The sequence below is a fragment of the Neoarius graeffei genome, chromosome 9, assembly GCF_027579695.1.
Source record: "Neoarius graeffei isolate fNeoGra1 chromosome 9, fNeoGra1.pri, whole genome shotgun sequence".
NCBI lineage: Eukaryota > Metazoa > Chordata > Actinopteri > Siluriformes > Ariidae > Neoarius > Neoarius graeffei.
This window is the reverse complement of record NC_083577.1, coordinates 16,333,191-16,477,369: the sequence shown is the minus strand read 5'-3', so window position 1 is coordinate 16,477,369 and position 144,179 is coordinate 16,333,191. Positions and strand designations below refer to the sequence as shown.

The 144,179-nt window shown below is 43.8% G+C and overlaps 2 protein-coding genes across 4 annotated transcripts in view; both read left to right on the top strand.

The window, feature by feature from the left end:
- LOC132891140 (actin nucleation-promoting factor WASL-like) overlaps positions 1–4,266 on the top strand; it is a 9,644-nt gene extending 5,378 nt beyond the window's left edge. Inside the window, exons 3-5 of the mRNA XM_060928599.1 lie at positions 655–1,114; positions 3,486–3,646; positions 3,878–4,266. Coding sequence (XP_060784582.1) covers positions 655–1,114; positions 3,486–3,646; positions 3,878–3,956 — 700 coding nt within the window. The 3' untranslated portion in view covers positions 3,957–4,266. The remainder of the gene's footprint in view (positions 1–654; positions 1,115–3,485; positions 3,647–3,877) is intronic.
- Positions 4,267–43,051: 38,785 nt separating this feature from the next.
- Positions 43,052–133,423, top strand: LOC132891478 (zinc finger protein 883-like). 3 transcript variants are annotated; one of them, XM_060929073.1, is made up of 8 exons: positions 43,052–43,295; positions 55,510–55,579; positions 55,780–55,954; positions 67,834–68,105; positions 69,324–69,398; positions 124,717–124,784; positions 124,966–125,156; positions 129,084–133,423. In XM_060929073.1, the coding sequence occupies exons 2-8, from the start codon at positions 55,517–55,519 to the stop codon at positions 130,343–130,345; spliced, it is 2,106 nt and encodes a 701-aa protein (XP_060785056.1). In that variant the 5' UTR covers positions 43,052–43,295; positions 55,510–55,516; the 3' UTR covers positions 130,346–133,423. The 3 variants fall into 3 exon arrangements, with proteins under 3 accessions (XP_060785056.1, XP_060785059.1, XP_060785058.1); XM_060929075.1 differs by lacking the exon at positions 43,052–43,295 and adding an exon at positions 55,364–55,429; XM_060929076.1 differs by lacking the exon at positions 69,324–69,398.
- Positions 133,424–144,179: the final 10,756 nt, after the last annotated feature.

The following is a 144,179-nucleotide window of genomic DNA, read 5'->3' as shown; positions in this document are numbered from 1 at the left end:
TTGTTTTTCAATTGCATTGTACAGGTAATAATTTATAGTAAAGATGGAACAAGTTGTGAAATTATTTGTCATTCTGTCATTTTTTTTTTTACATAACAAAAACCTGGCATTTCAACAGGAGTGTGTAGACTTTCAATATCCACTGTATATTGAAATTGGGGAGATATTTACATTAAGGCCCTATGGGAGGAACATGATGATTAATTTAGCTTAATGTCATCAAACAGTTCGCAAATTGTAATATTGCTGCCTCCCAAAACATGAGTAGTATGTAGTATTGCTGCCTCCCGCCAATGGGGACATAAACGGCACATGCAGTGATTTTTCAATGCCAATCAAGTCCTAATTTTTGTAGATGTCACTTCTTACCATGTCCCAACAACTTACCTTCATGTTCATTCATTACCACTTCACATAATTTAACATAACACTATTCAAATTGCTTTCAAATAAGACACCTAACCTACGATTCTCCTGTGGTTCCCCCAAATGAGTATGGTGGGCGCCTGATTTTGGTGCAAACATGAGAAATGCCCGGATGCCTGACTTAGTGAATTCCTTTATAAATATAAGCTAATGCTTTAGTTGAAGTAGTTACAGTTTAACTGAAATGCTCTAACTTATTGATTGTGCTTGATTATAATATATGTTTAGGCCAGTTGTCATGTCCAGCGAAGATGAGGAGAATGATGACATCCATCCTCTTCCTCCTCCACCCGGGGCTCTGCGAACGCCTCCACCTCTTCCTCCTCCACCCGGGGCTCTGCGAACGCCTCCACCTCTTCCTCCTCCACCCGGGGCTCTGCGAACGCCTCCACCTCTTCAGCGTGCACCCGGGGCTCTGCGAACGCCTGCTGAGACGCCTGCAGCTGCCGAGTCTTTCATCCCAAGACAAAATATTCGGGATGGCATGTTTCAGCATATTTTGAGACTACTGGAGGACCTGAAAGACGCTCAAGTGGAACATGGGAGAATTCTCCAGGCCCTCGTGCAAAATCGTCAAAACATGCCTGACCTAATTCGCACCACTCCTGAAGGTTTCCCCCTAAAGACAATTACTGATCTAATGTCCATGGAGGAGAAACTGCAAGACCCCACCTTCATGGCAGAACTGGTATGTATTTTAAATGTACTGTATGTGAACTGAATCTATCTGTTGCTTCCTGTAGCCTATGAACGGCTGTTATTTAACATGCAAAAGCCCAATTGTTTTAAAAATGGCTACACCAATAGCATACTGCAGCTTACATTCGTATGACATGAACTTTATCCAGACGGCTTTCCCTGTCCATAATAACCACGTAGCGACTGCAGAAAACTTTTAAGGAAGTAGCAGGACATACGTAAAGTGGCTGTGGCTACTGCCAGTGGTGGTGGAGCAACTGGGTTTGTGAGACTCACACAAGCGCGAGGGGAGGGGTTCAGGGGGGGACGAATCAGGCACTATATGCGCAGCGCAAACCTGGAAAACTGAGGTTAAATACTTTTTTATATTTTTTATTTTTTCTTCGAGGAAAGTTTACTTATGGTGATGTAAAAAAAAGTGTTAACATATTACACTTTGGCCTAGATCAGGCCTATTCAATTGGCGGCCCGCTTCAAAAATTTAACAGCATTCGCGAGTCTCCAGAACAAACATACATTTTAAACTCTCGCTTACACTAGTTAGTTTGCCTCCCTTTCTAATTTCCAATCCGTTTTACATTCTTAATATGCTTATTTGCATTCTTAAACAAATCTTTTCAATCAATGTCGTTGGAAGAGTGTCGGGCGTTGCGATGTGCAGTAACAAGCGTCTCGCGTCATGCCAAAGCAGCACTGTAGTACAAGGTGCGTGCGTTTGTGATGTGTCTGAAATCAGTCCATAAACAAATGTTGACTAGGCAAACAATCTCCCATCTTCAATAATGAGACTGAGCTAGCACCACGTCCATGGTTGCTGTGGAAGAGTCCACTGGAAAATTATTTATGGGGCGTCGGACAACGGAGATACACAGATTTGACAACCGACTTCAAAGATTAAACACGGAGGTGGCATCTAGCAGTTTCGTAGGACTACTTTATGGGTAAAGAAATTAAACCTCCAAAGTCGATCAAAACGACATGCCAATGATGACCATTGCACAATAAGCGTGAGCATTTGAGATGTGTTTGTGGAATGTCCGTATCGTACACGTGAACGAAAAAAGTGTGAGCGTCAAGTTGGGAGGGAAATACAGTTACGAGACCAGCCTGGCTTTGTGATCGCGTTGATGAGACAATGGGCACATCCACGCTTGTAGTAAGCTAGAGTCCGGTAAAAAAAAATATTTGTGAACGCAGCTTCGCAGACTTGACAACTCACTTCAAAGGTCCTTCAAAAAGGATGGGGTGTGTCTGCAGTAGTGTTCATATGGCTAAAGGTTACAGTTGGTCACTCAGAATGCACGTAACGTTAACGTTCCATATCAAGTTCCGATGTGCCCGGTCACTAATCAATTAATTATTTCAAGATCGCTTGCAGTTATGTAGGCCTATGCTACTGCAAAAATCCTCTGTAGCCTGCTGTACACATCTTCCTCCCGCGATTTTTCCCCTGGTGGTGTTTTATCACAACCACATATTCACTTAAGAGGACAGATAATTTCTGTTTGGTAAATTTGTGGGGTCAGATAACAGTAAAGTTATTGAACTTGCAATACTGGGATGTACTCTGTCCAAAATATTGCAATAAAGAACAATGCACGAATTGCATTGCACAATGTATGATAGTTTTTTTTCCCCTTCAGTTTACTGCAGTAATGTAGCAACAGCTTTGATATTGCAGGACAACAAATGATCTTGTGTTGTGATTCTCTGGCTTGTCTTTTAAGGCTACATTGAACATTCAATGTTAAGATAATATTTAGATAGCTTTTACTGGTTGAAAATTGCTATTGCCAGTTGTTAGTGACCGCTGAACATGTGCGGCCCAGCTTAAGTTCTTGGTTTCAAAATGTGGCCCGAATGAAATTCTAATTGAATAGCCCTGGCCTTGATGAAATGAAATAAATTAGATGAAGATACGAAATTGTATGGACTGGTTTCAATACAACTTTTGAACAATACAATGTTTGAACATGTTTGTGGAGCTTTCCATTCATCAAGATCATGTTAGTCAAGAGTTAAAATTCATGACTGGATGTTGTAACTTGAACAACGATTCGGTTACTCGTGGTGGCTTTGCTGGCTGGCGGCATGATTATAACTTGCATCAAAAAATCGCTTTGTGGGGGCTCTTCGCATTGTAAACATTACGTTTTCTGAGTATCAATACAGACTGCTTTGAATTGGTGGCCCCAGGTCTAGCTTAATGAAACGCAACTCACTAACAGTGAATTTTATATGAAACTTCTAAAGTGTGCTCATATCCATGTATCTGGCAGTGCTTCCATATTGAGAAGTTTACTCCAGTGAGCAATATAGATTAACCTGCCTAGTGCCTTGTATTGTTTGTTACCCCTCAGATTGCAGCTGTGGCTGACATTGGAGGGGCCACTGTTGACGGGGCCACCCGCCGTATGATGGCCTTCCTCCTTGAACACAAGTTTTCAAGAGGGTTCAACTTCTTGGGAAGAAATGGCAAGAGGGGCTTCAAGCCCCTCAAGCTGTTTGAAGTCGTTTTATGGTAGGTGGACAATACAGTATTACAAATATAGAGAATACCAATCATGCAACTACAGGTGTGTAAGGGTGGGCATAGGTCATGTCTGGGGTAGTTAAGAAGTCGACGGTTCTTGTTTTATTTTTATTTAACTGAATGACACACCCCCTACCATTTAATATGCAGACATGAAACGCGATATTTGGCTGAGAGTTGTCACATGATGTAAGTCACTGCTATATTTGTGTCTTGCAGGAGCCTTGAAGAAGAACACGATGACTCGTACCATCACAAGGAAGGATGCGGAGAAGGCAGTCCCCAAATGGCTCATTAGGGCTAGGGACAGGGGGGGGAATAGACAGGCCCGTCAGGCCAGAGTAGCAGCTCCTCCAGAAATGTAATTTTTTTTTCTTTTTTTTTTTCTTTCACGCATACATGCGTGCACGCACGCACGCGCGCACACACACCACACACACATAAATGCAGACACACATGCAGACATGCAGATACACGCGCACACACACACACACACCTTTTATCGGCCCACCTTTTTGGCAGGGAGCCAGGAGTGGGAGTCTGCATTAACAGCTCCTCCGACTGTACTTTTTCTTTCTTTTTTAAAATTAAAGCTTGTGTTAACCACATTCTCAAGAGTCAGTGTTATGTTTCAGTTTTTAAGATATTGGCACGCAAAACATGTATTTAGAGTTGTTAGCAGTTGAAGTAAATGTATTTGTTATTGCTGTTTGTGTAAAGAACTGTACTATGGGCTGACTGTAATAGGCCCACACAATACCTGAAAGGGTAAAATAAGGGACCCATAATGAGCCCGCATGGGACAACTCCGTGTGGGACCCAGATGGGAGAAACCTGGGTTGCCCAAGTAGGTTTTAGCTAGGGCCCATATGAAACCCACTTTTAGCCCAACTGGGCTTGCCCACATGGGGCCACCGCATAACCCTTGGCCAAAACCGACTGGAGCCCAGCTGGGCAGCCCACATTCAACACATGTGGGACCCAGATGGGAGAAACCTGGGTTGCCCAAGTAGGTTTTAGCTAGGGCCCATATGAAACCCACTTTTAGCCCAACTGGGCTTGCCCACATGGGGCCACCGCATAACCCTTGGCCAAAACCGACTGGAGCCCAGCTGGGCAGCCCACATTCAACCCATGTGGGACCCACATGGGTGTGTCGTGCGGGACCCAGATGGGAGAAACCTGGGTTGCCCAAGTAGGTTTTAGCTAGGGCCCATATGAAACCCACTTTTAGCCCAACTGGGCTTGCCCACATGGGGCCACCGCATAACCCTTGGCCAAAACTGACTGGAGCCCAGCTGGGCAGCCCACATTCAACCCATGTGGGACCCAGATGGGAGAAACCTGGGTTGCCCAAGTAGGTTTTAGCTAGGGCCCATATGAAACCCACTTTTAGCCCAACTGGGCTTGCCCACATGGGGCCACCGCATAACCCTTGGCCAAAACCGACTGGAGCCCAGCTGGGCAGCCCACATTCAACCCATGTGGGACCCACATGGGTGTGTTGGCAGGGCATTTGGTGTTGTGCATGATTTTGGCACCATTTGTAAACACAGAAATGTTCTCACTAGCACAGGATCTCCCATTGCACATCATAAACTGGTCTCTGAGTTGTTGGATGCTATTCTACTCCCTAGAGCCATTGCTGTGTGTAAGTGTGTGGCAGCGGGGGCGTGGTCTAGCATCGGTCTGTGACAGGAGGGCGGAGTCGGGGAAGTTAAGTGGCAGAATCATTACACCTGTTGTTAATTGATGTGTTTGTGTGTCTTCCCAGTGACCGCGCCCTTCTTAAGGAGAGAGAGTGAGAGCAGAGGGAGTCTCTCCACAGCAGACAGCTGATGTGTGTGCGTGTGTCTGTGTGTGTATTTACAGCTGAAAAGCTGAATAAAGAGAGTTTTTGGATTCTCAGTTCTGTCCTGCCGTCCTTCTGTGCTCCACCCATTTACACGAACTGCCACAGTGGTGCCGAAACCCGGGAAAATGAGCACAGAAGACAACAGCCCCATGGAGTCCTCCACCTTCGCCGACCTGATCCACGCCCCCGCCACGGCCCAACAGAGCCAGCACCAGGGGCTGCTCGCCCTCCGAAAGGAGCAAGAACAACGGTTCGAGGCCCTGGTGCTGGCACAACAGGAAGATCATCGGGCATTCCGGCACCTCCTCGCGTCGGCGGGGTCCACCAACTCCACCGCCGCGGGCCCTCCCCCCCCACCCTCACGAAGATGGGCCCGCAGGACGACCCCGAGGCATTCTTCACGCTCTTTGAGCAGGTAGCAGAGACCTCGGGGTGGCCGGTGGAACAGCGCGCGGCGCGCCTCCTCCCCCTGCTAATGGGAGAGGCGCAGCTGGCCGCGCTACAGCTCCCCGCCGACCGCCGGCTGGCCTACGCGGACCTTCGCCGGGCCGTCCTCCAGCGGGTGGGACGCACCCCGGAGCAACATCAGCGTTTCCGCGCTCTGTGCTTGGAGGAAGTCGGCCAGCCGTTCGCGTTTGGCCAGCAACTCCGGGACGCCTGCTGGCAGTGGTTGAGGGCCGACAGCTGCGACGCCGAGGGACTCATCGACCAGGTGGTACTGGAACAGTTCATCGCGCGTCTACCAGCGGGAACCGCAGAGTGGGTCCAGTGCCACCGCCCGGCGTCGCTGGATCAGGCAATCGAGCTGGCGGAGGATCATCTGGCAGCTGTCCCGACAGCAGGACAGCAGACGACCTCTTCTCTTCTCTCCTCTTTCTCTCTCTCCCCTCCTCCTGTGTCTTCTCCTCGCCCCATTCCCCCACCGCGGAGACGGGGGCCGGCGCCACCTCAGCCAGCCCGCCGCACCCGCGGTGCCCTTCTGTGTCTCCCTTCTGTGTCTGTCTCTCCCCCCCCTCAGGTGAGTGAGCCCCAGAGCACTAGTGCAGAGAGGAAGCCCGGGCCGGTTTGCTGGCGCTGCGGGGAACCAGGCCACCTCCAACAGCAATGCTCGATAATGGAGGTGGGCGCGGTGGTTCGGATCCCCAACGCGCCAGGAGCCGCCCTCGATCGGGCCGGAGCGTATCGCATACCGGTGAGTATCCAAGGAGATACATATCAGGCGTTGGTGGATTCGGGCTGTAATCAGACCTCAGTCCACCAAAACCTGGTGCAAGACGAGGTATTGGGGGGAGCACAATTGGTGAAGGTGTTATGTGTGCACGGGGATGTTCACAACTACCCTTTAGTGTCAGTCCACATTATTTTCAGAGGGGAAAAATTTATAGTGAAGGCGGCGGTTAATCCTCGCCTTACCCACTCTTTAATTTTGGGGACTGATTGGCCGGGATTTCGGGGTTTAATGACACACTTAGTCAAGAGTGGGTCCTGCCATTTGACAGGGGGAGGTCCCAGTGTCGCTTTGGCGGGAGCAGCTGTCACAGAGCCGTCTACGTCATCTCCGCGCCAGAGTGAGGAGCCGCCGGCTCCTCCTCTCTCTATTGGGGAATCCCTCGCGGATTTCCCATTACAGCAGTCGCGAGACGAGACTCTGCGGCATGCTTTTGACCAAGTGAGAGTAATCGATGGTCAAACGCTCCAGCCGAACGCCACCCCGTCCTTCCCCTACTTCGCGATTATGAAGGATAGATTATACCGAGTGACGCAGGACACTCAAACGAAAGAGCGAGTCACGCAGCTTTTAATTCCGAAGAGCTGCCGGGAATTGGTATTCCAGGCGGCTCACTTTAATCCCATGTCTGGACACTTAGGGCAGGATAAAACACTAGCCTGAATAATGGCCCGATTCTATTGGCCGGGGATTCGCGGCGATGTCCGTAGGTGGTGTACGGCATGCCGCGAATGCCAGTTAGTAAATCCAGCGGCCATTCCAAAAGCGCCTTTGCGCCCTCTATCGTTAATTGAGACCCCGTTCGAAAGAATTGGCATGGATCTTGTCGGGCCATTAGATCGGTCAACACGAGGGTACCGCTTTATATTAGTTCTGGTGGACTATGCAACGCGATACCCGGAAGCAGTGCCTCTTCGCAATATCTCAGCACGCAGTATTGCGGAGGCGCTCTTCCGCGTCATCTCCCGAGTTGGAATCCCGAAAGAGATTCTGACTGACCAAGGCACCTTGTTTATGTCACGAACACTGAAGGAACTGTATGGGTTATTCGGTATTAAGCCGATCCGCACCAGCGTTTATCACCCACAAACGGACGGCTTAGTGGAACGGTTTAATCGCACCCTTAAAAACATAATTAAGAAATTTGTAAGTGAGGACGCGCGTAACTGGGATAAATGGCTCGAACCCTTGCTCTTTGCAGTGCGAGAGGTCCCCCAAGCCTCCACGGGGTTCTCCCCGTTTGAATTATTATACGGGCGTAAGCCGCGCGGCATTTTAGATGTGCTGCGAGAAAATTGGGAGGAGGGACTTTCACCAAGCAAAAATGAAATTCAATATGTTATTGACCTGCGCGCAAAACTCCACACACTCACACAACTAACCCAGGAGAATTTGCGGCAGGCCCAAGAACGGCAAACCCGCCTGTACGACAAGGGTACGCGCCTTAGAGAGTTTGCACCGGGAGAGAAAGTACTCGTACTCTTGCCCACATCGAGCTCTAAATTAGTCGCCAAGTGGCAAGGACCCTTTGAGGTCACACGGCGAGTCGGGGACGTCGACTATGAGGTGAAACGAACGGACAGGGGTGGGGCGCTACAGATTTACCACCTCAACCTACTCAAACTCTGGAATGAGGAGGTCCCCGTGGCATTGGTGTCGGTGGTTCCAGAGCAGGTGGAGCTGGGGCCGGAGGTTCAAAAAGGAACATTAGCATCACGTCCCTCTCTGGTCCCCTGTGGAGACCACCTCTCCCCGACCCAACTCGCGGAGGTTGCCCAGTTGCAGACCGAGTTTTCGGACGTGTTCTCACCCCTGCCCGGCCGCACTAACCTCATAGAGCACCACATTGAGACGCCCCCGGGGGTGGTAGTGCGTAGCCGCCCTTACAGGTTACCCGAACACAAGAAAAAGGTGGTTCGGGAAGAACTCGAGGCCATGCTCCAAATGGGCATCGTCGAGGAGTCCCACAGTGACTGGAGCAGCCCGGTGGTCTTGGTACCCAAGGCCGACGGGTCGGTCCGGTTCTGTGTGGACTATAGAAAAGTCAACGCGGTGTCTAAATTCGATGCGTACCCAATGCCTCGTATTGATGAGTTGCTCGATCGGCTAGGCACGGCTCATTTTTACTCGACACTGGATTTAACAAAGGGTTATTGGCAGATCCCCTTGACTCCATTATCCTGTGAAAAAACGGCCTTTTCCACACCGTTCGGCTTACACCAATTCGTCACACTTCCTTTTGGGCTGTTTGGGGCGCCCGCTACGTTTCAGCGGCTGATGGACAGGGTCCTCCGCCCCCATGCCACCTATGCGGCCGCGTACTTGGATGATATCATTATTTACAGTAATGACTGGCCGCGGCACCTACAACACCTGAGGGCCGTCCTTAGGTCGCTGAGGCAGGCGGGTCTCACGGCCAACCCGAAGAAGTGTGCGATTGGGCGGGTGGAAGTACGGTATCTGGGCTTCCACTTGGGCAATGGGCAGGTGCGTCCCCAAATTAACAAGACTGCAGCGATTGCGGCCTGCCCAAGGCCCAAGACCAAAAAGGGGGTGAGACAGTTCCTGGGGCTGGCTGGCTATTATCGTAGGTTTATACCTAATTATTCGGACGTCACCAGCCCGCTGACTGATCTGACTAAAAAGGGGGCACCAGATCCGGTCCAGTGGACAGAGCAATGCCAGCGGGCTTTTTCTAAGGTTAAGGCTGCACTGTGTGGGGGGCCACTTTTACACTCCCCTGACTTTTCTCTCCCTTTTATGTTGCAGACGGATGCGTCGGACAGAGGGCTGGGGGCCGTTTTGTCCCAGCAGGTGGAGGGGGAGGATCACCCTGTCTTGTACATTAGCCGCAAGCTGTCGGTGCGTGAGGGGCGCTACAGTACCATCGAAAAGGAGTGCCTGGCAATCAAGTGGGCGGTCCTTGCCCTCCGGTACTACCTGCTGGGACGCCCTTTCACCCTCTGTTCGGACCACGCGCCCCTCGAGTGGCTCCACCGCATGAAGGATGCCAATGCGCGGATCACCCGTTGGTATCTGGCACTCCAACCCTTTAACTTCAAGGTGATCCACAGGCCGGGGGTGCAGATGGTCGTGGCAGACTTCCTCTCCCGTCAAGGGGGGGGGAGTCAGCTGCGGGCCGGACGGCTGCCCAGCCTGAGTCGGGCGGTGGGGGTATGTGGCAGCGGGGGCGTGGTCTAGCATCGGTCTGTGACAGGAGGGCGGAGTCGGGGAAGTTAAGTGGCAGAATCATTACACCTGTTGTTAATTGATGTGTTTGCGTGTCTTCCCAGTGACCGCGCCCTTCTTAAGGAGAGAGAGTGAGAGCAGAGGGAGTCTCTCCACAGCAGACAGCTGATGTGTGTGCGTGTGTCTGTGTGTGTATTTACAGCTGAAAAGCTGAATAAAGAGAGTTTTTGGATTCTCAGTTCTGTCCTGCCGTCCTTCTGTGCTCCACCCATTTACATGAACTGCCACAAAGTGTGCTGCCCATACTAACAATACTGATCTTGTGTCTCAAGGGAATGCCAGGGCGGACGCGGCAGCTAAGTGTGCAGCCTCAGCTTCCGGTTCACCCTCTAACCTTGCTTTTCCTCAGGTTTCTACCCCCTGTTTACAGCTAGCGGACCTTCAGAGTACTGCCACCCAGGACGAGAGATGAGTCTGGAAACAGGCAGGCTGTATCTTTGCATACTTGGTCTAGGTTTGTCCCTCGGGCCATCCCTGTCTACCAAAACACATGTTCTCTTTCTATGCAAAATTGGCACATGGGCTCACCCATGTGTCAAAAGGGGGGATGGTAGCAGAAGTAACAAAGAGATGGTTCACAAAGGGGTTTTCAAATTATGCTGCGAAATTTTGCAAGCAATGCTTGATATGCGCACAACATAATGCAGGTCAAGGTATCAAACTAACTCAAGCAGCACACCCAATACCAGGCAAACCATTTGATCATCTCCAAATGGACTTATTGAACTGACACCTAGTGAAGGGAAAAGGTATTGCCTGGTAATAGTTGACATTTTCAAAATGGGTTGAAGTATTTCCCACAGCTAAACAAGACTCAGAGGCAGTAGTCAAAGCACTCTTGAGAGATATGGTATAATTCCTAGGTGGGGTATACCTAGCAAAATCTCAAGTGACAATGGAACACCCTTTGTTAATGCAGCCCTAAAGAAAATAGGAGCATTCCTAGGGATAGACCTGAAACAACATTGTGCCTACCATCCTGCCAGTGCAGGAGCAGTAGAGAGGGAAAATGGGTCCCTTAAAAATAAACTAAGCAAAGCTTGTGCAGAAACAGGGCTAGGATGGACAAAGGTCCTCCCTGTAGTATTCACACAAATGAGGATGCAAATTAGACCTAAACATGGGTTAAGCCCATTTTGAAATTCTGTTTGGACGAGTACCCAACACAGGGATAGGGCCAGTTCAAGGAACACTGCTGGACACCACACTGTGTGATGATGCAATGTTGAATTACTGTGCAATGTTGTCCTCTGCTTTGAAATTTATCCACAAACAGGTAAAAGAAGCACTTCCAAAACCCACTGAGGGATCTACAACCAGGGGATTGGATAGTGGTGAAGGACTTCCGAAGAACCAAGTGGAACAAGCCACGGTGGAATGGCCCATTCCAGGTCCTGCTCATGACCCCAACGGCAGTGAAGGTCATGAGCAGACTGATGTGGATCCATGCTAGCCACTGCAGGAGGGTTCCTGAACTGGCTGAGCAGGAGTGAAAAGAAAGCCTAAGTGACCCAGACGCTGACTAAAGCTCATGAGGAAGAAAGGCATCACTACATGGAACAGTGCGAGTATCACATCAATCACGCACGCACCCTCAATAAGGAAGAGTATTTCAGTATCTAGCTGATAGATAAGTCTTAGGGTTTCGAGTTTCCTCCAAGTCCCGGTGAGGTGGGACGAGGGCTGATAGGGCGTGCCCGCCCTCTGAGCACTAATACACGTCAAGAAGGGCAAGGGTTAACTCGGAGACATAGTTAACATAAAATTAAGGGGGTAAATCATTATAAGCTAGGTCCAGTCGTGGGCCTGAGCATCCTGATCCTGCTGGGGCTCATGGGAGGATTTGTGTGGTGGTTGATACAGGGAACCCAGGCTAACACAGAGTCGAAGACAGTTGGTTTAGTGGATTGAAGACTCTGATTCTATCCACCATACTGGTCCTAGGTTTAGTGATTGTGATGCTATGTTTGCTCCCTGTTTTCTGTCAATGTTGTATGTCTGTGTTTCAGAGGCAGCTGACAAAAATTGGTTACCAGATGGTGAAAATAGACCCAGATGACTTGCCTGACTGGCCTCCAAAACCCACATGAAGACCACAACCCACCGTTCAATGACATCAGCACAGTTGACATGAAATTAGCCCTAACTTAAAACATTTTCATTTGTGGTTGTTTCCTGTTCTATTGTTTCCTGATCTATGTATATAGCTTGCTAGCGTTAACTTAAGATGTCTATGTCTTATAAAAACAGCCTTAGCATTATCCCTGTACACTCAATGATGTGTTAAGTCGAATCTCTCTGGGAACTCTTATCACTGAAATTGTGTACATTTCTTTTCTTTTTGCAATTATTATCCTGTAGGATAAAAAGGGGGGAAATGTGAGGGAAATTTAATGGAGGAACATTATTATTCTCTGTGTTTCTGTATGTTGAGCTCAAGTGACTTAATGGACGAACATTATTATTCTCTGTGTTTCTGTATGTTGAGTTAAAGTAGCTTAGTGAACTGAGAAAGATGTTTTTTCCCCATGTTGTAATCGCCTTTCTGTGGCCTTGGAGATAAGCAGGGTGCCTGAGTTCTACATAACTACGCATCCGCCTGCACATACCAGAGCACGCCAGGTGCACACTTTAACAAAGCTTCATAGAAAATCTTGAGCCAATCACGTGAAGATGCAAGCAGTAAGCGAATGCCTTTAGAGTATAATAGATAACAGCCACTAAAACACAACTCAGAGTGCGCGTACTCTCGGCATCATCAGAAGTGGTGTCTTCTTCTATTCTTCTCTTTCCTTTCCTATGTTATATATCTGTTATATGATCTACTATAATAAATAACTGAAAAGATGACTGCTAAGCATTTTGAAGTGTTTATTAGAAATTTCCATTACAATAGGTTTCAGTAAACAGGTAAAAAAACAAAATTTGTGTCAGTGTCCAGATATATATGGACCTAACTGTATGTGTATACAACCCCAATTCCAAAAAAGTTGGGAAAAAGTACAAATTGTAAATAAAAACGGAATGCAATAATTTACAAATCTCAAAAACTGATATTGTATTCACAATAGAACATAGACAACATCAAATGTCGAAAGTGAGACATTTTGAAATTTCATGCCAAAGACTGGCTCATTTGAAATTTCATGACAGCAACACATCTCAAAAAAGTTGGGACAGGGGCAAGAAGAGGCTGGAAAAGTTAAAGGTACAAAAAAGGAACAGCTGGAGGACCAAATTGCAACTCATGAGGTCAATTGGCGGTCATTAACATGACTGGGTATAAAAAGAGCATCTTGGAGTGGCAGCGGCTCTCAGGCCCTGTCCACACGGCAACAGATTCAGGTGAATCCGATACAATTGTTTATTGTTTCGGCCTGGTGTCCACACGGCACCGGCGTTTTGGGTGCCCCAAAACGCAATCTTTTGAGAACGGGTCCCAGAGTGGAAAGATCTGGCAACGTTGCCGTTGCGAAGTCGTCTGGATGAGTAGAACGGATTTGTTTACGATGACATCACAACCACATGACTGTCAGTGCTTCATGCCGGGTAGAAGTGTAACGAACTCGATGCGAGTTGTCAACAAATCCTATAACTTGGTTCATGAAACGCACTTACAAGATATTTTCACTGTGAATATTTATTGTGTAATGGTGCAAAGTGAGAGAGAGAGAGTTAGGGCAGAGTCAATCCCGCCAGCAAAAATAGAGAAAAAAAGGAGCGATCTCACCTCTTCAGATGTTGGTTTAAGTCCAATATGGCGGCGATGATGACGTATGATTCTACGCGGAAGGCGGCGTCTTTAATGGTCCAGAATAAATTGAATGCCGGGTAGAAGTGTAACGAACTCAATGCGAGTTGTCAACAAATCCTATAACTTGGTTCATGAAATGCGCTTACAAAATATTTTCACTGTGAATATTTATTGTGTAATGGTGCAAAGTGAGAGAGAGAGAGAGAGAGAGAGAGAGAGAGAGTTAGGGCAGAGTCAATCCTGCCAGCAAAAATAGGGAAAAAAAGGAGCGATCTCACCTCTTCAGATGTTGGTTTAAGTCCAATATGGCGGCGAGGATGACGTATGATTCTACGTGGAAGGCGGCGTCTTTAATGGTCCAGAATAAATTGAATGCTACACGTTGATGGATTAATTTGTTGTTCTACGCCCTTTTTGAGGAATGTATTGTACATTTCTCAAAAAGGGCATAGAACAACAAATTAATCCATCAACGTGTAGCATTCAATTTATTCCGGACCATTAAAGACGCCACCTTCCGCATAGAATCATGTGTCATCCTCGCCGCCATATTGGATGGGTCAAAGCGGAGAATAAAGATGCCTCATTCATGTGCTGCATTTAACTGTACCAACAGGTTTACCGTCCAAACGAGATCACATGGGATTACCTTTCACAGGTGAGACTGGAAAAATACTTTTCATTGTATTTGGTCATTATAATGTAATTTTACGAACAGGTTTTTCTGACTTTGTGGCTAATATGAAGTCTCGCGCATAATAGTTTATGCGCATGCGTCCTTACGTCTTCTATTGTTCTGGTGTCTCTGAAGGGACCATCTTACAGCGCCCCTAGAGGTGTGGCATGTGTATTGCATCATTTTCAGCAAGCGTTGCGTTGCCATATGGACCTGATATTTTACTGATCGTTGCCCATTTGGACGCGATATTTTTTTAAATAACATCTCGTTGCCATTGTCGTGTGGATGTAGCCTCAGAAGTAAAGATGGGAAGAGGATCACCAATCCCCCTAATTCTGCACCGACAAATAGTGGAGCAATATCAGAAAGGAGTTTGACAAATAAGGAGTTTGGAAAGGAGTTTGTCCTGTTGTTAAAACAAAGTGTGGTGAAGCAGCTTTTAGCTACTATGCAGTACAGCTATGGAACCAACTCCCAGAGGACATCAAAAATGCTCCTGCCGTTGGCAGCTTCAAATCTAGACTAAAGACCAAGCTGTTTTCAGATGCTTTCTGCTAACTGATTAATATTGTCATCTTTACATGTTTTAAACTTCACTTAACTTTTACAGTCTCTGCATTTTTTAAACTTTACTTAACTTTTATTCTATTTTATTCTGCTGGTTTTTTTACTGAACTTTCACTTCATTTTATAATTTTATTTCTACTATTGTTTAATATTTTTTTTTACCATTTTTACCATTTATTTTATGTAATTTTATTTTCTATTGTTTACTGTTTTGCTTTTACTTCTGTAAAGCACATTGAACTGCCAATGTATATGAAATGTGCTATATAAATAAACTTGCCTTGCCTTGACAGTGTAAAATTGCAAAGAGTTTGAACATATCATCATCATCTACAGTGCATAATATCATCAAAAGATTCAGAGAATCTGGAAGAATCTCTGTGCGTAAGGGTCAAGGCCAGAAAACCATACTGGGTGCCCATGATCTTTGGGCCCTTAGACAGCACTGCATCACATACAGGCATGCTTCTGTATTGGAAATCACAAAATGGGCTCAGGAATATTTCCAGAGAACATTATCTGTGAACACGATTCACTGTGCCATCCGCCGTTGCCAGCTAAAACTCTATAGTTCAAAGAAGAAGCCGTATCTAAACACGATCCAGAAGTGCAGACGTCTTCTCTGGGCCAAGGCTCATTTAAAATGAACTGTGGCAAAATGGAAAACTGTTCTGTGGTCAGACGAATCAAAATTTGAAGTTCTTTATGGAAATCAGGGACGCCGTGTCATTCGGACTAAAGAGGAGAAGGACGACCCAAGTTGTTATCAGCACTCAGTTCAGAAGCCTGCGTCTCTGATGGTATGGGGTTGCATTAGTGCGTGTGGCATGGGCAGCTTACACATCTGGAAAGACACCATCAATGCTGAAAGGTATATCCAGGTTCTAGAGCAACATATGTTCCCATCCAGACGGCGTTTCTTTCAGGGAAGACCTTGCATTTTCCAACATGACAATGCCAAATCACATACTGCATCAATTACAGCATCATGGCTGCATAGAAGAAGGGTCCGGGTACTGAATTGGCCAGCCTGCAGTCCAGATCTTTCACCCATAGAAAACATTTGGCGCATCATAAAACGGAAGATATGACAAAAAAGACCTAAGACAGTTGAGCAACTAGAATCCTACATTAGACAAGAATGGGTTAACATTCCTATCCCTAAACTTGAGCAACTTGTCTCCTCAGTCCCCAGACGTTTACAGACTGTTGTAAAGAGAAAAGGGGATGTCTCACAGTGGTAAACATGGCCTTGTCCCAACTTTTTTGAGATGTGCTGTTGTCATGAAATTTAAAATCACCTAATTTTTCTCTTTAAATGATACATTTTCTCAGTTTAAACATTTGATATGTCATCTATGTTCTATTCTGAATAAAATATGGAATTTTGAAACTTCCACATCATTGCATTCCATTTTTATTTATAATTTGTACTTTGTCCCAACTTTTTTGGAATCGGGGTTGTATATGTGTATGTGTCTGTAGGTGTGTGTGTATGTGTGTACATGCGTGTGTATACTTGTGTTTGTGTGTCTGTATATATGGGTGTGTGTTTGTGTGTGTGCATGCGTGTGTGTGTGTGTATGTATGTGTGTGCACATATGTGTGTGTATGTATATATGTGTGTTTGTGTGTGTATGCGTTTGTGCATGTGCGCATGTTTGTGTGTGTGTGTGAGTTTCTGTAGTTATGCAATTTTTATTATTGAGTTTTTTAATTTCGTTTTTCATTTTAGTCTTTTAGTCTAGTTTTAGGAGTGCATAAATAGTTTTAGTTTAGTTTTTATTTTTGAGGAATTAAGAGTTTTGTTGGGCGGCACGGTGGTGTAGTGGTTAGCGCTGTCGCCTCACAGCAAGAAGGTCCTGGGTTCGAGCCCCGTGGCCGGGGAGGGCCTTTCTGTGTGGAGTTTGCATGTTCTCCCCGTGTCTGCGTGGGTTTCCTCCGGGTGCTCCGGTTTCCCCCACAGTCCAAAGACATGCAGGTTAGGTTAACTGGTGACTCTAAATTGACCGTAGGTGTGAATGTGAGTGTGAATGGTTGTCTGTGTCTATGTGTCAGCCCTGTGATGACCTGGCAACTTGTCCAGGGTGTACCCCGCCTTTCGCCCGTAGTCAGCTGGGATAGGCTCCAGCTTGCCTGCGACCCTGTAGAAGGATAAAGCGGCTAGAGATAATGAGATGAGATGAAGAGTTTTGTTGTGATTTTTTTTTCAGTTTGTGTTATTTATTGTGGGTTTTTTTCAGTTTGCATTCACATTATGAGGAAAGCCTTTATTTAAATAAACCAAAAAGGCTGAAAGAATGCATGCCGTTAAATATGATCAACAAAAACATGGTCACATTCTTCATTATCATCATCATCTATCCAGCTTTCCAGCTCCCTTTGTCATAACAAGAGTAGGAGAAGCCTCGAGCATAAGTCTGTCCCAGATCACCTGCCTCTTAATGTTTAAACTTAGCTGGTCTGGTCCAAGCGCCTTTCTCTTTTTTTTTCTTTAGTGTACGCCATTGAAAATGATTTTTCTGTAAAGAAATAACAGACCCCTCTTAGAACTGCCACCTTATTGTGGTGGAGGGATTTGTGTGCTTGAATGATCCTACGAACCAAGTTGTCGAGGGCATTACGCCCCTGTTAGGGTCTCCCAAGGCAGGTCCTAGGTGACAGGCCTGACCAAGAGCAGTTCAACAAACCCCTTATGGATATTAAAAAAACAAGGACCGTGATGTCGCCTGGTATGGTGCAGCCGGGGCCCCACCCTGGAGCCAGGCCCGGGGTTGGGGCTCTTCTGCGAGCGCCTGGTGGCCGGGCCTTTGCCCACGGGGCCCAGCCGGGCTCAGCCCAAAGCGGTGACGTGGGCCCGACCTCTTGTGGGTTCACCACCCACAGAGGTAGCCGTAGGGGGCCGGTGCAGTGTGGATTGGGTGGCAGTCAAAGACAGGGGCCTCGATGACCTGATCCCCGAACACAGCGGCTAGCTGTTGGGACATGGAATGTCACTTTGCTGGGGGGAAAAGAGCCTGAGCTTGTGTGGGAGGTTGAGAGGTACTGGCTAGAGATAGTTGGGCTCACCTCCACGCACAGCTTGGGCTCCAGAACCCAGCTCCTCAAGAGGGGCTGGACTCTTCACTTCTCTGGAGTTGCCCACGGTGAGCGTCAGCGGGCTGGTGTGGGCTTGCTTATAACTCCCCAGCTCAGCTGCCATGTGTTGGCGTTTACCCCAGTGAACGAGAGGGTCGCCTCTCTGCGCCTTCGGATTGGGGAGAAGGCTCTTGCTGTTGTTTGTGCCTACGGGCTGAATAGCAGTATAGAGTATCCGGCCTTCTTGGAGTCCCTGGTAGAGGTACTGAGAGGTGCTCAGACTGGGGACTCCATTGTTCTACTGGGGGACTTCAATGCTCACGTGGGCGATGACAGTGACACCTGAAGGGGCGTGGTTGGGAGGAATGGCCTCCCCGATCTGAACCCGAGTGGTGTTTTGTTATTGGACTTCTGTGCTAGTGTTAGGACTAGGACTGTTTTGGCCTCTAGAGGCCGCTGTTATTTCCTTTTCATGTCGTGTTTATTTTGGCCTCTAGAGGCCGCTACTGTTCCTGTGTTTTGTGTTTGTGTTAATTGCCTAATTATCTTCACCTGTGTCCTTAATTAGTTTGTCTATTTATACCCCTGAGTTCAGTCCTCTTGTCACGGAGTCTTTGTGCTGTTATGTTTATCTCCAGTTTCCTTTGTACTGTGTTTTTTGATCTTCTTAGCTTTTGAATTTTTGCACTTTGCTTTTCTTTTGGATTATACTCTTTGGTTTTTTTTTGTCTTTTGTTTTGCCCTGTATATAGTGTATATAGTTTAAATAAACCTTTTGATTCTTTTTCTACTTCCGCCTCACGCCTCTGCATTTGAGTCATCCCCCTGGTGGCCTAGTGGGGGTTTGCTGGATTATCACACCAACGAACCAGGTTCGAATCCCAGCAAAACCCTAACAGAAAGACTCCGTCATGACCGACTCAGCAGAGGCTGCTTCAACTGTCTACCCGGCCAACCTTCAGGGAATTATGGCAGCTTTGACACGCTTCGGAGCGACCATGGACGCTCATGGACGTACGCTCACCAGCCAACGTGAGGCCCTCGCTCGCCACGAGGAACTGCTTCAGCAAATTGGGAAAACCCTGGCACAGCTGACATCTCTGCCTGCATCTCCTGCTCCTGATCCAGTTCCTGCTCCTGATCCAGCTCCCACTCCTGCTCCAGTGCCTCCTGCAATGCTGCCTTCTTCACCTCGCGAACCCAGCCTTCCTGCACCACAGAGGTATGACGGCAAGCACAGTGAGTGCCGAGAGTTCCTTACCCAGTGTCAACTCACCTTTGAGCTTCAGCCTACCACCTACACTACGGATCGCCGCAAGATTGCCTTTGTGATCACTTTATTAGCTGGTAAGGCGCGAGCCTGGGCTACTGCTATCTGGCAAAGACAGGGACCTGAGTGCTTTGATTTCCAGCTGTTTTCTGAAGAGATGCTTCGGGTCTTCGATCAGGCAGACATCAGTACCGACGCAGCCCGAAAGCTCATGTCCGTCCGGCAAGGAGGAAGCGTCGCAGATTACGCCATCTCGTTCCGAACACTCGCAGCAGTAAGTGGATGGAACGAGACTGCCCTGGTGTCAGCCTTCCACCATGGTCTGTCTGACCCCATCAAGGACGGTCTGGCCTCTATTGGATGCCCAAGTGACCTCGAAACCCTCATCTCACATGCTATTCGTCTGGACAACAGGATGAGAGAACGCCACCAAGCCTTGAGCCCCCCCAGCCTCCCTACCTCTACCTGGAGACCGTCTACCTCCTTCAGTGACTGTCCAGAACCCATGCAAGTGGGTCGTACTCGCCTCTCCGCATCTGAGAGGGAGCGCAGAAGGAGGGACAAGTGCTGCATCTACTGTGGCAAGCCTGGTCACTTCCAAGCATCATGTCCCGAACTCTTGGGAAAAGGACCGCCCCGTCCAGCCGAGGGAGGGTTGTGACGGGGCTTACCCTCTCTCCCGGACTCCCTGGCCAAGGAATCTACATCCCGGTCTCCATCTCCTGGGGTGAGTCTGTCCACTCTTGTCAAGCTTTGATAGACTCAGGGGCGGCTGGGAACTTTATGGATATTCACTTCGCCCAAAGCATCAATATTCCGACTGCACCTCTTGAAGTCCCACTGTCTGTGTCTGCCCTCGATGGCCAAGCGTTAGGTGATGGAAGAGTCACCCAAGTTACTTCTCCAGTCTTCCTCCAGTCTCAAGGTCACAAGGAAGAAATATCCCTGCACCTGATTCCTTCACCTGAGTTCCCAGTTATTCTAGGCCTTCCTTGGCTTACTCGCCACAACCCTCGCATAGACTGGGTAACAAGCCAGGTTGTGGAATGGGGCCCTGCATGCCATGCCTCTTGTCTGCTCTCTAGCTCTCCTGTGTCTCCTGCCGAGCCCCCTGATCTCACCGAGTTATCTCAAGTTCCCACAGAGTACTGGGATCTCAAGGAGGTATTCAGCAAGAGCAGGGCCGCCGTTCTTCCTCCGCACCGGGCCTACGACTGTGCCATCGACTTGCTCCCTGGGACTACCCCTCCTCGTGGCAGACTGTTTTCACTCTCTCAGCCAGAACGCAAGGCCATGGAGGAATACCTCAAAGATGCCCTGGTCTCTGGGTTTATTCGACCCTCCACTTCACCTGCTGGAGCCGGCTTCTTCTTTGTCGGCAAGAAGGATGGGGGGCTCCGACCATGTATTGATTACAGGGGCCTGAATAAGATCACTGTGCGCAACCGATATCCCCTTCCGCTGATGTCCACAGCTTTCGACCTGCTCCAAGGCGCCACCGTCTTCACCAAGTTGGACCTACGGAACGCATACCACCTCATCCGTATCCGACAGGGAGACGAGTGGAAGACTGCCTTTAACACCCCGTCTGGGCACTACGAATACCAGGTGATGCCCTTCGGACTCACCAACGCACCAGCTGTTTTTCAGGCCCTAATCAACGACGTCTTAAGGGACATGATTAACCTATACGTTTTTGTCTACCTCGACGACATCCTTATCTTTTCCAAGACCGTGCAGGAGCACCGCCACCATGTCCGCCAGGTTCTCCAGAGGCTGCTACAGAACAATCTGTTCGCCAAGGCCCAGAAATGCGAATTTCATGTTCCCGAGGTCTCCTTTCTGGGATTTATTGTACGGACAGGCCAACTCCAAATGGACCCTGCCAAGACCCTGGCCGTCCGGGATTGGCCTACTCCCAAGTCCGTTAAGGAGGTTCAGCGGTTCTTAGGATTCGCTAACTTCTACCGCAAGTTCATCAGGAACTTCAGTTCTGTGGCAGCACCCATGTCAGACCTCACCAAAGGGACAGGTGGATCTTATGGCTGGTCTCCTCAGGCAGAAAAGGCGTTCAAAGACCTCAAGGACCGCTTCTGCACGGCACCCATTCTGGTTCTCCCGGACACCTCCCAACCATTCATCGTGGAGGTGGACGCCTCGGACAGTGGTGTCGGCGCGGTGCTCTCTCAACGTTCGGAAGGAAAGCTGCACCCCTGCGCTTACTTCTCCCACCGCCTGAGTCCTGCTGAGTCCCGGTACGATGTGGGGGATCGAGAACTGCTAGCGGTCAAACTGGCCCTTGAGGAGTGGAGGCACTGGCTGGAGGGAGCACAACATCCATTCCTGGTTTGGACTGACCACAAGAACCTGGAGTACCTCCAGCAAGCCAAGAGACTGAACCCTCGACAGGCTAGGTGGGCCCTGTTTTTCAGTCGGTTTGACTTCACCCTCTCATACCGCCCCGGCTCCAAGAACACCAAACCTGACGCACTGTCCAGACTGTTCTCTGCCACTAACAGGGAGAATGAAGTCGGGCCTATTATCCCTGTGTCCCGGATTGTGGCCCCTGTCCGCTGGGGTATTGAGGAGGCTGTCCGACGAGCCCAACGCCAGGACCCCGGTCCTGGGACGGGGCCACCAGGCCTCTTGTACGTCCCACATCAAGCCCGGGCCAAGGTTCTCCAGTGGGGTCACTCTTCCCCTCTCACCACCCACCCGGGAGCTCGGAGGACCCTGGACTTCCTGAAAAGACGCTTCTGGTGGCCTAACATGGAGAAGGAAGTAAGGTCATTTGTCCTGTCCTGTGAGGTTTGCACCAGAACCAAGAACCCACGACAGCGTCCCCAGGGTCTCCTGCATCCTCTGACCATTCCCCGGCGTCCCTGGTCCCACATGGCAGTCGACTTTATCACGGGTCTCCCTGAGTCACAAGGTAACACGGTCATTTTGGTCTTAGTTGACAGATTCTCCAAGGCCTGCCGCTTCATACCACTGTGCAAACTCCCCTCTGCTCTTGAAACTGCGAAACTTTTGTTTAATCATGTCTTCCGAGTCTTTGGTCTTCCACAGGACATCGTCTCAGACCGAGGGCCCCAGTTCTCCTCCCGAGTGTGGCACGGGTTCTGCAAGGTCATCGGAGCCACTGCCAGCCTCTCCTCTGGGTTTCACCCACAGTCCAATGGTCAGACGGAGAGGCTCAACCAGGACCTGGAAACCACCCTGCGAGGCCTGGCTATGGATAACCCGACATCGTGGAGCACCTGGCTGCCATGGGCGGAGTACGCCCACAACACCCTGCAGTCATCGGCCACCAAGCTGTCGCCATTCCAGTGCCAATTCGGGTTCCAGCCACCTCTGTTCCCGGACCAGGAGGAGGACGCGGGGGTGCCCTCGGTCAACCAATATGTGAGACGGTGTCGCAAGACCTGGAGCAAGGTCAGGAAGACCCTCATACAGACCTCCAGAACCAACCAGACTCAGGCCAACCGCCATAGAAGACCTGCACATGCTTTCCGCCCTGGGCAGCGTGTTTGGCTGTCCACTAAGGACCTTCCACTGCGGGTGGAGAACCGCAAGCTTGCTCCTCGCTACATTGGCCCCTTCAAGGTGGTGCGCAGGGTGAACCCTGTCTCCTACCGGCTCCAGTTGCCCCGGACTCTGAGGATCAACCCCACTTTCCATGTTTCCCTGTTACGGCCCGTACTGACGTCTACGTATGCCCCTGCCCCTAGGAACCCCCCACCCCCCCGCATCTTCCAGGGGCAGACTGTGTTCACTGTGAATCGCCTGCTTGACTCCCGCCGGGTCCGCGGCGGGTTGCAATATCTGGTGGACTGGGAGGGCTATGGTCCTGAGGAGCGCTGCTGGGTTCCTGCTCGGGATGTCCTTGATAAAGAACTATGTCGGGACTTCCATTCGGCCCATCCGGATCGCCCTGGGAACGTCAGGAGACGCTCCTAGAGGGGGGGGGTCCTGTTAGGACTAGGACTGTTTTGGCCTCTAGAGGCCGCTGTTATTTCCTTTTCATGTCGTGTTTATTTTGGCCTCTAGAGGCCGCCACTGTTCCTGTGTTTTGTGTTTGTGTTAATTGCCTAATTATCTTCACCTGTGTCCTTAATTAGTTTGTCTATTTATACCCCTGAGTTCAGTCCTCTTGTCACGGAGTCTTTGTGCTGTTATGTTTATCTCCAGTTTCCTTTGTACTGTGTTTTTTGATCTTCTTAGCTTTTGAATTTTTGCACTTTGCTTTTCTTTTGGATTATACTCTTTGGTTTTTTTTTTGTCTTTTGTTTTGCCCTGTATATAGTGTATATAGTTTAAATAAACCTTTTGATTCTTTTTCTACTTCCGCCTCACGCCTCTGCATTTGAATCATCCCCCTGGTGGCCTAGTGGGGGTTTGCTGGATTATCACACCAACGAACCAGGTTCGAATCCCAGCAAAACCCTAACAGCTAGTCATGGTTTGTCCATAACGAACACCATGTTCGAGCATAGGGGTGTCCATAAGTGCACGTGGCACCAGGACACCTTAGGTCGGAGGTCGATGATTGACTTTGTTGTTGTTTCATCTGATTTCTGGCCCTATGTCTTGGACACTTGGGTGAAGAGAGGGGCTGAGCTGTCAACTGATCACCACCTGGTGGTGAGTTGGATCCGCTGGCGAAGGAGGAAGCTGGACAGACCTGGCAGGCCCAAATGTATGGTGAGGGTCTGCTGGGAACATCTGGCTGAGCACTCTGTCGGGGAGGTCTTTAACTCCCACCTCCAGGAGAGCTTCTCCCAGCTTCCAAGGGAGGCAGGGACATTGAGTCTGAGTGGACCATGTTCTCTGCCTCCATTGTTGACATGGCTGTTTGGAGCTGCAGCCGCAAGGTCTCCGGTGCCTGTCGTGGCAGCAATCCCCGAACCTGGTGGTGGACACCGGAAGTAAGGGATGCCGTCAAGCTGAAGAAGGAGTCCTATCAGGCCATGTTGGCCTCCGGGACTCCTGAGGCAGCTGACGGGTATCGGCAGGCCAGGCGTGCCGCAGCTCGGGCAGTTGCGGATGCAAAAACTCGGAACTGGGAGGAGTTCGATGAGGCCATGGAGGAGGACTATCGGTCGGCTCTGAAGAAATTCTGGCACACTGTCCGGCACCTCAGGAGGGGGAACCAGTACTCTGCCAACACTGTTTACAGTGCTGGTGGGGAGCTGTTGACCTCGAATGGGGACATTGTCGGGCGGTGGAAGGAATACTTTGAGGATCTCCTCAATCCCACCATCACATCTTCCAATGAGGAAGCGGAGGCTGATGACTCAAGGGTGGACTCATCCATTACCCAAGCCGACATCACTGAGGTGGTTTGCAAGCTCCTCGGTGGCAAGGCACCGGGGGTGGATGAGATCCACCCTGAATATCTCAAGTCTCTGGATGTTGTGGGGCTGTCTTGGCTGACACACCTCTGCAGCATCACGTGGCAGTCGGGGACAGTGCCTCTGGAGTGGCAGACTGGGGTGGTGGTTCCTCTTTTTAAGAAAGGGGACCAGAGAGTGTGCTCCAATTATAGGGGAATCACACTTCTCAGCCTCCCTGGGAAGGTTTACTCCAGGGTACTGGAGAGGAGAATTTGGCCAATAGTTGAACCTCGGATCCAGGAGGAACAATGCGGTTTTCGTCCTGGTTGTGGAACACTGGACCAGCTCTATACCCTTCATAGGGTGCTCGAGGGTTCATGGGAGTTTGCCCAACCAGTCCACATGTGCTTTGTGGATCTGGAGAAGGCATTCGACCGTGTCCCTCATGGTATTCTGTGGGGGGTGCTTCGGGAGTATGGGGTTCAGGGCTCTTTGTTAAGGGCTGTCCAGTCCCTGTACAAATGGAGCAGGAGTCTGGTTCGCATTGATGGCAGTAAGTCAGACCTGTTCCCAGTGCATGTTGGACTCTGGCAGGGCTGCCCTTTGTCACCGGTTCTGTTCATAATTTTTATGGACAGAATTTCTAGGTGCAGCCAGGGGCCAGAGGAATCCTGTTTGGGAACCACAGGATTTCATCTCTGCTTTTTGCCGATGATGTTGTCCTGTTGGCTTCTTCAAACCAGGACCTTCAGCATGCACTCGGTGGTTTGCAGTCAAGTGTGAAGCGGCTGGGATGAGAATCAGCACCTCCAAGTCCGAGACCATGGTTCTCGACCGGAAAAGGGTGGCTTGTCCTCTCCAGGTTGGTGGAGAAGTCCTGCCTCAAGTGGAGGAGTTTAAGTATCTCAGGATCTTGTTCACGAGTGAGGGAAGGATGGAGCATGAGATCGACAGGTGGATCGGTGCAGGCTCCGCAGTGATGCAGTCGCTTTACCGGTCTGTCGTGGTGAAGAAGGAGCTGAGCCAAAAGACGAAGCTCTTGATTTACCGGTTGATCTACATTCCGACTCTCACCTATGGTCATGAGCTTTGGGTAATGACCGAAAGAACAAGATTGCGGATACAAGCAGCCGAAATGAGTTTCCTTTGCAGGGTGGCTGGGCGCTCCCTTAGAGATAGGGTGAGAAGCCCAGTCACTCAGGAGGAGCTCGGAGTAGAGCCGCTGCTCCTCCACATCGAGAGGAATCAGCTGAGGTGGCTCAGGCATCTCTTTCGGATGCCTCCCTGGGGAGGTGTTCCAGGTATGTCCCCCCGGGAGGAGGCCCCAGGGAAGACCCAGGATATGCTGGAGGGACTATGTCTCTCGGCTGGCCTGGGAATGCCTCAGTGTTCTTCCCGAGGAGCTGGCCGAGGTGTCTGGGGAGAGGGAAGTTTGGGCTTCCATGCTCAGACTGCTGCCTCTGCGACCCAGCCCTGGATAAGCGGATGAAGACGAGATGAGAAATAACAGAATTTTCTTTCTCTGCAGGTCCACTTGAAACTTGTCATCTTGTGAAAGCTCTGGTCTAACGAGTAGCAGTGAGTGACAGTCGCAAATATGAAGTTCCATAGAAAACTGTCCAATCACATGGAAAAAACCCTTAAAAACAATTCCAGTTGGCTGCTAATAAAAGGCATGTCTGGGGTGCACTTTGCTGCACCCCAGGTCAAACCTTGAAGCCACCAATTAAAACGCAGTCTCAGGTCACCTGCTCTGTGAAAGTTTGTGTATATATATTCTATCCACATTCACTGGATGTGAGCAATCTGATTGGCTACTCTACTACTAGGCTATCAGCTCATATACCATAAGTAGAGAAAAACAAAATGGCAGAGCATGTTGCTGAGCCAACCGACAACGAAATAAAAACTCTACTTGAAAACAAAATTCCCAATAATAGAAAAAAGCAACAAAATAGGGAATTAAAGTATTTGATGGTAAGAACATAGCTTTTATTTTATTTTTCAAGTATTATTATTATCGCATTTTTCACAAATTGCTGCTGTCATTTTGCTGGTTTGTTTACATTCTGAGCAGAAACGATTTTGTCTTGTTTTGTATAAAGTTTTTACTTTTCGAATTTGCAAAAAATAAAAATGCTCTATTTCTCAAAATCCAGTTGTAATGTTTCCCTGATACAGAGGACACTCAATCACAGGCAGGCATGATCAAGTTCACCTTGGGTTTTATTTCAAAACCAGGAATCAAAGAAAACACGCTTATCAGCTGACTTCAAGGATTTTCAATGTCTGGATGCACAGGCATGATTTCAGCCAGGGGAAGAACCTCATTTTCTGCTCCTCTCCCCCTTTTATCTGCTCCTTCTCACTGCACACAAACACACACAGACAGCACATTAATTTACAACAGGTGCTTCCACTTAGTCACTAACCTACCCCAGCTTCGCTCTCCATTCACAAACCGATGCTTGGCCATGCCCCTGCTGCCACACCAGTGAATGTAGATAGAATAAAACAATTGTTCCACTCAATCTCGTCATACATGGTTTATAGCCCACTTGGCGGTATGCGCCTTGTCAGCTATCAGCTCATATATGACTTGATTTCGTAGAATAACTGTTAAATAAATAATAAATATATATATCAGTGGCGGCTGGTAGTCTTTCAAACAGGGGAGACTGGTCGGTTACGATATTTCCAGATTTTAAAAGAAAAAACACATCAATTTTGCCCATACTCTTGCCTCTGATCTGGCTGATTGTTGGCAGGGTCACAAACTGTAAAATAACAGGTTCTTTTGGCCCATTAGCCTACTGTCCAATATATATGATGGTGGTGTTGGGGGGGGGGTATATTATAACATTTTATATTTTAAAATTGTGGCATGTTGTTTAAAAATTGATCATTATTGAAAGCAGCTCTTTGTCAGGAACCTCAGCAGTAACAGCAGAGTGTTCTGGAATAGGCACAAGCACTGACCTTGGGGAGTCAAACATAGAGCTGGGTGCCACACATTTAATTCAATGACACTTTCCCTATATTTTACTTATTTTGACTGAGAAATGTTTTATTGACAATTTTGATAACCCTTCACTTTTAATCCAGGTCTGTAGTGTGAAATGTTCTCGGCTGTGTTTTTGTTTAAAAATGTTTTCCAAATTGTAGCTGTGTTTAATTCATATCCAGAAAAATATATATTCCAATATAATATACTCAGCATAAACATTTTAAATAGATTCTATATTTTTGGTCCATCCATGACATATTACTAAAGTAGCCTATTTACTGTTGTTGATGTGGGTCACTTGCTGTTAGCCAATTCACTTTCTCGTACCAGGAGAGCTGAAAGGAATGAGTATTATTCCCTACCTTTTTCACCAAGTCAATTTGAGGCGTTGGTCTAGCCTGCTCTTTAATTTTTATTTTTTCCTCAAAAGGAAGACTGGCAAATGGCTTCGCCAAAATTAAATCAGCAATGCTTGGCATCCATGCGCAGCTTTCTTGCTAGCTGACTAGCCCCTTCAAGTTCAAGTTCAGTCACTCAAATAAACTAAATTTCTGGAACTAAGATAGCAAACTTGACAACACTATATTTACACTTTATTTACAATGAAAATATATACAAACTAAAAAAGCTGGTAGAAACCGTATGTAATGAATGAAATCGAAATGTAAGCTGATCTCTTACAATACACCACAGCACTTGCGAATCCGCATGGGACTGAACTGAGATTCACCGCTGCCTGTCTATATTTGAAATGAGCCGTCAATCAAAGAAAATATCCGGCTGCTTTCACCAATCACCAGTCTCCTCGCTGAAAGCTTTGCCATATCCCTCCCACTGTGAGGCTGGGAGTCTGTGGGGCGGGCGTTTTCGCAGTATTTGTCCAATAACCGTCTTGCATTTTGATATTGAAAAGCGCATAGCTCCCAAATGCCATTGAAGTGCACTGAGGCTGGGAGTCCGTGGGGCGGGCGTTTTCGCAGTATTTGTCCAATAATCGTCTTGCATTTTGAGATTGAAAAGCGCATAGCTCTCAAATGCCATTGAAGTCCACTGAGGCTGGGCTGCATCGCACTGTCACGAGGGGGAAAAACTCACGCACACATTAGGCGAACTGGGGAAAGTTATAACGGAATGATTTGCACTGTAGTTGGGTTGAGCACATATATTTCTATGATTCTGGATCTGAAATAGCAATGTTATAAGGTCGGCTATAACATAAGCCTCGCGCAATTCATCCTACATGATGTTTGTCATTTTTAGAGGAGGCTGAGCCTCCCTCGTTGTCTTAGAGCAATCACCCGTGATATATATAACAGAAAGGTGTCAGCATTAACTTTTTTTCATCAGTTTGTGCTATGGTAGCTCTTCTGTGGGATTGGACAATATGGGCTAGCCCTCGTGCTCCATGCAATGAGCCTTGGCCGCCCATGACCCTGTCACCGGTTCACCGGTTGTCCTTCGCTGGACCACTTTTGGTAGGTACTAACCACTGCATACCAGGAACACCCCACAAGATGTGGCATTTTAAAGATGCTCAGGACCAATCATCTAGCCATCACAATTTGGCCCTTGTCAAAGTCACTCAGATCCTTACGCTCGCCTATTTTTCCTGCTTCCAATACATCGACTTCAAGAACTGACTGTTTTCTTTCTGCCGAATATATCCCACTCCTTGACAGGTGCCATTTTAACAACATAATCCAGAATTCAACATAAATACATTCATAAAATAAATGTACAATTGTTTGTGTCAGCATTAGAGGACACACAAGATTCAGAAATATCTTTTCTATACTTTTCAAGAAAATGGTTTGTTGGGTAAGTTAAATGTATTATTTTAAAATACACTTTGCTAACTTTATTTGTCACCAAATATTTGTTATAAGTCAAAATCATTTTCCAATTAATGTTCTCAAAGTGATTATTCCGATAGTGTTTGCTAGGAGCAGTTGTAGGGCAATGTATCAAATGTCTAAACAATTTATTACATTTGTTATTCTTCATACTGATGCCATTTCACAAACATCTGATATACTCCATCTGTAGTGTACAAATGTACCACACTACACTATGCTATCTCATAATTCAGCTGGAGCCTCTGATAAACAAAGCAGAAGAATTCCCTTGGGGAAAATACAGTTGCTGTGTCCGAAATCACTCACTACTCACTAAATAGTGGACTATATCGTGAGTTCGCCATTTTGTAGTGGTGTCCGAATGTAGAGTGAGAATTATTACACCCTATATAGTGGACGCCTAGTGTCTCACAATGCATCATGAAAAATAGTGTACAACCGATGGTCACCAACCAAGTAATATATTCCATCATCCATTGCGGTCACACAAGACAAATTTATAAGTTGTGGTGCAAAAATGGCAATAATAGTGTAGTATATTTGGGTGAATGGACAGAGGAAGAAACAGAACTGACATTCAAGTACAAATAAAAATAATAAGAGAATAGAAAATAAGCTAAAATAGAATAACAGTAGTGTAGTGGTTCCCAGTGTTGCCTCACAGCAAGAAGGCTCTGGGTTCGAGCCCAGTGACCAATGGGGCCTTTCTGTGTGGAGTTTGCATGTTCTCCCAGTGTCTGCGTGGGTTTCCTCTGGGTGCTCCAGTGTCCCCCACAGTTCAAAGACATGCGGTTAGGTTAACATGGGGTGGCCTTGGGCTGAAGTGCCCTTGAGCAAGGCACCTAACCCCCAACTGCTCCCCGGGTGCAGTCGCATAGCTGCCCACTGCTCTGGGTATGTGTGTGCATGCATGTGGTCACTGCTTCAGATGGGTTGAATGCAGAGGATCTCACTGTGCTTGAGGGTGCATGTGACAAAGAAAGGCTTCTTCTTCTTCACCTCAGTACATAAGACAGATAAAATACCAGAATAAAAGTTACAGTGCAGAGTGAGGAATTAATCAAAAATCTCAACTCTGATTTAATAAAAGGCAGCAGCAAAGAAGAAATTATTCAGCCTTGATTTAAAAGAACTGAAAGATGCAGAAGACACAAAGTACTTTGTATTTATTAATGTGGGAAATATGATCAGTATAATATGTATTCATCGCAAAAATACATGCATGTCTTTATTGTTTTGAAAACCCACCAGCCGACTGATCTGGCACATTTTAATTGTGCAACAGTAATGACGTAAATAACGGCATGGTGGAGTAGTGTCCGAAAATGTTTTTCCATTTTACCAATGAGCTCATTGTATAGTCCTCTATATAGAATTCCCTAGATAGTGAGTTGGGAGTAGTGAGTGAGTGAGCAATTTCAGACACCGCAAGTAATTTGGAAGATGGCTGTCTGAAGCAGTGGCCGCTATTTCGCAAGACACAGAACGACATCCTGAAGATGATGTCACCATCATACAGACGATGTTCTCTGAATAAGTTCAACTGTCACGTGAATCAGAGTCGAGTCTTTTGGTTGAATAAACAGGTTTAACCACGGCGGGGGGGCTTCAACCCAGTAAGGCTGGGGGTCCAAGGGACTGTCAGAGGCCCTTGGAAACTCTGCAGTTTTTAAATGCCTGGAGATGCATTTTGAGCTGTCAGAGACATGTTGTAAATTAAATCCCTTAAAGAAAATGACCATATCAAAAATGTTTTAAAACTAGGAACCTTCAAAATGATTTTATTAGTCACTGAAAATGATATTGGCAGAGTTGCAGATATTTGCATAGAACACAATTACAACTGATATATGGTGATATTTATGAAAGTTGCATTGTCATCTAATGCATTACCACATGACACACTACATTGTAGTACACTGACCACAAAACAGCTTATAGAATAAATTATTACTATTTTAGCAACTGCAATCTGAGCTCCTGCTCAGGACATTCAGTGTACATATAAGACAGTGAATATAGCCAGGTAAATTGAGGTAATGTAAGTGGCCACTTAAGACAGAGCTTAATACAGAGATAACTATAAACAAAGACTGCGAGAGTCGCATGTCTGTAATTCAAAATCAGTAACTGCAATCAGAGCTCCTGAGTCTAATAGACTGAGATAATTTTACAATGATTATGTGAGCTGCATGTGAACAAGTCCTACAATAAGTCTTATTTCCAAAGACTCAGGGGATTTCAAGCAGATTTTTTCAGAGCCATTGCCAAAATCAACATCTCTCACAGACCAATCCAGCTGCTGTTGTAAAAATCAAAGTGAGGCTCACCCCCAAAACGGCACATGCACCATGTACATACACAGGGTATAGTAAGTACAGGGATACTCTATTAATAGAATAGAATAGAATGCCTTTATTGTCACTATACACAAGTACAATGAGATTAAAGCATCTCCAATAACAGTACAAAACAGCATGTAGAGTGTGAGAGAGACAGAGAGGAAGGGGGGGGAGTGTGTAAGGGGGGGTAAGGTGCACAGTCCTGAGGTGTATGTGTTGTGTTACACATTATGGAGTGAGGTATTGCTCATTGCACATATAAATTATTGCACAGAGAGAGTCACATTATAAATTATTGCACGAGAGATTCACATTATAAAATAAAATATTACACATTTATGAAGTATTGCAAGGTAAGGTAGGTGCACAGACTTGAGGTGTGTGTGCTGTGTGTAAGGTGCATAGTCCTGAGGTGTATGTGTTGTGTGTAAGGTGCACAGTCCTGAGGTGCATGTGCTGTATGTAAGGTGCACAGTCCTGAGGTGAGGTGAATGTGTTGTGTTTCACATTATGGAGTGAGGTATTGCACATTATAAAAGTATTGCACATTATGAATTATTGCACGAGGAGAGTCACATACACTGTAAAAAAAATATTTGTTGTTTTAACTTAAAAAAGTTAGTGCAAGGGCTGCCTTAAAATTTTGAGTTCACTGGAATTCACATAGTAAGTTAAATTGTTGTGAACTTACTATATTAATTTCAGTGAACTCAAAATTTTAAGGCAGCCCTTAAGGCAACCCTTGCACTAACTTTTTTAAGTTAAAACAACAATTCATTTTTTACAGTGTAGTAAAATAAATAGACTATAAAGTCAGAGCATATCCAAGTTCAGGGTGGTTATGGCTTTTGGAAAGAAGCTGTTTTTGAATCGGTTTGTCTTTGTCCTGATGCATCTGTAGCGCCTCCCTGAGGGCAACAGGTCGAACAGCTGTCCTTGATAATGTTTTTAGCTCTGCTAAGGCAGCGGGAGGTGTAAATGTCCATCAGGGAGAGGAGAGGGCAGCCAATGAGCTTCTGTGCTGCCTTAAATACCCTCTGGAGCCTCTCCCTGTCTACAGCAGTGCAGCTGCCGTACCATACTGTAATACAGTACGTCAGCAGGCTCTCGATGGGTGAGCGGTAGAAGGTCAGCAGCAGGTTGGAGTTTAGGTTGTACTTCCTGAGGACTCTCAGGAAGTGTAGCCGCTGCTGAGCCTTCTTAACACTTTGATGCATAAGCTATCGAACTCCCACTAATGCATAACATGGGTCTAAATAGACCCGCATTCATTTCCAATGTAATTCCAAGCATTAATGTTATATTCACTCTCACAACTTCTAAAACCAATACAATTAATCCCATTATACTTATAAAAGTAATTATTTAGGTACTCCTTAATGTAAGGAAAGTGATTTTTTATTTTTCTACATGGATTTGGAATTACTACACTAATTTCTAGACATGGGTCTAAAAAGACCCGCATTCATTTATAATGGAAATGTAAGTTGTTGTTGTTTTTTTCCAGTTACAACTTCCACAATTATTATATTTTAAATAGGAAATGGATTAAAATGTCATAAATTAGGTAGTTTTCTATGTACAACACTATTATTTATTTTATATATTATAAACAAGCACAGACAAATAATTGATCTATTATTGCAGACATGGATCTAAAGTGACTCACATTAGGAACTAAAATATATTTGCAACTGTTTCCAGTCAGGAACACAAATACTGCGGACCACTGTTGATCACTGTTGACCTGTTGATTGTGAAGAATCAGAACTTCAAAACTCCAAAATGACATGCCAGAGGTCATACAGTACTACAATAAAACCAAAGGAGGCGTGGATCTCATGGACCAAATGGTCCAAACATACACATCAAAGCGGCGAACAAGGAGGTGGCCTATGGTGCTCTGGCAAAATGTGGTCGATGTTGCTGCTCTGAATGCATTCACTGTTTTTACAGCACATCACCCTGATTATATGGGTGGTGTGCCAAATGCCCGGCACCTCTTCATCAAGGAATTGGCTCAAGAGCTAATCATGCCTCACATGAGGAGGCGACTGGAGACCAGTCTCCATCTGCAGAAGCATGTCATTCAGGCAATGTAGATGTGTGGCTTACAGAGGCAGTTCATCCAGCCACAGGAGCCAAACCGTGTCTTGCAGAGTAAGAGAAAGAGGTGCAGCCTGTGTCCCTATGCGCGAGACAAAAAAAGTGTCTCACTCATGCTCCCGATGTGCACGGCCTGTGTGCAAAGAACACAAATTCACTCAGGTGATTTGTGAAATGTGCAAGAACTGAGAAAGCTGTAACAATGTAGGTCAATACTGACCTTTTCCCATGATTATATGCAGTTTTACTTAGTGTATTTACATACCAGGTCCGTTTTATAGTGGTTCACTGACATTATCAATTTACTGTTTAGTATTCATATTTTACAATCTCAGTCACAGTCATTTTACTGTTTTACATGTTTTATGTAAAACATTCAGAATTCATTCAGAATTCATTCAGAATTATAGAATCAGAATTAGATTCATTCAGAATTATTTCTGAATATGTCATTCAGAAAATAAGTTCTTGTTACAGTAAGTCTTTGAATAAACTCTTTTCATGCAATGCTCCGAATCAATGTATTGTTTTATACTTTTAAATAATTTAAATATCATAAGTCAGATATGAAATAATTGTAATTTTGAATGATTTAGAAGTCCCAGACAGGGGCCATTTGGCCTTTTTACCTAGAAAACCCACAAGAGGGCCAATTGGCCCCAAGTCCTCCCTGTAGACATTCATTTTGTTATGGAAATGTGGCTGTTAGTTACCTTACAGCTTAGAAATTAAATCTTACAATGCCTGTTGAATGTTGAATCTCTGCATCTTCGTTCCTTGGAGAGGAGCTTCTTTCACCACAAAATTCTTGAGGGAACTGAAGCGATAGTCCATGTGCACTGAGTTATTTATCCATCAAACAATTGTCTGGTTGCAGTCACATGAGTCGTTATGGTCACATGGGACATTCACATGTTCACATTTTAGAATAGAATGTGTTTTTATTCCTCATTCTCACATTCACACAGAAGTAGCCAACATGACTTCACCACTGAAGTGTGAAGTGTGTGAAATGTGACCTCCTCACCCCACACACTGCCACTAACAGCCTCATTACCATAACAAAATGAGTGATTAGTGTATTGGGGAAAAGCGGTCGGGCCAAATGGCCCCTATGTGGGTCTTCTAGGTAGACAGAAAAATGCTGGGACTGCTATACATTTTTGCCAAAGAAAATACTGCAAAGAACTGATCCTTGAACAGTATTACATAGAAAATGAAAGCGGGTCTTTTTAGATCCATGTGTCTAAATAATACAGAATTATGTAAAATGTCTTCTACTTCAAAGAGTAACCATAAAGTATGAAAATTAAGTATTGGTGCTGGGAATAAATACTCCATAAATCATAAAAAGATGCATTATTGCATGAGGAATCAAGATCATTTTACAATATAGCTAAGAAAAACTAAGCCTTTGGTGAAATTGCATAGAAAATGAATACGGGTCTTTTTAGACCCATGTTATGCATTAAAGGGGTATTAACAAAAAAGGTAGTTTTACGTAAAATGCAATGATGCCAAAAATGAAATGAAGCTTTCTAAGGGACATAAACAAGTCAATTGAGGAATTAATGGAGTATTGAGCAAAAAAAATGTATTATGATAAAGATATAGAAAATTTTAAACTCTGCCGGGTCTATCTCTGCTGTGATGTTTACTGACCAGGAAATGTCGGCGGAGATGAGGACGCCGAGAAACCGGAAGGTGTGGACCCTCTCCACATACACGTTGTTGATGTAGAGGGGGGGCTAGGTCAGTGCTGTGCTTCCTGAAGTCAACAATGAGCTCTTTGGTTTTCTTGGTGTTCAGAGCGAGGTTATTTTCTGAACACCAGGCTGCCAACTTCAGGACCTCCTCTCTGTAGGCTGCCTCGTCTCCCTTTGAGATGAGTCCGACCACTGTGGTGTCGTCAGCAAACTTGACGACGAGGTTGTTGTTGTGGGTCAAACTACAGTCATGGGTGTAGAGGCAGTACAGGAGGGGGCTCAGCACACAGCCCTGTGGAGAGCTCAATGTGCGGGTGGAGGAGAAGTGGGGACCAAGTCTCACAGTCTGGGGCCGGTTAGTAAGAAAGTCCTTTAACCAGGCACATGTGAGGGGGGGAGGCCGAGAGTGTCCAGTTTTCTAATAAGGATGTCCAGGATTATTGTATTAAAAGCAGAACTGTAATCCACAAAGAGTATGCGGACGTAGCTCTGCTGCTGCTCCAGGTGATTTAGCGCAGAGTGGAGAGCTACGGCAATGGCGTCCTCTGTGGATCTGTTTGTGCAATATGCGAACTGGTAGGGGTCGCAGTCTGGGGGGAGGTGGTCCTTGATGTGCTGAAGAATTAGTCTCTCGAAGCACTTCATGATTACCGGGGTGAGGGCTACAGGACGGTAATCATTCAGGCTGGTGACGGGAGACTTCTTCGGCACTGGGATTATTGTTGCAGATTTTAGGCAGGGCGGGATGACTGCCTGAGCCAGGGAGAGGTTAAAGATCCTGGTGAAGGTAGGGGCGAGCTGGTGGGCGCATGCTCTGAGCACCTTACCAGGTACACCATCTGGGCCGGCAGCTTTCTTGGGGTTCACTGCCAGGAGCACCTGTCTGACATCGTGCTCCTGTACAGTGAAAGGAGTGGTGTAGGAACTGTGCGGTGGTGGGGGCAGGGCAGGAGCAGATGAGTGCTGCTGAGATGTTTCAAAGTGAGCAAAGAAGCAATTTAGCTCCTCTGCTAGCGGCGCACTCCAGTCTCCTGTTGGCGCATCACAGTCTCTGAAGTTTGTGATGTCCTGAATGCCCTGCCACACCTCCCGTGTGTTGTTGCTGGACAGGTGGGATTCTATACGCAGGCTGTGGTCCGCCTTGGCTATATTTATTCCTCTTTTCAGATCAGCTCGAGCAGCTCTGTACAGAGCTCTATCACCTGACCTGAAGGCAGCATCGTGAGCCCTGAGGAGTGAGCGGACCTGGCTGGTCATCCAGGGTTTCTGGTTTGGGAAGACCCGAATGTTTTTATCCACCGTCACATTCCCGATGCAGAACTTGATATAGTCCAGCACCATTCCTGTGAATGTCTCCAGCTCCTGGTGTTCAAATAAGTCCCAATCTGTCTGTTTAAAGCAGTCCTGTAGTTTGGAGAGTGCGTTTTCAGGCCAGGTTGTGATAGTCCTTGTGGTGGGCCTGGCTCTGTGTCTGAGGGGGGTGTAGGCTGGGGAGAGCAGGAGGGAAAGATGGTCAGACTGGCTGAGGTGGGGGAGGGGTATGGCTCTGTACGCATGCTTGATGTTGGAGTAAACATGATCCAGAGTGTTCGCCCCTCTAGTAGAACACTTAACATGTTGGTAAAACTTCGGCAGTACAGTCTTCAAGTTGGCCTTATTAAAGTCTCCTGCTATTATGTGAACACCGTCAGGGTGGGCCCGCTGCTGTTTGTTAACGGTGTTCAGCAGGAGAGAGAGCGCTGTGTTTACACTGGCGTCAGGTGGAATATACACAACTGTGACAATCACCACAGTTAGCTCTCTTGGTAGAAAAAAGGCCGGCATCTTACAGACATGTACAGTGGTGCTTGAAAGTTTGTGAACCCTTTAGAATTTTCTATATTTCTGCATAAATATGACCTAAAACATCATCAGATTTTCACACAAGTCCTAAAAGTAGATAAAGAGAACCCAGTTAAACAAATGAAACAAAAATATTATACTTGGTCATTTATTTATTGAGGAAAATGATCCAGTATTACATATCTGTGAGTGGCAAAAGTATGTGAACCTCTAGGATTAGCAGTTAATTTGAAGGTGAAATTAGAGTCAGGTGTTTTCAATCAATGGGATGACAATCAGGTGTGAGTGGGCACCCTGTTTTATTTAAAGAACAGGAATCTATCAAAGTCTGATCTTCACAACACATGTTTGTGGAAGTGTATCATGGCACGAACAAAGGAGATTTCTGAGGACCTCAGAAAAAGCATTGTTGATGCTCATCAGGCTGGAAAAGGTTACAAAACCATCTCTAAGAGTTTGGACTCCACCAATCCACAGTCAGACAGATTGTGTACAAATGGAGGAAATTCAAGACCATTGTTATCCTCCCCAGGAGTGGTCGACCAACAAAGATCACTCCAACAGCAAGGCGTGTAATGGTCGACGAGGTCACAAAGGACCCCGGGGTAACTTCTAAGCAACTGAAGGCCTCTCTCACATTGGCTAATGTTAATGTTCATGAGTCCACCATCAGGAGAACACTGAACAACAATGGTGTGCATGGCAGGGTTGCAAGGAGAAAGCCACTGCTCTCCAAAAAGAACATTGCTGCTCGTCTGCAGTTTGCTAAAGATCACGTGGACAAGCCAGAAGGCTATTGGAAAAATGTTTGTGGACGGATGAGACCAAAATAGAACTTTTTGGTTTAAATGAGAAGCATTATGTTTGGAGAAAGGAAAACAGTGTATTCCAGCATAAGAACCTTATCCCATCTGTGAAACATGTTGGTGGTAGTATCATGGTTTGGGCCTGTTTTGCTGCATCTGGGCCAGGACGGCTTGCCATCATTGATGGAACAATGAATTCTGAATTATACCAGTGAATTCTAAAGGAAAATGTCAGGACATCTGTCCATGAACTGAATCTCAAGAGAAGGTGGGTCATGTAGCAAGACAACGACCCTAAGCACACAAGTCGTTCTACCAAAGAATGGTTAAAGAAGAATAAAGTTAATGTTTTGGAATGGCCAAGTCAAAGTCCTGACCTTAATCCGATTGAAATGTTGTGGAAGGACCTGAAGTGAGCAGTTCATGTGAGGAAACCCACCAACATCCCAGAGTTGAAGCTGTTCTCTACGGAGGAATGGGCTAAAATTCCTCCAAGCCGGTGTGCAGGACTGATCAACAGTTACCGCAAACATTTAGTTGCAGTTATTGCTGCACAAGGGGGTCACACCAGATACTGAAAGCAAAGGTTCACATACTTTTGCCACTCACAGATATGTAATATTGGATCATTTTCCTCAATAAATAAACGACCAAGTATAATATTTTTGTCTCATTTGTTTAACTGGGTTCTCTTTATCTACTTTTAGGACTTGTGTGAAAATCTGACGATGTTTTAGGTCATATTTATGCAGAAATATAGACAATTCTAAAGGGTTCACAAACTTTCAAGCACCACTGTACTTGAGGTCTGGGGAACAGTGTTTATCTATAATTGTTCCGTTGTTACACCAATTTTCATGCACGTAAATACAGAGCCCCCCTCCTCTACTCTTACCGGAGTTCTCATTTCTATCCCAGTGGAGCAGAGTGCGGCCTGCTAGCTGCAAGCTAGCATCAGGTATTTCCGGATGAAGCCAGGTTTCTGTGATAATTAAAACACAGCAGTCCCGAACATAGCGATTTCCAGCGAGTTGTAATTCCAGATCATCTGTTTTATGTACCAGGGATCTAGCATTGGAGAGATACAGGCTCGGTAGAGGTGGCTTGTGTGGTTGTTTTCTTAGCCTTAGCATAGCACCGGCCCTGCGGCCCTGCTTCTGCTTCCTCTCCCTCCTCTGTCTGCACTGCCTCCTAGACCCGACAACAATCCACGGAGAGCCCGGCGGTCTCGCTATGTCATCTGGGATGTTATGCATGAAGTGAAAGTCGCTTGAAACAGATATCTGGTGTTGGTCACCAATGGCTAAAAGTGTCTGGCGGGTGTACTGGATGTTCGCAGAACCCATGGTGCACAAACAAGCAAGAAAGAAATACAAAAACAAACAAAAAAAAGAGCACTGAAAAGGAGAGCCATAAGCCGCTGCAACCACGCGCGCCGCCATCTTGAAAAAGTGGAAAATGAATACAAGCAGTAGCCAGACAGCCAACACGTGTGTATGTAAGCCTGCTGCAGCATCTTATCATTTTGGCTTGGTACATGCGTGTTAACAATACCATAAACATAAAAGGATAGTGCACACCCTTTGCATGTAGTATATAGTGCAGTCCGGGAATACAGTATGTTATTACAGTGTGAGAAATAAGGAATTTTAAGCAGACTGTCACAGAACAGATAAGTCTGAAATGCTCTCTGTCCATCCAAATTTCAGCCTGTCCGAATGATGGGCCAAAGGCCCAGAACAATGCAGCTGGGGGTCTGGGGCCCGCCTTGGGGCCCCGGAAGCTGAAGGGCTTTAGATGCTTGGAGATGGTGTCTCAGCTATTTCCAGGCACATTTTGTGATCTTCAAAGGCCAAATTACACTAGACATTAGTTGCTAATTACACTACAAATTGAATATAATTTACAAGAAAATGTCAGAAGATTCAAGAAAAACATGCTTAAAGTTATACCCAAGAAAACAGTAGCGCACACAGGTCAGTTCCATGTCTAGAAAAAAGTATGGGGGGCAAGAATGTTCCAATTGGTTACAACTTACTGGTACTCATATATAGGTACTATAATAACACTCGTGAAACATTATGTCAACAATGACTTTTTTATACTATGTTTATAATAAGTCTATAAGAAATGTAGTAATTAACAATACAAGTCTTCTTAAATAATAGAGTTAAAATTTTGAGTACAAGATTCCAACTAACTTTGTAAACAAATTACTTTTAAAATGACTCAAAAGTAGACATAGTAATATCAACTGGCATTCAGACTAAAATCTGCTGGACTAGAACTTAGAAATGAGAAGAAAACACCACGAAAGAGAAACCAATCGAAACCAGAAGAGTGAAAGTGATTATCATGCGAATAGTGATTACCATGGGAATAGTCTTTTATGAACGTGGAAGTGGATGCTCAGTGCTCCGACTCTGGTGTGACTGGTGACAAGTTTTATGTTTCGTCTAATTTAGGTAATTTTAAAAATATGTTACTTGGCAGTGGGCACATAGGAAAGTGTAAAATATAAAGTTTCTGTCAATATGTTTATCATGCCTGTATGATAAAAACTCACGAAGATATTTATCTAAATCCATGACCTATTCATTATAAACCTGCCGAGCTTCGCCGGAGAAGCTCTTGACTCCAGAGAGTTAAAATATGATGGGGGGGGGGGGGGGGGGGGGACTTTGTCAGGGTCCAAAACCTGTAGTAATGTATTTTCTTTTAACGTTAGTGGTATACCTACCCAGCTGATAACAGCGTTGTGTGGTGTCATGCCAGAATGCACTCCGACTCACTGATGAGAGGCGACTTGTCATTCATCGGGAGCATCCGCGATCTGCCAATCACAGGCCATGTTATGACATAATGTGTCCGCCCAGTGTAACATTTGGAAGAAAATTAGAAGTAGATTAGGCCCATATCTTTACAATTTTTCATGGACCATCCGGGTTGATGCTTTTGAAATACAGACAAACAAGTGCGAAAATTACTGGTCAACGTTCACCGGCCCGGCCTTATTTCCCACACTGTTATCATGTCGATGCACAAAGTTCCCGCGCCCTGTTAAAATCCAACAGGACTTGCCCAGCTTGCTTTTTACTGCATTCGTGTCATGAACAAAAAAAACTAATCTAGGACCTACTGTTAAATATAAATTTATACCATTCAGTTCAATCCCACATAACGATTTATTTTGTTTATTTTTTTTAAACCTTATGAATTAAATAAATAATAATAAAAAAAATCAGCAGGCATATCTTGGCAACTGCAGTACACACACACACACACACACCTCATCTCATCTTATTATCTCTAGCCGCTTTATCCTTCTACAGGGTCGCAGGCAAGCTGGAGCCTATCCCAGCTGACTACGGGCGAAAGGCGGGGTACACCCTGGACAAGTCGCCAGGTCATCACAGGGCTGACACATAGACACAGACAACCATTCACACTCACACCTACGGTCAATTTAGAGTCACCAGTCAACCTAACCTGCATGTCTTTGGACTGTGGGGGAAACCGGAACACCTGGAGGAAACCCACGCGGACACGGGGAGAACATGCAAACTCCACACAGAAAGGCCCTCGCCGGCCCCGGGGCTCAAACCCAGGACCTTCTTGCTGTGAGGCGACAGCGCTAACCACTACACCATCGTGCCGCCACACACACATATATATATATAATATTGCCAGAAGTATTTGCTCACCCATCCAAATTATCAGAATCAGGTGTTCCAATCACTTCCATGGCCACAGGTGTATAAAATCAAGCACCTAGGCATGCAGACTGTTTTTACAGTTTGGAGCTGGCCCCTTCCTCTTCCAACATGACTGTGCACCAGTGCACAAAGCAAGGTCCATAAAGACATGGATGACAGAGTCTGGTGTGGATGAACTTGACTGGCCTGCACAGAGTCCTGACCTCAACCCGATAGAACACCTTTGGGATGAATTAGAGTGGAGACTGAGAGCCAGGCCTTCTCATCCAACATCAGTGTGTGACCTCACAAATGCGCTTCTGGAAGAATGGTCAAAAATTCACATAAACACACTCCTAAACCTTGTGGACAGCCTTCCCAGAAGAGTTGAAGCTGTTCTAGCTGCAAAGGGTGGACCGACATCATATTGAACCCTATGGATTAGGAATGGGATGTCACTTAAGCTCATATGTGAGTCAAGGCAGGTGAGCAAATACTTTTGGCAATATAGTGTATGTGTGTGTGTGTGTGTGTGTGTGGTAACTACAGTTTAAGCTGGGATTTTTAAAAAGTTCACGAGCTGACTGCTTAGAATTATGGCGATGACACGATCAATGTCGGAATTCCAAACATGATTAACAACAAAAGTACAATACCTATTATGAAGTGTTTTTTATTTAAAAAGAAATTATAACGGTTAAACCAGTTTATTCAACCAAAAGGCTCGACTCTGATTCACGCGACTGCTCCATGAATCGACACATCTTCTTCTGTTTGATGGTGACGTCATCTTCGAGAAGTCGTTGTGAGTCTCGCGAAATCGCGGTTACCGAGTGAAGCTCGTTGTTGAAGGGGTGTAGTAATATAGGAGCTCGTTAAACATTTCTGCCGTTGCAGAAAAGGAAAAAATTGCATATAAAATTTGTGTGGAAATTTTTTTTATAATATATTTAAATTGTCCGGCATGCGTATACGTCATCTATGAACATCCGGGTCAGAGGACAGGTAGGTGGTGACGGAGGACCACACACGCATCTGCATGAGCGGCTTGAACGCTGAACCATCTTCTCAGTCGATAAAGTTTAGGGATGTGAAGGGAAGGCAGAGTGTAACCGGAGCTACACACTTATTTCCTTTCCTGTTTCTAAGCAGAAATCTGACTTCTCTCAGTTCGGTGGCATGAGAAGAAGCTTGATTTTCGGCTGAAAGAGCGAAAGAAAGGAAAGGAGCAGTTGATCACGTACAATTTTGTTGTTGCAAGGTACGTTTGTTCAGACCTTTAGGATACGTTTTATTTATTTGTCTTGACACAGTATAAAAATAGTCTCTCTCTCTCTCGGTCTGTGCGTGCGTGGGCGCTTTGGTTACATTGTGTCTGACCGTGGTTACTTTTGTTTGGTTTACTACATGCTGAGAAAAAAAATCCATTAATTGTCTTTCTTTAATAATGCATGAGTGTTATTACTAGCAGGTATGTTTTGAGACGCTTAAGTAAGAATAAATAATAACCTCTTGTTCTGTGGTCAAAACATTTTGAACTGAGCCAACATAAACAGCATGAAGTGTTTGTGCTTTGATCATGGTGGTGGTAATAATACTTTAATAATAATAATAATAATAATAATAATAATTACACTCTTAAACTGTACCTTTCCTATGTACAGTGGTGCTTGAAAGTTTGTGAACCCTTTAAAATTCTTATGTTTCTGCATAAATATGACCTAAAACATCATCAGATTTTCACACAAGTCCTAAAAGTAGATAAAGAGAATGAGACAAAAATATTCTACTTGGTCATTTATTTATTGAGGAAAATGATCCAATATGACATATCTGTGAGTGGCAAAAGTATGTGAACCTCTAGGATTAGCAGTTAATTTGAAGGTGAAATTAGTCAGGTGTTTTCAATCAATGGGATGACAATCAGGTGCGAGTGGGTACCCTGTTTTATTTAAAGAACAGAGATCTATCAAAGTCTGATCTTCCCAACACGTTTGTGGAAGTGTATCATGGCATGAACAAAGATTTCTGAGTACCTCAGAAAAAGCGTTGTTGATGCTCATCAGGCTGGAAAAAGTTATAAAAGCATCCCTAAAGAGTTTGGACTCCACTAGTCCACAGTCAGACAGATTGTATACAAATGGAGGAAATTCAAGACCATTGTTACCCTCCCCAGCAGTGGTTGACCAACAAAGATCAATCCAAGAGCAAGGCGTGTAATAGTCGGCGAGGTCACAAAGGACCCCAGGGTAACTTCTAAGCAACTGAAGGCCTCTCTCACATTGGCTAATGTTAATGTTCATGAGTCCACCATCAGGAGAACACTGAACAACAATCGTGTGCATGGCAGGATTGCAAGGACAAGCCGGAAGACTATTGGAAAAAATGTTTTGTGGACGGATAAGACCAAAATGGAAGTTTTTGGTTTAAGTGAGAAGCGTTATGTTTGGAGAAAGGAAAACACTGCATTCCAGCATAAGAACCTTATCCCATCTGTGAAACATGGTGGTGGTAGTAGTATCATGGTTTGGGCCTGTTTTGTTGTGTTCAGGGCCAGGACAGCTTGCCATCATTGATGGAACAAAAGCAAAGGGGAGTCCCATATACGATTCGTACATTGGGGGAGTGCCTGTTAGAGAGCACACTCGTCCTGGGCCATCGGCATAGTGAGGTAGGGTGGCCAGTTCCTTTCCTCGCCGCCTTTTAACTTCCCCAGTGTTTCCACCAGGTCCCCATTCACTGCTGGGTGGACAGGGAGCGAGCCCCAGATCCCCGTCGAGCCGAGGCTCGAACCAGGGACCGTTCGCTTAGCGGTCAAGCGTCTAACCACTTGGCCACCTGTGCTCCATTGATGGAACAACGAATTCTGAATTATACCAGCAAATTCTAAAAGACAATGTCAGGACATCTGTCCATGAACTGAATCTCGAGAAGGTGGGTCATGCAGCAAGACAACAACTCTAAGCACACAAGTCGTTCTACCAAAGAATGGTTAAAGAAGAATAAAGTTAATGTTTTGGAATGGCCAAGTCAAAGTTCTGACCTTAATCTAATTGAAATCTTGTGGAAGGACCTGAAATGAGCAGTTCTTCAGGGATGTGATTTTTCCGTGAATTCGTGGAATTCCGCTTTTTTCACCTCAAAACTTGAAAAAAAAATGTTTCCGATTTTTCCCTCAAATCCACATTCGTATCCTATTCGTTCCGACTTTGTTTGAAAGATGGCAGCCTCGGATTTGCATCTTTATGCCTCGATCATGGAGGCTGCCATCTTTCAACTCTTTGTTTGAAGCGAGCGCGTTCATTGGTTGTTACAGAGCGATGGGCCAATCACGTACCTCGTTTCATCTCATTTACGTCATTTACGCAATTACGTCATTGAGATGAAACGAGGTACGTGATTGGCCCATCGCTCTGTAACAACCAATGAACTAGCTTGTTAGCTGTACGTAAGCTCACTTCAAACAAAGAGTTGAAAGATGGCAGCCTCCGTGATCGAGCGTAAAGATGCAAATCGAGTTAAAGAAATCGACAGAATAGTGAAAAACAAGTTCTGCTGGGAATGGTTGGAGAAAGAGGTTGCTACAGATGTTGGACATAAGACTGTGAGACATTTGTTCAGCGATTTCGTTCTTTGGGGAGAGGGCAGAGGTCTCTGGCTGTCAAGTTTGGGGATACTGGGACCTCCCCTGCCCGAACTACGAGCGTCCAAAGTCGGGATAGAAACGAAACCTAAGCGGAGCGCCGCGGCTCGCCTCGGGGCGAATTACGTCCCAAGGCTAGCGGGCCCTGCTCGCGCTGGTTCTTTGGGGGGGGGGAGAGAGTGAGTGTGTGAGAGAGAGAGTGACCGTGTGTGTCAGAGTTGCATGTTGAACATTAAATTGGCTTGAATTTGTTAATCATGACAAGTTTTTTCTTGTGTGTTTTGCTTGCCATTTTAGTACAATTTTTAAGTCAGAAAAACCCAGGAGCTTCGGGGGGCTTCCCCCCTTGTCCCCCCACCAGGGCGCTGCCCTGGACTAGCTGGGGGCCTGCGGCCCCCAGACCCCACCTAAAATTTTCAGATAATTTCACCAGCCCCAAATCACATCCCTGGTTCATGTGAGGAAATCCACCAACATCCCAGAGTTGAAGCTCAGGCCTTTCAGTTACATAATTTGGGCTACGTCCTGTATTTCTGAATTTGGGCTTTTTCTGTTGTGATAAAGGGCTTACAGGGCTTTTCTGCATGTGAAAAGTGCTGTTTTCCCAGTGCTGTGTTTTAAACCTGATGCTGCTTTTTTTTAGCTACAAAGTTATGAATAAAGAAATCTATGAATATTATTTTTACCTTTTATTGCAAAATGTCTACAGCATTAATCCCTCTTGATGTACATGACAAATTAATTAGAATACAGTTAGTTAGTATTTAAAAGATGTGTTGGGGCCTGAGGAGAGCCTAGAGGAAAGGAGCCTGTGAATGAAAAGGCAAGTTATGCACTGTTGCCATCAAAGAGACATGCCTGTACCAGACCTGTGACACACAAGGTTTTTCAGTCACATCGCAAAAATTGGCAGTGCAATTTGCGGTATGTAGTCAGGTAAAAGATCTTAGTTTAAATGAAAGGCCAGTGTCTAAGACTACCATCAATAAGAGGACCAAGCTCCAAGTCCCTGATTCCACCCACACTTGTACAACTGTGTGTATTTTAAGATGCAAGCTGTATCTTAAATACACACAGTTGTGTCCTGAATAGCTCTCTTTTATTCAGTCTTTCACTTGACTTAAGTCATATGAGTATCAGAGAGATCTTGCAGTTGAGGTCAGATAATGTGGGATATAGGGCTATTTTTAGGTTTTTAAATGATACAGAAATTATTAGGAGAATTTAGCACAATAGGGTAGTAAAGATTCTGGTTCACACTCCAGTCCAGAAGGTGGTGGTAATGCATCTAAAAGCTGTTCGCCAACTGCCATAAAACAATGTAAAAGAAGGAGAAAGATTTACCTAATGTGGAAATCCCGCTCTGGTCATTGGTATGCAAGTCTCGCTCCTCCACGAAATCATGGGGTGCCGATTGCCGTTGATGGAGAATTCGTGCTCTGTGCGAGGCTTACGGATAGTTTGACGAACCCGGAACAACATGGGAATAGTGTGGATTTCGCGTCAATTAGCAAGAAATGCATGCTAATTCTTGCTAATTTTGGTGTTTTTAAAGAGGAAAGGTTTGGCTTTTATGCAGCCAAGTTTATTTAATCAAGGTTTTTTTTTTTTTAAACTTTTGGTAGCATATGTGGCAGATCACAGAATCCAGGGACACATGTCTGCCTGGGGGCATTTTGAGTTATTGACAGATTCAGAAAGTACAGTTTCTAAGCTTTCCAATGATGCCTTCCATGTGGAGATCTGACAATATTTGAAGAATGTGTGGCCTTCTGAAAGTGTATACTTCTTAAAACAGAAAAGGGAGAAAATCGCCCTCAAAGTTTTCCATCTCAGCTACTCTGGGTGTAGGGCAGGCACATAATGGTGCTCATTTGCATGACATTAAAGAAAGCTCTACCCCCTACTAGCTAGCACGATACTACTTTCATGTAAACAAAGATCACCACATCAATTTTCCTTCCATGCAAAGTATGCCCAACACAATTATGAAGTACAAAAATAAGTCCTAAAGTATACTTTAACGTTTTGTGGTTGAAAAATTACTCACACCGTAAGAAAGAAAGATAGCACGATGATGACACAACTAACACAACGCTAGTTTCATGTAAAGCCTCGGTCACAACCGGCTGTACGGTACGTGCTCCTACGGCCGGTCTACATGCAAGAAACGCACGAGAGCGCGCATGAAATGCATGAGCGCGCGCGTGATGTGCTGATTTTCGAGCCGCAGACCGGCTGCAGAGGTTCTTTGTCATATCAAACAAACTCTACGGGCACTTACGTTTTTTTTCAGGTTGCAAGACAAACTTGCGGCCAACGCGCGTCTTTCTCCATGAACAAAAAAACCCCGCAGCGATTTGGAAAACGCCAAAAATCGCACGGCCAAAAAATCGTACGTCCGGTTGTGACCTAGGCTTAACCAAACCACAACACTCTCCGTTACATGCAAAAATAACCACACAGCCTTAGATTAATAAACTTGCCCCATCAGAAAGAGAAACGGCGCCTTGCACACACCAATGCCTCCGATGGAATGTAATCCTAGAACAGTCCGTGTATCATCCGATCATTCAAGTATTCCATTCAATCTGGAAAACGAGGTTGCGGGGTTTTTTGCTAGAAATGGTTATCTCCAATGTAAATACCGTGTGTCTGTTTACTTCGTGGTGTTTCAGCTCCTCTGCGCTCTGTTTAGTAACTCCATTCCATAGTGAAATCACATGCCTGTATGCAGTTAAGTAGCCATGCGCTCAGCCCGTATCATACAGCTGATTCGCAAAAAAAAAAAACTTAAATCATCATGTGAATGGCCCATATGGTAATTTACCCACACCCCCCAGCAGGCTACAGTCCTGACAAAAACGAGACAATTTGCAACAAAAAAGTACGCTTTTCCAACAAAACAATCTATTATCTGAAAATATACTGATTGCATTCTTCAAGATCTCAACTTGCACATGATGGAAAAAAAACAAAAATCACAAATTTCGAAAAAAAATGCTTCTTTTGCAATTATCTCGGATTCGTTTCGGCCGACATGTGTCCCTGGATTCGGTGAAGGGTCACATATTTTGGGCGCTTGACCTTAATTTTGGGTGCTTACAATATTATCCGTTGCAGTTTGCATGTAATTGAAAGGCCTGAAGCTGTTCTGTATGGAGGAATGGGCTAAAATTCCTCCAAGCTGGTGTGCAGGACTGATCAATAGTTACCGGAAACATGCAGTTATTGCTGCACAAGGGGGTCACACCAGCTACTGAAAGCAAAGGTTCACATACTTTTGCCACTCACAGATATGTAATAATGGATCATTTTCCTCAATAAATAAATGACCAAGTATAATATTTTGCCTCATTTGTTTAACTGGGTTCTCTTTATCTACTTTTAGGACTTGTGTGAAAATCTGATGTTTTTGGTCATTTATGGAGAAAAATCAAAAATTCTAAAGGGTTCACAAACTTTCAAGCACCACTGTATATTACAGTGATACCCTTATCTTATCCATCTATCTATTTTCTACCACTTATCTGGGCCATGGGGGTAGCAGCCTAACCGAGCAGCCTAGACTTCCCTCTTCCCAGCCACCTCAACCAGCTCTTCCGGGGGAATACCAAGGCATTCCCAGGCCAGCCAAGAGATGTAATCTCTCCAGCGTGTCCTGGGTCTGCCCTGGGGTCTCCTCCCAGTGGGGCATGTCTGGAGAACCTCTCTTGGGAGGTGTCTGGGGGCATCCTAACGAACCACCTCAACTGATTCCTTTCGATGTGGAGGAGCAGCGGTTCTGAGTCTCTCTCGAATGACCAAGCTTCTCACCCTGTCTCTAAGGGAGAGCCCAGCCACCCTGCAGAGAAAACTCATTTCTACGACTTGTATCCGTGATCTCATTCTTTTAGTCACTATCCACAGCTCGTGACCATAGGGGAGAGTGAGAATGTAGATGGACCAGTAAATTGAGAGTTTTGCCTTTTGGTTCAGCTCTCTCTCTACCACAACAGACTGGTTTAGCATTCACATCACTGCTGACGCCCCCCCCCCCCCCCCCCCCACTCGAGACACCTAAAGTGGAGGAGTTTAAGTAACAATTCCCCACTGACTCAAAGTAGGCACTCCACCCGTTTCCGACTGAGTGCCATGGCCATGGACTTGGAGGTGCTAATCCTCATCCCAGCTGCTTCGCACTCGGCTGCAAACCATCCCAGCACATGCTGTTAGTCGCAGATTGATGAAGCCAACAGGACCACATCATCTGCAAAAAGCAGAGATGTGGTCCTGCTGCCACCAAACTGGACACCCTCCGTCCCTTGGCTGCGCCTAGAAATTCTGTCCATAAAAGTTATGAACAGAACCGGTGACAAAGGACAGCCCTGGCGGAGTCCCACATGCACCGGAAATGAATCCGACTTACTGCCGGCAATGAGAACCAAACTCCTGCTCCGGCCCGCAGTAGTGGGCCCTGAACCTCATACTCCTGAAGCACCCCCCACAGGGCACCATGAGGGACACTGTTGTAAGCCTTCTCCAGGTCCACAAAATGCATGTAGACTGGTTGGGCAAACTCCCATGCACCCTCCAGTACCCTTGCAAGGGTAAAAAGCTGATCCAGTGTTCCACAACCAGGACGAAAACTGCATTGTTCCCCCTGAATCTGAGGTTTGACTATTAACCAGACTCTCCTCTCCAGTATCCCAGCATAGGCTTTCCCAGGGAGGCTGAGAAGTGTGGGTTCCCCCCCCCCATAGTTGGAACACACTCTCCAGTCCCCCTTTTTTAAAAAGGAGGACCACCACCCCAGTCTGCCAATCCAGAGGTACTGTCCCCGACCTCCACACAATATTGAAGAGGTGTGTCAGCCAAGACAGCCCAACAACATCCAGTGCCTTCAGGAACTCAGGATGAATCTCATCTACCCCCTGAGCCCGGCCACCGAGGAGCTTTTTAACCACCTCGGCAACCTCCGCCCCTGCAAGGGGCGAGTCCTCCCAAGCACTCTCAGACTCTGCATCCTCCTCGGACAACGCAAAGGTGGGACTGAGATCATCCTTGAAGTATTCCTTCCACCACTGGATGATGTCCCCAATTGAGGTCAACAGCACTCCATCCTCACCCTTATGTGTCTTGAATTATTTATTTTTATTTTATGTTCTATGGTGTTTTTATTTATTGTACAGCACTTTGGAAACCTTTGTGTTTATTTAAACTGTGCTTTATAAATAAAATTGGATTGGATTGAATATATATCCTTCACCTTTTTAGAGTAACGCTTTAAAGGTATACTACATGCACCTTTCGAAGTAAAAGCTACAAAGGTGCAAAAGGTGTATACAAGGGTACCAACCCAAAGACAAGGAAAAGTATTAAATCTGTCGTCATTGTTGATGCTACGCATGATGTCTCTTATGAGGTTCTGTGTGTCTGCAGTGTGTTTTTGCTGTTTGCAGACCATTGGAACTTGGTTAGCTTTTCTTTTGTTGTGCAGTTAGGTGTGTAGGTTCAGATTTCAGACTTCTCCCTGTGTCCAATAGCTTCCCACTGAGCTCTGAACATTAAAGTCGACTGGGTGGAGGAGAAGGTGCTACAGACCATTAACCACCTGTTATTTCACACTTTTTTTTTTTAATGACTGGGTGAAAGATAAGGTGAGACAAGGTTAATCAGCAACTATTGAATACTTTAATCGTGTTCTGTTCAGGTCAAAATGTCCTAAACAAAATTTTACAGAAGCAGACGAAAAGTTTCTTCCTCTTCTCTATTGAACATGAAAAATGATGTACATACTGTTAACACGTATTTATAGTAATTTTGAACCCAGAAAAGTAGCTGATGTATCAACTGAAACCACTTGCATGTGTGTTTTTTTTTTTTTTTTTTTTTTTTTTTTTTTTAAATACATATAGTCGGGGGCGGTACGGTGGTGTAGTGGTTAGTGCTGTCGCCTCACAACAAGAAGGTCCGGGTTCAAGCCCCATTGCCGGCGAGGGCCTTTCTGTGCGGAGTTTGCATGTTCTCCCCGTGTCTGCGTGGGTTTCCTCCGGGTGCTCCGGTTTCCCCCACAGTCCAAAGACATGCAGGTTAGGTTAACTGGTGACTCTAAATTGACCGTAGGTGTGAATGTGAGTGTGAATGGTTGTCTGTGTCGGCCCTGTGATGACCTGGCGACTTGTCCAGGGTGTACCCTGCCTTTCGCCCGTAGTCAGCTGGGATAGGCTCCAGCTTGCCTGCGACCCTGTAGAACAGGATAAAGCGGCTAGAGATAATGAGCTGAGATAAAATATAGTCACTAGTGGTGATAAAGGGCCTTTGCACATGAGAACAGACTGAAATCAATAGGACGTTGCACCCGGGGCCAAGTCTCTCTCCCTAATGGTGGCACTATACCAGAGGGTCAAATTGGGCATGTGGATATCATCAGAACCATCGTATCCTATAACCTGTGAATTTTTTGCCAGATCAGGCAATGCATGGTGAATTTTTGATATGCTTCCTGTTCTCGTGGCGTAACACAAATTTATTGGTTCTCCATTTCAACATCTTACAAGATATCGCAAATCCCTTTGCAACTTAAAATCAGCAACATCTCGACATGACCTCTAACAAATATGGTATGAATCCAATAAACTGTCTAGGAAGAATACATCAAAATATAACGTGTTTTGCAATGGAGTCATTACTGTCCATGTCCAAATACTGGCGCAATACCAGAGGGTGTCTTTGGACATGTGGATATCTTCGGACCCATTATATCTTATAACCTGTGAAGTTTGAGCTGTATCAGGCAATGCATGGTGAATTTATGACTCACTTCCTGTTTGCGTGGCAATGTATACATTTATTGGTTTGCCATTTCAAAATCTTGCAACTTATTGCAAATCCCTTCGCAATTTAACATCAGCAACATCTTGACATGACGTATACCGAATATGGCCTGGATCCAACGAACCGCCTAGGAGGAGTTTAACACGTGTCAACGCACAAGACCAGAAATATCTCGCTTCCTATTGCGTATAGGCAGTTTTGTTCATCCCGGGGCACTCCGCACACCTACCAGATTTGACACGGATAGGTGAAACCTATATACTGGACAGGAGTCTCCATGACGTGTGGGTGCTAGGGAGTCCCCCGGACACACCTGGGGTCAAGCCCCTATGGATGATTTTCGGTGCGCATGACTGACGTGTACCAAACTTCATGAATTTTCAAGTATGTATAAGGTGTCAAATCTGTATTTTTATGCCTCCGCCACCGTAAGGTGCAGGAGGCATTATGTTTTCGGGTTGTCCGTCTGTCCGTCCATGCGTGCGTCTGTCTCGCAACCTTGTGAACGCGATATCTCAAAGGCTAATAAAAGGAATTTCACCAAACTTTCACCATTTGTGCGCTTTGGGACAAGCATGAACTGATTAGATTTTGAGATCAAAAGGTCTAAGGTCAAGGTCACTGTGAGGTCAAATGTCTGTCTGAAAACCTCGTGAACACAGTATCTCCAAGGCAGATGAAAGGAATTTCACCAAACTTTCACCATTTGTGCATTTGGGGACAAAGATAAACTGATTTAGATTTTGAGATCAAAAGGTCTAAGGTCAAGGTCACTGTGAGGTCAAATGTCTGTCTGAAAACCTTGTGAACACAATGTCTCCAAGGCTAATACAAGTAATTTCACCAGGTCAAGATTACTGTGAGGTCAAATGTCCATCTCCAAATCACAACTTAAGGCGTGTAGTCTACCGGGCGGAGGCATCCCCGTCGATGGCGTTGAGTTCTATCTAGTTGAACTATAGAGTTAATGAAGCCCACCTAGACTAATTAACCATATCACTTCAAATTGTATCATAGGACAAATGTATGTGCAAAATTTAATTAGTTTTTAGCCATTGTAAGCCTCTCAAAACAGCGCGGGAAAACTTTTTAAATCCCACATTCCATCCAACATGGCTGACTTCCTGTTGGGTGGAGTCAAATACAACCAAGTGAACTTTGTCCTGTATCACATGAGTATCGATCACACCAAGTCTTGTGCTGATCTGAGCAACTTCATCTCAACCATAGCTTGTCCTCGGGGGTGCTGATTTGATTTGATTTAGGTTTTCCACATGTACATTTACAATAAAATACACATTTAATTATTGTAAAGACGTAAAAAAAAACGAGGATGACACAAAAAAGTCTAATAAAATGACTTATTTCCATTGTGGTCCTCATAAAAAATTACAAAATGATGACAATATGATGGAGGACAAAAATTACAAAAATGTATAAGTAAACAAAGTGTATAAAAATAACATTAATATTATTAGTAAAATAAATTTAAGAAATATTACTATCACAAGTTTTATATATCACAAAATATCACAATTGTTATCACAGAAATTGAATAACAATTTACAAACATATATTAAAAGTACATGGGAGAGTCCATTTTTAATGATTCTAATAAAAACCTTTTGACTTGTTTCTTAAACGTTTTTTTTATTGGTGAGCGTTTGAACACTTGTGGGTAGGCTGTTCCAGTCTGCAGCTCCCGTGTACCTGAATGTACTCTTACCCAGTGTGGTCTTAAATCTGGGTAAGGCCAGTGACCCGACACTTGCTCGAGTTCGGATGTTATGGACTTGGCTGACACTGGTACAAAACGAAGAAAGATAAGAAGGGGAGGTATTATTTACAATTTGATGAACAGGATTTAGCTTTAATTGGACAACACATTTTTCATATTTTCATTTTTCACATTTTTCATATTCAACACATCCATCATATTGTCAAGGTAACCAATTAAGTTGAATAAAGTGGGCGGGAGTAATGTGGGTACGAGGATGGAGTTTTAATACAACACGAATTAACTTATGCTGTAGAGCTCCGGGACCACACCCAGTCCCTTGCTCAGTGTAACTTTTTGATTTTATGCACATTTGATCAGTGTGCCAAAATTCGTGAGTTTTTGAGCATCGCAAGTGCCTCAAAAATGATTTCTTCCGTGGGGGGGAAAGAAAAATAGGCCGAAAACAATAGGGCTTTGCACCTATGGCCTCCACCTCGGTGCTCAGGCCTTAAGTGAATACACTTTGTTACTGATAGGTTTTGATCTGTCTATATTGAAGGAGGTTGAATGGACAAAGTATGCTCTTGGAATGTAGACCTCTGCTGCTTAGGAGATTCTGCCTCACGGATCGATCTGGGAGCAACAGTCACTGACGAAGACACAGTTGTTCACAAATGTTCCTAGGTTTATTGTAGGACAAACCTGAGTGTACACCGATCAGCCATAACATTATGACCTCTGACAGGTGAAGGGAATAAAATTGATTCTCATTACAATGGCACTTGTCAATGGGTGGGATATATTAGGCAGCAAGAGAACAGTTAGTTCTTGAAATTGATGTGTTGGAAGCAGGAAAATGGGCAAGCATAAGGATCTGAGTGACTCTGACCAGGGCCAAATTGTAATTGCTAGATGACTGGGTTTCTGCAATTTGCAGAAACCACTGGAATCCAGGGACTGAAACGAGGATTTACAGTTGCCATTTTGTGTCAAAGTTGTAATGAAGTAAAGATATTTGTATAAACCTGTCCACATCCAGTCAGAATATCTATTGGTGTCCTTGTCGCTTTTTATTTCACCAACAAATCTCAAGTGAAAAGGCTTTTGTATACCTTCAGGCTTTGCTTTGTGCATTTCCCTGACATCAAAATGAGGTACATATAAAGTCAGAAAACTTTATTCCTGTCCCCGTCAATGTTCCTGAATCACTTGTTTGGTAAGTTGTAAGGGTCACTGTTAAGTCCAACTCCCTTTAATTTAAGCAAAAATTTTAATTTATTTTTAATCTTTGTTTAGACCTGCTATGAATTCAGCAGGAGACAGAGTGCACTTCTCTAGGAAGTCTCGAGCTCCTGATCCTTCACAGGTAAATCTTAATGGTGATTTTTTTTTTTTTTTTTAAACACAAAAGATAAAATTTGACCAGTGTTTTGTATTTTACTGTCTTATTTCATTGCTAGCCTACAAGCTATCCTGCTAATCATACAAAACCTCATAATGCATAATGAAGGGTGAAAAGGGAAGTCTAAAGTCTTTTCTGAATAAGTGGTATTAGTTGATCTTTAGGTGTGTGAAGACATGAAAACGGAGACTTCAGATGGAGGGACATCCACAGTTTCAGAAGTCTGTGTGATGAAGGAGGAGATACTGGAGCTGAACATCTACAACCATAGAGATGACCTCAGCAACCCACCTGAACTTCTCTCCATTAAAAAAGATGATCCTGACAAAGACTACCTCTGTAAGACATCAGGTTACACTGGAGCTTAGTAACAATCTCACTGATTATTGTGCCCGACACACAGTCGAATACAGTGGTTCTTAAATGGTTTTGCATCAGGACCCATGTTTTATGTTGGACATCAACACTAAAGTTGTTGATCATATGGAAGTAAACAAAGAAATGCATTTTAATTTTGCATAATAATGTTATTAATACTAATTATCCATTGCATAGACCTAATAAAGTTGGATAATAATCATTTACTATCTCATATAATAGGAAATAAATCAACATGTATATTGAGTTGTTAGTTGTACAATGTTCCCTTGTAAGGTTTTACAATGGAAAATATCAGTTTAAGTGTTATGCACATGATTTAATCAAGTGCAAAATTATTCACATTAATAGATGATGTTAATATGAAACTCGGCCACTATTTAAATACACACAATCTGGAAAAAGTATAATTTATCTATGTTTATTGTTTATGAAATTTATTATTATTATTATTATTATTAGTAGTAGTAGTAGTAGTAGTAATTTATAGGTGCCTTTCAAGGCACTCATGGACATCTTAGAACACCCAGTCAACAGTCCAACAAGGCATAAAATACAAAATAATAAAATTGTAAAAGTCATTAGCGCTGAAGTCAGACAGAATAGGCAAGTCTGACAAGGTGTGTTTTAAGGTGGGATTTGAAGTTTGGAAGAGAGTCAATATTATGAATGTCATGTAGAAAGGAGTTCCAGAGGTGAGGGGCAACATGACTGAAGGCTCTATACCCCATGGTAGTCAAAGGAGCTGGAGGTGTAACAAGATTGAAGAAGAGGATCTAAGAGTACAAGAAGATATGCAGATGTGAAGTCTGTTCAAAGGGCGGCATGGTGGTGCAGTGGTCAGCACTGTCTCCTCACAGTAAGAAGGTTCCGGGTTCAAACCTCATGGCTGATGAGGGGCCTTTCTGTGTAGAGTTTGCATGTTCTCCCTGTGTCCACGTGGGTTACCTCTAGATGCTCTGGTTTCCCCCACAGTCCAAAGCCATGCAGTTAACCTAATTGGCTACTTTTAAATTGTCCTTGACTAAAAGCAGGGCAGCAGAGGAGTGGCTAGCCGGCTGTACTTAGCCAAGAAACCCTAGGAAAGGGCTCCAACCCAGAATGTGTTGGATGGGCAAAGAAGTCCGTTCGAGAGATATGGGGGAGCTAGGTTATGAAGTGTCTTAAAAGTGAAAAGCAGAATCTTGAAATCAATATGGTATTTAACAGGATGAATTCTGAGTTTGTGAGGAAGATCAGAGTGAATGGAGTTGCACTCATCAATGTGAGATGGAACTAAGGCATCTATAAGAATAGCAGTGCTATGAGGTGTAAGAGATGGACATGAATGATGTTGTGTACAACCCCGATTCCAAAAAAGTTGGGACAAAGTACAAATTGTAAATAAAAACGTTATGCAATGATGTGGAAGTTTCAAAATTCCATATTTTATTCAGAGTAGAACATAGATGACCTATCAAATGTTTAAACTGAGAAAATGTATCATTTAAAGAGAAAAATTAGGTGATTTTTAAATTTCATGACAACACATCTCAAAAAAGTTGGGACAAGGCCATGTTTACCACTGTGAGACATCCCCTTTTCTCTTTACAACAGTCTGTAAATGTCTGGGGACTGAGGAGACAAGTTTAAGGATAGGAATGTTAACCCATTCTTGTCTAATGTAGGATTCTAGTTGCTCAACTGTCTTAGGTCTTTTTTGTCGTTTCTTCCGTTTTATGATGCGCCAAATGTTTTCTATGGGTGAAAGATCTGGACTGCAGGCTGGCCAGTTCAGTACCCGGACCCTTCTTCTATGCAGCCATGATGCTATAATTGATGCAGTATCTGGTTTGGCATTGTCATGTTGGAAAATGCAAGGTCTTCCCTGAAAGAAACGTCGCCTGGATTGGAGCATATGTTGCTCTAGAAGCTGGATATACCTTTCAGCATTGATGGTGTCTTTCCAGATTTGTAAGCTGCCCATGCCACATGCACTAATGCAACCCCATACCATCAGAGATGCAGGCTTCTGACCTGAGCGCTGATAACTTGGGTCGTCCTTCTCCTCTTTAGTCCGAATAACACGGCGTCCCTGATTTCCATAAAGAACTTCAAATTTTGATTCATCTGACCACAGAACAGTTTTCCACTTTGGCACAGTCCATTTTAAATGAGCCTTGGCCCAGAGAAGACATCTGCGCTTCTGGATCATGTTTCGATACGGCTTCTTTGAACTATAGAGTTTTAGCTGGCAACGGCGGATGGCGCGGTGAATTGTGTTCACAGATAATGTTCTCTGGAAATATTCCTGAGCCCATTATGTGACTTCCAATACAGAAGCATGCCTGCATGTGATATAGTGCTGTCTAAGGGCCCGAAGATCACGGGCACCCAGTATGGTTTTCCAGCCTTGACCCTTGCGCACAGAGATTCTTCCAGGTTCTCTGAATCTTTTGATGATATTGTGCACTGTAGATGATGATGATGATATGTTCAAACTCTTTGCAATTTTGCACTGTCAATCCTTTCTGATATTGCTCCACTATTTGTTGGCGCAGAATTAGGGGGATTAGTGATCCTCTTCCCAGCTTTACTTCTGAGAGCCGCTGCCACTCCAAGATGCTCTTTTTATACCCAGTCATGTTAATGACCTATTGCCAATTGACCTAATGAGTTGCAATTTGGTCCTCCAGCCATTCCTTTTTTGTACCTTTAACTTTTCCAGCCTCTTATTGCCTCTGTCCCAACTTTTTTGAGCTGTGTTGCTGTCATGAAATTTCAAATGAGCCAATATTTGGCATGAAATTTCAAAATGTCTCACTTTCGACATTTGATATGTTGTCTATGTTCTGTTGTGAATACAATATCAGTTTTTGAGATTTGTAAATTATTGCATTCCGTTTTTATTTACAATTTGTACTTCGTCCCAACTTTTTTGGAATCGGGGTTGTAGATTAAAAGATGCAAACTGAGTGGTGTTATTGATGCATGCTTCAGAGTATAAAGTATTGTCAAAGCTGGCATCCAAACTCTTAACCTACATGGAAGGAGAAACCATGACATTGTAAATAGTCAGAGGAAAAACTGTTAGGTTTGTCCAAAGTAGTTTTAGTGCCAATGAAGAGAACCTCTGGGGATTTTTTTTTCCCCTATGTGTTAAATTTGAGAAAATTAGAGGTCAGCCAAGATTTAATTTCCAGTCAACTCCATGCTGTCACGGAAGGCGGTCGCATTTCTCTGCTCTCCTCTCCCTTATCTTCCCTGCTTATGCTCCTCTTGTCTCGTCTTGTCTGTCTACTGTCTATACTTTTGAGAGACTCTCTCCACACTGCTCTCCAAACTAAAAAATCATGGAATTGATAAACTGATCTTTTAACGAAATTGACACAGTTTTCTCGACGAGAAGCCTGGGTTCGGGTGAACACTTCTGTCCTGCCGGAATGTTCATGGCTGGCTACACGATGGATGTGTGGGAGCAGTGGTGGGTCGTGTGCCTGGCGATTCTTTCTGTGGAGGACATTGAAGACGTCTACCTATTCGGAACCATGATTACAGGACTTTTGCTGATTTGGATTAGGCATTGCCCTGATTTATCGAGGAAATCAGAAAACGGTGACAGCTTTTCAAAGCCCTATAAAGCTGCTCGACATGATTGAAGCAGTGGGCAGAGCTGTCGGCAGTCAGACTGTGGCTATTCAGAACTTGAACCGCAACATGGATGACATCTTGGAGAAGCTTTCGGCTTTGCAAAGGAAATGGATTGATTTGAAGACCAGAATGGACAGAGTGGTCATGTAAAAGAATGCGTCTACTCGCCCCAAGACCAAATAATTCCAATCTTATCTGCTTTCGGCTCCCTCAGACAGCACTGGCCTCGGCCAAGGCTGTTGCTGGGACATCTCCCCCTGAAGGTCACTGCTGTGAGACGCTCTCGCATTCCTTCCCCCCCACTTCCCACGGTCGCCGCTTTTATCCCCAGTGTGATGAGCGGGTGCACGACCAGCGTTGACATGGCTGCAGGAACGGTCGGGTGCTTGCTTGCGCTAGGTTATCTCTACCTCCCCCCCCCCCCCCCCCCCAAGTCCCGAGTTTTCATGTTGTAAAGTGTATGTGTTTGTGCTTACGTGCTGAGGTGTGGGTTTTTTTTTTTTTTTTTTTAAATGTTCCCACACTGTACTTCTCACAGGACCATAGTGTGGGGGTTGCTTTTTTTTTTCTCCTCCCCTCTCATGTTACTCTGTATTTTTCTTTTCATCCCTGTCTTCCTGTCCTGTCCTGTCTACTCCCCCTCTGTCAATTGTGTGTGTGTGCGCACGCGTAAGGACAGGTTGATGGTCAATTTCACTGGTACTTGTGACTAGTGACAAAGGTTCATTCATCATTCAAAGGTAAGAGGGTGGAAGGCTGGAATTAGGCTTGATAAACCGGTAGGGCTGGGTGTCGTCAGCATAGTAATGGAACAGAATACTACATTTTCTAAAAAAAATTTTTTTTTTAAATGGCCAAAAGGCAGAAGATGGATAATTAGAGTGCCTGCAACAGAACCCCGGGGAACACCGCTTATAACCTAGGCAAGACTGTGATCTGAAGTTTTTTAATTGAACAAGCTGTGTGCGAACAGAGAGATGATTTTAAACCAGGTAAGGGGGTGCCGATGATGCCAATAGATACTAATCTCTCTAGGAGAATACTATGAGAGATTGGATCAAAGGCTGAACTCAAATCAAGGAGCATGAGTATGCTTAACGGCCCAGAATCAGCTGCCATCAGCAGGTCAATGGTGATTTTGATCAAAGCTGTCTCTGTACTGTGAAATGGACAAACACCCAGACTGATTGTTCAAACAAGTAATTTGTCAGTGAGCGAGTGAACCTGAGCTACAACAGGTTTTTCAAGTATTTTTGAGAGGAAAGGTAGGTTTGAGAGAGGACGGTAATTGTTCAGTTTGTTGGGGTCAGCACCAGGTATTTTCTTTTATTTATTTAAAGAATTGGAGATATTGCAACTGTTTTGAGAGATGAATGTACAATACCACTAATAAGGGAGGAATGAATGTCAGTTATTACAGTTATTATAAATGAAACGAACACTGACCCAAACATTGAATTACAAATTGTACAAAGGATTTGATTTCATTTTGATAAGTGTCTCAAAATGAAGATGCCATGATCAGATACATATGTTGATTTTGTCTAGTTTTAGTGCGTAAGCTACTTGCCTTAATGTGTGTCACCTTCTGCTGTTTTGTTTTTTTCTCAGACATGTCTTGTATTCTCTTCCATATCGTGTCCTTGAAGATCAAGATTTTTTCAAATTATTTGTGACAGATTTGTATCAAGAATTTGTGGTCAGGTCAACATCAGCTGGTAAAACAAGGTCCTCTGTAACCGTGTGGATCTTTTTGCATTTTGAAATGTGATTACGGAGTTTGTACAATGCACCCAGTCATTACTTCTGAACAGTGCACATGACAACAGTCAACAGCCTTGACTGTTATGGCTTGAGTGTTCGAAATACTTTATGAATTTCAATTATTTCATGCTTTCCACAGCCTGTAACTCGCCGCACACTGTGGACTGCACAAACCATGCTTGTCATATTTTCATTTACCTTGCATAGTGTCCCCCCACCCCCGCCCCCAGTCCTTTTTAAAGGAGGAGGTAATTTCACTCCTTTAATTTCATCAATGTTGGTACCAATTGTTTACAGATGAATTTGTGCCAAAATTGACTGTCTGTGTGTCCTGACCCATATACTTATTAGAATCCAAGAGCATTGTGAAAGCCATGTGGGTGGCTAAGCAGGGAAGCCTTGTAAGCCAGGGAATGCGAAGGATATCCTTGCTCTTAAAAATTCCTTTGAGAAGAAAATGTGTTGTCTGCCTATACATGGCCAGCTATTTCATTTCATCTTTACTCAGCATCTAATGAACAGGGACTTTGTCATTTTCAAATGTTTTTTTCCATTTGTTACAATTTAGTCATGAAATAAAGGGGTAATCAACAAAGTTAATTTTAATTCAGGGTTAATTTTTTTTTGGACAAAATTGATTACAATTTCCCTTCACTGGAACAAAAAGGCATGACATTGTCCCTGTGCACAAAGTGCGCAGACATGGTTTGTCAAGGTTGGAGTGGAAAAACTCAAGTGTCCTGCACAGAGCCCTGACCTCAACCCCACTGAACAACTTTGGGATGGACTGGAACACTCAACTGCACCCCAAGCCTCTTCGCCCAAAATCAGTGCCTGACCTCACTAATGCTTTGGTCATTGAATGAACACGCAGCCATGCTAAAAAATCTAGTGGAAAGTGGCTCTTGTTATAACTGCAAAGGAAGAATAAATCTGGAATGGGTTGTTCAACAAGCACATATGGATGTGATGGTCCACTGTCCAAATATTTGAATCTCTATATGGATTTAGGGGCATCATGATGGTACCGCTCCATGGTCCTGGATGAGATCCTGAGCTCTGGTTACTGGCTGTGTGGAGGCTTGTAAGTTTTCTCCCCAGTTGCTCATGTCCCCCCTGAAAAAAAAAAAGGAAAGGAGGCTTAAATTGCCACTCAATGTGGGTGCATGATGCCCTGCATTGAACGGGAATGAGTAAATTTAGGTTTTCCCCTGGAGTGGGCATGGCCTAAACATTTTTAATTAAATATAAATCCTACAAATATGGCACTAGAAAAATGCCTAGATCTAGAAATGGTACAATGTGGGAAATAAGGCTGGACTGGCAGACATTGACTGACTGACTGACTGACTGACTGACTGACTGGTAATTTTTTGCATTTGTCTGTATGTATTTCAAAAGCATCAGCCTGGCTGGCCAATTATAAATGAATGAATTAAAAAAAAAAAATTTAAAATGTCAGTTTGTATTTCAGAAGCATCAAACCAGATGGTCCATGAAAAATTGTAAAGATATGGATCTAATCTACTTACAATTTTCTTCCAAATGTTACACTGGGTGAATGTTATGTCGTAACATGACCTGTGAAATGGGGGCCCCCGCGGGCATCTAATCTCATTGTCTCTAGCCGCTTTATCCTTCTACAGGGTTGCAGGCAAGCTGGAGCCTATTCCAGCTGACTATGGGCAAAAGGCGGGGTACACCCTGGACAAGTTGCCAGGTCATCACAGGGCTGACACATAGACACAGACAACCATTCACACTCACATTCACACCTACGGTCAATTTAGAGTCACCAGTTAACCTAACCTGCATGTCTTTGGACTGTGGGAGAAACCGGAGCACCCAGAGGAAACCCACGTGGACATGGAGAGAACATGCAAACTCCACACGGAAAGGCCCTTGCTGGCCACGGGGCTCGAACCCAGACCTTCTTGCTGTGAGGCAACAGCGCTAACCACTACACCACTGTGCTGCCCCCCTGCGGGCATGAATTTTTAAAAATTCATAATTCAGCCACCGATGGTCCTAGCCCTGCCAAAATTTACAGGCACCTCTCTCTCCCTGAGCCCTTTCAAACCAGTACAGGCGTGGCCTAGTACGACCCTGCATCAGCCCGTTATTTGCCCCTGAAACCCCTGTGTGAAAACTTTTTTTAATATGAGCCCTGGCTTGAGCCAGCCTTTAAAAATTAATAACTTGGCCGCCGATGGTCCTAATTCCACCAAAATTTACAGGCACATCCCTCTCCCCGAGACTGTTCAAACCAGCCCAGGCTCGGCCCGATCCAATGTCAGGAGCAAGCACGGATTGTGGAACGCTTTAGCATGAGCCCTAGCTCTAGCTGCTTGTGCGCATGGGGATTTAAAAATTCATAACTCGTCCACCAAAGCTCCAAGCCCCATTAAAATTTACAGGCACCTCCCTCTCCCTGAGTGGCACACTAAATAAGACAATAATGATACACTCCATATTCACTTTTTTTTTTGCATGATGCAGTTGAACTAGTGTTTTAGGGTTGACAGTATCTTATCGTTCCAATCAGTTGATTAAGAGGTCAGTTTACATGCAACTTTGCAGTACAGTATTAAGTGCCAAATTGCCAGTCAGTGGTTATTTTTATTTATTTTTATCCATAATAAGAATGATAGTCATATGCTTTGTAGGATGTAGGAGATTTTATTTTCTTTTATTTTCTAAGTTCTAGTCTAGCAGATTTTAGTCTGAATACCAAATGATATTACCACATCTAGTTTTGAGTCATTTTAAGAGTCATTTTAAAAGTCCTTTTGTCACCAGTTACTTGGAATCTCACACTTGTATTGTTCGTCTCATCATCTCTAGCCGCTTTATCCTGTTCTACAGGGTCGCAGGCAAGCTGGAGCCTATCCCAGCTGACTACGGGCGAAAGGCGGGGTACACCCTGGACAAGTCTCCAGGTCATCACAGGGCTGACACACAGACACAGACAACCATTCACACTCACATTCACACCTACGATCAATTTAGAGTCACCAGTTAACCTAACTTGCATGTCTTTGGACTGTGGGGGGGAAACCGGAGCACCCGGAGGAAACCCACGCGGACATGGGGAGAACATGCAAGCTCCGCACAGAAAGGCCCTCGCCAGCCACGGGGCTCGAACCCAGGACCTTCTTGCTGTGAGGCGACAGCGCTAACCACTACACCACCGTGCCGCCCACTTGTATTGTTAATTACTAAATTTCTTATACAACCCCGATTCCAAAAAAGTTGGGACAAAGTACAAATTGTAAATAAAAACAGAATGCAATAATTTACAAATCTCAAACTGATATTGTATTCACAATAGAAGATAGACAACATATCAAATGTCGAAAGTGAGACATTTTGAAATTTCATGCCAGCAACACGTCTCAAAAAAAGTTGGGACAGGGGCAATAAGAGGCTGGAAAAGTTAAAGGTACAAAAAAGGAACAGCTGGAGGACCAAATTGCAACTCATTAGGTCAATTGGCAATAGGTCATTAACGTGACTGGGTAGAAAAAGAGCATCTTGGAGTGGCAGCAGCTCTCAGAAGTAAAGATGGGAAGAGGATCACCAATCCCCCTAATTCTGTGCCGACAAATAGTGGAGCAATATCAGAAAGGAGTTCGACAGTGTAAAATTGCAAAGAGTTTGAACATATCATCATCTACAGTGCATGATATCATCAAAAGATTCAGAGAATCTGGAAGAATCTCTGTGCGTAAGGGTCAAGGCTGGAAAACCATACTGGGTGCCCGTGATCTTCGGGCCCTTAGACGGCACTGCATCACATACAGGCATGCTTCTGTGTTGGAAATCACAAAATGGGCTCAGGAATATTTCCAGAGAACGTTATCTATGAACACAATTCACCGTGCCATCCGCCGTTGCCAGCTAAAACTCTATAGTTCAAAGAAGCCGTATCGAAACATGATCCAGAAGTGCAGACATCATCTCTGGGCCAAGGCTCATTTAAAATGGACTGTAGCAAAGTGGAAAACTGTTCTGTGGTCAGACTAATCAAAATTTGAAGTTCTTTATGGAAATCAGGGACGCTGTGTCATTCTGACTAAAGAGGAGAAGGACGACCCAAGTTGTTATCAGCACTCAGTTCAGAAGCCTGCATCTCTGATGGTATGGGATTGCATTAGTGTGTGTGTGGCATGGGCAGTTTACACATCTGGAAAGACACCATCAATGCTGAAAGGTTTATCCAGGTTCTAGAGCAACATATGCTCCCATCCAGACGACATCTCTTTCAGGGAAGACCTTGCATTTTCCAACATGACAATGCCAAACCACATACTGTATCAATTACAACATCATGGCTGCGTAGAAGAAGGGTCCGGGTACTGAACTGGCCAGCCTGCAGTCCAGATCTTTCACCCATAGAAAACATTTGGCGCATCATAAAACGGAAGATACGACAAAGACCTAAGACAGTTGAGCAACTACAATCCTACATTTAGACAAGAATGGGTTAACATTCCTATCCCTAAACTTGAGCAACTTGTCTCTTCAGTCCCCAGACGTTTACAGACTGTTGTAAAGAGAAAAGGGGATGTCTCACAGTGGTAAACATGGCCTTGTCCCAACTTTTTTGAGATGTGGTGGTGTCATGAAATTTAAAATCACCTAATTTTTCTCTTTAAATGATATACATTTTCTCAGTTTAAACATTTGATATGTCATCTATGTTCTATTCTGAATAAAATATGGAATTTTGAAACTTCCACATCATTGCATTCTGTTTTTATTTACAATTTGTACTTTGTCCCAACTTTTTTGGAATCGGGGTTGTAGACTTATTATTAAAAAAAAGTCATTGTTGACAATGTTTCATGAGTAGTATTATAGTACCTATACATGAGTCCCAGTAAGTTGTAACCAACTGGAACATCCTTGCCCCCCAGACTTTTTTCTGTACATGGAACTGGCCTGTGTGTATTACTGTTTTCTTGGGTATACCTTTTTAAGCATGTTTTTCTTGAATCTTCTGACATTTTTTCTTGTAAATTATATTCAATTTGTAGTCACTAATTACACTAATCTAATGTAATTTGGCCTTTGAAGATCACAAAATGTGCCTGGAAATAGCTGAGAAGCCATCTCCAGGCATCTAAAGCCCTTCAGCTTCCATGGCCATAAGGCAGGTCCCAGACCCCCAGCCATATTGATCCAAGCCTTTGGTACATCATTCGGACAGGCTGACATTTGGATGGACAGACATTTCAGACTTGTCTGTCTTGTGACAGTCTGATTTAAAATTCCTTATTTCCCACACTGTGGTAGAACTCAGTATAGAGGGTGTGTGTGTGTGTGTGTGTGTGTGTGTGTGTGTGTGTGTGTTTCCTGTTATGATTATTGCTTGGGCTTGCTTGTGGTTTCCTAACAAATTTATTTAGTTCTCTTTCCCAAAATATAAACAAATAGGCAGACTAATTTAAATCAACTGTGACCCTGACCAGGCAGTTTCTAAGGATGCAGTAAATACATCACATAGCGTTTGTTAATGAACATGAGTTTGTTGGGTTTTTTTTTTGGTCCTGCAAGCTTCATCTTCATCTGACAACTTGTTTATGCCCACATGAAAGTAAAAAATTCATACTCTTGTAACTTTTTTTTGTTGTGTCCTGCGATGCACACCTAGTCTCAACCAGATTCTGTGTAAACATTTCTGGCAAGCTTTCTTGGACTAAATTTTATGCAATACTAATGTGCACTGATCAGACATGAAATTTAAAAACACTGACAGGTAAAGTGAATTACATTGATTATATTGTTACAATGGCACTTGTCAAGAGGTGGGATATATTAGGCAGCAAGAGAACAATAAGTTCTCAAAGTTGATGTGTTGGAAGCAGGAAAAATGGACAAGCACAGACTGCTGAAAAAGTTAATCCTGACACCTTTCTGTTTTAGCCAGCATTAACTTTATCAGCACTTTGTGCTGAAGTAGCTCTTCTGTAGGATTGGACCCCATGGGCTTTACCCTTCATGCATCATGCGAATCAATGAGTCTTTGCCACCCATGACCCTGTCACCAGTTCACTGGTTGTCCTTTGTTGGACCACTTTTGGTAGGTACTAACCACTGCATACTGGGAATACCCCACAAGATGTGCCATTTTGGAGATGCTCAGACCCAGTCATCTAGCCATCACAATTTGGCCCTTGTCAAAGTCGCTCAGATCCTTACGCATGCCCATTTTTCCTGCTTCCAACACATCAACTTCAAGAACTGACAGTTCTCTTGCTTCCTAATATATTCCACCCCTTGGCAGGTGCCATTGTCACAACCTAATCGATGTAATTCTTTTTACCTGTCAGTGTTTTTTAATTTTATGGCTGATCAGTGAATGTTCTCCGATATACATTTGGGCATAATTCCTAACGTGTGTGTGTGTGTGTGTGTTTTTGTTTTTTAATAAATACTCCCAGATTGTGAAGTTTGCAAAGCCTCCTTCTTCAATAAGTGTGAGGTTCATGGACCACCCTTTTTCATCCTTGATACTCCTGTTCCCATGGGAGTTCCTGACCGAGCCAGACAAACTCTTCCTCCTGGACTAGAGATTCGGGAGTCCAGTATTCCTGACATAGGCCTGGGAGTGTTTAATAAAGGGGAGACTGTTCCAGTAGGTGCACTCTTTGGACCCTATGACGGAGAACTGGTAGGCAGAGAGGAAGCCATGAACAGCGTATACTCTTGGGTGGTGAGTTTATAAATTTGCTCATTTTTAAGCAGCAAAATGTAGCCATTGCTTAATTTATATTAATTAATATAAATTTATTCTTGCTAGTGATATGTGGAGACACTTTCAGGTCCATCAAACTGCTTATAAATTATTGGTACTTGTACAGTTCACTCTGAACTCTATCCAGAAATAACCCCCCCCCCCTTTCCTTTTTTATTTATTTATTTTTTTTACAGACAAAATTTACTAATTGATTTGGATAAATGAACTGCAGGAAACAAAATGCATAGGCTTACTGTGAGGATTATTGCCTAGAAGATTTCATGTAAATTAATACACTTTTTTTTTATTTTATTCTACAAAATTCTATAAAAGCAAAGGTTTTAAATATCTGAAAATTACAAATTGAATGAATAAACAATGAATGACTAAACAAATGAAAGACTGACTCATAGACAAATGTTCCAGTACTGAAGCTCAGCTGTTGCAGGACAGCAGAGCACACTTTCCCTTCTTTTATAGGGCACCATTAGTTTGTTTGTTTTTTTTCCTAATCGAACAGCTTAAGTGGCTTAATATGCTTTATTCCAAGTCATTAATATAAAATAATTGAATTTCACCAAATTTTCATTTGTGTGTAATTAAATAGTCATGTGAAAATAAAGTACATCCCATGGAAATTATGGACTTTTCTCAACATACTGAAACGAGCAAACGTTTCACCCTTTTGATAGTATCTACAGGTAAAGTTGATGCACTTGAACAAAACAGCAAAGAAAATTAGCTCCTTCAGTCATTTATTCACCAAAAATATTAATAGATGTAATGTTCTTCTGTGCAGAAAGTAAGTACACCCTTGGTTTCAGAAGCTAGTATTGTCCCCTTAAACAGAAATAACTTTTTTTTAGGTGTTTTGCATAATTGTTCACCAGTCTTTGCGATCGGCTTGCTGAAATTCTTGACTGCTGTTCCATGCAAAATTCATTCAGATGCAAGATATTTGAGGATTTTCATTGCATGTACTGCCCTTTTCAAATCTCCCCAAATCTGGGGTCCAAATCTGGGCTTTGATTGGCCATTTCATAACCCTCTGTAATGATGGTCTATTTCCCAATTTGCTGTGTGACATCAAAGGGCCCTTGCCACTTGGCAAGTAATTTTGAGCTTGACGTGGGCAGTAAAATGAGCATGTTATCTCCCAGTGCAAATTCTTAGTTGTGTCCCTCTGTTTTACAGGTGGGATTGACATTCTTGCACCTGCAGCAAATTCTCCTGGGTTATGTGATTCAGTGCATGGAGTTTTGCTCTCAGGTCAAGAAGTTACTGAATTTCATCTTTGCTTTAAGTTCCCTCCTCCCAATTTTCTTTAATGATGTCCTGTGGCTTGCTCCCGTACAGCAATTCAAACAGGGAAAACCAGGTGGAATCTTGTGGGACTTATGCACTGTAAACAACAGAGGGTCTAGCCATCAATCCCAGTTTCTAGCATCCCCATGAATAAACTTACGAATCATGTTTTTAAGTGTTTCATTAAATTGTTCAACCAGCCTGTCTGTTTGCAGATGATAAACACTTGTAGGAATCAATTTAATCCCCAATAATTCATAGAATTTGCATAGTGTGCGTAACATGAAAGTGGTTTCTTGATCACTCAGGATTTCTTTTGAAATCCTGACTTGGGAAGAGTGCCTCTGCAACACTATGTGCCAAGATATTATGGAGAGGCACCGGTTCTGGGTATCATCTTGTATAATCCACTATGACTGCCACAAAGCGAAACCCATGTGCAGATCAATCTAATGTCCCGATGAAATCCATGGCAATTCTTTCGAAGGGGATCTCAATTAATGGTAATGGGTGCAATGGTGCTTTTAGTATGGCTGCTGGATTTACCAGCTGGCATTTGTGTCAAGCTGCACACCACCTGCGGACATCGACGTGAATCCCTGGCCAATAGAAATTAAAATAAAATTTTGCAGCAGGATTCCCCCTGATGTACTACTGCAGCACCCATCGACGATTAGCAGTTGTATTAAGGTTTTAAACCTGGGCCAATTTGTTCCCAAGGTAAGTGGATGGGTGAGGCTCAGGCTGTTCACTGTCTCCACACTATGGTTTTCTCCCCAGAAATGAATAGTGATGGGCATTAGCAGATATTTGCGAACATTCCTGTGTACACACCTCCCCTTCACCAGTTGTGCATTTCCCAGTACCCTGCATTTGAATTAGGCTTTTATGCATGGAGGTCTGATTACAACCAGAATCCACCAACACCTGATGTGTACCCCCTTGAATACTCGGAGACTTGGTAGGTTCCTGCTCAGTTGGGGGAAGCCTGTGGTGTGTCAGGAATGCAAATCAGAATGCCTGCCCCTTTGTAGAAGTACTGATCCTGGGAAATCCAAGCCTTTCTGCCACACCGGCAGACCTGCCCAGACTTTCTCCTGATTTTGATGGGCATGGATGGGTTCACCTGTGGAGAGAAAGACCCAGGAGGAGAAAGGGGTGAAGAGGACGGACACAAGTGCGGGGAGCAGGTATTGGGGGAATTGGGCCCCCATCTCCACAGGGCTGGGGTAGGGGAGGGGCGAGGAGAGACATGGGGAGAAAGTGAAAGAGGGAGAGAGAGGGTGTAAGAGAAGCTGCAGGAATGCCTGCTCCCGGAAATGCCGTTAGGTGGTCCTCTGCCAGCTGGACTGCCTCCACCAGCAACACTGCTTGGTGATGCTGAATTCACACTGATCTCACTCGGCAGTTGGGCGATGAACTGCTCTAATGTCACTCGATCAATAATGGTCTCAACATTGCACTCACCTGCCAGCAGCTACCATCAGCAGGCATCCCAGAGCTGTTTTGTGACTGCAAATGGCCAGCCAACTTCACTGTATGCCAGTGAGTGGAAATACTGGCGCTGCTCTTCTGGGCCCCAGCCAACCCGCTGCAGTATGTCCCGCTTCAGGTTGGGGTACTCCAGCATGCTGGTGGCTGGGAGCTTTTGAGCAACAGACTGGGAGCTTTTGATCCATGAATTGGACAAACTTATCATTCATCCTTTGCTGCTAAGGCCAGAGGCAAAGGGGTTCCATTTTGACACCAATCAACAAAAATAGATGCAGAGGGTTGCTACCTTATTGTTACCAGGGAAATTCACTTGGTCCCGATAACCTTGATTAATATTTATGTGCCTAATTTTGACCATCCTGCCTTTTTTAGGAAGGCATTTTCCCTAATAACTGACGTGTATCTCAAACCAACCTCATTGTTGGAGGAGACTTAAATTGTGTTCTTGACCCCTATATAGATAGCTCCTCTAAGAAATGGCCCTGCACTGTAATACCAGGAACTTCTTAAAAGCATATATTAACAACTCAAGCCTATCTGATGTGTGGAGATTCTTCCACCCCACAGAAAGAGACTACTCTTTTCACTCACATAATGTTTATACCCGTGTTGACTACATTCAAGTCAAGTCAAGCTTATTTTTATAGCGCTTTTACCAATAGACATTGTCACAAAGCAGCTTTACAGAATTTAAATGGCTTTAAACATGAACTAATTTTATCCCTAATCTATCCCCAATGAGCAAGCCTGTGGTGACAGTGGCAAGGAAAAACTCATTCAGACGACATGAGGAAGAAACCTTGAGAGGAACCAGACTCAAAAAGGAACCCATCCTCATTTGGGTGCTGATAGACAATGTGATTTATAACATTGAGTTTTAACATGAAGCCAGTTTCGTTGATGTTATAACTCTTCATTGATGGAAACTTGAGTGCAAAACTGTTCATGACAACTGCAGTCCTAAAGTTAGCAAGTCAACTGTGGTCCTCAGCCATAAAAGCATTATTGTAAGTGTCCAGAGCATCTTCCAAGTGTGACTTTCAACTGTCCATATGGGGCTATCCTCCACAGGAGCAATGTGATGAGACTCCAACCAGACGTAGGGCATCAGGATGAATCGGGCAGGTCTGAGGAGCAGAGGTCGTCAGTATCTCAAGCTCAGGATTGACATGTAACTCAGAGGGACAGACAGGAGAGAAAACACAGGTTGTTAGGTATGCCCAATGTCACCTGATAAGTAGGAACAGTATATATTTTGTGCTGAGTGCAAGCAGGGACTCTCACAAAACTAACTATGACAACATAACTAAAAGGGGAGAGCCAGAAGGTAACATGGGCATGAGGGTGCCCTGGGACATGAGCAGCAGCCACTACACCATCAACAAACTCGAGTGAGCAAGCGAGTGGGGGACCGACAGCCTCCATACATCCCAGTTTACCAAAACACACTATGTCTGAGGACCTTCCAGATCTACTCCTTTTACCATACCTCAAACACCTATTAACAAAAGGCTTGATTAAACAGATGTTTTCAGCCTAGACTTAAACACTGAGACTGTGTCTGATTCCCAACCACTACTTGGAAGGCTGTTCCATAACTGTGGGGCTTTGTAAGAAAAGGCTCTGCCCCCGATGTAGCCTTCACTATATGAGGTACCAGCAGATAACTTGCACCTTTTGATCCAAGTAGACGTGTTGGGTAATAAAGGACTAGAAATTGCATTATTGTCTCACTCTAAATACCATGAGATACTGATTTTTGATCATAGCCCCCTTACATTTACCCTTAATTTAAGTGGTCTACATTCCACTCAGCCATTATGGAGGATGGACCCCAAATTCTGTGAATATTTAAATGGGCAAATGAAAATATTTTTTGAAATCAATAACACCCCAGAGATCGCTCCTTGTTTACTGTGGGGAAACTCTAAAAGCACATCTGAGGGGCTATATTATTTCCTATTTGGGACATAAGAACAAACTGAATAAAGCTAAGCTTCTAGAGTTGGAAGAACAAATTCATCCGTTAGATAAGGAGACTGTGGGTCACCCCTCATTAGAAAAATATAAACAAATCTTGGAGTTGAGGCTTCAATATAATCAGATTGTTTTAGCTAAGATTTCAAAAATAATTTTTGTTTAAAGCAGAAGTACCCCAAAAACTGCTTGCTCAACAATTGTGCAAATTTGAAAATGACCAACCAATTCATAAAATCAAGTCTCTTACCTGAGTGAAAGATATTAACAAGTGCTTTAAGGAATTCTTTGAAACCCTTTATTCTTCTAAAACAAGTGCGGGATCCCATGATATGGAAAGCTTTATTTAAAATTAGCGATCATAATCCTTCCTCTCATAGGAGGATTACACCTTCCTAAACAAAGACATCACCTTTCAAGAGTTGAAAGATACAGTTAAAACTCTTAAAGGAGGCAAAATGGTGTTAGCAGCCTAGAGGGTCATTAGGATGATCTGTGTGCCATTGGTTCTCACCCTAATGACCCTCTAGGCTGCTAACACCATTCACTCCCAGCCTCCAATGATCCTAACAAGCTACAAGGATGGCTGAGAGGGTCAATGACCCATGTGACCTCACCAACTCTCCTTAGGGTTGCTTTTGGTCCACTAGAGGATGAATACCTGAAACTCTCCACTCGTCAGACAGAACTGAAGAAGCCTTTCAAATGAGAGGTGAAACGTCTTCAAGGATTTCAAGCAAGTCCAATTGCCTTTGTTAGCACCTATGGATCACAATGACCTGGATGACTGAGGCTACATCCACACGACAACGGCAACGAGATGTTATTTAAAAATATATCGCGTCCAAATGGGCAACAATCAGTAAAATATCAGGTCCATATGGCAACGCAACGCTTGCTGAAAACGATGCAATACACATGCCACACCTCTAGGGGCGCTGTAAGACGGTCCCTTCGGAGACACCAGAACAATAGAAGTAACGACGCATGCGCATAGACTATTATGCGCGAGACTTCATATTAGCCACAAAGTCAGGAAAATCTGTTTGTAAAATTACATTATAATGACCAAATACAATGAAAAGTATTTTTCCAGTCTCACCTGTGAAAGGTAATCCCATGTGATCTCGTTTGGACAGAAAACCTGTTGGTACAGTTAAACGCAGCTAATCTTTATTCTCCGCTTTGACCTATCCAAAATGGCGGCGAGGATGACGTATGATTGAACGCGGAAGGCGGCGTCTTTAATGGTCCGGAATAAATTGGATTAATTTGCTCCTCTACACCCTTTTTGAGGAATGTATTGTCGGACTTAAATCAACATCTGAAGAGGTGAGATCGCTCCTTTTTTCCCCTATTTTTGCTGGCGGGATTGCACCATTACACAATAAATATTCACAGTGAAAATATTTTGTAAGCGTGTTTCATGAACCAAGTTATAGGATTTGTTGATGACTCGCATCGCAATGAGAAGATCATTGGCACTACTGGTGTTAAGAATCAGACCATTTCATAAATGAATATTTTGCTGTAGAGCTGCAGTGTTTGTACAATTGCATGTTTTTGCTTCACTATTACTGTCACTATTCTGCTTCTTGCATTACTACTGTGAACTAACACTGAACATAATAATAATATTATCCAAGCTCGTGTTTCACTCTCACTAGTGCTCTGTAAGGCTTTTTCCTGGTGATATTCGTTACACTTCTACCCGGCGTGAAGCACTTAGTCATGTGGTTGTGACGTCATCGTAAACAAATCCGTTCTACTCATCCAGACGACTTCACAACGGCAACGTTGCCAGATCTTTCCACTCTGGAACCCGTTCTCAAAAAGATTGCGTTTTGGGCACCCAAAACGCCAGTGCCGTGTGGACGCCAGGCCTAAACGATAAGCAATTGTATCGGAGTCACCTGAATCCGTTGCCGTGTGGACAGGGCCTGAGGCTACATCTACACGACAACGGCAACGAGATGTTATTTAAAAATATATCGCGTCCAAATGGGCAACGATCAGTAAAATATCAGGTCCATATGGCAACGCAATGCCTGCTGAAAACGATGCAATACACATGCCACACCTCTAGGGGCGCTGTAAGACGGTCCCTTCGGAGACACCAGAACAATAGAAGTAGTAAGGACGCATGCGCATAAACTATTATGCGCGAGACTTCATATTGGCCACAAAGTCAGGAAAATCTGTTCGTAAAATTACATTATGACCAAATACAATGAAAAGTATTTTTCCAGTCTCACCTGTGAAAGGTAATCCCATGTGATCTCGTTTGGACGGCAAACCTGTTGGTACAGTTAAACGCAGCTAATCTTTATTCTCCGCTTTGACCTATCCAATATGGCGGCGAGGATGATGTATGATTCTATGCGGAAGGCGGCGTCTTTAATGGTCCGGAATAAATTGAATGCTACACGTTGATGGATTAATTTGTTGTTTCTCACCTGTGAAAGGTAATCCCATATGATCTCGTTTGGACGGTAAACCTGTTGGTACAGTTAAACGCAGCACATGAATCTTTATTCTCCGCTTTGACCTATCCAATATGGCGGCGAGGATGACGTATGATTCTACGCGGAAGGTGGCGTCTTTTAATGGTCCGGAATAAATTGAATGCTACACGTTGATGGATTAATTTGCCCTTCTATGCCCTTTTTGAGGAATGTATTGTAGGACTTAAACCCACATCTGAAGAGGTGAGATCGCTCCTTTTTTTTTTTTTTTTTCCCCTATTTTTGCTGGCGGAATTGACTCTGCCCTAAGGGCAGAGTCTCTCTCTCTCTCTCTCTCTCTCTCTCTCTCACTTTGCACCATTACACAAATATTCACAGTGAAAATATTTTGTAAGCGCGTTTCATGAACCAAGTTAGAGGATTTGTTGACAACTCGCATCGAGTTCGTTACACTTCTACCCGGCGTGAAGCACTCAGTCATGTGGTTGTGACGTCATCGTAAACAAATCCGTTCTATTCATCCAGACGACTTCACAACGGCAACGTTGCCAGATCTTTCCACTCTGGAACCCGTTCTCAAAAAGATTGCGTTTTGGGCACCCAAAACGCCGGTGCCGTGTGGACGCCAGGCCTAAACGATAAGCAATTGTATCGGAGTCACCTGCATCTGTTGCCGTGTGGACAGGGCCTGAGAGCCTTCACAGACCGTTTTGGAGATCACTCCCTATTTCACTGATTGGCAGAATTAACATGATCAAAATTATATTCCTTCCCCAACTACTGTACCTCATCCAGTGCCTCCCAAATCTTTTTGTTGTTTAAGAATTTAGATTATCATCCTCTCCTTCATTTGGGACGATAAAAGTCATAGAACTAAAAAAGCTCACTTCTGCAAACCAAAACAAGTTGGTGGGTTGGCTCTCCCTGATTTTGTCTTTACTATTAAATAAAATAGAATGCCTTTGTCACTGCACAAATGTACAACAAAATTTAGTTCATTATAGGAGAGCAAAGCCACTGCATATGTGCGCGGTGCAACTCTTGAGCACTTCAGCCCAAGGCAGTCCCATGTTAACCTAATTGCATGTTTTTAGACTGTTGGGGGGGGGGGGGGGGGGAGCAGAGCACCCGGAGGAGACCCATGCAGACATGGGGAGAACATGCAAACTCCACACAGAAAGGCCCCGTCAGCCACTGGGCTCAAACCCAGAACCTTCTTGCTGTGAGGCGACAGTGCTGATCACTAAACCACTGCACCACCCACAGTGGCACCACATTTGTCTTTTAATCTTAAAATAATTTCAATGGGGTTAAATAATTCAGCTAATTTACCACCCCCCACCCCCACCCCCACCCCCAGGCTTGATCTGAAGTAGTATCGGCCATATAGTTTAGGTGCAGTAATCCTGCGTCTGGTGGCCTTAGATATCTGTTTATGGCAGAAGTGTTATAAATAATATGGTTAAAATTTGCAAGCAAATTGAGACACACTTTGGGATCAGTTCACTTTCCTTCCTGCTCCCTTTAGCTGGGAATCCTTCTGTTCCACCATCCCAGCTTGATACTGGATTCTAACAATGGAGAATGCTGGGCATTTACACGATCACTGACCTTTACTTGAATGGAAATTTTGCCTCTTTTGCTCAGTTGCAAGAAACACAAACTCCCTAATTGTAATTTTTTTTTTCAGGTTTCTTCAGATCAGAAATTGTCTGTACCAACTGACCCTCCTTTGAAAGTGCCTCACCCTCAGCTTTAGACAGGTGTCTTCTTCAGAATACAGGTTCTGACAGAAAGGTATTGCACTTCTGTGACTTACGACACCTCCATTTATTCCCCTCTCTATGATGGCAATCAAAACTGCATGGGAAAATGAACTGGGGATGGAGATCCCTGATGAGACCTGGGAAGAGAGCCTTAAAGAAGTTAATGCTTGCTCTATTAACTTGAGATACTGTCTCATTCAGTTTCGTGTTATCCATAGCCTCCACTACTCAAAATCAAAGCTCCACAAAATGTTTCCAGATGTATCCTCATGGTGTGACAAATTCAATATAACAGGCAAACCTCATTCACTGCTTTGCTATCTGTCCTAGGATAGAGAGAGTCTGGACATAATAATAATAATAATAATAATAATAGGTGTTACATAGATCATATTGACGAGGTTTGCATTTTTTGTTTTTATTTTGTTGCATTTTCGAGTTTATGGTGTCATTTTATAGTGTCTGTGAGCATGAGCATGGCTCCTCAAGAACATTTGGTGAATTGTTTGTACCTCAACGCTCGCAGCCTTGTAAACAAGGGAGACGAACTTCAAACATTTGCTGTTGATATGGACTTAATTGCTGTCACTGAAACCTGGTTAAAGCCTAATGTCCTGGATTGTGAACTCTCTCCCGGCCTCAATCTTACCATCCACAGGAGGAACAAACATTCTAAAACAGGCGGAGGTGTCATGCATGCCGTTAAAAATGATCTTCATAGTCTCTGTTGACAAGACCTTGAATGTAATGCGGAGACATTGGTTTGTGAGCTTCGACCCAACTCGAGGCATAAGCTGAATATGGTATGCTACAGACCACCAGATTCAAATGTCGACTACTTAAAGGAAATTAAGAAGTCTCCGAGTCTTATTTTCCGCAATAAATTTGACCAAATAATTATCTGTGGTGACTTTACCCAATATAAATTGGAATGCTGGAACTGAAATATCTAATGACTGTAACTATAGCTACTTCACCAAACTTTTGAAAGACAACTTTCTATGTCAAATGGTGGATTTCCCCACAAGAAATGGTAATATCCTGGATCTTATTCTCACCAACATTCCTGACAAATTTCGTGATGTTCATGGTTTTTATGACATCTTTCCAACTGACAATAAGATAATTAACTTTGCTAGATTTTAATATCTTGAAGAAACTCAAACGCTTTGTCTTCAACTTCAAAAAACCTGAGTGGAAAGGATTACTTGACACACTTTCTCTTACTCCTTGGGGCATGGCATTCGTCGATGACTATATCGAGACAACGTTATCCAACTGGTTTGATCTTTTCATCTTTGCTGTAAACGGTCACATTCCAAAAGTATTGGTACATGCGTTGCCTGGAAATCATTGGATGGACAAAGAAATGCTGACCTTGATAAAGAAAAATGCGCAAAGATACAAAGCATTAAAGACCAGTAACCCAACTGACTGGACAAAATTTAAAGAGCTTAGATGGCAGACTAAGCATCTAATGGCAAAGAAAAAGAACGATCTTGCCAACACTCTCAGGGATTTACTGATTTCGAATCCAAAACGGTTCTGGTCACTTGTCAAAGCTTCTACGACTCAGCAATCCAGACCCAACTTTCTTCGTGATGGCCAGTCCTTCTTAACCAACAGCGTCGACAAAGCCAACCTACTGAATTTTTACTTCCAGTCCGTATTTACTACCAACAATGACTCCACTTCTCCAACTAAAGTTGTCGATTCACCACCTTCAACTACTCCATCTTTGTCTGAAATCAAATCATCTGTTGCTGAAGTGACTACAGCTTTGGAGTCCCTCGACCCAAAGAAAGTGTGTGGGCCAGATGATATCCCTGGACTAGTTTTAAAGAACACTGCTCAAGTGATTGCTCCATCCCTTTGTCGCCTCTTTAATTTGTCTGTTTTTTTGGGTTCAGCCCCTATAAGCTGGAAACGTGCGAATGTTATTTCTGTCCACAAGAATGATGACCCATCTCCTTGTTGTGCATTTGTGTCTCAAACTTTTGAACATTGCATATTTGAAAACTATTATCCTTATGTCACCACATTTGTACCACCTTCAAAATGGCTTCCTTATAGGGAAATCAACTGTTACACAATTATTGTTTATCGTGACATCCTTGAGAATCTTGCAAACAGTAGAGAGGTTGACGCTGTCTACCTTGATCTATCTAAAGCATTTGACAGTCTCCCATCATATCCTCCTCAACAAACTCCATACCATTGGCGTATCAGGACCTCTGCTTGAATGGTTCAAAAGTTACTTGTCCAACAGGCAGCAACGTGTTGTCTTTAGATGGTGGATTTTCTGACTGGCTACCTGTAACATCTGGTGTTCCACAGTGTTCCATTCTTGGTCCTCTGGTGTTTCTTGTGTACATCAATGATATGCCCCAGTATATTCAAGGCAACTCCAATCTTGCACTATTTGCTGATGACTCCAAGCTTTACAAGATCATCCAGGCTGAATCGTCCAAGCCATCACTTCAAAATAACATCAGTAATCTTCATCAATGGAGCATCGACTCAAACATGCTATTTAACATGAGCAAATGCAAAGTTTTACACATGGCCAAGAAGAGGTTTGAATGCTCACCTGACGTACAGTATCATCTGGGCAAAGAAATTCTCGAAAAGGCTGACCACACCAAAGACCTCAGTGTTTAGTCTCCTGTGATCAGTCATGGTCCAAACATATTGAAAATATGTGTGCCAAGACAAACAAGACCCTCGGCCTGGTGAAGCGTACATGTGGAAGACACATCACTGATATAAGAACCAGGAAGCATCTTTACTGCTCGCTAGTGAGACCACAGCTTGAATATGCTTCCTGTGTTTGGTCACCATACACTGTCAAACATCAGCGACCCATTGAAAATGTACAGCGACGAGCCACCATGTTCATTCAAGGACTTGACATACAATGAAAGGCTGTTCATACTGGAACTCCAACCACTGGAACACAGACGTCAGATATTTGACTTGGTCCAACTATACAAGTTTAAGAATGTGTACATTCTTAAACTTGTATAGTTGGACCAAGTCAAATATCTGACGTCTGTGTTCCAGTGGTTGGAGTTCCAGTATGAACAGCCTTTCATTGTATGTCAAGTCCTTGAATGAACATGGTGGCTATCATGGAAGAAGGAAATCATCTCCTGGTTCCTAATGAAACAAGGTACCAAACAAGAAATTTTGACAAGAACAATGTTGTTTCAATGGTGAAGTTCAAGCATAATTACTACAGGTCCTCATTCTTTCCAAGATCGATCGATCGATCTGTGGAACAGCCTCCCAAGCGAAGTGAAATGTTTGTCTCTGTACAAATTCAAAACCTGCATTAACTCTTTCTACTACACGAAACAAGCATTTTATCAAGCTCCATAAACTGTATGTTGTTATATGTAGGTTTAGACATTTTATATATCTCATTATTATTTAGTTAGACACCCAAATTAAGATTTACTTTTTTAGCCTAAATGAACTCCTTTTAAAGTCCAAATTTGTTATTTCTTCAAATTAGTGTGTGTATATATATAATTTTTTTTCCTTTGTGGGAAGGGTTGTCAATTGGGACAAGAGTCCTGTCTCCTTTTCCAGTCACAAATTATTTATTTTTTGTTTCATAGTATTTTTTTTTTTTGTTTGATTTTTGTTTGTGTAAATAGATAATCTTTTTGTTTTGTAATATTTTGCAACTGTGACAAACTAAACTAAAAGACAATTTTTTAAAACACACTGATGTTCCTTTGATTCACATTGACCCTGACCCTGTCTTAATTGTGTTGAGAGCTTCAGGCTCCACATAAGTATTGAGGAGCGCACAAAGACAGCTTCTTTCTTATAGCCTGATTTACAGCCAAAAAAAAAACTGATTTTGACATTCTGGAAGAAGAAGTAGGCTCTCACTTTTAAGCTGCAGCTCAAAGAAATGGCTGACACCCTCCACCTTGAAAAAATAAGGTTTACGCTGAGGAGTAGGGAGTTACAGTTTAACATGAACTGGCTACCCCTTGTCCACTGCCTTAAAAACAACCTGTAGTGGACTTTCCTTGCATAAGTGACCTGTCTCATTACTTTTTATATTTTACCTTTTGTCTCTAATTTTCCATCACTACATGTACCAACATATATAATGTTCTGAGCGGAAGGGGGGAGGGAGGGTATACTAACCATGTACTTCTGCGTTTATTTAGGTGGGACACCATTTGTTGTAATTTTATTTTTTAATTCTCTCTTTCTTCATAATGAGAATGTAGGCTCTTTTCCTGTCCTACATCATGCAATCTACTTCCAATAAAACCTACTTGACCAAAACAAAAAAAGATGCAAAAAAAAAAAAAACACTGGGATCAGTCCAGATCCTGGTTGAATGCTCAAAAAAAATCCCATGTAGAGAACTTATTGCGTTGTAATATTTTGGCAGGTGTTTTAGTGAGGGCTTTTCCCCCATTCTTCTCTGAACAACTGTAAAGGAGTTATCCATACCAGAGATCTACATGGCATGAAAAAGGCTGCCGAGTTGTAGCAACAAGGTGTAACACGTGAAGAGATTAACTCTTAAAAAAGAAGACGGAGTTAAAACTGGTACCTACATCTTTACATTCAACTGGTACCAACTACCAGAAAGAATTGAAGTAGTATCTGAGTGCATCTGTTGATACTTTCATTCCTAACCCACTGAGATGTTTTAATTGCCAAAAAACTTGGCTACAGCTCTACAGGATGTAAAAATAAGCCAATCTACTGCAACGGTGGAGAGAAAGGACATGAGCGTGGTTGTGCAAGAACATCCAAATGTAGTAACTGTCTAGGCAACCATGCAGATTTATCAAAATTATGTCCAGTCTGGATCAAAGAGGGGAAAAAAATTCAAAGAATCAAATATGTAAAGAAGAAAAGTTACCCAGATGTATGTATAGAAGTGGAGGGATTTTCAGTATACAGTTTTCAGCAGTCTTTTGCTTCAGTTGTAAAACCTATCATGTGCACCATTGCTTGTCAGACAGATTTGACCTGAGTGATCAAAGATAAACCACAATTAATTAATGGTATCAAGAGTTCAGGAGCCTCAACTAATAAGACTGAGTACCCAGAGTCAGACTATGACAAACCATACCCCAGTAACCCAAAGTCTGAATCCAACAGCAGAACATAACCAGTCATCTAAAGAAAAGAAAAAAAAACCTCGCACCATAGATTGTGTTTCTCAAACTTTTTCAGACCAAGGACCACTTTATCCATTAAAAAAAAAAAATCACAGACCACCTAACCCCCTAAATATCCCAAGCAAAAAACAATGAGCCTACTTCAACAGCAGGGCCGTAACTACCATTGAGGACACCGAGGTCATGTCCTCGGCATTTTTTTCCCACGGTATTTTTTTTTTTTTCACTCAGAAATGTGAAATTAATATATGATGAAAATCGTTCTGACTTTGATCGGTGGAAAATTCTAAATTCAGCTTGCATCCCCCTGTTCTCATTTGTTTGTCTAAAAATAAAGTCCACAATCATTTTTAAACGAAGCTGAAATATCTGACATTGGAAACATTTCATATTAGGCAGCCTCGCGATAGTCAGCTAAGCACCACGGGATATACAAGAGTTGAGAAGTGTTCTCATCAAGGTCCGACTCCGCAGCCAGTCAGTTTGCCAATTAGTCGTGGAATCTGAAAATTGACATAAGATGAAGTCTACTACACTAAAACAAACCAAACTCAGCTCTGGAAAGTCAACAAGTGAGAGAAAAAGAAAGAGGGAAGAAGGTGAGTTAATTTTGCCAGTCACTGACAGTTATGTGCCGGAATGCTTATGATCATTAACAGTGCAATTTTAATTAGCATTTCAAGCAACAACAGTCGAAGCCACTTAGCTAGATAGGATTTTCGTTTTCCAGGCGGCACAAACTCTTTTATTCTCTCTCGTCTCGATTTGATTTGGTGCGTTTCAGATCAGAAAAGGCTGGACAGTCGTGACCTGTTGTTTATGAAGTTATTGGGTACTGACGGGACTTGAGCTATTTTGCTAACTTACCAGACTATAGGCTAACGTGAACCCAAGACACTATTGTTTTGATCATTGGTTGTATTTTCGAACGGAAATGAAAACGGGTAGCAAACGTATGTTCACATTTTATTTACAACATGATGTACCACCTCTGACTGCTTTCTGTCAATCATGAACAGCCCAGCCGCGTTCACAGCTCCTCCTCCGATCACCAGCTGGAGATGAGCCTCCTCTCGGGAAGTCTTGTCCCGCCCCTCTTATTGATTCCCATCTCCAGTGAGGCTCAGTCTCCGAATGTAGCGTTTTAGTCGGTTTTGTCCAATAACCGTCTAGTATTTTGCTATTGAAAAGGGCATAGATTTTTTAAAAAGCAATTGAAGTCCATTCAGGCTAGGCTAGATTGCGTTGTCACTCACACTCACTCACTCGCACTCTCTCTCACTCACACTCCATCACTCACTCACTCACTCACGCACGCGCGCACACACACAAAATACTTTTGTGATCGTGCAGTTTTGAAATTGTTAAAATAAACATGTTCACCTACATGTTCACCTTGTTGGGCTTGTGATTTTGACTCGTTTCCAAAATGTATGAAAAGTCACCATATTAGGACATTTTTTTTTTTTTTGGCAAATAAGATGTATCGCAATGTTTGACCTCGGTATTTGAAAAATCCTGGTTACGGCCCTGTTCAGCAGTATATTACAAATTACACATGAATGAAACGACAGTTTTACAAATAGTATAGTCAACTCACTCATTGTTGTCCTTATCTTAATGGGAAGGATGGTGCTGCTTATTCTGATACATCAGCGAAGCAATGTCTAGGTCCAAACTGGACAGTTTTAATCTCATATTGGAGGCCACATTGATCTGGTTGCGCTGCTTTGTTTTCAATCCAACCAGAGTGGAAAATCCAACTTCACAGTTGTACATGGTTGAAAATGGCATTAACAGTTTCAAAGCAGTGTCAGCCAGCTCAGGATGTTCAGGTTGGATGTGGACCCAAAAGTCTGTCAAGCATTTCTCTTTAAATGTCATCTTTAGTGTCCCATCTGACGCAATGTCCACAAGACTGTCAACCTCTCTTGGTGATGGCTTGGAACTGACGTGCTGAGTGGGTTATTTTTTTATTTTTATTTTTTTTTGTTCCAAATGGATTTCTGATCCACTCAAAGCCCACATCTAATTCTGGGAAATGGCTCCCCAATTGTGAGTGAAGGCCTTGCAGATGTTCCTTCAAGGCTGTAACTGTGTTGCCATCCAGGACCTCCTCGGCAGTAAGAAGAAAATCTGCCAGTGTAGGGGAAACTATTGAATTTCACCTTGAGGCGCGCGGCTTCAATTTTGTGCTAGATAGTAAAGACTGTGATCACGTTTCCTTGCGGTGCTAAATTCAAGGTATTGAGAATGCTGAAAATATCAGCAAGATAGGCTGACTTTGTGAGCCATAGGAAATCATGCATTCTGTCTCATACAGTGGTGCTTGAAAGTTTGTGAACCCTTTAGAATTTTCTATATTTCTGCATAAATATGACCTAAAACATCAGATTTTCACACAAGTCCTAAAAATAAAGAGAACCCAGTTAAACAAATGAGACAAAAAATATTACACTTGGTCATTTATTGAGGAAAATGATCAAATATTACATATCTGCGAGTGGCAAAAGTAAGTGAACCTCTAGGATTGGCAGTTAATTTGAAGGTGAAATTAGTCAGGTGTTTTCAATCAATGGAATGGCAATCAGGTGTGAGTGGACACCCTGTTTTATTTAAAGAACAGAGATTTATCACAGTCTGATCTTCACAACACATGTTTGTGGAAGTGTATCATGGCACGAACAAAGGAGATTTCTGAGGACCTCAGAAAAAGCATTGATGCTCATCAGTCTGGAAAAGGTTACAAAACCATCCCTAAAGAGTTTGGACTCCACCAATCCACAGTTGGACAGATTGTGTACAAATGGAGGAAATTCAAGACCATTGTTACCTTCCCCAGGAGTGGTCAACCAACAAAGATCAGTCCAAGAGCAAGGTGTGTAATAGTCGGCGAGGTCACAAAGGGACCCTAGGGCAACTTCTAAGCAACTGTGAAGGCCTCTCTCACATTAGCCAATGTTCATGAGTCCACCGTCAGGAGAACACTGAACAACAATGGTGTGCATGGCAGGGTTGCAAGGAGAAAGCCACTGCTCTCCAAAAAGAACATTGCTGCTTGTCTGCAGTTTGCTAAAGATCATGTGGACAAGCCAGAAGGCTATTGCAAAGATGTTTTGTGGACGGATGAGACCAAAATAGAACTTTTTGGTTTCAATGAGAAGTGTTATGTTTGAAGAAAGGAAAACACTGCATTCCAGCATAAGAACCTTATCCCATCTGTGAAACATGGTGGTGGTAGTGTCATGGTTTGGGCCTGTTTTGCTGCATCTGGGCCAGGACGGCTTGCCATCATTGATGGAACAATGAATTCTGAATTATGCCAGCGAATTCTAAAGGAAAATGTCAGGACATCTGTCCATGAACTGAATCTCAAGAGAAGGTGGGTCATGCAGCAAGACAACAATCCTAAGCACACAAGTCGTTCTACCAAAGAATGGATAAAGAAGAATAAAGTTAATGTTCTGGAATGGCCAAGTCAAAGTCCTGACCTTAATCCAATTGAAATGTTGTGGAAGGACCTGAAGTGAGCAGTTCCTGTGAGGAAACCCACCAACATCCCAGAGTTGAAGCTGTTCTGTATGGAGGAATGGGCTAAAATTCCTCCAAGTCGGTGTGCAGGACTGATCAACAGTTACAGGAAACGTATAGTTGCAGATACTGAAAGCCAAGGTTCACATACTTTTGCCACTCACAGATATGTAATAATAGACAATTTTCCTCAATAAATAAATGACCAAGTATAATATTTTTGTCTCATTTGTTTAACTGAGTTCTCTTTATCTACTTTTAGGACTTGTGCGAAAATCTGATTGTTTTAGGTCATATTTATGCAGAAATATAGAAAATTCTAAAGGGTTCACAAACTTTCAAGCACCACTGTAGTTCATCACTTTGATGCAGGAAAAAACTTGAACTCATCATGCAGTTCAAATAGATGGGTGAGAACTTTCCCACATGATAACCAGCAAACTTCAGTATGAAAAAAGTTTTGTGTGCTCGCTTCCCATTTCTTCACACAGAGCTTTAAAAAGGCGTGTTCAGTGTTTTGCTTTTAATCATATTAACTATTTTCACAGACTCGTCCAGGACTGTTTTAAGACCCTGGGGCATTTTTTTTTCACTGCCAGTTGCTCTCTGTGAATGCAACAGTGTGTTGCTGTGGCAGATGGTGCTACTGCGCATACACGCACAGCGAGGCCCTTGTATTTTACTGTCATCGCAGTCGCACCGTCTGTGCAAATGCCAACATATCTTGTCCAGTCAATGTTATTTTGCACAATGAAATTGTGTCAAAAATCGCTTCTCCTGTGGTGTTAGTCAGCAGGGAGTAACAAAAAAGAAAATCCTCATGCACAGCACCATATATACTTTACAAAACACAAGCGCTTTGCCTCATTCCCTATCAGTGGATTCGTCCATTTGCAGAGAGAAAAACTGAATTTGACACAAATGTGTCACCAGCTGCTCTTGGACATTTTCAGCTATGGATGTTATGTGCCGCTGGACAGTGTCATTGGACAGACATACCCTGTTAATTTCATCACTTGCTCCCCCCCCCCAAGCATTATGTTGGCCATAACCTTTGCAGCTGGCTTAACTAAAGTCTCGCCGATTGAATGAGGTTTGCCTGCTTTCACGATCAGCAGGGATACCCTGTATGAAGCTTCTGTAGCTTTTGTATTTTCTGCAGGCACAAAAAACTGTGAGGCTCCCTTTCTTGTGTGATGCTGAAGCTCTTCACATTTTCTCTCAAAAAATGCAGTAGGCTTGCAGACGTCATCCTTGTTTCGTTTCGAAGTGCTACTTGAGCTTAGCAGGTTTTATTGCCTTGTTGGCCAATGTTTCGTAGCACAGAACACAATATGGTTTTGGCTCCTCCGCATTCCCAGTCCAAAAAAATCCAAATATGATGTTGCTGTGGTATTTTTGTTTCACTTTAGCACTCGCTTTTCCATGGTCATGTTGAGCTTCACTACTACTTTGGGATAGCTCCTGCAGCAAACTATCCTGGGACTCCAGGATATCAGTGCTAACTGAATCATCACGCCTTTGCACTTTGTCCTTGCTCGTGTCAGATGTTTCTTGTGCTTTTCTTTTGACTGAACTGGTCTTCGGCCACCAATCCATTATCTTTTTGGCAGTTTGATGCTAAATCTAACTTGGTTACTCATAGTGTCTCCGCTTTCCACATTTGCTCCACATTCAGAGATGATGTTGATTATGAAAGTATAACCTAACTGACATAGCTAGAGGCAGTGTTGCAAAACTGTTGGGTTGCTTAATGTCAGACAAATTCAAATAATAGGCTACTATTTGAATTTACATAGGACTTTATTCAATATAGAAAACAACTCATCTGTGCTATTCATAACTTTGTTTTTGGAGTCACATGGGCAATTTGAGAAACATTGCTAAAATGTGATATTTTACGACCTCTTGCAGTCAAAGCCTCTCCCCCAAAAGCAACAACAAGGGGCCTGTTCTTGTTTTCCCAACTCGAAGTTACGTAGTCTTATTTTCCAATGGAATTGTCATGGTGTCAAAGCCAATTTCCCTGAAATGCAGTTTTTGGCTTGCTTTCTGCCTTCAAGAGATGCACCTGTTCCCAAGCAATCCTATGTTGCTAAAAAACTATGTAATATACAGCTCATATGGCCCAAACATATATCATCCATCTGGGGGATCAGCTGTCCTAGTGAGAAATGACACTCACAGCCATTCTGCAATAGATTCCAATTAACAAACAGTGATGGTTCAGTTAACTCTCTGTAAAGCTATAACTCTGTGCTCTGTTTATATACAACCTGATGTCTGACACTGAAAGATTTGAACAACCTTGGTCAGTTGCCATTCCTATTCATCCTTATGGGTAACTAACAGCCATAACCCTATATGGGGAGGCAACCACTCTAATGCTGAGGGCGAGATCCTAGAGCACTTTATTGCTAAAAATTATCTGTTTATGGAGTGATGGTTCTTTATACTTTTCACCCAGGACATGGGATATGCTCTGCAAATGATTTAACTCTGTGTGATCCCAAACTACTACTTGACGACTTCTGGCAGGCCTGGAATGATCTCTGCAGGAGTGACCACTTTCCTTTAATACAAACATCTGCAGAAGTAGACATACAATGAAGAACTCCAAGGTGGCAACTTAAAAAAAACCAAACTGGTGTTCCTTTGAAACCCTTTGCTTTGAGAAATTCAGTCAAAAGCCTCAATCTCATCAAGATACTGTACAAAGTTTTACTGAAACTCTAATCACAGCCAAACCCACACTGTAGATCTAATCTATGGTTTAATGATGACTGTAAGAAGGCTGTTGAGACCTGGAAAAAAGTTTTTGTTTGTTTAATAAACACCCAATAACAGAAAACCTCACTAGATTGAAAATTTGTTAAGCTCAAACATGCAGAATCATCAATGAAGCAAAGAGGTGAAGATTTGTACCAAGTCTCATGTCAAACACGCCTACAAAGGTCTGAGACTTGATTAAAAAGATGAAGGGCAAGGCAAGTGGATCAGATACAGCATATTAAATATCAAGGGAATCTGTTAACTATGAAACAAGAAATAGCAAATCAGCTACCAGAGACCTTTGAAAAGAATTCATCCATTGAGAACGGTCAACCTGACTTCCAAGATGTACAGCTGCAGGAAGAGCAAAAACAGCTTAATTTCTGTTCCAATAACACAGCCATACAATCAGCCCTTCACAACAGATTACCTCTTACAACTCCATAAGGAACTTCCATGATACTGCTGTGGGGCCAGTTAAAATATATTATCAGTTCTTAAAACACTTACCTCCCAGTGTGCTATCTCTCCTCTTGCAAATTTTTAACACCATTTGGAAGTCAGGAAACCTATCCAGATCCTGGCAGAAAGCAACAATAATACCCATTCCTAAATCAGGAAAGGACCACACAGATTCCAACTTTGACAAGTTGACTTTGCAAAACCATTGAAATAATGGTGAATAACAGTCTTGTCTGGATGCTTGAATCCAAAAACCACTTGAACGATTACCAGTGTGGCTTCAGACAAGGAAAGGGCACCCTTAGAGCTGGGCGGTATGACCAAAATTCTATATCACAGTATTTTTCAGAATTACTCCGGTTTCACAGTATTTGAGGGTTTTTTTTTTACGAGTCGGTGTTGACCATATTTTCCACTGATTGAGAGAAGATTTACTGCATATTGGCTAAGAATAGCCTATTCCATGGTCATGACTATTGTGCATTGCGCATAAGTATTAATAGCCTACAGGTTTGCATGGCCCCATAAAGTGCTACAGTTTTCAAGGGGCACTATGAAAGGAGGGAATCACATGCATTGCATGAAGCAGTCAAACATTTATATTTATCTCTAAATATCTTATTAATATAATTTATATATCTAATACAAGATTTCCAACAGATATGTCAGTATAAAGTAAACGATAATATTCTAATGTAGCCTTCCTATGGAGAAGGAAAGAAAGGAGCCTCATAGATCTCCTGATTGATCAGTCAGTTTTCAGAGGTTGGAACTAAAGTAGTGAAGGAATCACATGGCATGGTATTGAAGTGAAAATGCAGAATCTTTTATTTAACACATTTTCAAACAACTTCAAAACTATAGGCTAATTTTTAGAACTTCTGTAAACCAGCTATACATATTTAAACAAACGAGGTATTTAGACTTAAAGTAGCCAGCAACCCTAAAGTAAAGTTACTTGTCAGTGGTTGTATTGCACTGAGGAAGTCCCAAATATCTTACTGTGGCAGCGGGGGCGTGGCCAAGCGTCGGTCTGTGACCGGAGGGCAGAGTCGGGGAAGGTAAGTGGCAGAATCATTGCACCTGAGGCTGATTAATGTGTTTGTGTGTCTTCCCCAGTGACCGCGCCCTATTTAAGGAAGAGAGCGAGAGCAGAGCGGGCTCTCTCCCCAACCAGACGACGGGAGTGTGTGTGTGTGTGTAGTTAAGGCTGAAAAGCTAAAATAAACGGGTTTTGTGAACTCAGTTCTGGCCTGCCATCCTTCTATGCTCCACCCACCCATCCGAACTGCTACAGTGGTGCCGAAACCCGGGACTTGGAGCACCGAAGCAGAACAGCCCCATGGAGTCCTCCCCTTTCGCCGGGCTGGTCCACGCCCTCGCCACGGCCCAGCAAAGCCAGCACCAGGCACTAGTCGCCATCCGGAAGGAACAGGAACAGCTGTTTGAGGCCCTGGTGCTGGCTCAGCAGGAAGAGCGACAGGCGTTCCGGCACCTCCTCACGTCAGTGGGGTCCACCGCCACGGGGCCGTCCCCCTTCACCCTGATGAAGATGGGCCCGCAGGACGACCCCGAGGCCTTCCTCACGTTCTTTGAGCAGGTGGCAAAGACCTCGGGGTGGCCGATGGAACAGCGCGCGGCGCACCTCCTCCCCCTGCTAACGGGAGAGGCGCAGCTGGCCGTGCTACAGCTCCCCGCCGACCGCTGGCTGGCCTACGCGGACCTTCGCTGGGCCGTCCTCCAGTGTGTGGGGCGCACCCCCGAGCAACAACGGCAGTGCTTCCACGCTTTGCGCTTGGAGGAAGTTGGCCGGCCGTTCGCGTTTGGCCAGCAACTCTGGGACGCCTGCGGGCGGTGGTTGAGGGCCAACAACCGTGACGCCGAGGGGATCATCGACCAGGTGGTGCTGGAGCAGTTCATCATGGGTCTACCACAGGGTTTCCCATACATAGACCATTGTGTGGCGCAGCACCACACAATGGATTCCTATCGCCACACAATCAGACTCGCGATTTTGAAGAAAAAAAAAATTCCGTTGCGTATCGTTCTGTTCATTCATTGTGCTCTTTCTTCTCATTCACACGCGCGCGCGCACACAGAGACCGAGAGAGACGGAGAGGCGTGTACACAGGCCTGCAGTTGCGCATATACCCGGACTGGAAGTAGGCCTGTTAGGCTAATAAAAAATAACGCAGCCTTCCGACCCCTTATTTTAAAAGGTAGCCTACATTGTGCTCGTGATGAGCTTTATCATAGCCGCCTTGGCTTACAGGAAACGGACATCCCTGAGTCAGGCTATAAACCAATTTTGATGCATACAGCAGCAGCTTGACGCGAGGAACCGGCCTTATTGCATTATCCCGGTTATCCTGCTTCAGCAATGACTTCCCTTACGATAGGGCACTTGAGGTTTTTTTCAGGAAGCCACGCAGAATTAAATGTTTTGATAGGGCATGCAGGCTTTGCACCAATTAGGGCAGGGGTGTCAAACCTGATCCATAAAGGGCCTTGTGGCTGCAGGTTTTCATTCCAGCCATGCAGCAGCACACCTGACTTGGCTCATTCAATCAACTGAACTGTCTTCACACAGTCAAATACTTGCAGCCACACCCACCCTTGATTAAAGGGTGGGTGTGTCAGTTGATTGAATAAGCCAAATCAGGGTGCTGCTGCATGGCTGGAATGAAAACCTGCAGCCACACGGCCCTTTATGGATCAGGTTTGACACCCCTGAATTAGGGTAATGCTTATTCATTATTGTTAGTTGCCTTGGTGTTACCTTAAATGGCTTCTTACATCTAATTATGATATTTTATTATTATTTTGTTACATTATACTATTTATTTCATTTTAGTATTGGTTGAGGTAAGTGTTTTCAATATTTAAAATAAAAACCTCCAGCTTGTTTTTTGCAATTTATTCCTTGAATGTCGACTAAAGAATGATTGAAAGATTGCCACCAAAAAGGCAAAAAACTAAGGTAAAAACCAGAGATGCACCGATTGACTGGCTGCCGATCGGGATCGGCCATGACCAGCAACCGGCCGGTCAAAATTAAAATATGCCGATTTTCTGCCGATCAAAACTTGTGTATCACATAGATGAAAGTGGAAATACTCATAATTTGCAACTAAAAAGACTGCAGCTACACTGGCAGCTTGAACATGCTTTCTAGTGCGATTGTGTTGCGCTTGCGCAGAACAGTGTCAGTCCTGCGCGCCTAATGAGCTCCGGCACGCGCGCCGTTAGCAACAAAAAAATTCACTATATTTGGATATATTATATATCCAAATATAGTGAATTTTTTTTTTGTGCCAGATATTGGATGTGAAAAGAAGAAAATTTTGTGGTTGTGTGAATTTCCAGGAATTAATACGCTAGCCTATTACCAAACATCTAGTGAGATGGCGCGGCTGCGTCCAGACGCCGTCGGGGTCGCTCTGTAGATTTTAACCTTATCTAACCTTATCTTTCTTGTTTTTACCCTTTTTAAGTTTTCACTGACCAGTTTTAAGTATGATCACATACGATCGCGGGACACTTCTAGAAATTAGAAACCAGTGCTTACCTGGCAACATGTCTTTTGATGATAACATGGCGTTTCCATCTGAGATATTCCGGCACAATGATGGGACTCAAGACGCAAGTAGGCCCAAGTGGCGGACCAAGAAACATGGGCAGACGAGCAGGCATCCGAAATCGACTGAGAAGTAAGGCAAACCGTCCACCTCTGCCCAGTATCCTGCTAGCTAATGTCCAGTCGTTAGTGAACAAGCTGGACAACTTGAGAGCAAGGATCGCCTTCCAGCGGGACATCAGGGACTGTAATGTTCTGTGTTTTACTGAATCCTGGCTGTCATTTTTAATACCGGATCACTCAATCATGCCTGCCGACCACTTCTCCATCCTTCGCATGGACAGAACCGAGGAGTCCGGGAAATTCAAGGGCGGGGGAGTTTGTCTTATGACCAACAACAGGTGGTGTGAGCCGAGGAACATCACTGTTCTCTCCAATGCCTGTACTCCTAATCAGGAACACTTGTCCATCTTATGCAGACCACACTTCCTGCCCCGTGATTTCACAGCAGTTATTATGACTGCAGTTTATATCCCCCCAAGTGCAAGCACTGACATCACCATATCTGAGCTACAGGAGGTTCTAAACAAACAACAGCATCGTCACCCTGGGGCTGCCTTCATTGTCCTCGGTGACTTTAACAAGGCTAAACTTTCCCGCGGTCTGCCAGAATTCAAGCAACACATCCACTTTCCAACGAGGGGCGATAACATCCTTGATCATTGCTATACTCTGTTTTTAGACTGTTACAAAGCCCTTCCAATGCCCGCTTTTGACAAGTCCGACCACGTTGCGGTTTTCCTAGTACCAAAATATAAACACAAGATCTTGCAGGAAGCACCAGTGACGAAAGCAGTACAACGTTGGACTGACCAATCAGAAATGTTGCTTCAAGACGCGCTAGAGAACACGGATTGGGAGATTTTCCGGGTATCCTCAAATGACATCAGTGAATATGCGGACGTGGTTGGGAGCTACATTCACTTCCTTATCAATGACATCATACAAACTGTCAAAATAAAAGTTTACCCAAATCAGAAACCCTGGGTAGATAAAACTGAGGAAAGCACTTTCAGTTCGAACTGATTCATACAAGGCTGGCATTTTATCAGGGGACATGACAGGCTATAAAGAAGCAGTTTATGGCCTAAGGAGGACTGTGAGGGCTGCAAAGCTCCGCTACAAGGACAGAGTGGAAGCTGACTTCCAGGCTGGTGATCCTGCCAGTGTGTGGAAGGGCCTTCGGGTCATGACAGATTTTAAAAACAAGCCTAGCTCCATGCATAGCTCTGACCTCTCACTTGCTGATGAGCTAAACACATTCTATGCTCGCTTTGACCTTGCTAACCCCATGGTAGCTGTGACTGAAAAGTCTAGTGGTAACGGGACGCCTCCTTTCATTATCAGTGAGAGTGATGTGAGGGGAGTGTTCAGAGGCATAAATGGGAGGAAAGCAACAGGCCCCGATCAGATCCCTGGCAGGATTCTGAGATCCTGCGCTGATCAGCTAGCCCCTGTTTATGCTGAGATCTTCAACGTGTTACTGGCTGAAGCCGTGGTTCCATCTTGCTTTAAACAATCAATCATTGTTCCTGTGCCTAAGAACAGCAAGCTAGCAGGCCTGAATGACTACCGCCCAGTGGCCCTTACATTAGTGGTAATGAAGTGCTTTGAGAGGCTTGTGAAAAAACACACATGCCACACCCTGCCCAGTTCTTTCGATCCTCACCAATTTGCCTACAGAGCAAATAGAAGTAGGGACGATGCCATCTCAAGCCTACTGCACACTACATTGGCCCATCTGGATGAGGGGAGGGGAAATTGTGAGAATGCTGTTCATAGATTACAGTTCAGCATTTAACACCATAATCCCCCTTCGCCTGGCTGACAAGATGAGGGCGCTGGGATTTAACACCCAGTTGTGCAAATGGGTGCTCAGCTTCCTCACGGATCACCCCCAAGTGGTCAGAATGGGGGGGGGGGTGTCACTTCAGGGAAATTGACCCTCAACATTGGCTCGCCCCAGGGTTGTGTTTTAAGTCCATTGCTCTATAACATCTACACACACGACTGCACAACCACCAGCAGTTCCACTTCCATCATCAAATTTGCTGACGACACCGTGGTGCTGGGTCTCATCTCTCAAAAAAATGAGCAGGCCTACCTGAAGGAGGTGGCTGACCTAGCACTGTGGTGCCAGTCCAACAACTTGGCCCTGAATGTCAGCAAGACAAAGGAAATGGTGGTGGATTTCAGGAAGGTGCAGAGCAGGACATATACACCACTCACCATCAGCGGGGAGCCTGTGGAGAGGGTCCCCAGCTTAAAGTACCTGGGGGTACACCTGACTGAGGACCTCTCCTGGTCACTACAAACACAACACCTCACAGCGAAATCCAGGCAGCGGCTGTACTTTCTCCACTGACTGAGGAAGTTTAAGGTCTCCCCTTCCATCTTGACCACATTTTACTCCTCAGCGGTGGAGAGTGTCCTAACAGGCTGTATTACGGCCTGGTTTGGGAACTGTACAGAACGCGACCAGAAAGCACTGCAGAGAGTGGTGCGCTCTGCAGAACGGACGATCAGAGCCCCCCTACCGAGTCTGATGGACATATACACAAAGAGGGTGGGAGCTAGGGCCAGGAAAGTCATGCGGGATGCCTCACACCCAAACTCTAACCTCTTTACCCTGCTGAATTCAGGCAGACAACTACGAAATCTCCATGCACGAACAGAGAGACTGAGGAAGAGTTTTTATCCACAGGCAGTTAGACTGCTAAACTCAGTACATTTTAAATAATCCCTTTTACTACAGTTCTTATATCAGTGTTAGAGGACTCATTTTCCTCTTTTTAACTGTGCACATTTCATTTTAATCTTGTTGTTATCCTCAGGCTATTTTAACTTACTCATTAGTATTTTAGACTTATTTTTACATGTCATACTTCAGGAGTCATCTTTTACTTTTCTAGTGCGTTTACTTATTTTGCCCTTCCTTCCTTCCTTCCTTCCTTCCTTCCTTCCTTCCTTCCTTCCTTCCTTCCTTCCTTCCTTCCTTCCTTCCTTCCTTCCTTCCTTCCTTCCTTCCTTCCTTCCTTCCTTCCTTCCTTCCTTCCTTCCTTCCTTCCTTCCTTCCTTCCTTCCTTCCTTCCTTCCTTCCTTCCTTCCTTCCTTCCTTCCTTCCTTCCTTCCTTCCTTCCTTCCTTCCTTCCTTCCTTCCTTCCTTCCTTCCTTCCTTCCTTCCTTCCTTCCTTCCTTCCTTCCTTCCTTCCTTCCTTCCTTCCTTCCTTCCTTCCTTCCTTCCTTCCTTCCTTCCTTCCTTCCTTCCTTCCTTCCTTCCTTCCTTCCTTCCTTCCTTCCTTCCTTCCTTCCTTCCTTCCTTCCTTCCTTCCTTCCTTCCTTCCTTCCTTCCTTCCTTCCTTCCTTCCTTCCTTCCTTCCTTCCTTCCTTCCTTCCTTCCTTCCTTCCTTCCTTCCTTCCTTCCTTCCTTCCTTCCTTCCTTCCTTCCTTCCTTCCTTCCTTCCTTCCTTCCTGAGCACCCCTTCAACATTTCACTACATGTAAAATGTATGTGACAAATAAAAGGACTTGACTAGTTAGATTTGTTTGTTTTACAACCTTGGTTATACACTTGATTCCATTGGAAATTACTCTACAAATACACATTTGACAAAGATGATAGAATAGCTATGGTATAAGTATGACTGGAAGTTATTTTTGTATTTTGATACTGAATGAAGAAATGGGTTGTTCTATAAGGCATAAGTTTTCAGATCTAAATAGGCCTATGAAAGTGTGTTCCAGTGGCGGCTAGTAATCTTTCAAATGGGAGGCTGGTTGGTTACGATATTTCCAGATTTTAAAAGAAAAAAAAACATAAATTTTGCCCATACTCTTGCCTCTGATCTGGCTGATTGTTGGCAGGGTCACAAACTGTGAAATAACAGGTTCTTTTGGCCCATTAGCCTACTGTCCAATATACATGATGGTGGTGTTGGGGGGGTATATTTTAACATTTTATATTTAAAAATTGTGGCATGTTGTTTAAAAATTGATCATTATTGAAAGCAGCTCTTTGTCAGGAACCTCAGCAGTGACAGCAGAGTGCTCTGGAATAGGCATAAGCACTGACCTTGGGGAGCCAAGCATAGAGCTGGGTGCCACACATTTCATTCAATGACACTTTCCCTATATTTCTTATTTTGACTGAGATGTTTTCTTGACAATTTTGATAACCCTTCACTTTTAATCCAGGTCTGTAGTGTGAAATGTTCTCGGCTGTGTTTTTGTTTAAAAATGTTTTCCAAATTGTAGCTGTGTTTAATTAATCTCATCTCATTATCTCTAGCCGCTTTATCCTTCTACAGGGTTGCAGGCAAGCTGAAGCCTATCCCAGGTCACTACGGGCGAAAGGCGGGGTACACCCTGGACAAGTCGCCAGGTCATCACAGGGCTGACACAGACAACCATTCACACTCTCATTCACACCTACGGTCAATTTAGATTCACCAGTTAACCTAACCTGCATGTCTTTGGACTGTGGGGGAAACCAGAGCACCCGGAGGAAACCCACGCGGACACGGGGAGAACATGCAAACTCCGCACAGAAAGGCCCTCGCTGGCCACAGGGCTCGAACCCGGACCTTCTTGCTGTGAGGCGACAGCGCTAACCACTACACCACCGTGCCGCCTGTTTAATTCATATCCAGAGAAATATATATTCCAATATAATATACTCAGCATAAACATTTTAAATAGATTCTATATTTTTTGTCCATCCATGACATATTACTAAAGTAGCCTATTTACTGTTGTTGATGTGGGTCACTTGCTGTTAGCCAATCCACTTTCTCCTACCAGGAGAGCTGAAAGGAACGAGTATTATTCCCTACCTTTTTCACCAAGTCAATTTGAGGCGTTGGTCTACCCTGCTCTATAATTTTAATCTTTTCCTCGAAAGGAAGAGTGGCAAATGGCTTCGCCAAAATTAAATCATCAATGCTTGGTATCCGTCCGCAGCTTTCTTGCTAGCTGACTAGCCCCCTCAAGTTCAAGTTCAGTCACTCAAATAAACAAAATTTCTGGAACTAAGATAGCAAACTTGACAACACTATATTTACACTTTATTTACAATGAAAATATATACAAACTAAAAAAGCTGGTAGAAACCATATGTAATGAATGAAATCGATATGTAAGCTGATCTCTTACAATACACCACAGCACTTGCGAATCCGCATGAGACTGAACTGAAATTCACCGCTGCCTGTTTATATTTGAAACGAGCTGTCAATCAAAGAAAATATCCGGCCACTTTCACCAATCACCAGTCTCCTCACGGAAAGCTTTGCCATATCCCTCCCACTGTGAGGCTGGGAGTCCGTGGGGCAGGCGTTTTCGCAGTATTTGTCCAATAATCGTCTTGCATTTTGATATTGAAAAGCATATAGCTCCCAAATGCCATTGAAGTCCACTGAGGCTGGGCTGCATCGTGTTGTCACGAGGGGGAAAAACTCACGTACACATTAGGCGAACTGGGGAAAGTTATAACGGAATGATTTCGCACTGTAGTTGGGTTGAGCACATATATTTCTATGATTCTGGATCTGAAATAGTAAGGTTATAAGGTCGGCTATAACATAAGCCTAGCGCAATTCATCCTACATGATGTTCGTCATTTTTAGAGGAGGCTGAGCCTCCCTCGTTGTCTTAGAGCAATCGCGTGTGGTGTGTTCCATAGCAGTAGGCAAATAATATGAGGGGGAAGTTGTTTTTGTGCCCGATATTGGATGGGAAAAGAAAAAATGTTTGTGTGAATTTCCTATTTCAGGAATTAATATGTTAATACCAAACATGAAGAAAGATTTTACAAAGAACAATGTCTTTTTGTTTGTTTTCAACATTTGAGGTGTTCAATTTATTACTGAAAATCTGACAGAATGTTCTATTAAAGAAAAGATAAAAAGAAAATAGTCTTTGTGTGTGCTGTGAAGTGGTTTGAAAAAATGGAATCAGAATCGGCCAAAATCGGAATCGGCCCAAAAAATTGCAATCGGTGCAAAATTACTCACCAAAATTGAAGTTTAGTTTTTAGTAAAAACTAAACTTTAGCTTCAATTTTGGTGAGGTAATTTTCATAAATTTAAAAGACAGGTTTTCCACCAACATCAAGCCCAGCAAACTAATGGCCTGCCCTGTAATGTAAAGTTGGGTCGAGGAATAAAACCAGGCAGGGTTCTGGTAAAAATTGTTTTAGCTGTCTTCTCTTAAAGAATTTAAAATAATTTAGATTGAACTGAATAATCTCAAATGCTTCCTGTAGCTTTAAAATAGTCCCAGCAGGTGACTCTGAAGAAAAATACTATGCGTTTGAACACCGCCCGCTGTAAACACTTTGCATACACCCCAATGACCGACTCCACCAACCGCCACGACGCCACCGCGCACGATTCCCTCATCGGCACAGTGGAGCACCACAAATTGCTACCTGGTCTGTGGGAAACACTGTACCAGCCGGAGCTGCAGAGTGGGTCCAGTGCCACCGCCCAGCGTCGCTGGATCATGCAATCGAGCTGGCGGAGAACCAATTGGCGGCTGTCCTGACGGCAGGACAGCAGACAACCTCCTCCTCCCCTCTCTCTCCCTCTCCTCCTGTGTCTCATCCTCACTCCGTTCCCCCACCGCGGGGGCCGGCCCCACCCCAGCCGGCCCGCCGCACCCACGGTGCCCTCCCGTTTCTCCCTTCTGTGTCTCTTCCCCCCCCCCCCCCCCCCCTCAGGTGAGTGAGCACCAGTGCAGAGAGGAAGCCCGGGCCGGTTTGCTGGCACTGCAGGGAGCCGGGCCACCTCCAACAGCAGTGCTCGGTAATGGAGGTAGGCGCAGTGGTTCGGATCCCCGACGCGCCAGGAGCCGCCCTCAATCGGGTCGGAGCGTATCGCATACCGGTGAGTATCCAAGGGGATACACATCAGGCATTGGTGGATTCTGGTTGTAATCAGACCTCAATCCACCAAAACCTGGTGCAAGATGAGGTATTGGGGGGAGCACAATTGGTGAAAGTGTTGTGTGCGCACGGGGATGTTCACAACTACCCTTTAGTGTCGGTCCACATTTTTTTTTTTTTGAGGGGAAAAATTTATAGTGAAGGCGGCAGTTAATCCTTGCCTCACCCACTCTATAATTTTGGGGACGGATTGGCCGGGATTTGGGGAATTAATGAGTCACCTAGTGAAGAGTGGGTCCTGCCGTGGTTTAATAAGGGGAGGTCCCGGTGTCGCGTTGGCGGGAGCAGCGGTCACAGAGCCGTCTACGTCAGCTCTGCATCAGAGTGAGGAGCCACCAGCTCCTCCTCTCTCTATCGGGGAATCCCTCGCGGATTTTCCATTAGAGCAGTCGCAAGATGAGACTGTACGGCATGCATTTGACCAAGTGAGAGTAATCGATGGTCAAATGCTCCAGCCAAACGCCACCCCGTCCTTCCCCTACTTCGCAATTATGAAGGATAGATTATACCGAGTGATGCAGGACACTCAGACTAAAGAGCAAGTCACGCAGCTTTTGATTCCGAAGAGCCGCCAGGAATTGGTATTCCAGGCGTCTCACTTTAATCCCATGGCTGGACACTTGGGGCAGAATAAAACACTAGCCCGAATAATGGCCCAGTTCTATTGGCCAGGGATTCGCGGCGATGTCCATAGGTGGTGTACGGTGTGCCGCGAATGCCAGTTAGTAAACCCAGCGGCCATTCCCAAAGCGCCTTTGTGCCCTCTCCCATTAATCGAGACCCCATTCGAAAGAATTGGGATGGATCTCGTCAGGCCATTAGATCGGTCAACACGAGGGTACCGCTTTATATTAGTTCTGGAGGACTATGCAACGCAATACCCGGAAGCAGTGCCTCTTCTCAATATCTCAGCACGCAGTATTGCAGAGGCGCTCTTCCGCGTCATCTCCCGAGTTGGAATCCCGAAAGAGATTCTGACTGACCAAGGCACTGCGTTTGTCACATACACTAAATGAACTGTATAGGTTGTTGGGTATTAAGCCGATCCGCACCAGCGTGTATCACCTGCAAACAGGCGGTTTAGTTGAACGGTTCAATCGCGCCCTCAAGAATATAATTAAAAAATTTGTGAGGACGCACGTAATTGGGATAAGTGGCTCGAACCCTTGTTGTTTTCAGTGCGAGAGGTCCCCCAAGCCTCCACGGGGTTCTCCCCATTTGAATTGTTATACGGGCGTAAGCCGCATGGCATTCTAGATGTACTGTGGGAAAATTGGGAGGAGGGACCTTCACAAAGTAAAAATGAAATCCAATACGTTATTGACCTGTGCACAAAACTCCACACACTCACCCACCTAACCCAGGAGAATTTGCGGCAGGCCCAAGAATGACAAACCCACCTGTACGACAATGGTACGCACCTCAGGGAGTTCGCACCGGGAGATAAAGTACTCGTACTGTTGCCCACATCGAGCTCCAAATTAGTCGCCAAGTGGCAAGGACCCTTTGAGGTCACACGGCGAGTCGGGGACGTTGACGCCACGGGGACCTCCTCATTCCAGAGTTTGAGCAGATTGAGGTGGGGCATTAGAGGTTTACCACCTCAATCTGCTCAAACTCTGGAATGAGGAGGTCCCCGTGGTGTTGGTGTCGGTGGTTCTGGAGAAGGCGGAGCTGGGGCCGGAGGTTCAAAAGGGAACATTGGCATCACGTACCTCTCCGGTCCCCTGTGGAGACCACCTCTCCCCGACCCAACTCGCGGAGGTTGCCCAGTTGCAGACCGAGTTTTCGGACGTATTCTCGCCCCTGCCCGGCCGCACCAACCTCATAGAGCACCACATTGAGACGCCCCCGGGAGTGGTAGTGCGTAGCCGCCCTTACAGGCTACCCTAACACAAGAAAAAAGTGATTCGGGAAGAACTCGAGGCCATGCTCGAAATGGGCATCGTCGAGGAGTCCCACAGTGACTGGAGCAGCCCGGTGGTCTTGGTACCCAAGGCCGACGGGTCGGTCCAGTTCTGTGTAGACTATAGAAAAGTCAACGTGGTGTCTAAATTCGATGCGTACCCAATGCCTTGTATTGATGAGTTGCTCGATCGACTAGGCACAACTCGCTTTTACTCGACACTGGATTTAACAAAGGGTTATTGGCAGATGCCCTTGCCTCCATTATCCCGAGAAAAAACGGCCTTATCCACACCGTTCGGCTTACACCAGTTTGTCACACTTCCTTTTGGGCTGTTTGGGGCGCCCGCTACATTTCAGCGGCTGATGGATAGGGTCCTCCGCCCCCACGCCACCTATGCGGCCGCCTACCTCGACGATATCATTATCTATAGTAATGACTGGCCGAGGCACCTCCAACATCTGAGGGCTGTCCTTAGGTCGCTGAGGCGAGCGGGTCTCACAGCCAACCTGAAGAAGTGTGCGATTGGGCAGGTGGAAGTACGGTATCTGGGCTTCCACTTGGGCAACGGGCAGGTGCGTCCCCAAATTAACAAGACAGCGGCAATTGCGGCCTGCCCGAGGCCCAAGACCAAAAAGGGGGTGAGACAGTTCCTGGGGCTGGCTGGCTATTATCGTAGGTTTATACCTAACTATTCGGACATCACCAGCCCGCTTACTGATCTGACTAAAAAGGGGGCACCAGATCCGGTCCAGTGGACGGAGCAATGCCAGCGGGCTTTTTCTGAGGTAAAGGCTGCACTGTGTGGGGGGCCACTTTTACACTCCCCTGACTTTTCTCTCCCCTTTGTGTTACAGACAGATGCATCGGACAGAGGGCTGGGGGCTGTTTTTTGTCCCAGGAGGTGGAGGGGGAGGACCGCCCAGTGTTGTATATCAGTAGGAAGCTGTCGGTGCGTGAGGGGCGCTACAGCACCATTGAAAAGGAGTGCCTAGCGATCAAGTGGGCGGTCCTCGCCCTCCGTTACTACCTGCTGGGACGCCCTTTCACCCTCTGTTCAGACCACGCGCCCCTCCAGTGGCTCCACTGCATGAAGGATGCCAACGCTCGGATCACCCGTTGGTATCTGGCACTCCAACCCTTCAACTTCAAGGTGATCCACAGGCCGGGGGCGCAGATGGCCATGGCGGACTTACTATCCTGTCAAGGGGGGGGGGGAGTAGGCTGCAGGCCGGACGGCCGCCCGGCCTGAGTCGGGCGGTGGGGGTATGTGGCAGCGGGGGCGTGGCCAAGTGTCAGTCTGTGACCGGAGGGCGGAGTCGGGGAAGGTAAGTGGCAGAATCACTGCACCTGAGGTTGATTAATGTGTTTGTGTGTCTTCCCCAGTGAAGGCGCCCTATTTAAGGAAGAGAGCAAGAGCAGAGCAGGCTCTCTCCCCAACCAGACGACGGGAGTGTATGTGTATAGTTAAGGCTGAAAAGCTAAAATAAATGGGTTTTGTGAACTCAGTTCTGGCCTGCCATCCTTCTGTGCTCCACCCACTCATCCGAACTGCTACACTTACCCTCAACAAATAAATAATAGCAATCATAATTAGCAAAATGTGCAACTTGCAGCAAAAATATTATTGCTTCAAGCCCAGGTACATCACCCAGTATTCAAGTGCAACTTGTAATTGCTATGAACATGAAAAACTGCAACTGCATTAATAATGCCATTTACACAATACCTAGGTGCACACAGGTAGATAAAGATTGATTCAAGTATTGAAAAATAACCAGTGCAACTTGGCTTGCAGTATTACCAGTATAGAAATAGTATTCACACATGAACATAATGAACAAAGCACTAAGTAGGCTAAATCTCAGACATCACAAATTTTTGGCAAGGAAAACCAGACGGTCAACAGTATCTGGTTTGAGTGCTGCCCTGTGGCATGTGACAATGTTCCCACCAGTGCTGAAAGCTCTCTTCAATGGGGAACTGGTAGCAGGGATGCATAGATATCGTCGGGCTAGGTTGGCAACTCGGGGGAAATTCACTTGGTAGCGTTTCCACCACTCCAAAGGGTCTGCATCACTGTCAACCTCTGTAGTGTTGAGGTACGTTCTCAGCCCCATTCTGATGCTTTCCTCATCTGACAGTCTAACACTGCTGGAGCCCATGCTGCTCATGCTGGGCTTTTTTAAAAAAGCTGGACAAAGTATTTTTTTTTTCTTTTTTCCTCAGGAGGAGGGACAGGCTCTGCTGCTGCACCAGTTGCCATGCCAGTGCTGTCTTCATTTTGTAGAGACTTAATTTTGTCAACTGCTCTGGATATAATCTGTTCCACCTTTTCGTTCTTTGTGTATGTTCTGAATCAAGGATCAAGAAGAGACGTGATATCTAGGTCGTCATCAAAGATGGGTTCTGAATATTTCTCATTCAAGTAGGTTAGAATGTTTTTCTTTACATTGTTGGTCAGTTACATGTCATTCTCCTCTGCAACAAGAATGCTTGTGTTGAAGAGATGGAGCACAGGCTTGAGGTAGGAGACACTGACAGTGCTCTCCTGACAAGGCATCTGTGAACTCCTGGAGTGGGCTCAACACCTTGTACAAAGACTCCAGCACATCAACATCCTGCCAGCTGAGCACCAAGTGCCTACATTTTTTTTGTCTTCTTTTAGAACCTGACTAACGGCCCTTTCCTGTTCAAGCATTCTCTCCATCATCCTTTGTCGCGACCCCCACCTGGTAGGCGTCTCAGCTGTGAGCATATGCTTTGGCAGGCCCATTTCATCCTGAAGTATCCCCAGGTCCCTCCGTTTCTTCCAGGAGCAGGAGAACTTGGACACAATTTTTTTTTTTTTTGCAGACACCTACTGCTCGATGTATGCGATCATCTGTTGTACCTGTCTCTGCAAAAACATCAAACAGTTCTATTAGTAATAATTTTTATAAATTTTATAAATCCAAATAATGATTGCAATAGATCAATTTATGGATAGTCTTAAAGGATCTCATTTATACACTCTCTTACAAATAATTTCCACAAACCCACTTAAAGTAAATTAAATATCACATTATGTAATGCATAAACGGAAACACTGACTAATAAGAGATGGTTAAAAACAATGACGCAGGTATTTATACTGTTCTTATTAATAGTCTGTGTTTTTACCGTTACTTAAAGTATTTAATTTACAGTGGTGCTTGAAAGTTTGTGAACCCTGTAGAATTTTCTATATTTCTATATAAATAGGACCTAAAACATCATCAGATTTTCACACAAGTCCTAAAAGTAGATCAAGAGAACCCAGTTAAACAAATGAGACAAAAATATGATCCTTGGTTATTTATTTATTGAGGAAAATGATCCAATATTACATATCTGTGAGTGGCAAAAGTATGTGAACCTCGAGGATTAGCAGTTAATTTGAAGGTGAAATTAGTCAGGTGTTTTCAGTCAGTGGGATGACAATCAGGTGTGAGTGGGCACCCTATTTTATTTAAAGAACAGGGATCTATCAAAGTCTGATCTTCACAACACATGTTTGTGGAAGTGTATCACGGCACGAACAAAGGAGATTTCTGAGGACCTCAGAAAAAGCGTTGTTGATGCTCATCGGGCTGAAAAAGGTTACAAAACCATCTCTAAAGAGTTTGGACTCCACCAATCCACAGTCAGACAGATTGTGTACAAATGGAGGAAATTCAAGACCATTGTTACCCTCCCCAGGAGTGGTCGACCAACAAAGATCACTCCAAGAGCAAGGTGTGTAATAGTCAGAAAGGTCACAAAGGACCCCAGGGTAACTTCTAAACAACTGAAGGCCTCGCTCACATTGGTTAATGTTAATGTTTGAGTCCACCATCAGGAGAACACTGAACAACAATTGTGTGCATGGCAGGGTTGCAAGGAGAAAGCCACTGCTCTCCAAAAAGAACATTGCTGCTCGTCTGCAGTTTGCTAAAGATCACATGGACAATCCAGAAGGCTATTGGAAAAATGTTTTATGGACGGATGAACCAAAATAGAACTTTTTGGTTTAAATGAGAAGCGTTATGGTTGGAGAAAGGAAAACACTGCATTCCAGCATAAGAGCCTTATCCCATCTGTGAAACATGGTGGTGGTAGTATCGTGGTTTGGGCCTGTTTTGCTTCATCTGGGCCAGGACGGCTTGCCATCATTGATGGAACAATGAATTCTGAATTATACCAGCGAATTCTAAAGTAAAATGTCAGGACATCTGTCCATGAACTGAATCTTAAGAGAAGGTGGGTCATGCAGCAAGACAACGACCCTATGCACACAAGTCGTTCTACCAAAGAATGGTTAAAGAAGAATAAAGTTAATGTTTTGGAATGGCCAAGTCAAAGTCCTGACCTTAATCCAATCGAAATGTTGTGGAAGGACCTGAAGCAAGCAGTTCATGTGAGGAAACCCACCAACATCCCAGAGTTGAAGCTGTTCTGTACGGAGGAATGGGCTAAAATTCCTCCAAGCCAGTGTGCAGGACTGATCAACAGTTACCGGAAACATTTAGTTGCAGTTATTGCTGCACAAGGGGGTCACACCAGATACTGAAAGCAAAAGGTTCACATACTTTTGCCACTGACAGATATGTAATATTGGATCATTTTCCTCAATAAATAAATGACCAAGTATAATATTTTTGTCTCATTTGTTTAACTGGGTTCTCTTTATCTACTTTTAGGACTTGTGTGAAAATCTGATGATGTTTTAGGTCATATTTTATGCAGAAATATAGAAAATTCTAAAGGGTTCACAAACTTTCAAGCACCACTGTAAGTAACTATTACACACCTATAGCTGTGTGAAGCCTGTGTCCAAAGCACTGCAGCCTTGTCCAATTGTTAATCTTCACAGCCTTCTTGATGTTAGCCCCACTGTCCATTGTGATGGCCACTTGCCTGTGCTCTGCAAGCCCCCAGGCATCAAGTGCCTCCCGCAAGCCTGCAGCAAGCAATTCACCTGTGTGGTCATCTGGGAAGTAACTTGTTTGCAGGCAGTAACTCTTCAGTTGCCAGTCTTCGTTTATATAATGAATTGTCAAGCTCAGATAGGGTTCCATTGTGCGACTTGACCACAAATCAGCAGTCGTCGAATAGTGGGGGACTGTAGCCACCTCTGCCTGTATCTTCCCTCTGTGTTCGTTGTACAATTTGGGGATCGCTATTTCACTAAAATATTTCCGACTTGGAATGTCATATCTCAAATCAAGCGTCTTTATCATGGTCCTGAATCCGACCATCTCAACTGTGCTGATGGGTACCATGTCTTTGGCTATATGAATGGTTTATAGACTTTGTAATTTCGATCCATCGCTTGCTTTTTCTGTCGTATGGAGTGCCTTTAGCAAACGCTTCAAAAAGTGATGTCTGACTCGCCTGTCCTTTAGCTTTGTTGTTTTTTCCTGATGGTGTGGAAGATGCTGATTTTAGTTTCATGCATTCTTGGTACTCCAACGCATGTTTGTGGCTTAGGTGGTGCAGCAAATTGCTCGTATTACCACCTCCGGCGACAACTTTAGCTCGACAGCATTTGCAGTGAATGTCTGTTTGGTCCACAGCCGACCTTTTTTAAATCCAAAGTAACTCCAAACGACAGACATGGCTCCTTTTTTCGGCAAAAGTTCTTCAGGGTCACTGTCTTCTACTTCAATGTCTGGTACAACTTCTGGCTCAGAACTTCCATTGTCCATTTTCACCACACTGTTCCATGCGTGTTTAGCGGTGCAGCAATGAAAAACATCCCCTGTGAAACAATTTACCGGACTTGCGTTCCGGACATGTTTAGGCTATTTAAACTGGTATTGCCGTCATATTAAAAATTAATATCATAACAGAAAAAAAAAACGGTTTTCGGTTCGAACCGGTATACCTCCCAGCACTAGGCACCCTTGACCATCTCATCAGATGACAGTCCTATGTATACTATGGTTTTATTAGAAAAGAACATGTGATTTGCTGTCCTTTTTGATTTAGAAAAGCATATGGTGCCACATGGAGATGCGGCATCTTAAGGGATCTACATGAAATGGGTTTCAGAGGATACTGGTCTGTTTTCATTTCCAATTTTTTGTCCAATAGACAATTTCAAGTTCGAAAAGGAACTACTCACTAAAATTCTCACCTACAAAAACTAGGAGTCCCTCAGGGAAGCATTCTCTCTGTTGCTGTATTTAGTATTATCAATAGCATAGTGTGCCATTAGTTCAAAAATTTTTGTTGTCTTTATGTTGACGATCTCTGCATTTGCTACATGGGGGGAAAAACATGAACACCACTGAAAGACCAGAGAAGAGCTACATGTTGGATCCTACAAGTCAAGCATTACATTGCGGGCATTTAGCTGATGCTCTTATCCAGAGTAATGTAGCCTGGGGAGCAGTTAGGTATAGGTATAGGGTTAGGTATATTGTTCAAGGGCACATCAGCCCCAACCATTGGTCCAGGGAATCAAACCAGCAACCTTTTGGTTCCAAAGCTACATCTCTAACCATTAGACTATGGCTTTCCATGGCAAGATCATATAAAGATTTATTCAATTGGATTTATCATCTTTTACTTATGATTGCAAAGTCAAGGACTTTAGTTTTTCTTTGTAAGACTTTATACGGACATGCTGACACTGATGCTAGTTTCTTAAAATATGTAAGTCATGGTTGCACACGAGCCCAGTCTAGTGAAATTAAGCACTTGGAAACACCTTTTTGTAAAACTCTTACTTTTCAGTCCTCTTTTTTTCAATCATAGTGCTAAACTTTAGAACCTCATATGCAAATTAGCTACACCTAGTAATTTCCTTAGTTTAACATTTTTCAAGGTTTTTGTTACTAAAGTGTACAAGGATTAGTGAATTAATGTTTTTGATACCGACAGGACTTGCTTGTGGAGCCTCTGTCGTAAATGTGGTTGCCATTAGCAACAATAGATTTTACTTGTGTTTTTCTTTTGCCTCAGTCCTTTTGAGATTTTTAACATTTTAGTAATTTAGCCTTGCATGGGACTCTAATGTCCCATCTGCTCCTACCCTTTTGGACCTTCCTTTTCTGCTTTTTCATGGTTTTGTTGTATTTGCATGTCTTGTAAATTTGTAGTTTTGTTGTTTGAAATCAAAAAAAGATGAAAAAAGACAGTTGCAGCTATGCATAAATAAGATCAATGCATAGTCAGTCAAAAATGGATTTAAATTTTTCAGAACAAAAACTGTCTGTATACACTTTTGCACATTTTTGATAACAGGTTGTTTTTTATTCCACACATGAAATCCTTAAGTAGTAGATGTTTCAAAGCTCTGGATATAAAGTCTTGGCGAAAACTAAATGGGGTCCAGAGTGTGGTGTCCTGCTGTGCCTTTACTGATCAGATCCCGATTGGATTGTGGGAACATAGTTTATGGATCTGCGAATACTATATATACAGATGCAGAGTACTGTTCATCAAGGATTAAGACTGGTCTTTGGCGCATTCCAGATCGCTCCCATTTAGAGTCTTTGTCAGAGCAAATGAACCCTCACTCCAGAACAGGCACTTGAAACTGATTCTTCAGTACACAGTCAAGCTTGAGGCAAACCAAAACAATCCAGCCTACTCTGCGGTTTTCCAGTCCCAGCATCTGCAGTTGTATAAGGCCAGGCCTAATTATGTCAGTCCTTTTGGAGTCTGTATAAAACCTCATCTGGAGAAGCTGAACACCAATCTGGATAATTTGACAGACACATTTCTGCCCCATTCCCCCTTGGAATTTGGGGAAAAAAAAAAACCCACAAAACCCAAATATCATAATGGATTTGGGCCAGAAGAAAGCGGCAGTGACTTACTCAAATCTGTACCAGTAGCAGTTTTTAGATACAAGATGCCATTTTCCTTTTCATACACCTATATACACTGATGGATCTAATGTAGATAAACATGTTTCTGCAGCTATAGTAACTGGAAACAATCATCATGGACTGTGTATCAGAGAACTGAATTCAATTTTTACAGCTGAGGCCCGTGCTTTGGTGTTAGTGCTGGAGTATATAGACAACACTAAACAACAGAACCCTTTTATTTTTACAGACTCAAGATCATGCCTCCAGGCACTCCTTTTTTTAAAGACTGATCACCCTTTGATCATCAGTATTTTAGACAAACTCAAACTTTTATGTGGACAGAGCCTGAACTTTTTTTTGGGGGGGGATTCCAGGCCATGCTGTTCTCGTGGGTAATGAGCAGGTAGACAATGTGGCCAGGGGAGCCCTTACCGCAGATGCCACTGAAATGTAGAATTCCAGCCTCAGACCTCAGACCTGCACTGGCATCCTATATTTTAGGGAAGTGGCAGACTCTATGGGATAAATGTCCTGAAAACAAATTGCACAAAATTAACCCTGCCATTAATAAGAGACTTTTATCCCCATTCCAAAATGGACATGATCAATTGGTGCATACCAGGCATCAGATTGGGCACACAAGGCTCTCCCACAAATTTTTATTAAAGGGTGAAGAACCACTAACATGAAATGCTACAAGAGAATATTTGTTTTTACTGACAAAATACCTTGGAGAATGGTTTTAAGAAGGTGCAACCATGTTCTGTGTTAAAGAAGTGTTAAATTTTGTCACATTGTGTGTTTAAAGCAGCTCATTTAGTTATTTGTTTTGTGTGTATATATATATATATATATATATATATATATATATATATATATATATATATAAAACCCAGACAAAGTAAAGTGTAAATAAAAATGGAATGCAATGATGAAGTTTCAAAATTCCATATTTTATACAGAATAGAACATAGATGACATCAAATGTTTAAACTGAGAAAATGTATCATTTAAAGAGAAAAATTGGGTGATTTTAAATTTCATGACAACAACACATCTCAAAGTTGGCACAAGGCCATGTTTACCACTGTGAGACATTCCCTTTTCTCTTTACAACAGTCTGTAAACATCTGGGGACTGAGGAGACAAGTTGCTCAAGTTTAGGGATAGGAATGTTAACCCATTCTTGTCTAATGTAGGATTCTAGTTGCTCAACTGTCTTAGGTATTTTTTGTCGTATCTTCCGTTTTATGATGCGCCAAATGTTTTCTCTGGGTGAAAGATCTGGACTGTAGGCTGGCCAGTTCAGTACCCGGACCCTTCTTCTATGCAGCCATGATGCTGTAATTGATGCAGTATGTGGTTTGGCATTGTCATGTTGGAAAATGCAAGGTCTTCCCTGAAAGAGATGTCGTCTGGATGGGAGCATATGTTGCTCTAGAACCTGGATATACCTTTCAGCATTGATGGTGTCTTTCCAGATGTGTAAGCTGCCCATGCCACACGCACTAATGCAACCCCATACCATCAGAGATGCAGGCTTCTGAACTGAGCGCTGATAACAACTTGGATCGTCCTTCTCCTCTTTAGTCCGAATGACATGGCGTCCCCGATTTCCATAAAGAACTTCAAATTTTGATTCGTCTGACCACAGAACAGTTTTCCACTTTGCCACTCATTTTAAATGAGCTTTGGCCCGGAGAAGACGTCTGCGCTTCTGGATCATCTGAGCCCATTTTGTGATTTCCAATACAGAAGCATGCCTGTATGTGATGCAGTGCCATCTAAGGGCCCGAAGATCACGAGCACCTAGTATGGTTTTCCGGCCTTGACCCTTATGCACAGAGATTCTTCCAGATTCTCTGAATCTTTTGATATTATGCACTGTACCGTAGATGATACAGTGGGGTAAAAAAGTATTTAGTCAGCCACCAATTGTGCAAGTTCTCCCACTTAAAAAGATGAGAGAGGCCTGTAATTTTCATCATAGGTACACTTCAACTATGAGAGACAGAATGGGGGGAAGAATCCAGGAAATCACATTGTAGGATTTTTAATGAATTAATTGGTAAATTCCTCAGTAAAATAAGTATTTGGTCACCTACAAACAAGGAAGATTTCTGGCTCTCACAGACCTGTAACTTCTTCTTTAAGAGGCTCCTCTGTCCTCCACTCGTTACCTGTATTAATGGCACCTGTTTGAACTCATTATCAGTATAAAAGACACCTGTCCACAACCTCAAACAGTCACACTCCAAACTCCACTATGGCCAAGACCAAAGAGCTGTCAAAGGACACCAGAAACAAAATTGTAGACCTGCACCAGGCTGGGAAGACTGAATCTGCAATAGGTAAGCAGCTTGGTGTGAAGAAATCAACTGTGGCAGCAATTATTAGAAAATGGAAGACATACAAGACCACTGATAATCTCCCTCGATCTGGGGCTCCACACAAGATCTCACCCCGTGGGGTCAAAATGATCACGAGCAGTGAGCAAAAATCCCAGAACCACATGGGGGGACCTAGTGAATGAGTTGCAGAGAGCTGGGACCAAAGTAACAAAGTCTACCATCAGTAACACACTACGCCGCCAGGGACTCAAATCCTGCAGTGCCAGACATGTCCCCCTGCTTAAGCCAGTACATGTCCAGGCCCGTCTGAAGTTTGCTAGACAGCATTTGGATAATCCAGAAGAGGATTGGGAGAATGTCAGATGAAACCAAAATAGAACTTTTTGATAAAAACTCAACTTGTCATGTTTGGAGGAGAAAGAATGCTGAGTTGCATCCAAAGAACACCATACCTACTGTGAAGCATGGGGGTGGAAACATCATGCTTTGGGGCTGTTTTTCTACAAAGGGACCAGGACGACTGATCCATGTAAAGGAAAGAATGAATGGGGCCATGTATCGTGAGATTTTGAGTGAAAACCTCCTTCCATCAGCAAGGGCATTGAAGATGAAACGTGGCTGGGTCTTTCAGCATGACAATGATCCCAAACACACTGCCCGGGCAACGAAGGAGTGGCTTCGTAAGAAGCATTTCAAGGTCCTGGAGTGGCCTAGCCAGTCTCCAGATCTCAACCCCATAGAAAATCTTTGGAGGGAGTTGAAAGTCCGTGTTGCCCAGCGACAGCCCCAAAACATCACTGCTCTAGAGGAGATCTGCATGGAGGAATGGGCCAAAATACCAGCAACAGTGTGTGAAAACCTTGTGAAGACTTGCAGAAAATGTTTGACCTCTGTCATTGCCAACAAAGGGTATATAACAAAGTATTGAGGTGAACTTTTGTTATTGACCAAATACTTATTTTCCACCATAATTTGCAAATAAATTCTTTAAAAATCAGACAATGTGATTTTCTGGATTTTTATTTCTCATTTTGTCTCTCATAGTTGAGGTATACCTATGATGAAAATTACAGGCCTCTCTCATCTTTTTAAGTGGGAGAACTTGCACAATTGGTGACCGACTAAATACTTTTTTGCCCCACTGTATGTTCAAACTCTTTGCAATTTTACACTGTCAAACTCCTTTCTGATATTGCTCCACTATTTGTCAGTGCAGAATTGGGGGAATTGGTGATCCTCTTCTCATCTTTACTTCTGAGAGCCGGTGCCACTCCAAGATGCTCTTTTTATACCCAGTCATGTTAATGATCTATTGCCAATTGACCTAATGAGTTGCAATTTGGTCCTCCAGCTGTTCCTTTTTTTGTACCTTTAACTTTTCCAGCCTCTTATTGCCCCTGTCCCAACTTTTTTGAGATGTGTTGCGGTCATGAAATTTCAAATGAGCCAATATTTGGCATGAAATTTCAAAATGTCTCACTTTCGACATTTGATATGTTGTCTATTTTCCATTGTGTATACAATATCGGTTTTTGAGATTTGTAAATTATTGCATTCCGTTTTTATTTACAATTTGTACTTTGTCCCAACTTTTTTGGAATCGGGGTTTTGTGTGTGTGCACACACACACACACACACACACACACACACACACACACACACACACACAGGTGCTTGAAAGTTTGTGAACCCTTTAGAATTTTCTATATTTCTGCATAAATATGACCTAAAACATCATCAGATTCTCACACATGTCCTAAAAGTAGATAAAGAGAACCCAGTTAAACAAATGAGACAATTTTATACGTGGTCATTTATTTATTGAGGAAAATGATCCAATTTTACATATCTGAGACTTGCAAAAGTATGTGACCATCTAGGATTAGCAGTTAATTTGAAGGTGAAATTAGAGTCAAGTGTTTTCAATCAATGGGATGACAATCAAGTGTGAGTGGGCACCCTGTTTTATTTAAAGAACAGGGCCCTATCCAAGTCTGATCTTCACAACACATGTTTGTGGAAGTGTATCATGGCATGAACAAAGGAGATTTCTGAGGACCTCAGAAAAAGCGTTGTTGAAGCTCATCAGGCTGGAAAAGGTTACAAAACCATCTCTAAAGAGTTTGGACTCTACCAATCCACAGGTGGATAGATTGTGTACAAATGGAGGAAATTCAAGACCATTGTTACCCTCCCCAGGAGTGGTCGACCAACAAAGATCACTCCAAGAGCAAGGCATGTAATAGATGGCGAGGTCACAAAGGACCCCAGGGTAACTTCTAAGCAACTGAAGGCCTCTCTCACATTGGCTAATGTTAATGTTCATGAGTCCACCATCAAGAGAACACTGAACAACAATGGTGTGCATGGCAGGGTTGCAAGGAGCCAGCCTCTGCTCTCCAAAAATAACATTGCTGCTTGTCTGCAGTTTGCTAAAGATCATGTGGACAAGCCAGAAGGCTATTGGAAAAATGTTTTGTCTGCTTGACTACTTAACCCTTGTCTGCTGGAGATCTGATGCGTGCATACAGGGTTAAGTCGTCAGCGTACATGTACATCTCATTCTCACATACATCAATCAGGTCGTCAGTGAAGATGGAGAAGAGGAGAGGGCCGAGGATCAATCCTTGAGGTACTGAGGCATTGATGGAGTAGGGTTCTGAGGCCTGGCCTGACAGGACCACTCTGATGGATCTGTTCGAGAGGTAGCTTCGGAGCCATTGGAGCAGCTTTCCAGACACTCCTCTCGAATAGAGTTTGGCCATCAGACCATGATGCCACACTTTGTCAAATGCCCCCTGGATGTCCAAGGCTACGACGCAGACTTCCTCACCTGAGTCTAGGGAGTTGTTCCACCTCTGGCACAGGATGTTTAGGAGGTCAGCTGTGCTGTGTTCTGGTCTGAATCCAAACTGTCTGTGGGAGATGAGATTTGTTTTTGAGAACGTACCTCTGTAGCTGTTGGTTCACTGCTGATTCCATAACCGTGCTGATGACTGAAAGCAGGGATATGGGACGGTACTTGGATGGGTCCACTTTCGAGTCTTTCTTGTGCACTGGAGTAACAGGCCACCTTCCACTGACTTGGGAAGAGTCCACTTGAAAAGCAGCAGTTAAAGAGGTGACACAGGGGGCTTGCGAGCTCTGCACCACATTCCCTAAGGACTCTGGTGGGGATTTAATCTGGTCCAGAAGCTTTGTCTGGTTTGAGTCCTTTCAAGAGCCTGTTGATGTCCTTAGGTTTGAATGTGATGGTGTTGATAGTGCAGGAGGTGGATTGCTGGATTTGAGGTGCCGGGGCAGTTGCATCTTTGAGATGGCATTTTTGTGTGAATGCCTTGCAGAACACTTCTGCTTTTTCGTAGGCAGTAATGTGGGCTGTGTTGTTGTGGATAATGACAGGGATGTCAGAGGTAGCAGCTCTCCCAGAGAGAGAATTAACAAGCCTCCACCATCTCTTGTTGGTCAGGTTATTGCCAGTGAGTTGCTTGGTGAGTTTGGTGTTGTAGTTCTGCTTAGCTTGCTTTTCTGCCTGGTTGAATGTGTCTGGCACCTGCAAACTGCTGCTTATTGGTGGATGAGTTGTTGCTTTTGTAATGGAAACTTCTAATAAACACTTCAGAACGCTTAGCAGTTGTCTTTTCAGTTATTTATTATAGTAGATCATATAAAACAGATATAAAATAGGAAAGGAGAAAAGAAGAAAAGACACCATTTCAGTGATGCCGAGAGTGTGCGCGCTCTGAGTTGTGTTTTAGTGGCTGTTATCTATTATACTTTAAAGGCATTCGCTTACTGCTCATGTCTTCACGTGATTGGCTCAAGATTTTCTATGAAGCTTTGTTAGTGTGCACCTGGTGTGCTCTGGGATGTGCAGGCATATGCATGGTTAGAGAGAACCCAGACACCCTGCTTATCACTAGCCAAGGCCACAGAAAGGCGATTACAGCATGTGGAAAAACAACTTTTCTCAGTACACTAGGCCACTTGAGCACCACACACAGAAACGCAGAGAATAGGAATGTTCATTCACTAAATTTCCTTCACACTTTTAAGCTCTCGAAAGAGACGCCGCTTCTTTCTCGCAGCTCTTCGGCAGTTCTCGTCGAACCATGGTTTGTCTCCTGTTGTTTTTTTTTTTTGGTGACAGTTTTGTTGGGGATGAACTGGCGGTCTGGATAATTTCTGTAATCTGGGCACATATGCTCTCAGGATCTTCCACAGTGAATACCTTCTGCCAGTCGGTGCCTGAAATGAGGCCTCGCATTCCCCAGTAATTGGCTTTCTCATACTGCCACACCTTCCTTTTGTATGGCTTATCTGTGTATGCTGTCAGGTCAAGCCTTACTAGGACAGGGTTATGGTCCAATGTTCCCACATTGGCCAGTGTTGTGGATACAGCTGGAAGGTTAGTCATGATGAGGTCTAGAATCTGGTCACCTCTGGTTGGAGTCATCATGACTTGTTCTAGGCCTAGACAGTTTGCAAGCTTCAGGGCCCGGCGGCCAGCTGCATCAGTTGTTTGACTTCCTAGCCAATCTTCATGATGGACATTAAAATCTCCAACCAGCATGACAGAGTGGGCACCAAATTCAGCCATTGCGGGCAAGGTTTCAGTGTCGAGGTAATTGAAGACGTCGATGTTGGCACTTGGTGGTCTGTAAACAGCTCCTATGAGGAGCTTCTGGGAGCATAGTGACTGTAAACCACATCAGTTCAAAGCCTTTTGGGTCTTTTTGTGCATCATGGTGGATGGCAATTCCATGCATGCAAAACACTGCAATTCCACCCCCTGAAGAGTTTCTTTCTCTCCGACAGCACATGGTGTATCCTGGAATTGCAATGCACTCAGCTCCATCCTGTACAGTCTCATCCAGGAATGTCTCTACCACAATAATGATGGGAGGTTCTTTGGCCTTGCACAGGTTAGCCAGTTCACCGATGTTTGATCTTAGTCCACGGATGTTAACCTCGATTATTCGCAGTTCTTTATCTCATAGTCAGTAGACGGTCATAGGTCGTTTCCTTCGTGATCTGTCCTGTGGGGGGGGTTTCTTTGTGCTTTGTAGCAATTGGTTGGAGGTTACAGGGGTTGCTAGCCCCTGCATTCTGAACACACTTGAGCAGTGTGGTGGGGGTGTACGCTATACATGACCTGATCTGAAAGCATCAAAAGACTCATAATAGATTGGGTCCAGAAGTGGACCACTCAGCCAAGGGTGGGGTGATCAGCGTTTATCACACCCCTCACTACCCCAGTTTGGGCCTGTTTTGCTGCATCTGGGCCAGGATGGCTTGCCATCATTGATGGAACAATGAATTCTTAATTATACCAACGAATTCTAAAGGAAAATGTCAGGACATCTGTCCATGAACTGAATCTCAAGAGAAGGTGGGTCATGCAGCAAGACAACGACCCTAAGCACACAAGTTGTTCTACCAAAGAATGGTTAAAGAAGAATAAAGTTAATGTTTTGGAATGGCCAAGTCAAAGTCTTGACCTTAATCAATTGTGCAGGACTGATCAACAGTTACTGGAAACGTTTATTAGGGCCCGAGCCCTATAGGGCGAAGGCCCTATTGTTCTTGTAAGAGTTCACTATTATTATTCTTCCGGCTTCTTCTTCTTCTTCTTCTTCTTTATTTTTCTCCGCTGTTGGGCCATTTTCGGGGCGCTTGCCATGGGCGAAAACGCACCAAATTTGGCACCAGTTCCGAGAATTGCCACCGCTACTCAGAACCAAGAGCCCAAACTTGGCCGGGGCTCAGGGCCTCTATAGCGCCCCCTAAGTCGTTGTGATTTTGGCCTCCCGCTTTAAGGTGCCTGGGTGCCGTGTAGTTTGTAGTAGTGGCATGCCATTTGGTACGCATATGTATCTCACTAAGCCGGACAAAAATGTAATGCCAATGCATTAGCCACGCCCAACAGGAAGTGAGGTAATTTCACTTTTGTGCGAAATGCATGGCCACGAAGACGGCGCAACTCCTCCTAGACCGTTCATAGGAATGTCACCAAAATTGATACACATCATCTACAGACATGGCTGACAAGTGTTACTAAATACGTTTCACGTAGGGTAAACCGTTCAGAAGTTATACGTCAATCAATTTTCGATGCAAAATTTTACATGCTTAAAAATTCATAACAAATCTTCTGATTGCTCAAAACTGCTCATACTTCACACGCAAATCACTCATTGGGCTTCTGACATGTTACCCAATTTCTGTGATATTTCGCCACTGGGGGTGCTATTTTTGGGCAAAAAATCCAATCTTTCCTCAAATTTGGTCAAACTTCACGGCCACCCTCCTACTACCTCCCATGTCATGTATACCACATTTTGGGAATTTTCGTCCATGGGGGGCGCTGTCTTTGGCCGACGCAATTGCTCCAAAACGGGTTTTTGGTAAATAATTCCATAATGCTTTTCCTTCACACCACTACCTTGTGATAGTGCATTGCTGTTGTAGACACTTATTTTTCCTACTCATAATCGCTCATGTACAGCATAGCGCCACCTACTGACATGGGAAAAACAAAAAAATTTATTCTTCAAAAATCTATATCTCATCTTCTATTTACTCAATTGTCATCAAACTTCATACGCAAACTCTTCATAGCTCACCTGACATATACGCCAAATTTTGTGCACTTTCGCCACTGGGGGCGCTATTTTTGGGCAAAAAATCCAATCTTTCCTCAAATTTGGTCAAACTTCACGGCCACCCTCTTACTACCTCCCCTGTCATGTATACCACATTTTGGGAATTTTCGTCCATTGGGGGCGCTGTTTGTGGCTGACGCAATTGCTCCAAAACGGGTTTTTGGTAACTAATTCCATAATGCTTTTCCTTCACACCACTACCTTGTGATAGTACGTTGCTGTTGTAGACACTTATTTTTCCAACTCATAATCGCTCATGTACAGCATAGCGCCACCTACTGACATGGGAAAAACCAAAAAATTTATTCTTCAAAAATCTATATCTCATCTTCTATTTACTCAATTGTCATCAAACTTCATATGCAAACTCTTCATAGCTCACCTGACATATACGCCAAATTTTGTGCACTTTCGCCCCTGGGGGTGCTGGTTATGGCAAAAATGATATTGCAGCTTCTGATTTGTCAAACTTGGCAAGCAAACTCTTTACAAGGCCCTTATTGGGGCGCTTGCCATGGTCGACAATGCACGAAATTTGGCTCCTTTTTCTTAGACTGCCACCGCTACTGAGAACCAGAAGCCCAGATCCAGGTGGGCCTCAGGGCCTCTATAGCGCCCCCTAACGTGTTGTGATTTTTGCCTCTCGCATTAAGGTGCCTGCTTGGCATATAGTTTCTATTTAGGGCCCGAGCCCTATGGGCGAAGGCCCTATTGTTCTTATAAGAGTTCACTATTATTATTCTTCCGTCTTCTTCTTCTTCTTCTTCTTCTTCTTTATTTTTCTCCGCTGTTGGGCCATTTTCGGGGCGCTTGTCATGGGCGAAAACGCACGAAATTTGGCACCACTTCCGAGAATTGCCACCGCTACTCAGAACCAAAAGCCCACACTTGGCCGGGGCTCAGGGCCTCTATAGCGCCCCCTAAGTCGTTGTGATTTTGGCCTCCCGCATTAAGGTGCCTGGTTGCCATATAGTTTGTAGTACTGGCATGCCATTTGGTAGGCATATGTATCTCACTAAGCCGGACAAAAATGTAATGCCAATGCATTAGCCACGCCCAACAGGAAGTGAGGTAATTTCACTTTTGTGCGAAATGCATGGCCACGAAGACGGCGCAACTCCTCCTAGACCGTTCATAGGAATGTCACCAAATTTGATACACATCATCTACAGACATGGCTGACAAAAGTTCCTAAATACGTTTCACGTAGGATAAACCGTTCAGAAGTTATACGTCAATCAATTTTCACTTCAAAATTTTACATGCTAAAAAATTCATAACAAATCTTCTAATTGCTCAAAACTGCTCATACTTCACACGCTAATCACTCATTGGGCTTCTGACATGTTACCCAATTTCTGTGATATTTTGCCACTGGGGGCGCTATTTCTGGGCAAAAAATCCAATCTTTCCTCAAATTTGGTGAAACTTCACGGCCACCCTCTTACTACCTCCCATGTCATGTATACCACATTTTGGGAATTTTCGTCCATGGGGGGCGCTGTTTTTAGCCGACGCAATTTCTCCAAAATGGGTTTTTGGTTAATAATTCCATAATGCTTTTCCTTCACACCACTACCTTGTGATAGTACGTTGCTGTTGTAGACACTTATTTTTCCAACTCATAATCGCTCATGTACAGCATAGCGCCACCTACTGACATGGGAAAAACCAAAAAATTTATTCTTCAAAAATCTATATCTCATCTTCTATTTACTCAATTTTCATCACACTTCATACGCAAACTCTTCATAGCTCACCTGACATATGCGCCAAATTTTGTGCACTTTCGCCCCTGGGGGTGCTGGTTATGGCAGAAATGATATTGCAGCTTCTGATTTGTCAACCTTGGCAAGCAAACTCTTTACAAGACCCTTATTGGGGCGCTTGCCATGGTCGACAACGCTCGAAATTTGGCTCCTTTTTCTTAGACTGCCACCGCTACTGAGAACCAGAAGCCCAGATCCAGGCGGGCCTCAGGGCCTCTATAGCGCCCCCTAACGTGTTGTGATTTTTGCCTCTCGCATTAAGGTGCCTGGTTGCCATGTAGTTTGTAGTAGTGGCATGCCCTTTGGTACGCATATGTATCTCACCAAGCCGGACAAAAATGTAATGCCAATGCATTAGCCACGCCCTACAGGAAGTGAGGTAATTTCACTTTTGTGCGAAATGCATGGCCACGAAGACGGCGCAACTCCTCCTAGACCGTTCATAGGAACGTCACCAAAATTGATACACATCATCTACAGACATGGCTGACAAAAGTTGCTAAATACGTTTCACGTAGGGTAAACCGTTCAGAAGTTATACGTCAATCCTTTTTCAATGCAGAATTTTACATGCTTAAAAATTCATAACAAATCTTCTAATTGCTCAACACTGCTCATACTTCACACGCAAATCACTCATTGGGCTTCTGACATGTGACCCAATTTCTGTGATGTTTCGCCACTGGGGGCGCTATTTTTGGGCAAAAAATCCAATCTTTCCTCAAATTTGGTGAAACTTCACGGCCACCCTCTTACTACCTCCCATGTCATGTATACCACATTTTGGGAATTTTCGTCCATGGGGGGCGCTGTCTTTGGCCGACGCAATTGCTCCAAAACGGGTTTTTGGTAAATAATTCCATAATGCTTTTCCTTCACACCACTACCTTGTGATTGTACGTTGCTGTTGTAGACACTTATTTTTCCAACTCATAATCGCTCATGTACAGCATAGCGCCACCTACTGACATGGGAAAAACCAAAATATTTATTCTTCAAAAATCTATATCTCATCTTCTATTTACTCAATTGTCATCAAACTTCATACGCAGACTCTTCATAGCTCACCTGACATATACGCCAAATTTTGTGCACTTTCGCCCCTGGGGGTGCTGATTATGGCAAAAATGATATTGCAGCTTCTGATTTGTCAAACTTGGCAAGCAAACTCTTTTCAAGACCCTTATTGAGGCGCTTGCCATGGTCGACAACGCACGAAGTGCGAGACCCTATTGTTGCCATGTGTCCAATTCTGTGCTTTGTCGCCATTGTGGGAGTAATGTCTCTTGCCGCAGAAGCTGTGGAAGGTATTTCGCAGGGACGCATGCCCCCGCCCCCCCCTTGGCCGCTGGCGCGAGGGCCCGTCGAGGCCGCTTGCGGCTTTAATTTGCAGTTGTTGCTGCACAAGGGGGTCACACCAGATACTGAAAGCAAAGGTTTACATACTTTTGCCACTTTTGTAATATTGGATCATTTTCCTCAATTAATAAATGACCAAGTATAATATTTTTGTCTCATTTGTTTAACTGGGTTCTCTTCATCTACTTTAGGACTTGTGTGAAAATCTGATGATGTTTTAGGTCATATTTATGCAGAAATATATAGAAAATTTTAAAGGGTTCCCAAACTTTCAAGCACCACTGTATAGTCTTGCTTCAACTTTCCTTTTGGAAAGTAAAGGCTGTTTTTCCTGCCATTCCTCTCTTGCAGGTCAAATTTATCCAATCTCTTTCTGCTTGGAGATGTATGTCCTTTCACACCAACAGTTGCAAGAGTTACCTGCGGATCCAGTGAGGAAATTTTGGGGCTCATGGAGACTTTTAGCATCACCCGGTTTGCTCTTGGACTGAATTTGTTGGGGCAGCCAGTCCTGAACAAATTGGCTGTTGTTTAAAATCTATGCTACTTGTAACTATTTTCCTTAGAGAGGAATTATTTATTTTTAATTAATTAGACATCTTTTTAAACCCCTTGCCAGATTCATAGGCATCCACAACCTTTTTTCTGAGGTCCTAAGAGAGCTCTTTTGAGCATGGCATGATGATACCACACACTTCAACAGCAAAGAGAACACCAGACCCTAGATGTCGGGTTTAAATAAGACAGGTTCTACCTGCAGGAGGTTCTAATCAATGGCAACTAATCTGGAACCCCAGATTCTAATGTTCTTGACTTGAAAGTGTGATAAATGTAAGGGTGTACTCCCCCCCCCCCCCCCCCCCCCCCAGGGTGTCGGTACCTTTTTTCTGTAAACATTTTTATTTAAATTTGAAAATGACGACACACAACATTGGCATTTTGTAATTTGTTGGATTATATTATCTTTATTTGTAGGCATTGTATCAAAGAAAGTGAAATGTTTGCTTGTTTAAATATGTTGAAGTCTACAATTTCCATGGGATGTACTTATTTTTTCACATGACTGTGATTTTAACTAGATAACATGATACATATCCAGTAACTTATGGCAGGTATGTTTTAAATCCCATTATGCCGCTTTTCCACTACAAACGCGGCTGAGTCGGGCTGAGCCGTGCCGTGCTGAGTCGAGCTGAGCGGGGCTGTTGGAGTTGCATTTCGACTACAACCGCGCTGAACCGTGCTGGCTGGAAGTGGGTGGACACATTGGGTGGAGTTAGCGAAAGTGGGTGGACGTCACGTGATGTCGTTAAGCAGCGCAAACAGTGACATCAGTGAGCTTTTAAGCGGTAGTCTCACGACCCGGAGAGTAAACAATAAACATGGAGTCGTTAGTGTTGCTGGTCTTGGTGCTGTGGCTTGTTGTCACCGACAACGCCAACAGATACTGGCAAGAGCGTATAGATGAGGCGAGGCGCATAAGGCTTCAGAAATTCTCGTAATTCTTCTTCTTCTGGGTTTACGGTGTTTACAGATCCCAGCGTGCTCGCGGGGCGTGTGTGGACATGTGAGGACACTCCTCCTCACCAATCAGTGCACAGGGGAGTGTCTGCTCACGCCCCCAGCCTCACTCGGCTCGCTTTGGCTCGCTTCAGCCCCACTCCAAAACGGTGCGAGTTTTAGGGGCTAAGCAGGGCTGAAGCGAGCTGAGTCATGCTGTTTTTTGGTAGTCGAAACGCGAGCCGTGTCGGGCTGAAGTGAGCTGAAGCGAGCTGAAGTGAGCTGAAAAAGGGTAGTGGAAAAGGGCCATTAGTGAAAATTAAATTTGCACATAAATTTACACAGCAGCTTTTGTAGGATACATTTTTACATATTAATTGAATGAACTAAGGCGGCACGGTGGTGTAGTGGTTAGCGCTGTTGCCTCACAGCAAGAAGGTCCGGGTTCGAGCCCCGTGGCCGGCGAGGGCCTTTCTGTGCGGAGTTTGCATGTTCTCCCCGTGTCTGCGTGGGTTTCCTCCGGGTGCTCCGGTTTCCCCCACAGTCCAAAGACATGCAGGTTAGGTTAACTGGTGACTCTAAATTGACCGTAGGTGTGAATGTGAGTGTGAATGGTTGTCTGTGTCTGTGTGTCAGCCCTGTGATGACCTGGCGACTTGTCCAGGGTGTACCCCGCCTTTCGCCCATAGTCAGCTGGGATAGGCTTCAGCTTGCCTGCGACCCTGTAGAACAGGATAAAGCGGCTAGAGATAATGAGATGAGATGAATGAACTAAGTTCCTTGTGTCCAGCTTGATAAATGAGGCCCACTGACCCTTTTTATTTCAGACAAATCTTTGAATCAGTCATACTGTATATCCAGGACCAGAGCTATACTGCAATAAACCAACATTAGCTCACAAACACTTATGGTAAATAAATATTATTTATGTAAAAATATTTTGGATTTGTAGGAAAACCCATTTAATGACAGAACTGACAGTAAAGTTGTGTATTTTTGTATCTGTCTATTTAGAGGTCAGAACACAAGGGACAGATATTTACCACAGAGGTCTAATTCAACAGCACAGCTTGGCCATACCAAAGACATAGATCCTTTGAGGAGTAAAAATGTACTTTTGCATAAATTAAATTCAATATTTATTGTCATTTACACTTGTGCCTGCACATTGTTCATGAAAAGAGGGGTGGGGGTGGAGGCCACAAAAGGCATAAATACAGATAAACAGAGAACACAGGCATATCAATAAAAACACGAATGTCAGTGGAAAATAAAGAAATATTTTTTAAAGTATCAATAAGAACACGAGTGTCACATATGTGTAAATTTGCTTTGACTTGAGGTCATGTATGTTTGAGGTAATTGTAATCGAGCTGTGCGTGTGACGTTGTAAACATCAAGTGACACTGTGTAGATATTAGGCAGCAGTGCAAAATATAAACGTATTCATTATTGACATGGCAGCAGTGCAAATGTGCATTCTGATGAAAAGCCTTGCCTGCATTTTCCTATAGAAACTAAATACACCTTAGTGCTTGTCTACTGTTCGATGAAACTAAAAAATAGTCAAAAACCTTGACACACCTTTATGATAGAACAATATTGACATGAACCATTGTTCTTATTCCTGTGGACCTCCTTTAATTTGAAGACATTGAATAAATCTATGAACAAAATATAATTGTGTAACTTTTCTACAGATATGCAAGACCAGGCAGTGTAAAGAATACATAGATGCCAAAAGGGAGATATATGCGAATTGGATGAGGTAAGGAATACATCAGTTGTTGGGTCTTTGTTTAGTTATTGATTTTACAGCTCCTAATTTCTTGCAAGAACTTTATCTTCCTCATATCACTGACATCTCCCTCATGCTTTTGGTCAGTCTGTAGCTCTGATGTGATTTTTACCTTTTGTGCCACTTTTTTTTTTTTGCCTCATTCTTTTAGGTATGTGAATTGTGCCTGTAAAATTGAAGAACAGAATCTTGTGGCCTTTCAGTATCGAGGGGGAATTCTGTATCGTTGCTGTAGTCCCATTAACCCAGGGCAGGAGCTCTTGGTGTGGTATGAAGAGAGATATGCCAAAGAAATTGGTCCTGCCTTTGATGATCTCTGGAACAAAAAGTGCTCAATGAATGGTGAAGTGCATGCATGCATACATACATACATACATACATACATACATACATACATCAAATCATTTCAGTTCTATTCAGTTATATTTGTATAGTGTCACAAAAGAATGTTTCAAACAGGCAATGTTTGTTTGGATCAGGCACTGGCATCCCGTCAGGCATGAGTATTAACATATAGCTCAACCATAGTTATGAAACCCCAACATCTGGACCTTTACCCTAGAGAAAAGCTATTTAACAAAATGCCTGTATAAACTAATAGGTTTTAAACCAAGACTTAAGGATTGAGACTGTACTGCAGTCAGAAAATAATGGGAAAATTATTCCATAGTTGGAGAGCTTTGTTGGAGAATTACCCTAGCTCTGCTATAGGCTTCATTGTTCTAGGTGCTAAAAAAACAACCTGCACCTTTGGAATTAAACAGAAGTGCTGGGTCATAAAAGACGAAAAGTTCATTCAGACACTGTAGTGTGGGACCGTTCAGTGGGTTTATTTATTGCTTCTGTACAGTTTGCTTACATTGGGACTCATTTATTATAAATCATTTTGTAAAGCTGTGTGTACAAACCTGATTCCAAAAAAAGTTGGGATGCTGTGCAAAACATAAAAAAGAATACAATGATTTGCAGATACATTTTGACCTATACTCAATACAATACAAAGGCAAAATTTTGAATAGACTTTATTGGTTTTGTAAATATACATTCATATTTGATGCCTGTAACACATTCCAAAAATGTTGGGATAAGGACAACACAAGACTGGGAAAATTGTGGAATGCTAAAAAAAACCCACCGGTTTGAAACATTCTACAGGTAAACAGGTTAATTGGAAATTAGAAATTTTGTCATTCACAAACAAATATCGGACAAGGTTCACAACTTTTGTGACAACTGCATGGACAAATAGTCTAACAGTTCAAAAACATTTCCCAGTTTACAATTGCAAGAAATTTAGTGATTTCACCATCGACAATCCATAATATTAACAAAAGATTCAAAGAAGCCAGGGAAATCTCAGCACATAAGGGGCAAAGCCGAAAACAAATGCTGAATGCTTGTGACCTTTTATCCCTCAGGCATCACTGCATTAAAAAACAACACAATTGTATAAATGATGTTACTACATAGGCTTGGGAATTCTGCAGCAGTTCATTGCTGCATCTACCATGCAAAGTGAAAGCCAAATATCATCCAAAAATGCCCCAGAATTCTATGGGCCTGCTATGGAGTCCCACAGACACATCTGGGATCAAGCCCCTATGGCTGAGTAGTGGTGTGCATGACTGACTTGTCTACCAAATTTCATGAGTTTTCAAATATTTCCAAGGTGTCAAATCTGTATTTTTGAACTAGGTGGCACTGTGGAGTTATTGAAGCCCACCTAGACTGATTTACCGTAGAAACTCAAATTATATCCGAGGATAAATATATGTGAAAAGTTTCATTAGTCTTTAGCCATCATAAGCCCCTCAAAACAGTGCAGGAAAATTTCTAAATCCCACATTCCATCCAACATGGCTGACTTCCTGTTGGGCTGCATCAAATACAACCAAGTGAGCTTTGTCCTGTATCACATGAGTATCGATCACACTAAATCTTGTGCCGATCTGACCAACTTCATCTCAACTATAGCTTGTTCTGTCCATGTCCACATGGTGGTGGTATACCAGAGGGTGTCTTTGGGCATGTTGATATCTTCAGAACCATGATATCCTGTAAACTCTGAAGTTTGAGCCGAATCAGGCAATGCATGGTGAATTATGACTCACTTCCTGTTTGCATGCCGTAATGTATAAATTTATTGGTTCGCCATTTCAAAATCTTGTGACCTATTGCAATTCCCTTCACAATTTAACATCAGGAACATCTTGACATGACGTATACCAAATATGGCATTAATCCAGCAAACTGCCTAGGAGGAGTTCATTAAAATGTATAACATATAAAAATGCACAAAACCAGAAATATCTCACTTCCTGTTGAGTATGGCTGATGCAATGTATAGGCAGTTTTGTTCGTCTCGGGGTACTCCACACACCTACCAAATTTGACATGGATAGATGAAACTATATACCAGGCAGGAGTCTCAATGACATGGGGGGTGCTATGGAGTCCCCCGGACACACCTGGGGTCAAGCCCCTATGGCGGAGTAGCGGTGTGCATGATTTGTGTGTGTACCAAATTTCATGAGTTTTCGAATATGTACAGGGTGTCATATTTGTATTTTTGAAATAGGTGGCACTATGGAGTTAATGAAGCCCACCTAGAAGAATTTACCATATCACCTCAAATTGTATCATAGGACAAATGTATGTGCAGTTTCATGGGTTTTAGCCATGGTAAGCCCCTCAAACAGCATGGGAAAAATCCCACATTCCATCCAGCATGGCTGACCTGTTGGGCAGAGTCAAATAGAACCAAGTGAAAATTGTCCTGTATCACAAGACTATCGATCACACCAAATTTGATGCCGATCCGAGCAACCATAGCCTGTTCTCAGGGGCACTATCGAGCTCCGGGACCATGCCCAGTCCCTTGCTCAATGCAACTTTGTGATTTTTTTTTTTTTTAATGCATATTTGATCAGTGTGCCAAAATTCGTGACTTTTCGAGCATCGCAAGTGCCTCAAAAATGAGTTTTCATGCAGAGAAAAAATAATAATAATTAAAAGAAGAGGAGGAGGAGGAATAAGAAAAAACATGCCAAAAATAATAGGGCTTTTTACCTACGGTGCAGGCACCTCGGTGTTCAGGCCCTAATAAATCGTTATGTGGGATTGAGCTTAAGAGTTTAAGGTATAAATTTATACTTAATTGTAGGTCCTATAGCTTAGGTTTTTTGGCTTGTGATATGAATATAGTGAAAAGCAAGCTGGGCAAGTCCTGTTAGATTTTAACAGGGTGTGGGAACTTTGTGCATTGACATAACATACTGTATTCCTGGACTGCACTATAGACTGCATATAAAGGGTGTGCACCATCTTTTTATGTTTATGGTATCATTAACATGCATGTTCACAAGCCAAAATGATAAGATGCTGCAGCAGGCTTACTGCTGCAGCAGGCTTACTGCACACGTGTCGGCTGTCCAGCTACTGCTTGTATTCATTAATAGGGTATCCCTGTACTTACTATACCCTGTGTATGTACATGGTACATGTGCCGTTTTGGGGGTGAGCCTCACTTTGAATTTTAAGACCGCGGCTGGATCGGTCTCTGAGAGATGTTGATTTTTGCACCGGCTCTGAAGAAAATCTGCTTGAAATCCCCCGAGTCTTGGGAACTAAGACTTGTTCACATGCAACTTACACAATCATTGTAAAGTTATCTCAGTCTGTTAGACTCAGGAGCTCTGATTGCAGTTACTGACTTTGTATTATAGACATGCAACTCTTGCAATCTTTTTTGGGTCTCATCATTTTTCAGAAGCTATCTAAAGTACCCAATGAGGATTATTTGGCATTGAGTACTTGCACTGCATTTTTTGATTATGTAAGCTGCAGGATCCGTGAGCTTCTCTGACCTTGTACATCACATACTGACATTCAATTTACTTCATTTTGTGTTGTTTACTTGGCTGGGCTAACCAGTCTGGTGGCAGACTTGTTCTCATGACAGGGGTTGCCTTCAGGGTAGTGGCAACTACTTCAGGAACTGTATGATTTGGATTGAGTGAAGTGTCATTTAAGTAGATGTGTTCACTATCATAGACATCTCCAACAGCCTTCTGTAGCACTCTTCCTTGTGAATTTGCACACAATCCAAGCTATTCTCTGTTCTTCATTTCTTGAATTACATATTAGTAAGTCTTCATTCATGTAAAATCTCAAATGTTTTTTTACGTAACCTCAAACACTCATTTACACTGGGATAATAGTTATAATTCATGTTAAATTCCTTATATTTTTGTCCTTTCACTTCTGCAGATGTAAACAACTCTCTGTTGCAAGTCTTTTCCTGCTCAGTATGTCCACTTTCCTATGCATCTCAAATTGACCTCCACAAACACATCCAAAGATGCCACGATGAGGTGTATGTGAGACTCCAGGAATCAGGAGAGATTAAATATGAGCTGCTGATCCCTTCCAAAAGTTCCAGTAGTCAGCCAACATCATCTGATACTCTCAGTTCTGACACTTCTCAGAATGCCATATGGAAAGAAATTTACCACTGTTCAGACTGTGAAAAGAGTTTTGATAATCAGAATACCCTCAAAACACATCAGTGCAGTCACGCAGGAGAAAAGCAACATCAATGCTCACTGTATGGAAAGAGTTTCTATCAGCAGAGTGACCTCCAAAAACACCAGCACATGCACACAGGTGAGAAGCCATATCATTGTTCACAGTGTGGGAAGAGTTTTGCTCAACAGGGTCATCTCAAAAAACACCAGCGTGCTCACACAGGAGAGAAACCATATCACTGCTCACAGTGTGGAAAGAGTTTTACTCGTCACTGTCATCTCCAACGACACCAGCGTGTTCACACAGGAGAGAAACCATATCACTGCTTACAGTGTGGAAAGAGCTTTACTCAACTTGGTGTTCTCCAAAAACACCAGCGCATTCACACAGGAGAGAAACCATATCATTGCTCACAGTGTGGAAAGAATTTTAATCAGCTGTGTGATCTCCAACGACACCAACGCATTCACACAGGAGAGAAGCCATATCGCTGCCTACAGTGTGGAAAGCGTTTTATTCGACGGAGTCATCTCCAAAAACACCAGTACATTCACACAGGAGAGAAGCCATATCGCTGCTCCATGTGTGGAAAGAGTTTTAATCAGCAGAGTTATCTCCAACGACACCAGCGTGTTCACACAGGAGAGAAGCCATATCACTGCTCACTGTGTGGAAAGAGTTATAATCAGCTGAGTGATCTCCACCGACACCAGCGCGTTCACACAGGAGAGAAGCCGTATCACTGCTCAAAGTGTGGGAAGAGTTTTACTCGATATAATCATCTCCAACAACACCAGCACCTTCACACAGGAGAGAAGCCATATCACTGCTCACAGTGTGGTAAGAGTTTTATTCGACAGAGTCATCTCCAACAACACCAGCGCATTCACACAGGAGAGAAACCTCATCACTGCTCACAGTGTGGAAAGAGTTTTAATCAGCGGAGTGATCTCCGCCGACACCAACGCATTCACACAGGAGAGAAGGTGTATCACTGCTCATAGTGTGGGGAAAGTTTTACTCAACGTAGTAATCTCTGAAAACACCAGCACATTCCAGAGATGGGTACGCGACTTGGACTTGAGTTGCACTTCAGTTGCACATGCAGTGACTTGAGACTTGACTTCAGACTTGTCCTCAAAAGGCTTGAGACTCAAATCAGTCTTAATTTGGGAGTCCTGAACAATCTTTATTTTTTTATTTTTTGATGCATAAACATTAAGGAAATGTCTGGTGAGCTGAATGTCTTTCCTTCCATTACTGTAATGCACAACTTGATGCATGCATACAGCTACAGGTAACCAACAACACTGTGACCATGGCAGCAAACACACCTGTACCGATTGTGATAAGATTTGGCTCTATTGCCTTCATTCAAAATGCAAACAAATGGATGGCCACATGCAAGGTGTGTGGCGTGAAAATGTAGTATGCTGGATCAAACATGTCAGATTTTATAAAGCACCTCAAAACACACCCAGATAGCTCAGTCAGTCACTTATTAATGTGAAAGATAAGTTCGGAGTCATGCCGATGGACAGTTAGCAAACATTTATTAGTAATGTTGGCTACAAGCAAGTTATCCTACAGGTTTGTTGTTGACCACATAACGCTACAGATTTATTAGGATGTCATTACACTGGGTTTGAGAGGTTAAAGTTATGTGTTAATTAGCAGTGGATTATAAACTGCCCTTAGTTGGAGACCCAGTGAAGTTATACAGTATGGTTGTAGCCACCTCTTAAATATTATTGGAAAAATACGTTACAGCTATTGGCCTATTGCTTGCTTAATAATGTTAGCAATATTTTCCTGTTACCTTGAGTAACTTTAGTCTATATACATTTGTAGCTGCTCTCTTTCCGTTCTGGAAGAAAAAGATTGATCAAGCCTGCAATATTTACTTCAAACCAGTTCTTTTCTCAGAACTCTGTGGCTCCAGATGGATTTCATACACAGAAAATGTTAGCAAAATCATCCCGAAGTTAGTACTATAACAACCAAATTGATTTTACATGTTCATTTACAGGTTTACTGATTTCAAGAAAGAGAGAGAAAAAAAAGCTGGCCAGTGCAGAGAGACAAAGCAGCATTGATTCTTGAGTCAGGCAAGAGGTGTGCAGGTACAACCCCAATTCCAAAAAAATTGAGACACTGTGTAAATCATAAGTAAAAACAATGTGAAGATTTGGAAATCCTATATTTAATTGAAAATAGTACAAAGACAACATATCAACTGTTGAAACTGAGAAATTTTGGTTTTTTAAAAAAATATATGCTCATTTTGAATTTGATGTCAGGAACATGTTTCAAAAAAGTTGGGACAGGGGCATGTTTACCACTGTGTTGCATCATCTTTACTTTTAACAACACACTGTAAACATTTGGGAACTGAGGAGACCAACTGTTGTAGTTTTGAAAGAGAAATGTTGTCCCATTCTTGCCTGATATACAATTTCAGTTGCTCAACAGTTCCGGTCTCCTTTGTCATATTTTGCACTTCATAGTGTGCCACATGTTTTAAATGGGAGACAGGTCTGGACTGCAGACAGGCTAGTTTAGCACCAGAACTCTTACTATGGAGCCATGCAGTTTTAGTATGTGCAGAAAGCAGTTTGGCATTGTCTTGCTGAAAGAAGGAAGGCCTTCCCTGAAACAGACTTTGTCTGGATGGCAGCATGTTGCTCTGAAACATGTATAATATCATTCAGCATTAATGATGCCTTCCCAGATGTACAAGCTACTCATGTCCTGTGCACTAATGCACCCTCATACGCTTTTGAACTGTGTACTGATAAGCCAGATGGTCCCTCTCCTCTTTAGCCTGGAGGATGTGGTGTCCATGATTTCTAAAAAGAATTTCTACTTTTGATTCGTCAGACCTTGGGACACTTTTCCACTTTGCCTCAGTCCATCATAAAAGTGCTCAGGCCTAGAGAAGGTGGCGATGTTTCTTGATATTGTTATATATGGTTTTAACTTGCATTTGTGGATGCAGTAATGAACTGTCTTCACAGAAGATGGGTTTCTGAAGTGTTCCTGAGCCCATACAGCGATTTCCAGTACAGACACGTGTCTGCTTTTAATGCAGTTTCACCTGAGGGCCTGAAGATCACAGGCATCCAATGTCAGTTTTCAGCCTTGTCTCTTGCATACAGAGATTTCTCCAGATTCTCTGAATCTTTTAATATTATATACCATAGATCATGTGATCCCCAAATTCTTTGCAGTTTTACATTGAGGAATGTTATTCTTAAATTGTTGCGCTATTTGCCCACGCAGTCTTTCACAGAGCAGAGAACCCCTTCCTGTCTTTACTTCTGAGAGAGACACCCTCTCTGTGATGTTCTTATACATAGTCATGTTACTGACCTGTTGCCAAGTCACCAAATTAGGGTTTTTTTTTAGCATTACACAACTTTTTCAGTCTTCTGTTGCCCCATCCCAACTTTTCTGCAACATGTTGTTGACATCAAATTCAAAATGAGCATATATTTTTCATAAAACAATGACATTTCTCAGTTTCAACATGTCTTTGTACTATTTTCAATGAAATATAGGGTTTCCATGATTTTTTGCAAATCTTCATATTCTGTTTGTATTTATATTTTACACAATGTCCCAACTTTTTTTGGGATTGTATATAACCAGGGCCATCCCAGACAGAAGGCCATTACTGAATCCATAATACAGGACCTCATCATTTTTATGCAACCTGCCTCTGTCTTTGACAAGCCTAGTTTCAAGAATTACATTGTGGAAGAGAGATACTGCCCAATAATTTGATGCACCATAACCAGATGTCTGAGTGAGCTAGCAGCAGAGAATGAGTCCAGGATAAAATCTAAACTACAAAAGACAGATACTGTGTCTGACTGTGGATATTTGGATTGACGGGAGCACATGTAGCTTTTTAGGGGTAACCGCCCACTTTATGGAAATGGAGAAAAACAGCCCAAGGCTGCAGAAGCTGCTTTTAAGTTGCAAACTATTTACAAGGTCACACACTAGAGAAAGAATAACTGAGAAATTTGAGGAAATTTGTGACAACTTCAACAGGGGTGATAGCGTTCCGGCGCGCCGTGGCCGCCGGAACGCTATCACACATTGTCCTGTGTCATTCTGAGATGCGCAGATAGACAGTAAAGGGAATTCCGAATTCCCTTTACTGTCTATCTGCGCATCTCAGAATGACACAGGACAATGGGCGAACTAGATTTTTTTTTTTTTTTCCCCCAGCCATGGCGCGCCGGAACGCTATCACCCCTGTTTCAATATAAAATGCAGATTAATTACATTGAGAGAATGCCTCAAATATGAAGAAAGCCTTCAGTTTGTTTTCCCTTGGCTACAACTGCCAGAGAAGATGGTGAAGATGACCAGGAAAACATCAGCCTCTGGGAGGACATGAGTAAGGATTACCAAGATGATGTACAATCCATCCAAAGCAGCTGAAGGCAACAGTGGCTCCAGTGCTTTGCACATGCATTGCAGCTTGTTGCATGAGATGGACTGAAGGTGGCAAACATTCTGAACAGTGCAATAGCAAAGGTGATGAAATTCTGCAGTTTACTTCATTCCACTTGTGGGCTGAAGGAAGCATTTGAATCAGAGTATAGAGCTGATAGCAGTGTTCACTCTGCTGTATCAACATGATGGAACACAGCTTTCCGCCTTGTGGAGGCAATCGCTGACCTGGATCCCCAAGGTCTAAATGCTCTCCTGGAAGACCAAGGACATATAAAAGCTTGCTCAGCCAGAGAATGGAGTCAGTTGAAAGAACTTGTGGAGATTTTGTCCTCATTTCTTCTAGTAGCAGACCTCACTCAGTAGGAGAAAGTGGTGACTCTCAGTGTGGCTCTCCCTTGTGTACTCTCACTCAACAGTCATCTTGTCACCTGGTTAGTTTGGTGAAGGTACTGCAGAAGTCACTCTGACGCTGTTTTCAGGGAATCTTTGTGAATGTCAGAATGGATGACTTGGCTCAACCTGCTTGCAGAGCTTCCATTTGGAGATATGGGCTACATAATGTATGCACTACTAGACCCATCTTTCTGCCTCTTTTGGCTAGATCAAGATGTCATTGCACCAGTTGAAGTCAAGAGTCAGGTGAAGGAGATGATAATTGGTAGGTATAAATACATACTATTTCCAAACACAGTAATATCACATTATGCATTAAATCTTGATTGATTAATTTACTTAACCATCGTCACTGTGTGTATATCAATGTCATATTGTAACTAACCATGCTTTTTCTGGAACATTTTCAGACCTTGTCTTGGCTGAGGCTTGGAAAGTCCTCATACTGGAGAATAGGAGTGGAGGAGATGATAAGCCACCACCTGCTAAAACTCCACGTCTTTTCTCTGGCTACCAGGGGGGGAAAAGCAACAAGAAGAATATAGATATGGCTCATCTGCCAAAGCTGAGCTTGTCTGCCATTTCCACACGTCCACTGATTAACTGGACTACTTGAAATTCTGGAAAAGGCATGGAAAGGTCTTCCCAAGGCTCTATCTTGTGGCTATGAGATTGCTTGCTGTTCCTGCCACTAGTGCACCAATGCAGAGTGTATTTAATCATGGAGTCCTTATCATGTGCCCTCATTGAGCTAGGCTTAGTGCAAAGACACTCAACCTTGATGTTTTTGGAATGCAACAATTCTGTTACATAAGACTTTTCTAGGTCTGAAAAGTCTGGAGGACACCTAAAATTTTAATAGAATGTTTTGTGGCCCTTATCTAGGGTATTAAGAGAAGTCGTCAAGAAAGTCCTTTTCTAGGTTTCTGATCTGAACACTTCTGCCCATCAGTAGGAGGGTTTAAGAAGCGGTCATCGTTGGCTGTTCCTGGAACAACTGTTGGCCTATTAAATGACTCCTTATTGGCATGGGCTTTATCGTTGTAACTGTTGGTGGTGGTGGTTGTTTTTGTTAAATAACAATAAGAAAATGATCTGTCATCTGTTCTTGTTGCACTGTGGTTGGGGCCAGGTCACGTTGAGTTTTTCTTCAAAAATGTAAATACTGAAAAATGTTAAGCAACCAGAAGGTTGTGCCATCCAGCCAACAAAGAAATTACTGATAATTAATGCTTTTTTATAACTGATGCTCAACACAGACAAACATCATTTTATCCTGTGGTGTAGACTGAAGAAAATAATGCAAATGTTGAAAAATAGTTATTAACTTGAAAGCTTTCATTGTGTGTTGTTTCATATTGCATTGCAATAGTCTTTAAAAAGTGATCATTGATTAATTATTTGATATATGCTGATACTGTATGCTAATAGATGATGGTGCAGTATATGCTTTGAATTTCTGAGATAGAGCAATGCAACATAATAAGCAGACTGGATGGCATGTAGCTGATGAGAGAATGCTCATTACAACCTTGAGACTTGACTAGGACTTGCAAAAAATGGTTTGTGCATTTACACAGGAGAGAAGCCGAATCACTGTTCAGTGTGGAGAGGCATTTATTCACTTACATTTAAAACCCACAAGTGCACTAACTTGTAGACACTGCATGATTTAAAGTTGTCAAAATATCTTCATTATTACTGTTTTGGCTAAAAATGATCTGTATTTTGAACTGTATTTTTCATTTGGTTTATCTTTTCTGTGGAAGGCAAAATATGTAATCTTGGTCATGTTTAATATAAGATTATTAATGTTTTCATTTTGACCTTAAGTAGTTGTGACCTCAATTATCATGGCACAAGTCATGCATTAACTACACTATCAGTACAGTATTGCAGCATGAAACTAAAATGGAGCCAGTGAGATACCAGAAAGTTTAATTCTCAATAAACTAGAGTCACATGTGAATAGAGTGGAAACAGTACCAACAGAAGTCTTTTTGCCTATTGTTTACTTCCTCAACCCAAAAGTCAATTGTAATGGAGCTGTTGCAGTTTGATGCATGTCTGAGACATTTGACTGAAGTTTCATTATAGTAATCTTAAGGTTATACTTGCCCTCATTTCTAGGGACGGGAGTGTCATGCAGTGTGGTAGACATCTGTGGTGACCAGTTTCTATCTGATGGGGAACTGGTCCAAGCTGTAGCACAAGGCACAATTTAGTGTGATTTCAGTAAGGGTCTTGGTTCACTCATAAAATGTGTCTGTACTTTGCTTACTATTAACGTACATGTATCTCTTCCTTGGGTCATGATTATTTTGTCTTTGCTCATGTTTTACCTTGGGTATTATCTATCTGGTCTAGGGTGTGTCCTTTGCACAGACACAGCAGCATAAGTCAGTATATAAGCTGGTTTTGCGGCGGCACGGTGGTGTAGTGGTTAGCGCTGTCGCCTCACAGCAAGAAGGTCCGGGTTCGAGCCCCGTGGCCGTCAAGGGCCTTTCTGTGTGGAGTTTGCATGTTCTCCCCGTGTCCGTGTGGGTTTCCTCCGGGTGCTCCGGTTTCCCCCACAGTCCAAAGACATGCAGGTTAGGTTAACTGGTGACTCTAAATTGACCGTAGGTGTGAGTGTGAATGGTTGTCTATGTGTCAGCCCTGTGATGACCTGGCGACTTGCCCAGGGTGTACCCCGCCTCTTGCCTGTAGTCAGCTGGGATAGGCTCCAGCTTGCCTGCGACCCTGTAGAACAGGATAAAGCGGCTAGAGATAATGAGATGAGAAGCTGGTTTTGTCCAACTTTTGTTTAGACTAAGATTAAGACTGTTGCCCAGGTTGTCTTTGCGCAAACAATAAACCATCTCTTTTATTATACTCTGGTGCTTGGTCTCTTTTTTTTTTTTTTTTTTCTTCTGGCATCTTCCTTCTGATGAAGCTGCAGTATGTCGATGGTCATCCAGAATGATTTACAACACTGTTATCCTTTGCATTGAGGTGTAAAGACTTCAGCATGTTCTGTGTTATGGGCAGAGGCGATTCTAGAGTCTGTTGTGGCTCCAAGCAAAAATTTCCAGGGGGCCCTTCTGACCAGTGTTCATCACCAATATGTTATAAATAATCTGACACCAACGAAAAATGTATGCAACCAAAGTTTTTTTAAATTCCAAATGTGAAAATACAATAAAAAGCAAAATAAATAAGCCCTCAGGCCCTGACTCTTGGGGGGGCCCCTGGGCCAGGGGGCCCCAAGCAGTTGCCTGCCTTGCCTGTTCACAAGCTGCGTGTCTGGTTATGGGTTGAGCCAGTGTTTAGTGCTGTGTTCAGGGTTCCTTGTAAGTGGTGGTAATAATATTTCCCACCTTGGGATGTTTGACTTGCAAAGATGGGGGGTGGCACACAAACATGTCTTGTTTGTTCTGTCAGCGCATAAAGCTTATAAAAAGGTACTTTAAACAGATTTTTACAGTTACAGGTCTGAGTGGCTATTGTTTCTCTTCTACTGTAGTGAACTTCATGGTACATTTTGGACTGAAACTGCAGCACAGCGACAACAGTGAGCACACTGATTGATTACCTTCTCAAACACTGATTGATATGGTTTGTGTTCTAGATTTAACTGAGTATTCTGTCTGTACGTTAATGGACCTAAAGCTTTCTTGGTTGTAGATGGAGAAGTTTGCCTCAAATGCAGCATAACCCAATTCAGACTACTTCCATTTAAAGTGTACTGGTACAACATTTAAACATGATTAATATTGATAGTACAAGCCCTAATTATTATAATGCACACAAGTGCAGCCACCTGATTAGCCATCATAAGAACTTTAAATGCTTAAAATTCCAAAAGCATGTCAGGCTTTTTTGCACATGGGCAGCCAATATGGCACCCAGGATGTGACATCAAGTCGTTCATAGCCAGGTACCGGAAGTTAAGTGTAGCTGATGTAAACATACTTGTTAGCCTGGATTTAGTCAGATGAAAGAGTTTTCCTCAGGTCAGTATGTAGGGGAAATCAGATATCTGTATGAACCTCGGAAAAAGGATTATCTGCATCTGGTAAATTATTTCAGCAGCAAATCATCAGATGATTCTAATGATGAAATCCATGATGCTTTGCAAGTTCAAAGTTGGAAAGGCAGATCAAAGGGTTTGGCAGCTATCTGGTGCTGATGTGGAAAGTGTGCCAAGCAGAAAACTGACACTGAATGTGTTTGTTGTAAAGAGCATGAACTTGTATGCAGTGTAATACAGGCACAGTCATTGAATTGTTTCATGGATAAACCTGGTTTGGAAATGTATGCCTGCATTGGAAACGGACTATAGAGGATGTGCAGTCACGTGACCCGTCCGTGTGTACTCCGCCATATTGGACGGCTTCAGGATTGTTTACCTTGCGCGAGCGTAATGGATCCAGGGAGTAATCCCCAAGAAAATTCGGAAAATACCCCATCTACATCGCGCGATAACTTGTCTAAGTTTGTTCAGCATCTTGAAGGTGACGTGAGGCAGCGTTATGTGGAAAAGTGTTCCAGGTTGGGGATTGCAGAACCATACAACTTGCCGCAATCCTTGTTCAGGGAAATTCGGAGCTGCGGTGCCGTCGATTTGCCCGATCTGGCCTACCACGACATTTACAATTTTCTTGTTAATTGTGAATCGTGTTACACTGGCAAAGCCCTCAAAGCTTACAAGAGCCTGGAAGCTTATAAATATTTTGTTGCGGGATGGGTATCCCAACTATACCTCTGGAAGGTTCCGAAGAAGAATGTCTACTTGATAACCTCACGGGTAAGTGGCATTAAGACGTTTATCATAAAGAGACTATGCAGGACGTTTTATCGTAAGAATGTTTGAAATCTAAACTCAGTTCCAGATAATGACAGGGTTGTAAATATGTATGTTTTTGTCTGAAAAAAAATCACAAATCACCGACTATGCAGTTATCATTCAATCCGAAAATCAACTTAACAGATGTACTAGGAGTATTGAATTAGAAGATTACACCTACCTGATATGAAGTGTTCACTACAAATTCGGCTGGTAGAACTGGGGTACCAGTTTTCTCTTCGCACAGCGGACACCCATTTTGCGCGTCTCTCCTCGTCTGCGGGGAATCTATAAAATGACAGGCCCTCCTTTTCGGCCCTGTCTATTGGTACAACCAAATGCTGAACAAGATATAACCATTCTCGAAAGATCTACTTCCACACACTTGATAATTAGAACGGGTTCGTCTAAGTTCTATGCGCGGCCATGCCGTCCAAGATGGCAGATAAATATCACATGACCTCGTGACGTCACGTGCATGCTGTCTATATACAGACCATGATGGTCTGTGTGTAGCATGATAGCATAGTAGCCTGATGGAGAGGGAGAGCACCAGAGGAAAAACTCAAAAATCGGTACGCAGCCTAGAGAAGCCTATAGAAAATTGGTGTGTGTGTTTGTGTGTGTCCATACTAGCTATCAAGCATATTTATTTATTTACTGCATGTAAATATGCTATACTATACAGGTATAGACATACAGTGTGCCACAATTGTTTATATGGTCGAAATATACAGGTGCATCTCAAAAAAAATAGAACGTCATGAAAAAGTTCATTTTTTCCTAATTTAATTTAAAAAAGTAAACTTTCATAGAGGAGCTCCTGGCCCGCGCGAGCGGAGCGCCATACCTAAGAAAAAATGACCCATCGAGTTGATTTTTTGTGGTTTGTCTGTGTACGTGTACCACCACTCATACACACCGCCTAGTGGTCAGTGTTAATAATTACCAGTCATACACACCACCTCGTGGCCAGCGTTAGTAATTACAGTCATACACACCACCTAGTGGCCAGCGTTAGTAATTAGTCATACACACCGCCTAGTGGTCAGTGTTAGTAATTACCAGTCATACACATCGCCTAGTGGTCAGTGTTAGTAATTACCAGTCATACACATCGCCTCGTGGCCAGCATTAGTAATTACCAGTCATACACACCGCCTAGTGGTCAGTGTTAGTAATTACCAGTCATACACGTTGCCTCACAGCAAGAAAGTCCGGGTTCGAGCCCCGTGGCCGGCGAGGGCCTTTCTGTGCGGAGTTTGCATGTTCTCCCCGTGTCCGCGTGGGTTTCCTCCGGGTGCTCCGGTTTCCCCCACAGTCCAAAGACATGCAGGTTAGGTTAACTGGTGACTCTAAATTGACCGTAGGTGTGAATGTGAGTGTGAATGGTTGTCTGTGTCTATGTGTCAGCCCTGTGATGACCTGGCAACTTGTCTAGGGTGTACCCTGCCTTTCGCCCGTAGTCAGCTGGGATAGGCTCCAGCTTGCCTGCGACCCTGGAGAACAGGATAAAGTGGCTACAGATAACGAGACGAGACACACCGCCTAGTGGTCAGTGTTAGTAATTACCAGTCATACACACCGCCTCAGCGCTGTCACCTCACAGCAAGAAGGTCCGGGTTCGAGCCCCGTGGCCGGCGAGGGCCTTTCTGTGCGGAGTTTGCATGTTCTCCCCATGTCCGCGTGGGTTTCCTCCAGGTGCTCCGGTTTCCCCCACAGTCCAAAGACATGCAGGTTAGGTTAACTGGTGACTCTAAATTGACCGTAGGTGTGAACGTGAGTGTGAATGGTTGTCTGTGTCTATGTGTCAGCCCTGTGATGACCTGGCGACTTGTCCAGGGTGTACCCTGCCTTTCGCCCGTAGTCAGCTGGGATAGGCTCCAGCTTGCCTGCGACCCTGTAGAAGGATAAAGCGGCTAGAGATAATGAGATGAGATGACACACCACCTCGTGGCCAGTGTTAGTAATTACCAGTCATACACACCGCCTAGTGGCCAGTGCTAGCCAGTAAAGAAATAAAACAAAAGAGACTGGCTATGATATAAGAAAATTCTACAACCTAGAAACAGATGGGAGGTCTGCTTTTAGGCAGTGCCTAAATCTATATATTATGTTCTATATTCATTACACATAAGGTGAAATATTTCAAGCCTTTTTTTTTTTTATTTTGATGATTATGGCTTATAGCTCATAAAAATCAGAAATCCAGTATCTCAAATTATTAGGATATTTTCTCAGATCAATCAAAAAAGGATTTACAATATATAAATGCCCAGCTTCTAAAAAGTATGTTCATTTATACAGTCAATACTTGGTTGGGACTTCTTTACCCCGAATTATCGATGCAGTAGTGCATGCGGGGTGGCACGGTGGTGTAGTGGTTAGCGCTGTTGCCTCACAGCAAGAAGGTCCGGGTTCGAGCCCCGTGGCCGGCGAGGGCCTTTCTGTGTGGAGTTTGCATGTTCTCCCCGTGTCTGCGTGGGTTTCCTCCGGGTGCTCCGGTTTCCCCCACAGTCCAAAGACATGCAGGTTAGGTTAACTAGTGACTCTAAATTGACCCTAGGTGTGAATGGTTGTCTGTGTCTATGTGTCAGCCCTGTGATGACCTGGCGACTTGTCCAGGGTGTACCCCGCCTTTCGCCCGTAGTCAGCTGGGATAGGCTCCAGCTTGCCTGCGACCCTGTAGAACAGGATAAAGCGGCTAGAGATGATGAGATGAGATAGTGCATGCGGTGTAGCATGGACGCGATCAGCCTGTGGCACTGCTGAGGTGTTATTAAAGCACAGGTTGCTTTGATAGCAGCCTTTAGCTCATCTGTATTTTTGGGAGCAGGTGTTTCTCATCTTCCTCTTGACAATACCCCATAGATATGGGGTTCAGTTCAGGTGAGTTGCCTGGTCCATCAAACACAGTAATATCTCATGCAGGGTTTCCCCTAGAGCAGAACGAGGCATGGAAGGTGGTGTGCAAGCTAGGGGGGTCTGGAGTATCCCGTATGCCCCCAGAAAATTTTGAAATATAAGGGTTCGTTCCGTGGTTTCTGCTGACATCTAGAGCTGATTTTTACCAGCTGAACATGTTGGGGAAAAGGCTATATTTTACTTATAATTGTACTTAATTTTTGAAAGAATCCCCTTTCCCACCCTAAAAACAGAAAAAAAGTCATTACAGTTCCCCACTTGCATCTCACAAGCAGTGTCCTGCAGTGTCCTGTTCCAAAGGAGACTGCAGTTTATTTGGCATCAAACAAAGTGAATAGCGATGCAACATGGCAGAAATTCAAAATAATAATCATTAAATTTTAGCAATAATGAGGATGACTATTTAAAAAAAAGTACCTATTACTGAAGTGAAAAATAAAATAAACATCAGATGACCTGGAAGGCAAAATTTACAGCTGCAGAGCCAGTCAGAAAAGAGCAGTCTGCACAAGAGCAAAGCAGTGAGTTAGCTACGCAAGAGCAATTCTGTGCCCCTTTGGGTTTCTGAGCTTTTTGGTTACCTTCTATGTTTAGACTGCTGCATTCCAGATTGACAGTCACCATCACATAAACAACTAGACAATGTATATTTCGCACGTGCAAACAGACAAGATCTACTGATTGCGATGAGTCTTTTTTCATGAGTGTTGGCATTAATCACTAATCTTTTCTATTTTTTCTACAAATAATTTTCCAATATCCTCTTCATTTTTTATTGTACTTTCGCTTTCCTTTTTCCAGTTTTTTTTCTTTTTTTCGGAAGAACACCAAGACCGGAAGCTTTCTTTTTTCTCCTCCTGCATAAAGACCACAAGCGGAGGCCATCCACATCGGATCTGCTTTAATAGCAACAGATCTTCAATTAAGTCAAGTCAAGTTTATTTGTATAGCGCTTTTAACAATAGACATTGTCGCGAAGCAGCTTTACAGAATTTGAACAACTTAAAACATGAGCTAATTTTATCCCTAATCTATCCCCAATGAGCAAGCCTGTGGCGACGGTGGCAAGGAAAAATTCCCTCAGACGACATGAGGAAGAAACCTCGAGAGGACTCAGACTCAAAAAGGAACCTATCCTCATTTGGGCAACAATAGACAATATGACTATAACATTAACAGTTTTAACATGAAGTCAGTTTCGTTGATGCTATAACTCTTCATTGATGGAAACTTGAGTGCAAAACTGTTCATGACAACTGCAGTCCTAAAGTTAGCAAGTCAACTGTAGTCCTCAGCCATAAAAGCATTACTGTAAGTGTCCAGAGCGTCCTCCAGGTGTGACTTTCAATTGTCTACATGGGGCCGTCCTCCACAGGAGCGATGCGATGAGACTCCAACCAGACACAGGGCACCAGGATGGATCAGGCAGGTCTGAGGAGCAGAAGAGGTCAGCATCTCATTCTCAGGATTGACATGTAACTCAGAGGGACAGATTTTTTGGGGGGAGAGAGAGAGAGAGAGAGAGAGAAAACACAGGTTGTTCGGTATGCCCAATGTCACCTGAATAAGTAGGAACAGTATACATATTGCACTGAGTATAAGCAGGGACTCCGGCAACTAACTATGACAACATAAATAAAAGGGGAGAGCCAGAAGGTAACACAGGCATGAGGGAGCCCCGGGACAAGATACGTGAATCTTTTCATCATGGCACACCTTCAGCCTGTTCAGTGTGCTGAGTGCAGGATGTTTAGTCATTCTTCCTCTGTTGCTAGTGACAGCTTTATTTGTGATAAGTGCAGATTAGTTAGCTCTCTGATGGAGAAGATTGCAGTTTGAGAAGTGCGTATCCAGGCTTTAGAGAAGGCCAGTGAGAATGAGAACAGTGTAGTTTCTGTAGGGGAAAGTCTGGATGCCCTAGGTGGAGTTAATAATCCCCCAACTCTGGCATGAGAGCCCTTACAGCAGGGCGAATGGGTGACGACTCGGCAGCATAAGTGTAGAGCCAAAGCTACTGCTGAGGCTTGCCCACGGGAGCACCAGTCCTCTCCGCTTCACGTGTCGAACAGGTTTGCTCTCCTTAATGATGCATCCACTGAGAAACCTGAAAGAGCTCTGATTATAGGGTACTCTATCATATGGCACATGAAATTAGCTCAGCCTTTAGGGGCACCAGCAGCTTTAGTCAGGTGTATACCGGGAGCCAGGGCGCCAGAGATAGC

Excerpts from the sequence above, each read along its gene's own strand:
- LOC132891478 (XM_060929073.1), top strand. The coding sequence starts at position 55,517 with ATGAATTCAGCAGGAGACAGAGTGCACTTCTCTAGGAAGTCTCGAGCT. Across the intron at positions 68,106-69,323 it reads ACAGCGTATACTCTTGGGTG|GTGGGATTGACATTCTTGCA; the intron begins GTGAGTTTATAA and ends TCTGTTTTACAG. Across the intron at positions 124,785-124,965 it reads ATATATGCGAATTGGATGAG|GTATGTGAATTGTGCCTGTA; the intron begins GTAAGGAATACA and ends TCATTCTTTTAG.